The sequence below is a fragment of the Panicum virgatum genome, chromosome 5K, assembly GCF_016808335.1.
Source record: "Panicum virgatum strain AP13 chromosome 5K, P.virgatum_v5, whole genome shotgun sequence".
Classification (NCBI taxonomy): Eukaryota; Viridiplantae; Streptophyta; class Magnoliopsida; order Poales; family Poaceae; genus Panicum; species Panicum virgatum.
This window is the reverse complement of record NC_053140.1, coordinates 58,146,092-58,284,289: the sequence shown is the minus strand read 5'-3', so window position 1 is coordinate 58,284,289 and position 138,198 is coordinate 58,146,092. Positions and strand designations below refer to the sequence as shown.

General features: G+C 48.5%; 14 protein-coding genes and 2 pseudogenes across 28 annotated transcripts in view; 9 read left to right on the top strand and 7 right to left on the bottom strand.

Moving 5' to 3' along the window:
* Window positions 1–7,903: 7,903 nt before the first annotated feature.
* LOC120710804 lies at window positions 7,904–9,849 on the bottom strand. The gene is made up of 2 exons (XM_039996379.1): window positions 9,635–9,849; window positions 7,904–8,356 (listed from the first exon to the last, which is right to left on the bottom strand). The coding sequence occupies exon 2, from the start codon at window positions 8,340–8,342 to the stop codon at window positions 7,941–7,943; it is 402 nt and encodes a 133-aa protein (XP_039852313.1). The 5' UTR covers window positions 8,343–8,356; window positions 9,635–9,849; the 3' UTR covers window positions 7,904–7,940.
* A 12,273-nt stretch (window positions 9,850–22,122) lies between these two features.
* Window positions 22,123–27,015, top strand: LOC120708977 (annotated as a pseudogene).
* A 2,300-nt stretch (window positions 27,016–29,315) lies between these two features.
* Window positions 29,316–32,167, top strand: LOC120708978 (fructose-bisphosphate aldolase, cytoplasmic isozyme-like). The gene is made up of 2 exons (XM_039994452.1): window positions 29,316–29,550; window positions 30,795–32,167. The coding sequence occupies exons 1-2, from the start codon at window positions 29,523–29,525 to the stop codon at window positions 31,841–31,843; spliced, it is 1,077 nt and encodes a 358-aa protein (XP_039850386.1). The 5' UTR covers window positions 29,316–29,522; the 3' UTR covers window positions 31,844–32,167.
* A 1,140-nt stretch (window positions 32,168–33,307) lies between these two features.
* On the bottom strand, window positions 33,308–36,511 carry LOC120708979 (E3 ubiquitin-protein ligase AIRP2-like). The gene is made up of 5 exons (XM_039994453.1): window positions 36,170–36,511; window positions 35,811–35,979; window positions 35,648–35,714; window positions 35,347–35,557; window positions 33,308–33,818 (listed from the first exon to the last, which is right to left on the bottom strand). Exons 1-5 carry the CDS (start codon window positions 36,247–36,249, stop codon window positions 33,608–33,610), a joined length of 738 nt encoding a protein of 245 aa, XP_039850387.1. The 5' UTR covers window positions 36,250–36,511; the 3' UTR covers window positions 33,308–33,607.
* A 19,917-nt stretch (window positions 36,512–56,428) lies between these two features.
* On the top strand, window positions 56,429–59,453 carry LOC120708974 (B3 domain-containing protein Os01g0905400-like). Its single transcript, XM_039994450.1, has 5 exons — window positions 56,429–57,001; window positions 57,270–58,479; window positions 58,608–58,739; window positions 58,815–58,930; window positions 59,010–59,453. Exons 1-5 carry the CDS (start codon window positions 56,696–56,698, stop codon window positions 59,256–59,258), a joined length of 2,013 nt encoding a protein of 670 aa, XP_039850384.1. The 5' UTR covers window positions 56,429–56,695; the 3' UTR covers window positions 59,259–59,453.
* LOC120708975 (exocyst complex component EXO70A1-like) lies at window positions 59,364–62,141 on the bottom strand. The gene is made up of 2 exons (XM_039994451.1): window positions 60,777–62,141; window positions 59,364–60,679 (listed from the first exon to the last, which is right to left on the bottom strand). The coding sequence occupies exons 1-2, from the start codon at window positions 61,424–61,426 to the stop codon at window positions 59,587–59,589; spliced, it is 1,743 nt and encodes a 580-aa protein (XP_039850385.1). The 5' UTR covers window positions 61,427–62,141; the 3' UTR covers window positions 59,364–59,586.
* Window positions 62,142–62,788: 647 nt separating this feature from the next.
* LOC120710292 lies at window positions 62,789–74,160 on the bottom strand (annotated as a pseudogene). The gene is made up of 3 exons (XR_005689838.1): window positions 73,918–74,160; window positions 64,487–65,171; window positions 62,789–64,353 (listed from the first exon to the last, which is right to left on the bottom strand). The product of XR_005689838.1 is annotated as an exocyst complex component EXO70A1-like (transcript).
* A 7,780-nt stretch (window positions 74,161–81,940) lies between these two features.
* LOC120708973 (two-component response regulator ORR26-like) lies at window positions 81,941–91,445 on the top strand. Its single transcript, XM_039994449.1, has 5 exons — window positions 81,941–82,218; window positions 83,220–83,372; window positions 83,486–83,872; window positions 83,968–84,044; window positions 90,207–91,445. The coding sequence occupies exons 1-5, from the start codon at window positions 82,104–82,106 to the stop codon at window positions 91,200–91,202; spliced, it is 1,728 nt and encodes a 575-aa protein (XP_039850383.1). The 5' UTR covers window positions 81,941–82,103; the 3' UTR covers window positions 91,203–91,445.
* Window positions 91,446–94,569: 3,124 nt separating this feature from the next.
* Window positions 94,570–99,013, top strand: LOC120708972 (peptidyl serine alpha-galactosyltransferase-like). The gene is made up of 8 exons (XM_039994448.1): window positions 94,570–94,980; window positions 95,477–95,647; window positions 96,066–96,309; window positions 96,405–96,605; window positions 96,684–97,156; window positions 97,227–97,391; window positions 97,526–97,769; window positions 97,997–99,013. Exons 1-8 carry the CDS (start codon window positions 94,598–94,600, stop codon window positions 98,615–98,617), a joined length of 2,502 nt encoding a protein of 833 aa, XP_039850382.1. The 5' UTR covers window positions 94,570–94,597; the 3' UTR covers window positions 98,618–99,013.
* Window positions 99,014–99,659: 646 nt separating this feature from the next.
* Window positions 99,660–112,939, top strand: LOC120708968 (structural maintenance of chromosomes protein 2-1-like). 3 transcript variants are annotated; one of them, XM_039994441.1, is made up of 21 exons: window positions 99,660–100,186; window positions 101,626–102,306; window positions 102,388–102,531; window positions 102,640–102,930; window positions 103,051–103,236; window positions 103,336–103,500; window positions 103,604–103,663; window positions 103,866–103,928; window positions 104,044–104,135; window positions 104,498–104,594; window positions 105,021–105,137; window positions 105,221–105,439; window positions 106,054–106,194; window positions 106,294–106,461; window positions 106,540–106,724; window positions 106,869–106,962; window positions 107,046–107,134; window positions 107,284–107,509; window positions 108,188–108,262; window positions 108,502–108,649; window positions 108,780–110,299. In XM_039994441.1, the coding sequence occupies exons 1-20, from the start codon at window positions 99,869–99,871 to the stop codon at window positions 108,616–108,618; spliced, it is 3,528 nt and encodes a 1,175-aa protein (XP_039850375.1). In that variant the 5' UTR covers window positions 99,660–99,868; the 3' UTR covers window positions 108,619–108,649; window positions 108,780–110,299. The 3 variants fall into 3 exon arrangements, with proteins under 3 accessions (XP_039850375.1, XP_039850376.1, XP_039850377.1); XM_039994442.1 differs by having other exon boundaries at window positions 99,685–100,186; window positions 108,745–109,061; XM_039994443.1 differs by lacking the exon at window positions 108,780–110,299 and adding an exon at window positions 112,633–112,939 and having other exon boundaries at window positions 99,745–100,186.
* LOC120710291 (BTB/POZ and MATH domain-containing protein 2-like) lies at window positions 109,432–110,064 on the top strand. The gene has a single exon (XM_039995926.1). It carries the CDS (start codon window positions 109,432–109,434, stop codon window positions 110,062–110,064), a length of 633 nt encoding a protein of 210 aa, XP_039851860.1.
* On the bottom strand, window positions 110,733–113,763 carry LOC120708971. Its single transcript, XM_039994447.1, has 4 exons — window positions 113,527–113,763; window positions 111,728–111,835; window positions 111,395–111,459; window positions 110,733–111,253 (listed from the first exon to the last, which is right to left on the bottom strand). The coding sequence occupies exons 1-4, from the start codon at window positions 113,623–113,625 to the stop codon at window positions 111,106–111,108; spliced, it is 420 nt and encodes a 139-aa protein (XP_039850381.1). The 5' UTR covers window positions 113,626–113,763; the 3' UTR covers window positions 110,733–111,105.
* Window positions 113,764–114,115: 352 nt separating this feature from the next.
* LOC120708970 (uncharacterized protein slr0889-like) lies at window positions 114,116–118,963 on the top strand. 2 transcript variants are annotated; one of them, XR_005689531.1, is made up of 13 exons: window positions 114,116–114,403; window positions 114,535–114,663; window positions 114,881–115,075; window positions 115,286–115,333; window positions 115,422–115,550; window positions 115,806–115,930; window positions 116,781–116,891; window positions 117,170–117,278; window positions 117,365–117,483; window positions 117,754–117,907; window positions 118,091–118,235; window positions 118,397–118,563; window positions 118,865–118,963. XR_005689531.1 is itself a non-coding variant. In XM_039994446.1 (12 exons), exons 1-12 carry the CDS (start codon window positions 114,284–114,286, stop codon window positions 118,444–118,446), a joined length of 1,434 nt encoding a protein of 477 aa, XP_039850380.1. In that variant the 5' UTR covers window positions 114,116–114,283; the 3' UTR covers window positions 118,447–118,776. The 2 variants fall into 2 exon arrangements, 1 of the variants encoding a protein (XP_039850380.1); XM_039994446.1 differs by lacking the exon at window positions 118,865–118,963 and having other exon boundaries at window positions 118,397–118,776.
* A 110-nt stretch (window positions 118,964–119,073) lies between these two features.
* Window positions 119,074–121,371, bottom strand: LOC120708969 (GRAS family protein RAD1-like). The gene has a single exon (XM_039994444.1). The coding sequence runs from the start codon at window positions 121,267–121,269 to the stop codon at window positions 119,500–119,502; it is 1,770 nt and encodes a 589-aa protein (XP_039850378.1). The 5' UTR covers window positions 121,270–121,371; the 3' UTR covers window positions 119,074–119,499.
* Window positions 121,372–126,205: 4,834 nt separating this feature from the next.
* Window positions 126,206–130,526, bottom strand: LOC120708966 (protein NRT1/ PTR FAMILY 8.1-like). The gene is made up of 6 exons (XM_039994440.1): window positions 130,088–130,526; window positions 129,826–129,957; window positions 129,515–129,732; window positions 129,018–129,386; window positions 128,425–128,558; window positions 126,206–127,410 (listed from the first exon to the last, which is right to left on the bottom strand). Exons 2-6 carry the CDS (start codon window positions 129,926–129,928, stop codon window positions 126,579–126,581), a joined length of 1,656 nt encoding a protein of 551 aa, XP_039850374.1. The 5' UTR covers window positions 129,929–129,957; window positions 130,088–130,526; the 3' UTR covers window positions 126,206–126,578.
* A 3,604-nt stretch (window positions 130,527–134,130) lies between these two features.
* LOC120708964 (probable histone acetyltransferase HAC-like 3) overlaps window positions 134,131–138,198 on the top strand; it is an 11,635-nt gene continuing 7,567 nt past the window's right edge. Inside the window, exons 1-4 of one of the 11 annotated variants that reach the window (XM_039994431.1) lie at window positions 134,134–134,372; window positions 135,275–135,384; window positions 136,014–136,092; window positions 137,956–138,128. In XM_039994431.1, the coding sequence (XP_039850365.1) occupies window positions 137,971–138,128 (158 nt within the window). In that variant the 5' untranslated portion in view covers window positions 134,134–134,372; window positions 135,275–135,384; window positions 136,014–136,092; window positions 137,956–137,970. Of the gene's footprint in view, window positions 134,457–135,274; window positions 136,093–137,955; window positions 138,129–138,198 lie in introns of all 11 variants that reach the window. The other 10 variants (XM_039994429.1, XM_039994433.1, XM_039994436.1 and 7 more) reach the window with 10 other exon arrangements.

The following is a 138,198-nucleotide window of genomic DNA, read 5'->3' as shown; positions in this document are numbered from 1 at the left end:
GCGTTCCGCACACTCCCGCGCCACGATCTAGCCACCGCAAGTTGAGATGGGTCGCGAGAAGAGGAAGGTTTTATAGTTTTGTAGTGATCGCACTATTAAGAGGGGTTAAGGCCAAGTAACTTGAGCATGGACATGGTCAATTAAAAATGGATGCACACTATGGTCACTCAAGTTCTAAGAAGTTCAAATAAATGGTTTTCAACTTATATCTCAAGAATATTTGGATTTCATTCAAGACTCAAATTAGAAAAGCCAAAATTAGAAAAAGTCTATACACCGGTTTAACCGACGACTCAACTTTTATATACATCGGTTAAACGCAGTTATCAGAGTCTGGACAGGTTCTATACACCGGTTAAACCGACGTGTTTGAAATTAATGTCGGTGCATTAGTCCAGAGTTGGTTTTTCCAGGGTGTTTCAAGTTCTATACACCGGTTAAACCGACGATGTTTGAATTTAAACGTCGGTGCAATTGACCAGTGAGATGGTTTTCCCAGGGATTTCAGAAGTTATACTCACCGGTTAAACCGACGATGGATTTGAGTTAACGTCGGTGTCGTTGTCCAGAGACTTGGTTTTTCAGTTGATCAGTGGACAACTACACTCACCGGTTAAACCGATGAAACGTCGGTTAATCTGCCCAAGTTGTAACGGCTAGTTTTCAGAATGGACAGTTTACATTCATCGGTTAAACCGACACTGGCTATTGGAGGTACGTTGGATTAACCGGCGCTAAGCAGTTTTCTGGCAGCTTTTCTCCAACGGCTCTATTCGTGTGAGCTGCCTATATATACCCCTCCAATGGGTCATTTTGCTCTCTCTTGACACCAGGCAACATTCATACACTCATATATTGTTGAGAGCCACCTTGAGCTTCATCTTCCACACATTTGTTCATTCAATCATTCAAGAAGCAAGACTAAGGACTTGAGTAGAGAAAAGCTTGTGCACATCCATTATTGGTGATCGGTTCTTGCTCAAGTGAAGGCCCTAGCTTGTTACTCTTGGTGATTGGCAGCACTTAGGCGATCTTGGTGATTGAAGGTGTTTCTTCCGGAGCTTGCCAAGGATTGTGGGAGCCCGAAGAAGTTTGTACGTGGCTTGAGCTCCACCACGCTGGGATGGCGAACGAAGACTCTTAGTGAGCGCCCAAGTCTCGGTGACATGGGAGGTGACAAGACTCTTAGTGAGTGTCACAACGTGGATTAGGGGTGTGTGCCAACACATCGACACCACGGGAAAAAAATCCGGTTGTCTCTTGCCCACTATTTCTTTTCAAGCACTTACTTTCTTGCAATTATTCATGTGCTTGACCTTAGAGATCATAACTTAGCTCTATCTTGCTTAGTTTCTTACCTTTGTTAGCTTGTGTAGTTTGCTTAGTTAGCCGGTGGGTGAATTGAGCCTTATTAGCTTTGCATAGGTTAAGGTTGCTTTAATTGTTTTAGAAATTTGAAAAAAGTCCAATTCACCCCCCCTCTTGGTCCATCGATCCTTACAATAAGCTTGTAGCAATTTAGGAGATTTAGACTGAACAAGGTCCTCCGTTTCCCAGGTAGCTTCCCGTTCGGAGTGATTACTCCATTGCATCTTGTAGAAGTTGCTGGTGTGATTTCGAGTGATTCGAGTCTTGTGATCGACAATCTTCACGTGATGCTCTGAATAAATGAGATCAGGCTCCAACTGTAAATTCTTCATCTCAACAACGTCAGTTGGAACTCGAAGGCACTTTCTGGGACACATGAAAGATATTGTTGACCGTCAATAAATGTGGGGCAAGCTCCACACGATATGCCACCGGCCCACACCGCTCAATGATAGAAAAAGGCCCAACATAGCGGGGTGCTAGCTTGCCTTTCATGCCAAACCGTTGCACACCTTTCATCGGAGATACCCTAAGGTAAACATGATCACCAACTTCAAATATCAGAGGCCGGCGTCTCTTATCTGCATAGCTCTTTTGGTGGGATTGGGCGGTTTTCAAATTTGCCTGTATAAGGCGAACCTGATCTTCTGCTTCGCCAACTAGATCGGGCCCAAAGAAATTCCGCTCACCGGCTTCTGACCAATTCAGTGGAGTCCTGCACCTCCGTCCATACAAAGCTTCAAATGGTGCCATTTTGATACTTTCTTGATAGCTATTATTATAAGAAAATTCAGCGAGGGGCAGACACTCATCCCATTTCTTACTATAAGAGAGTACACAGGCCCGTAGCATATCTTCTTGAATTTGATTAATTCTCTCGGTTTGACCATCGGTCTGAGGATGATAAGCTGAACTGTGGATCAATTGTGTACCTAAAGTGGCATGGAGTTGTTTCCAAAATCGTGCAATGAATTGTGCACCACGATCTGAAATAATAGTTTTAGGAATTCCATGGAGACTCACAATATGGTCCAGGTATAGCTGAGCATATTGCCTTGCCATATAAGATGTCTTTACCGGAAGAAAATGAGCTACCTTTATAAATCGATCAACTATTACCCAAATAGAATCATACCCTTTAGAGGTGTTGGGTAGTCCGACAATAAATTCCATACTGACATCCTCCCATTTTCCTGATGGGATATTCAAAGGTTGAAGCATACCGGCGGGTTTCAAATGGCTTGTTTTAATCCTTCTGCAGGTGTCACACTCAGACACATATTTAGCAATCTCCCGCTTCATTCTCGCCCACCAAAACCCTTGTTTTAAGTCTTGATACATTTTATTGCTGCCAGGATGGATAGAATACCTAGAGAGGTGAGCCTCATCGAGAATCTGCATTCGAAGCTCCAAATCTTTAGGTACCACTAGTCGGTTCTTAAACCATAAAACTCCCTCGCCATCTAGATGGAAACATGCCACTCGATGGTCATTTTCTCCAAGCCTTTGCCTAATCTTTTTCATGCCAACATTGTTTTTATGAGCCGCAATAATATGATCTCGAAGTATTGGAGTGAGGGTAAGGTTAGCAAGAGTACCCTCAGACACCATAGTCAAGTTCATCTTCTCTATTTCTTGGCACAAAGTTTCATGCACTGCTGTGGTTGAGATGCAACTGCAACTGGCTTTGCGACTCAATGCATCGGCTATAACATTAGCCTTGCCCGGGTGATAATGAATCTCCAGATCATAATCCTTAATTATCTCTAACCACCGTCTCTGGTGCAAATTCAGCTCGCTCTGGGTAAAGATATACTTGAGACTCTTGTGGTCTTAGTATATATGGACAAGATTGCCCAGAAGATAATGACGCCAAATCTTTAAGGCATGCTCCACTGCTGCTAGTTCCAAATCATGGGTGGCATAATTTTCCTCATGCCGACGGAGTACTCTGGAAGCATAAGCAATCACTTGCTGATTCTTCATAAGGACGCAGCCTAGACCCGTACCTGATGCATCATAACAAGTATTAATAGCCGAATAATATCCGGCGAAGATGAACAGGGATGAGATCGTAGCCGATACCCGTATCTGATGCATCACAATACACATCAAAGGGCCGGGTAATATCCGGCTGAGCGAGGATAGGAGCCGACGTCAGGAGCTTTCTCAACGTCTGAAAAGTTTGCTCACATTTGTCGTCCCAGTTAAATCTCACCTCTTTCTTGAGTAATTCAGTCATGGGCCTAGCAATTTTTGAAAAGTCCGGTACAAACCGGCGATAATACCCTGCTAGCCCAAGGAAACTCCGGATCTCTGGAATAGACGTGGAAGCTTCCCAATTCAGGACATCCTGAATCTTGCTAGGATCAACAGAAACTCCATCCTTCGAAATGATATGGCCCAAGAATTGGACCTCTTTGAGCCAGAAATCACATTTGCTGAACTTTGCATATAATTTGTGCTCTCTGAGACGCTGGAGAACAATGCGAAGATGCTCAGCATGTTCTTCATTTTTGGAATAGATAAGAATGTCGTCAATGAAAACCACGACAAACTTATCCAGCTCAGCCATGAATACCGAGTTCATGAGATACATGAAGTGAGCAGGAGCATTTGTCAGCCCAAATGACATGACCAAATATTCATAGAGCCCATATCTGGTAGAGAAAGCTGTTCTGGAAATATCCTCAGCTCGGATCTTGATCTGGTGATAGCCCGAGCGAAAATCAATTTTTGAGAACACCTTAGCCCCGACTAACTGATCAAACAGAATATCAATCCGGGGCAGGGGATATTTGTTCTTAATTGTGATGGTATTTAAAGGCCAATAGTCCACACACATCCTGAGGCTTTGATCTTTTTTTTAACAAAGAGCGCAGGACAGCCCCAGGGTGAAGTGCTAGGACGGATATAGCCTTTATCAAGTAACTCTTGCAATTGCTTCTTCAGCTCGGCTAACTCATTCAGTGGCATCCGGTAAGGTCTTCTAGAGATGGGTGCCGTACCCGGTTGCAACTCAATGGCAAACTCCACATCACGATCAGGTGGCATTCCAGGCAAATCATCCGGAAAAACATCCAAATATTCGCATGCCACTGGTATGTCTGCTAGCTTCTTACCCTCGGCGTGGTTCACAGTATGGACCAACGGGTGTAACTCATAAGATACAAGGTCATCGAACAATGGATAGGAGAATTGATGTGCACGGATTGAAAAACAGTGTCAAGAACAACTCCATGAACTCCCATCCAATTCATACCAAGAATAATATCCATCTTCTATAAGGGTAATACTATAAGCTGGGTGGCAAAAATCCTCCCTTGTATCTGCAAAGGTACTTGTCTAACAAGTTAATTAGTAAATAAGTGCCCCCTGGGTGAATGAATATTATATGGCCTAGATATGCTCTCCACTTCTAACCCCAGTCTACTCACACATTCCTTGCTAACAAATATGTGAGATGCCCCAGAATCAAATAACACAGTAACGGGGTGCTCGTTAATGGAGAACGTACCCATCATCACTTGTGCTCCCTCAGGGATGGCCACGAAGGTGGTGTAGTGCCCCTGTCCTGGCTTGAAATGAGCCACTTTCTGTTTCTGGCTCTGCTGACTTGATTGCTGGCCCTACTTTGGTGGCATCGGGCAGTTCCGTGCAAAATGACCAAACTGTCCACAATTATAACATGGAAATAAATTGGGGGCGTACCCCCGGCTGCTGCACCCAAACCTTCTGTTCATTCTACTGAGAAACAGGAGGCCTGACTGTCCCCAGTGGCTGTGTATACTGAGGTGGCCGATAGCCCCACTGGTGCTGAAAGAGGACTCTCTATGGACCTGGCTGCACCAGGCGAAATCTCTGGGGAGTGCTGCTGGAAGATCCGGCTGCCGGCGCTTTTCTCTTCTTTTCTGCCTTATGAGCCAGGTGAGCATCCTCCTGAATGATAGCCCCATTGACCAGCTCACTGAATGTGTCAAACTTGATCATCGCCAGGCGATCCTGGAACTTGCTGCTAAGCCCCTGCCTAAAACACGCTTGCTTCTTCTCATCAGTGTCCACATGATACTCGGTATATTGTGACAAAGTGTTGAAGGCCTAGGAATACTGTAGCACACTGTTATTGCCATGCTTCAGGGCCAAGAACTCAGTGAGCTTCCTGCGGATGACCCCTGTAGGAATATGGTGTGCTCTGAACGCGTTCTTGAACTTCGCCCAGGTGAACTGAGTTCTCTCAGGAAACATAGCCCTATCGAAACAACACCGGTAGTTCCACACGAAGGCGGGCGCAGATGGTAGAAGCACGACAGTTATGGAAAAATACACAAATACAACACACTAAGAAGCGATAAATTTTACAAACCGAGTTCAAATATACATACACAATTTACATAACTTACAACTTTACAAAAGATGTAGCCAAAGCTCAAAAGGAAAAGAACCCACATCTACACTACCTCTACTGGTCCAGTCTTTACACCACCGGTCAGACCGGTGCATACCACCGGTCAGACCGGTGTGCATGGAGTCCCCACGAAGCCACCGGTCAGACCGGTCCACAGACCGATCAGACCGGTCCGACAAAACAGACAGGGTGCACATCCAGCTCACGCGTGCGCAACCCCTCGGCCTCCTAATCTAGCTACCCGGTCCCATGACCTCCCATCCCTCTGCGTCCCGGCGGATGAACTTGGCACAGCAGGGACAGAAGTCAACGTCTGGGTGTCCTGTAACAAAAATTGGTGGCAACAAACCCTGAGCAACTAATACTCAGCAAGACTTACCCGACCAGTGGGTATACTTAGCCCACATACCTAGACATGCAAGGCTTTTGGCTGGTGATTGATTTTGCAGAAAAAGCACTAGAAGTGAGTCCTTATTCTCCAAATTTTAGCTCCTATTTATATCAATAGATTAATTAATCATCTATGATTTGCTAATCTACTATAATTAGGGTGAACAAACTATTTATTAAATAGCATCAGCCCTCATTCATCTCATCTCATTTTATTTTTCCATTTCATTTCTACGATGTGACCAAGAGATCAAGGCTCTCATAACCGCGAGACACGGCAAATCGATTCGATTTAACCTTGCAAGGTGGACCTAACTAACACGACACATACTTGCCCCGTCGGACTATACGAGCCAACCATTCCCCTCCCCGCCTCGAACTACAGAACCGCCCCACCTGCATATAATCAGCCAAGCCCTATGAGAGACCACCAAAAGTAAACTCATGCATCCCAATTCTCCACAGCCACTCGACTCGCCCTAAGGGGTGGGTAGAAGTTCTATACTTTCGAAGCAAGGCAGTACTCGGCTTACCGGTTTAGACTACCTCCTACTCCTGGTATGCGGTTAGTACAGTTCAACCCCTGATCAGCACAGCCGACAACGGAACAGTCCTTAATCGACACAGACGGAGCTACACATTCCCCGTCCGGCCTTCCATTTCCCCTTCCGTACATTCTGAATTTAATAATTATGTACTGAAGATAAATGCTCTCTATGTCTCGCGAGTAACAAAAAAATTACTCGTCTTCTACCGAGTCCTATTAGCATGACAAAGCTATCATCCTGCACATACTAGTATAACTCAAGAAAACCTAGGGATCGTGCAACTAGGGTTCCAAACAACTCCTAAAACTTAATGCACAAGTAATAGATACATATATAGGTGTCATAATTTAAATTAATAGGTTGTGCACCGGGGCTTACCTTGAGTCTGCTGCTCAGCACCGGGGTCAGTTGGCCCTTGGGCCAACTCCTCACGAATCTCCTGCTGCGGGTCTTACCCCTGTGGCATGGGTGGCTCAGCAACACGTATGCACGTGCGTATTACATGAGAAATGCAGGCATGATTTATAAAAATAACAGGTAACCAATACCCAAAATAATTTCTAACTAACTGCACTAACTCCCACTTATTGAACCCTCTCAGCCACTAACCAATACCCGACCGGTCAGACCAGTCCCATATAATCCAAACCTGCTACCAGTCAGACCGGTTCCTCCGACCGGAGACCGGTCCTACCCAGGTCAGAAGCTCAAATCGATGTCGCGGTGAAACCCACCCACAAATTCTAAAATTCTTTTAGGAACTAGTTCAGGGGTGCTACTGGAGGTGTTTGACCAGAGAGAATCGTTTAAAATCGCCTAGAGAAGGAGATCAATCCATCCTTAGCTAAAATATTTTGGATGAGTCCTTCCCCCGCGAAGGACTTGGATCCACAGCTCCCCAGGGAGGGAATCGTGAAGAAGAAGCTCCCCACGCCAGGATTTGAGGAATCAAGTGGAATCAAGTGGAAGGGGAGGATTTGAGGAGTTTATGGTTTGGGTGAGAAGGAGCTTGGGGATGGAGTGAGAGAGCTGAGGGTGAACGGGTAAACTGATGAGGGAGAGAGAAAGAGTGATTTAAATGATGTGGGGCTCAAAACGGTTGAAATCGGTTCAATCAGTCAGACCGGTTGCCCCGACCGATCAGACCGGTCCGGCCCAAACTGATAGGAGCAAACTTGATTTGGGTGATTTGTCGCGTGAATTTAAACTAATGACCGTGATTAGTTTAATTACATAGAATTAACACTTAGTGTTACAGAGTCGCCGACGGCGAGGGAGACCGCGTCGATGTCCTTCGGCTCGTTAAGGAGGAGCGGGTTGTGGACGGTTCGCTGGTCGAGGTCGTACATGACTGTGAAGCCATTCTCATCGGCGCCGGCGATGAGGCTCTTCTTCTCGCCCCGGCCAAGCAAGGTGAAGAAGTCCAGGACCCGACTGCCATAGTCGGCGGTGGGTGAAGCGGTGAAAGAGATGAACGGTGCAGGCAGCCGAGCGTCCTCAATTTCTGGAGGATGAGTGATCTTTTCATTTACGGGGTAGAAGAGAGCTGACGCGTCGATCCGGCGCATAGGGTAGTTTCTCTTGTTGGAATGATCCAACAGCAGGTACAGGTACCTCCGCCACTTGCTCATTTGGATCAGTGTTCCTGTGCGATTGATCGATGATAATCAATATAAATTTTACGACTTTTCCCACCTACAACACCTGACATTGCAAATAGACAAGCAGGGGGCTTTTACAATTTTACCATTATAACGAATGGCACTCATCAGATTATCACTCTTAAAATGACACCTACAACTATACCAGCGGAGAGAAGTTTGAGTTTCATTTTTACCATATATGCTGATGTGGCACGCCACGCCAGCCGCACGCGCTGGCACCCGGTCAGCAGGCTCAAGTGAAATGTCCTTCCTATCCCTGATCTGCTCCTCTCTCCCCTCTCTCCAACAGCTGGGTCTCGCAGCTCATCTCACTTCCATGTGGGGCCCGCACAACAGCTCTGTCCCCTACCTCCAGCAGCGCCTGTGGGGAGACAGAGACAGAGGGGAAGGGAGGGGCGCAGGCTCATGTGCACGAACTGGAGGTGGTCCTCGTGGTCCTCGAGCGCGGAGCGGATGGCGCGGTCACGGCCTCCTCTGTGGCCGCCCCGGCGCCCTTGACGAGACACACCTGTCCCTCCCGCCGCCGCCGCCGCGAGGGCGGGCCCCTCCGATGGGCGGCGCGGTCGGGGGGCCATGGGTGCAGGCGCGACCAGCTCAACGGCGAGCGGCCTCTAGGGTAGGCGGAGCAAGGTGGTGAGCTTGGGTTAGGATTGGGGCGGTGCTTGCGGATCAGGAGGCCAACGGCGGCCGACCGGAGCCCTGGCCGGCGAGCTTCGCCTGGCGGTGCAGGTGGCCGGGCCACGGCGTACTTAGCCCCAGCTGCAACCGGTGCGAACGGCCGGCGGCGAGCTCGGCCCCGGTAGCGTGAGTGGCCTGGCCGTGGGTGAGCTCGGGCACAACGGCTGTGGGTTGCCGTGGGCTGCCGGCGAGGCGTGAGTGGCTTTGGTGCTGGAGGTAGGAGACAGAGCTAACGTGTGAGGCCCACATGGAAGTGAGATGAGCTGCGGGACCCAGCTGTCGGAGAGAGGGGAGAGAGGAGCAGATCAGGGGCAGGAAGGACATTGCACTTGAGCCTGCTAACCGGGTGCCAGCGCGTGCAGCTGGCGTGGCGTGCCACATGAGCAAATGTGATAAAAATGAAACTCAAACTTCTCCCCGCTGGTATAGTTCAAATGTGATAAAAATGAAACTCAAACTTCTCCCCGCTGGTATAGTTGTAGGTGTCATTCTAAGAGTGATAATCCGATGAGTGCCATTCGTTATAATGGTAAAATTATAAAAGCCCCGACAAGCAGAGAGCCAGGCAAGGGCTTATTTACCTTGGCTCTCGATGCCGGCTAACTTGGAGAGCGGATCGAAGCGGAGGCGGCCGCGACCGCGACCGCGACGGGGACTGACCTGGAAAAGAGGGTATCATGCGTTCGGTCAGGGATGGAGGTGCGGCGGCACGGCCGCCGCCGCCGAGGGAGGTGCCGCAGGCGGCGAGGTTGGGACTTGGGTCGCCTAATGCCAAGAAGTTTCCTGCTGTAGCTAGCGGCACCGCATCAAATGATCTGGGCCAGAAACCTCCTCAGCCAGCAAATGGATCGGCCCGACTCCTCCCTTAGGAAGAAAAAAGGATGGGCCGGGCCAGTCACTCGTAACAACAGCTGCTGCTGCCTGGGAGCCTGGTTGGCCCTAGGCAACCAATCAGACCTTAAACGATCCCATGTCTCCGGCCTGATCGCAGTTTTTGCAGTGGTCAGTAGTCATGGCAGCGTAATTCAAGGCAGCGCTGGCATGCGCGTACAGGTACAGGTTGCCCCCTGGCCCCTACAATTACCTGCGGCCGCTCGCCATTTTTCAATGGCCCCGTCGCACACGACGTGCGCCCGCCCTGCTGTGCTGCTCGTCCATTTTCTCCCCAAATAATCATTTGGTCCTTAGGCCTCTCTCTCTCTCTGTTGCTTGCTACTCCGATCTGAGATTAGTTTATTGGCTTGCCCAGATTTGCTTGCTGCAATCTTGATCCTGAAAACGAAGTTGCACTAACACCTGCCTCGCGGACAGTCCGCTCGGGGCCGGCGGACAGTCCGCCAGGCATCGCCCAGATATCTATCTGGGTGGGTGTGGGACCCACTCGTCAATTCTCTCTTTCTCCTCACTTCGTCCAGAGCCGAGCGGAGCCGAGCGCTCGCGCCGTCATCGCCCTTCCGTCGATCTACCTCTTCCGGCCACCAAATCTCGATTCCTCGCGCGGGAACCTTCCTCGGCACCTCCTCCACCTTCTCCAACCTCTAGACCGGCTTCTAACCGGCCGGAATCGCCCCCACCACCGCCGGACACCATTGGAGGTGCTTGAAGCTTGCTCCACCGTCGATCCGCCCCTCCGGTCGTCCTCCGCTCGAACCGACCGCGGGAATGGATTCGTGGTGAGTTCCTTGTGCTTTCCTGTCTTTTTCCCCTTTTGTGGTGTGTCGCCGGCGCCGGTGGACGGCCGCCGCCGTGGCCGCCGCACTTGCTGCCGCCTGCGGCGCGGGTCAGAAGTTAGGTATCGCGGACGGTCCGCCTGGGAGGCGCGGACAGTCCGCCGGTCAGATTAGGTTTCGTCCAGAGACGATGTTGTCTCTGATAGTTTAGCAGATTTGACTGCGGACAGTCCGCTATAGGGGAGCGGACGGTCCGCCGTTGAAATTTGAAGTTTGTCCAGAGACGATGTTGTCTCTAGTGGGTTTGCAGGGTTGAACTGCGGACAGTCCGCTATGGGAGAGCGGACAGTCCGCCGTAGGGTCTAAAAAGTTGTCCAGAGACGTTTTCGTCTCTGGCGGGTTGGCAGGGTGCACGGCGGACGGTCCGCCAAGGACTTTAGCGAGTTAACCTGTGGACGGTCCGCTGTTCGAGTGCGGACAGTCCGCCGTATAGGGTTGAGTTTTGTCCAGAGCCGTTGGGGGTTCTGGTGGGACTGCGTAGTCAAACTGCGGACGGTCCGCCATTGGTTACGGACAGTCCGCTGGGCTTGACATTTTGGGTGTAGTGAGTACATAGTTTGAGTTGCACTCAATCATTTCATATGCATTCGTGTAGCATCCGCAGCTGAGGGCGCCGTATTTGAGGTGATTGCGGCACCACAAGATGTGAGACCGGGCGGGGATGATGTATAGGTATGGCCGCAGGACAAGGTTCCTGGGTGCCTTAGCCCCGTCTGAGTCGATTAAGGACCGGTCGTTGTCGGCAGTGCTGATCGGGGATTGAATTGTACTAACCGCATGCAGGGAGTAGGAGGTAGTCGAAACCGGTAAGCCTAGTACTGCCTTGCTTCGAAAGTACAGGACTCCATCTCACCTCCTGGGGTACTCGAGTAGTCGCAGAGAAATGGGGTTGCATGTATTATTTTTGGTGGTCTCATGTTGAGCTCGGCTGTCCATATGATGGTGGGGCGGTCCTGTAGTTCGAGGCGGGGAGGGGAAGGGTTGGTGCGTGTGGTCCGACGGGGCTTATGCGTGCCGTGTCCGTTAGGTCCACCTTGCAAGGTTAAATCGGATTGATTCGCCGTGTCTCGCGGTCATGAGGGCCTTGATCTCTTTGCTGCATCGTAGCAAAATGTTAGAATGTGAGTTATGTTTATTTATATAAACTATTGAGTACATTAAATTATTTTTGCTTGCACCACCATGATTGCTATAGTGAGTCTATGCAAATGTTAGATGAGAGTTCATTTATATAGAACCTGGAGCTAAAATAATGAAAGTAAGGAAACTACTTTAGTCGCTCTTTATGCAAAAATAACCACCAGTCAAAAGCCTTGCATGTCTAGTTATGTGGGCTAAGTTATACCCACTGGTCGGGTAAGCCTTGCTGAGTATTAGTATACTCAGGGTTTGGTGCCACAATTATTTCAGGACACGCAGACGTAGACTTCTGTCCCTGCTGCGCCAAGTTCATCCGCCGGGATGCAGAGGGATGGGAGGTTGTGGAGCCAGATGTTTAGTTAGGGATCTCCCTAGGGCACACTTTTGTTAGATGTAGTCCCTCTTTCCTCTAGTTGAATCCGGATTTCAGTAATGCAAAGTTTGTAAATTATATATTTATTCACTCATGGTTTGTAAAACTTAAAGGAAAGTATTATGTATATTCGTTGTATTTTCAAATATGTGTCATGCTTGTACCATCTGCGCCCACCTTAGCGTGGGACTATCGGTGATGTTTCGATCGGGACGTGGGTTGAGAAAGGATCGCCAAATTAAGCTATTAAGCTAATGAGCCCGATGTGTTCAAATGACGGCCATTACGCTTAATTAGAGTTTTAATTCGGCGGTTCCGTCACAGCTGGTATCAGAGCCGAAACGCACTGAGGATGGTACGGGCATGACTAGTTTTAAAGTTTTTCAAAAGTATAAAGATTTTCATTAAAAAGAACGTAGGGCGAGCATGCATCTCATTGTACAAGTGTTTTTTGTATTTTTCCCTAGGAATTGATAGGGGTGTGAGTTTAAGGTCTTAAGGACCTTTGTAGGAGACATTCGGGTCGTAAGATTTCATAGGATTGCCGTGACGTGTTACGGTACTATCGCCGGCCGGACTGGAGACACTGTCTGGTAGCTCAAAGCGTGTTCAGCGGACGGTCCGGTAGTGACGCGCGGACGGTCCGCCGGACATTAAGGAAAATTTCACAGAACCGGTTGAAACTGAGTTGGGTTGACATTGTGTACAGCGGACGGTCCGCATAATCTCAGCGGACGGTCTGGTTAGCCGGATTTTTGGTAAAGCGGACGGTCCGCCCATGTACTGCGGACGGTCCGCCATACCATTTTTGGCTGTACCAGGGCAGCTCGGTCAGAACGATTGGTTGCGCCGATCGATCGCCTGGCCCCGCCTGCAAGCGTCATTCAGAATTGTTTTGAAGCCCTACATTATGCATTGTGCCATGACTAGAAAGGATTAGTTACTATTGGTTTTGTTTTAATTTATCTGAATGATGGAACTAACCTCGTCATGGTTGAATGCAGAATGGGAGAACCACCGAACCTTCCTGAGTTGGCCCAGGCCATTGCGGCCATGCTCACCGGGCACGACGAGCAGACCGCACTCCTCCGTGAGCTCGTGCAGCAGGGCAGAGCGCCGCGGCCTGAGCCTCACCACTAGCCACCTGTTCCTGGATACCAGGAGTTCTTGGGGACCCAACCGCCACTGTTTCACAAGGCCAACGAACCGTTGGAGGCCGACAGCTGGCTTAAGACCATAGAGTCCAAGTTCATGCAGTACCCCTACAATGACAATGACAAGGCGTCATATGCAGCACAGCAGCTCAGGGGTCCCGCACGCACGTGGTGGGACAACCACGTGACTATGTTTCCTGCTGGCACTCGGTTTTCTTGGAATGAGTTCAAGGAAGCTTTCAGAGCACACCATATTCCTGCAGGGGTCATTCGCAGGAAGCTCACCGAGTTCCTGGCCCTAAAGCAGGGGTAACAACAATGTGATGCAATATGCCCAGAATTTCAACACGCTCTCACAGTACGCCGGTTATCACGTGGATACTGATGAGAAGAAGCAAGCGTGTTTCAGGCAGGGGCTTAGCAGCAAGCTCCAGGATCGCCTGACGATGTTCAAGTTCAACACTTTTAGTGAGCTAGTAAATGGGGCTATCGTTCAGGAGGATGCCCATCTAGCTCACAAGGCAGAAAAGAAGAGAAAGGCACCGGCAGGGGGATCTTCTAGCAATACTCCTCTGAGATTTCGCTTGGTGCAGTCGGGCCCACAGCGAGCCCCTTTTCAGCACCAGCCACAACAGCAGTGGGGGTATCGGCCACCTCAGTATACACCGCCACAGGGGACAATTAGGCCTCCTGTTCCTCGGTAGAGTGAGCAAAAGGAGTGGGCACAGCAGCCGGGGATGCGCCCCAATTTGTTTCCGTGCTACAACTGTGGACAGCTTGGTCACTTTGCACGGAACTGTCCAATGCCGCCTAAGCAAGGCCAGCAATCGAGCCAACAAAGTCAGAAGCAGAGTGTGGCCCACTTCAAGCCGGGGCAAGTGCACTACACCACCCTCGAGGGTATTCCGGAGGGAGCTCTGGTGATGGCGGGTACGTTTTCTGTAAATGATCGTCCCGTCACCATATTGTTTGACTCTGGGGCATCTCATACCTTCATTAGCAAGGAATGTGCCATTAGGATTGGATTGAAAATAGAAACCATGCCAAATCCATACAATATTCATTTGCCCGGGGGCCAGTTAATTACCAACCAAATTGTCAGGCGAGTGCCTCTCCAGTTACAAGGAAAAGGATTTATAGCACATCTTATAGTACTCCCAACTCAAAGAGTGGATATTATACTTGGCATGAACTGGATGAAGGAACAAAGAGTTCTCTTGGACACTAACACACACTCTGTGCACATAAAACCATCTGACCATGGGTCTATTACCTTATCTTTAAAGAACCTTGAGTCAACTACTTCCACTGTGAATCACACTGAGGCCAAGGTTTTGGCTGACATACCAGTGGTGTGCGAGTACCCGGATGTTTTTTCGGAGGAATTACCCGGGATTACACCGGATCGTAATGTTGAATTTGCAAATGAATTGCAACCGGGCACGGCACCCATCTCTAGAAGACCCTATCGGATGCCACCCAATGAGCTAGCCGAGCTAAAGAAACAATTGCAAGAATTGCTTGATAAGGGGTATATCCATCCTAGCACTTCACCTTGGGGTTGTCCAGCACTCTTCGTTAAAAAGAAAGATCAAAGCCTCAGGTTGTGTGTGGACTACAGACTTTTGAATGCTGTCACAATCAAGAATAAATATCCACTCCCCCGGATTGATATTCTGTTTGATCAGCTATTCGGGGCCAAAGTATTTTCCAAGATTGATCTCCGCTCAGGTTATCATCAAATAAAAATCCGAGCCGAAGATATTCCTAAGACGGCTTTCTCTACCCGATATGGACTTTATGAATATCGGGTAATGTCCTTCGGGTTAACAAACGCTCCGGCACATTTCATGTATCTCATGAACTCAGTATTTATGCCCGAGCTGGATAAGTTTGTCGTGGTTTTTATCGACGACATTCTTATATTTTCCAAGAATGAAGAACATGCTGAGCACCTTCGCATTGTTCTCCAGCGTCTCAGAGAGCACAAGTTGTATGCTAAGTTCAGCAAATGTGATTTCTGGCTCAAGGAGGTTCAATTCTTGGGCTATGTTGTCTCTGAGTCGGGTATTTCTGTGGACCCCAGTAAAATTCAAGATGTATTGAATTGGAAGACTCCAGAGTCTGTTTCAGAGATTCGGAGTTTCCTTGGGCTAGCCGGAAATTATTGCCGGTTTGTACCGGACTTCTCCAAAATTGCTAGACCTATGACAGAATTGTTTAAGAAAGGGGTGAAATTTGCTTGGGACGACAAATGTGAACAGGCTTTCCTTGGTTTGAGAAAGTTATTGACGTCGGCCCCTGTCTTGGCTCAGCCGGATATTACTCGGCCCTTTGATGTATATTGTGATGCATCATGTACGAGTCTTCACTGTGTCCTCACCCCTGTTGAATCCAGCCGGCTATTATTCGGCCCTTGATATGTATTAAATGTGACAGGAACGGGCATCGGCTGTGTACTCATGCAAGACCAGAGGGTAATTGCTTATGCTTCCAGAGCCCTCCGGCGGCATGAGGAGAATTATGCTACGCGTGATCTGGAATTGGCAGCGGTAGTACATGCATTAAAAATCTGGCGCCATTATCTTCTAGGCAACCCTGTTCATATATACTCAGACCATAAGAGTCTCAAGTATATCTTTACCCAGAGCGAGCTAAACTTGCACCAGAGGCGATGGTTGGAGTTGATAAAGGATTACGACCTGGAGATTCATTATCACCCGGGCAAGGCTAATGTTGTAGCCGATGCATTAAGTCGTAGAGCCAGTTGCAGTTGCATCTCAGCCACAGCAGTGCATGACACTTTGTGCCAAGAATTGGAGAAGATGAACTTGACTATGGTGTCTGAGGGTACTCTTGCTAATCTTACCCTCACTCCAACACTTCGAGATCATATTATTGCGGCTCAGAAAAACAATGTTGGCATGGGAAGGATTAGGCAAAGGCTTGGAGAAAATGACCCTCGAGTGGCTTGTTTCCATCTAGATGATGAGGGTGTGTTATGGTTTAAGAACCGACTAGTGGTACCTAAGGATCTGGAGCTTCGAAAGCAGATTCTCGAGGAGGCTCATCTCTCTAGGTATTCTATCCATCCTGGCAGCAACAAGATGTATCATGATCTGAATCAGCAGTTTTGGTGGACAAGGATGAAGCGGGAAATCGCTAGTTATGTGTCAGAATGTGACACCTGTCGGAGGGTTAAGGCTAGCCACTTGAGATCAGCCGGCCCCTTGTAGCCATTGAGTATTCCATCCTGGAAGTGGGAGGACATTAGTATGGATTTCATTGTTGGCCTACCCAAAACTTCCAAGGGGTATGACTCGATATGGGTTATTGTAGATTGTCTCACCAAGTCGGCCCATTTTCTACCGGTAAAGACCACACATACGGCAAAGCAATACGCTCAGCTATATATAGATCGCATTGTGAGTCTTCATGGAATTCCAAAAACAATCATTTCGGACCGGGGTGCTCAGTTCATTGCCAGGTATTGGGAGCACTTTCATGCCGCCCTCGGCACTCAGCTCCTCCGCAACTCGGCTTATCATCCCCAGACTGACGATCAGACGGAGAGAATAAATCAAATATTAGAGGACATGCTTAGAGCTTGCGTGCTCACATACAGCCAGAAATGGGATGAGTGCTTGCCATTGGCCAAGTTTGCTTATAATAACAGTTATCAAGAAAGCATCAAGATGGCTCCATTTGAGGCCTTATATGGACGGAAATGCATAACGCCTTTGAATTGGTCAGAAGCTGGGGAGAGAACTTTCTTTGGGCCCGATATGGTGAATAAAGCAGAAGAGCAAGTTCGGGTTATTCAGGAAAATTTGAAGATTGCCCAATCCTGACAAAAGAGTTACGCGGACAAGAAGCGTCAATCTATCCTGTTTCAAGTGGGAGACCACGTCTATTTGCGGGTATCTCCAATGAAAGGAGTCCAACGATTCGGCGTGAAGGGAAAGCTCGCCCCTCGCTATGTTGGGCCTTTTCCTATCATTGAGCGGTGTGGGCCGGTAGCATATCGCCTGGAACTTCCTACCCAAATATCCGCGGTTCATAATATTTTCCATGTCTCTCAGCTCCGAAAATGCCTCCGTGTTCCAGAAAAGGTGATTGATATAGAAAAATTGCAACTAGAGCCCGATCTTGTCTATCCAGAGTACCCAATCAAAATTGTTGATCACAAGACCAGGGTCACTCGGAATCAAACCAGTTACTTCTACAAGGTGCAATGGAGTAATCACTCCGAGCGGGAAGCTACTTGGGAGATGGAGGAGTTTGTTCGGGCTAAATGTCCGGAATTGCTCCAAGCCTATCAAGGTACACACCAAATTCTAACTCTCCATTTTTGCCATTCATTAAATCTCGGGGCGAGATTTCTTTTAGGGGGTAGGATTGTAACACCTGCCTCGCAGACAGTTCGCTCGGGGCCGGCGAACAGTCCGCTCGGGGCCGGCGAACAGTCCGCCAGGCATCGCCCAGATATTTATCTGGGTGGGTGTGGGACCCACTCGTCAATTCTCTCTTTCTCCTCACTTCGTCCAGAGCCGAGCGGAGCCGAGCGCTCGCGCCGTCATCGCCCTTCCGTCGATCTACCTCTTCCGGCCACCAAATCTCGATTCCTCGCGCGGGAACCTTCCTCGGCACCTCCTCCACCTTCCCCAACCTCTAGACCGGCTTCTCCCCGGCCGGAATCGCCCCCACCACCGCCGGACACCATTGGATGTGCTTGAAGCTTGCTCCACCGTCGATCCGCCCCTCCGGTCGTCCTCCGCTCGAACCGACCGCGGTAATGGATTCGTGGTGAGTTCCTTGTGCTTTCCGTTCTTTTTCCCCTTTCGTGGTGTGTCGCCGGCGCCGGTGGATGGCCGCCGCCGTCGCCGCCGCACTTGCTGCCGCCTGCGGCGCGGGTCAGAAGTTAGGTATCGCGGACGGTCCGCCTAGGAGGCGCGGACAGTCCGCCGGTCAGATTAGGTTTCGTCCAGAGACGATGTTGTCTCTGGTAGTTTAGCAGATTTGACTGCGGACAGTCCGCTATAGGGGAGCGGACGGTCCGCCATTGAAATTTGAAGTTTGTCCAGAGACGATGTTGTCTCTGGTGGGTTTGCAGGGTTGAACTGCGGACAGTCCGCTATGGGAGAGCGGACAGTCCGTCGTAGGGTCTAAAAAGTTGTCCAGAGACGTTTTCGTCTCTGGTGGGTTGGCAGGGTGCACGGCGGATGGTCCGCCAAGGACTTTAGCGAGTTAACCTGCGGACGGTCCGCTGTTTGAGTGCGGACAGTCCGCCGTATAGGGTTGAGTTTTGTCCAGAGCCGTTGGGGGTTCTGGTGGGACTGCGTAGTTGAACTGCGGACGGTCCGCCATTGGTTGCGGACAGTTCGCTGGGCTTGACATTTTTGGGTGTAGTGAGTACATAGTTTGAGTTGCACTCAATCATTTCATATGCATTCGTGTAGCATCCGCAGCTGAGGGCGCCGTATTTGAGGTGATTGCGGCACCACAAGAGCAGCCGAGCAAGCCCAAGAGGAGAGGTGGGAGCACCCGGCCCAAGGCCGTCTGACCCCAGTTCTGAGCAGCAGACGCAAGGCAAGCTCCGGAGCACAACCTATTAATTTAAATTATGACATCTATATATATCTATTACTTGTGCATTACGTATAGAAATTGGTTGAAACCCTAGTTGCATGATCTTTATGTTTCCTTGAGTTTATACTAGTATGATAGGACGATAGTAATGCTATGCTTAAGAGTCCTCGGTAGAAGTCGAGTGACTTCTTGTCACTCGCGAGATATAGGATATATGGAAGTCGAGTAATTTCCAGTTACTCGCGAGACATAGGTTATGTCTACTTATATTACAGTACTTGAGTATTGAAATGGATATGGAGATGTGAGACCGGGCGGGGATGATGTATAGGTATGGCCGCAGGACAAGGTTCCTGGGTGCCTTAGCCCCGTTTGAGTCGATTAAGGACCGGTCATTGTCGGCAGTGCTGATCGGGGATTGAATTGTACTAACCGCATGCCGGGAGTAGGAGGTAGTCGAAACCGGTAAGCCTAGTACTGCCTTGCTTCGAAAGTACAGGACTCCATCTCACCTCCTGGGGTAGTCGAGTAGTCGCAGAGAAATGGGGTGGTTGCATGTATTATTTTTGGTGGTCTCATGTTGAGCTCGGCTAACCATATGATGGTGGGGCGGTCCTGTAGTTCGAGGCGGGGAGGGGAAGGGTTGGTGCGTGTGGTCCGACGGGGCTTATGCGTGCCGTGTCGGTTAGGTCCACCTTGCAAGGTTAAATCGGATCGATTCGCCGTGTCTCGCGGTCATGAGGGCCTTGATCTCTTTGCTTGCACCACCATGATTGCTATAGTGAGTCTATGCAAATGTTAGATGAGAGTTCATTTATATATAACCTAGAGCTAAAATAATGAAAGTAAGGAAACTACTTTAGTCGCTCTTTATGCAAAAATAACCACCAGCCAAAAGTCTTGCATGTCTAGTTATGTGGGCTAAGTTATACCCACTGGTCGGGTAAGCCTTGCTGAGTATTAGTATACTCAGGGTTTGGTGCCACAATTATTCAGGACACGCAGACGTAGACTTCTGTCCCTGCTGCGCCAAGTTCATCCGCCGGGATTGCAGAGGGATGGGAGGTTGTGGAGCCAGATGTTTAGTAGGGATCTCCCTAGGGCACACTTTTGTTAGATGTAGGCCCTCTTTCCTCTAGTTGAATTCGGATTTCAGTAATGCAAAGTTTGTAAATTATATATTTATTCACTCTTGGTTTGTAAAACTTAAAGTAAAGTATTATGTATATTCGTTGTATTTTCAAATATGTGTCATGCTTGTACCATATGCACCCACCTTAGCGTGGGACTATCGGTGATGTTTCGATCGGGACGTGGGTTGAGAAAGGATCGCCAAATTAAGCTGTTAAATTAATGAGCCCGATGTGTTCAGTTTTAATTCGGCAGTTCCGTCACACCCGTCCTTTCCCCGGCAAACTTTACCACTGTACTCATGTTTGACTTTCTAGGAGTATCAGCTAGTTTCTGAAGAAAGTTTTCTTCCTCTGTTGTGCTATGCAGAGCTCATCTCCAGGTCTTGTGAGTTGCATACTCAGGCTTTTGTCCACATTCTGCTGGAGATTTCAGTTCATCAAGCACGAAAAAAAAAAGAGGAAAAAAATTTGACGAATCCGTTAGCAATGCCGTATCATTCGGATGGGGCAAAGAAAAAAAAAACACCAGACAGACTCCACTGTCCACGCTGGAGAAGCCTCCATTTGGGCGATGTCCTATGTTCAGCGCTGGAGATTCCAATCCTAGTGCTGCGTATATTTTGTCCGAAGCACATTATTTCTTTCACGATGCTCATCCAATCACTTCCCTCCTAATTTTGCATACATTTTTTAATCCGAAACTTCATTCAAAAAGTGCTTAAATTTCGAGGAAGAAAATCCTTTGGGGCCTGAATTTCACCAAAATGGCCTCTGGGATTTAGCTGTCATTCCAGGTGAGGTGAGCGAGCGATATGATGAACACTCGAGAGTTTCTTTCCGAGAGGAGGAGCTGGGTTCGGCTGGGGAACAGGCAAATGCAGCGTCAGTACAGGCTGTAGTGACAATGAAATTGAAATCAAAGATTTTAAACGATTTTCTGACGGGGTTTGGCCGTTTCGGGATGGGATTGGCTGGCCTGGCCAACGCGAAATGTGGTACAGAACTACAGATGCGCATCCATACACTGGCATCTCCCTGTCCCAGCCAGGGAAGATTGTTTTCTTTGCTCAAACAGCTATTTCCGCTATGCGCACACCGGAACTCACCCCTGATGCAATATCAGTTATGGTAAAAAAAAATGTAGATGCAGGCGCGAACTGTGATCTGTAATCATCTTACTGTCATCTCCTGACAGACTAGTTGTTGACAGATTCTGCATTAATGTTATAATAAAATTACATGTTATTGTGCTAACACACTCTGGTATGCTTGCCATAGACAAACTAAATTAATCATATGCAATTTTTTTTAGGTTATGGTTTTTAATTAAATCCAATATTTGTCTAGCTCTTTTTTCTTTGTTGGTTGATTGTTACTAGTCAATTTCAATAATTTTCATTGAATTTGTACTCAATACGTAGAGATGTGATCAGTGGCTTGACATTACACTAGGATCTTAACTTTTTTGAGCCACCTAGATATGTCCCACCTCTTTTTGCGCAAAGATCGTGCTCTTTGCTATTGTGTTGTGTCTTAGATGCATCCTTCTCTTTGGTCCCGACTTTCCTAGCCTAGCATAGCTTTATCCTAGCCATTGTCTGCTATTATTATACCCTTTTTAACATCCTATTGAAACTCTATATTAGGAAATTGTCATTTCCTCTCGTAATCGAATTAGTTGCTCTGTTGAGACTAGAATATACCATATACCTCAATAAGATAGTATGCATGCAATAGCTAGAGAAAATTATTAAAAATTACTCCTCTGTAGTAACAAAACACGCAAAATCTTTCGTTGGAGCACAATATTTCTTGAAGCATAGGGTTAACATGACAACATGCTTGTATTCAACATTTACAGCTTGGTACGTGTAGCAGCCCCAATTCAAAAATGTGGAGCAGGGGGTGTGGCCACTGGCCAGAAGCATTTTGGGAATCAGGGCCAGGGCCTTAATCACAAAGGCCACCCAGGCAGCCCAAATCAACCCTCCTCTCCCTCTTCCCACACAGGCACACACACCACATCAACAGCACATACAAATTTCCCACGAGACCCTAGCTTCGATTTCTTCTTCCTCCTCTTTCTCACCGCTCAGACAGGTCAGGCCAGGCTAGGCCAGGCCCGGCGGGGAGAGAGATCCAGCGAGAGAGCGCAGCCTCTCGCTCCTCCTCCCCTCTCCAGAAGCGTCTAGAAGCTTGGGGAAGGGAACCCGCGGCGGCTCGAAGGAGGGGAGGCGACGCCCGCGGGCAATGGCGGCGATGGAGGCCGCCGCCGACGCTATGCTCGCCGCCGCGAGCCGCGCCTTCTCCAGCGCTTTCGCCATCGCCATACAGATCCAGGTGAGCCCCCTCCCCCTGCGCTCCGCATTGTGGTTGGATTGTTTGCGGCGGCGCGGAATTGTTCTGTTCTGTCTCTATGTACCTTTGGAGGGACAATTTTGGCCGGCGGAGAAATTTTTCAATTTTATTCTTCCACCAATAGGAAAATTATCAGTGAGTATTGTAACGGCGCAACTGCTGATGCTGGAAGGCTTCACACTGGGGAAACCCAGTTTACTGGGCTTTTGGATTGTTGTAATTGGGAGGTGGGGTGATGGCGTAGTTTGATTACTACGTCTGAAAAGGCAGCAAATGTTTCCACACACGTTATATATTGGCAATTGAAGCGTATGGTTGGAGTGATTTGTTGGTTTCGCTTCCGACAAGCTTGTCGATCTCGGCTTGTCTCACTCCTTTTATATGTGCCACGTCCTAACAATTGTAGGCAATTTGACCTTTCTAGTTCATTTTGAATGTCCACGAGTATGTCATGTAATAGTCTTTTTACTCGTTTAAAGTTCAGATTTTTTTCTTTTAGTTCCACTTCTCAGTGCTTGACATCATATAACCTTTTGGCGCTTTCCAGTTTTTTTTAGATCAAGGAAAAGAGGTCCAGCCTCAGCTTTCAAAAGAATGAAATCCTACAGCCAAACACTTTTCTTACTGTAGCTTACTTCTTGTTTATATTCCGGTTATCCCGTTTATGTAGGGGTGTGTGATCTGTTTAGTACTTGCTCTCGGATGGGCGGCTGCTTCAATTGTCAGGTAAACAACAGAATTTTGTGATTTAATGTTGTACACTTGTACTTGACGAGGCTGGAAACAATGTAGCAGCTGATGGCTTCTTTTACAACCAATGCTCTCTTAACAGAAAAAGGGTTATAGTGAACATGAGGCGCAAGCAAGTAGATGGAAATAGTTTTGCATTTCTTTGTGATGACATAGATGAGCTTGAGCACTCCTTTCAGGAGAGTTTACCTAGAGTCTCTGTGATTATGCCTTTAAAGGGCTTTGGCGAACATAATTTGCAAAACTGGCGAACTCAGGTATGATCAGACTGCAAAATATGTAAAATTATTTTTTTTATGTTTCTAATTGTTATGTGCCCTTACACAACCAATTAAAGCACAGATTACATCACTTTATGGGGGGGCACTGGAATTCCTCTTTGTAGTAGAGAGCAAAGACGATCCAGCTTATCATGCCGTTTCCCGTTTGATCGCAGAGTACAAGGTAGGTGGATTGCCCCATAAGACTCATGGCCATGGTATTCTCCAAACTCTCTTCATATATTGTAACCTATCAGATATAATTTTCAGGACAATCTGGAGGCGAAAGTGATTGTGGCTGGGTTCTCAACAACTTGTAGCCAGAAAATTCACAACCAATTGGTATGTAAAGGACATTGTTTTCATCCTCATTGTTCATTCCATTGTCTTTTCACGATAGACAACACTAAATGTTCATTTTTAGCTCATGCTTGTAGATGTGCCTAGAGTGTTGAATGGACTTGTTGAATGTGCATTAACTTGAACAGTCCATGCTACTATGTTGCTCTGATATGCTTTTCTGCTTTTCACATATCATTCATCTTCACCTTTTCGATCATCCAAAGAGTCTTGAAAGATGGTAAGCTGCATATGCTATAGCACTTTGCAAGTATGAGGATAGTTGTACTGAAATTTTAACTGTCATTGCGTTTACTATATGTTCATTTGTTAGCCTTGCTTTCTTTATACCAAAAAGGATAACTGGGTAGTGGATTCTTACTCATGTTTATCAAACTGAAACAGGTCGGTGTTGAAAAGATGCATAAGGATACCAAGTATGTCTTATTTCTTGACGATGATGTGAGGCTCCATCCTGGGACGATTGGAGCCCTCACAAAAGAAATGGAGAAGAATCCTGAGGTCTGCTTTTCCTTGAACTGCTCCTCCCTTCTTCTGTTGCCCCCTTTGTGTTGATATTGTATGCTTTTTTGTGGCTGGCAGATATTTATACAAACTGGATATCCCCTTGACTTACCTTCTGGCAGTTTGGGCAGCTATTGCATATATGAATATCACATGGTACGATTGCTTCTCATTAAAACTTCATACGCCAACTTTTGAGAATTTTCATCATAGTTCTATAATGAAATAGTATCTTGCCCTTCCCTTGAGCTTGGCCTCCCTTTGGTTTAACTATGTGATTGTTTGTAAATGGTTTGCATAACGACAGTGATATTTATTTTGGCTGCACCAAATCTCGTTAGCATATCTTACCCTGTCATTCCAATTTTTTTTTCTAGCTAGTTATATAGTTCTTTGTCTGTCTATATTCACTGCATCTTTTTATCATTGATAATCTTTGTAATTTGGTGACAATAAACATACTGCAGCCTTGCTCAATGGGATTTGCAACTGGTGGGAAGACTTTCTTCTTGTGGGGTGGCTGTATGATGGTATAATCTATTTCATAACAAGAAGATTCTCTCTAAATTTGCTCTGAATAACTTTAATCATCGGTAGTGTTTCTAACACGACTTTATTTTAGATGCATGCTGATGATTTTAGGGAAGACCGATATGGTGTTGTGAGTGGATTAAGAGATGGTGGCTACTCAGATGATATGACACTGGCTGCAATAGCAGGTAATTCTTTTTTTGCAAGGAGTTATGGCTCTTTTGTTACAAAAAACCAAATTTAGTATTAAGGGTGAAAATGAAATACAAACTGGTAATTAGTATTCTATGCTTAAAGGCCAAGAGCTGTAATGATGTTTCGGTCCTTTTTCTATTTGGGAATTTTAATTCTGTTCATATCAATTTTTGTGTTCTCAGTATATGCCTTCTGATCACCGTTTGCATGTATCTTTCACAGGACAGCACAAAAGGCTCATATCTTCACCTCCTGTTGCTGTGTTTCCACACCCTCTTGCCAGTGATCTTAGCTTCTCCAGGTACTGCAAATTTGCATGGGAAAGATATGCATCTTATTTGTGCTCATGCTCAGTAAAAGAAGTAAATTACATAAGTCCCATATATTGTGTCATAAAAAACAAAGTTTTTTATGTGGGAAGCAAGTTTGGGTAAGCTAGAAATGGGAGCTAAAAGAGCATATAACATTATTATTTTTGTACACAGAACTATTGGAAAGCCCAACACAGCATATTTTCTATCAAAAAACACAAGATGGATAATTGGATATGTACATGGTTCAATGAAAATAAGCAAATAATCAAATTAATATGCTCTAACCATTTAAAATACTTTTTTTGAACTTAAAGCTATTTAAAAAATACTTGGACTAAGATCTTCTTTCACCCTATGTGAGTCACATATAATACCGGTACAGTGGTGGCACTGTTCTGGCTTCTGGTGGTGCAATGGTGATTGCAGCAGCTAGAGATGTGTAGGTGTTCCAATGCCTCTAGGCCAAAATTCCTTGCTTGGGGTTATGCTTCCACATACTAATATACTATGGACTCCTACTACTTATGCCACGATACTTGGGTTTCTTTAATTTACTCTGCAAGTGCTTATGGTAAACCAGCTAATGCATCTTGACTAATATCACATTCTGCATATACATGTCTGTTTTTCATGCAGATACTGGAATTACCTCAGGAAACAAACTTTTGTCCTTGAGTCATATGTATCAAAGGTCAACTGGATGATGAACCGTGCATTATTTACAACACATTGTTATTTGTCATGGGGATTTGTTTCGCCCTATATTATGGCTTTGGTGCATGTTTTGACCACTCTGCGAGCACCGTACAGCAAAATAGTAAAGGAAGCATCCGATTCATCTTGGGGTCAGTTCCTCGCCCCTTACCCTCCAATTCCCAGACTCTGTTGTTGTCAAAATGTCTCGTCATCCCACTTCTGTCATCTTGTGACATTCTATTTCAGGTTTATACATGGTGGGCCTCTTGTTCATATGCACTCTCATAGAGCTTGTTTCAATGTGGAATTTGACAAAGGTGGAAATTCAACTATGCAATATGTTGTCTCCTGAAGGACCAAAAGTATCTCTTGATTCATTCAACTGGGGGCTTGTGAGTGTCACCTTCAACACACCAAAAAATTTCTCTGTGATAACATTTTTAGTAACCTTATTTTTGTTGGACTTCAATTTCAGGTGTTCATTGCTGTATTGGTAGACAATTTCCTCTACCCAATATCTGCATTCCGGTCACATTTCTCCCAGTCAATTAATTGGTCTGGTATCAGATACTACTTGAGAGATGGAAAAATAAGCAAGGTACATGCAACACATTCTGATAGTTTTTCCTTTTTGTCATTTACGTTTGCAGTGTTTTGAGAAAATTCGCCATGCCAAATGATTCTTGATGTTTCAGTATCCCTTTACATTTCATTTTAATGGTTTTGCAGATCGAAAGAGAGAACAGTTCAAAGTATACTGATCTTGGAGGGAAGCATCTATATGGCAAGAGGACATACCCCCCTAATAAATCATTGGTTGGTTACCTGTTAAGAACTTTAGCGCAATGGCATCAGCGAAGAAATATGATGTGTAGTTAAGCCAACCAGGAATTGGCCTCAATTGATGGGGCTCTGTGTTCTTGGGTAGAGTAAGGAAACAAAGAAAGACAAAAAAGAAGATATTCGGCCCGAAGACAATTGAATGAGGGCCCCTTCTTGTTACCTCTCTCTCCCTGCCCTTTCATCCCTCTCCCTCTCTCTGTCATCTCTCTCTCCTCTCTCTCTCTCTCCCTACTTCTTTGTTTGTTTATTGATTATTAGGTTCATTCATATTAAATTTTGTGGCGTTCAAGTGGCGCCACTAGAAAGGTTTGCACCTCATAGTTCTTGTAACATTATAGGATATGTAACAGCCTGATTGAAGAAGTGAAATGTGCCATATTGGTCAGATGGTATCTTGGTTCGTTCTTGCCTTCCCGGTTCCTATTTTTCTTTGTGAAAACGTAGGATAGGGACGTGTGACGAATAAACCTGCTTCTATTTGCAAGTCTGGTTAGACGTAGACGTGATTAATTTATTGCTATAATATAATAATTGCATTATTGCAATATTATACTTCTTTTGCGAGGTCGGGTACTTGAAGCCTGACAACAGCATATGATCTATTGGTCAATATTCAATTTGCTTGAATTGCAAACATCAACAGTTAGCTTCAAACTTTTCTTGCAACCCAGTTGACATTCAATTCGACTCCCATCTTACATGCCTGGGAGTATTTAATCTGTAAAATAGTCACTGGACAACTGTTTGGGTTGACATCTAATAACATGAGAATTCCATGCCTTGATGTTGCAAGATTCCACTTTTGCTGCTGCTATTAAAAATCAACGAGGGACAAAGGCAAAGGAGCAGTTGGCCATGCCGTCCAATTCTCTTCTCATTTTCAAATGGAAGTCCCTCATCATCGATGGCATTTTCAAATGGAAGTCCCTGTCGACCTGTTCTGTCAAACTCGTCTCTCGGAGAGACCAGTTTCCGGCATCTGTTTCACGCCTCTCCGTGGCACCGATGTGACTCGGGGAAGACCGGAAAATTTTACCGTACCAGTCGGCCAGTCACCTCTGGCGGCTGTCATAAAAATCCCGCTGCTCCTCGCCTTTCCGAGTCACGCATCGCGCAGCCATCGCACACTTGGATTTGAATACAGGCCACCAAAAACTCTGGAAGTGGAAGCTACCATGGCTTTCTTTTTCCTTTCCGATGGTTCCCTTCGGAAAACGGCGGCCGCGACGGCGACAGGCGACCCGAATGCCAGTGTGCGTCACGCTACGTGAAGCCGCGCGAGCGGTGATGACCGGAGAACCAGATGCCGTGTCGCGCCTGCGAGACGGTTCTGTCCGGCACAGCGATGCCTACCGCCGAAAGATGCCGCCAGAGATCTGTCTACTTGGACTCACGCCGGCGGCCTCGCGAAGCTCTGGGCGAGCCGACGTCGTGCCACGGCCGTAACCTGGCGAGACGCGAGAAGCCGAGAGCGAGCCGGGCTCGCGAGGGTACGGGCACGTGACCGTGAGCGCGGTGAGACGGGGAACAGCGACGCGGTGAGCACGACAGGGGGAGGCCAAGTTTGGGTCGGGGGAGCTGGACGGAGCGGAGGGAACCGTGGGCGTGCGGGCGAAACCGGGGCGGCGGGGGCGCACGCAGACGCAGCCGAGCGAAACGGGGGTGGCCGCCAGGATTAGGCAGGCCCGCCCCGGCGCCTCCGGAAGCGACCCCGCCACCGCCGGTTCCGTGCGCCGCTTCTCCTGGGGGTCGCCGCGCTCGGCGCTCTCGCTCGAAACCGCGACGCGCGCCGCCCAACCCCGCGCGGTGCGGCCGGCGGGCGACGAAACCGCCCGTCCAACCCAAAGGCGGCCGGGTGGGTACACGTCACGGAGTCTCCGGGTGCGCTGCATGCAGGAGCTGTGGCCCCGCGGGGTCCGCGCGGCGGCTTACGCATGGTGCCACGCGCGGCGTCGGCGTCGTCGGCTCCGCGGAGCGCGACGCAGCGTCGCGCTTGGGTCTTGCCGTCTTTGGGGGGGCGGATGCTGCGGACCGGTTGGGGGGTGGGTGGCGCGGTTGGGCGGAGCGATCGGTTCGAGCCGGGAGCAATTTTTCGTTGGGGCCCCGGTCAGAGGTGGGAATGGTGTGTTTCCTGGTGGGCGTCTAGATGGCCACCAAAATGCTCGAAAAATCCAAAATACGGGCAGCTGGACACACACCCAAAAAAAAAGTAGTACAGCCGATGCAGTACGGCTGGACACGCCTCGCAGAAAGAAGCAAAACAACGGCTCTCCGAGGGCTCGAACGAAAAATACACACGCGAAAAAAAAAACGGGGGCCCAGGCGGCAGCACCGAACCGCGCCCGCACATGGTTCGATCCGCCGCCCCGGCGCGCCCAGATCGCATCCCGTCTCCGGTTTCTTTCCCCTCGACCAAGCCTGGACCCCTTTTAAATACCCGGCCACCTCTCGGCATCGCCTCCATCCGCCTGCTCCTGCCAAACCATTCTCCCCCAAATCTCCCTCGCAATCCCCGTAGCCCTCCCAGCGAGCATCGACCATGTCGGCCTACTGCGGAAAGTACAAGGGTATGATCCGCCGTCTCCCCGCGCCCTCGTTTCATCGTTCCGTGTTGATCGCCGTGTGATGTTTTTCGATCGTCTGTAGCGTAGATCCGTTACCTGCTCCATGTTGTTGCCAGATCTGGCCGTGTTAGATGAATATGCTGATGATTTGTTGAGATCTGTTATAATTTTTTCCTGTAGGATTTATGGAAATTTCTTTAGATCCGTACATGGTGTGCTCTGCCTTTAGCTTTTAGGGGTTTGGTGGTTGTTAAAAGGGTTTAGGAAGTCAAGCCCTTGCGATCGGTAAAATTCCTTATGGATCTGCTATTTTTATTTAGATCCGTGGTATCTGATGCTTGGTGACACCTATCTGCTTCTTTTTGTTCGATATATGTTGTTTCCAGAAGAATTTGGTAGTCGGATCAGATAGTCTCTGTTCATGTTGGATGATAGCTTTTTAGTTTACCTCGCTAGCTTTAACCGCCCTCGTAGTGGCTTCCAGTGCTGGTTTAAAGTGATGTTTTCTGGTTAATCTAGATGCGTTTACCTTGCTATGCTAGCTTGCACTGCTACCGTCCTGGGATGGGTTGTAGGCAGTGGCGGAACCAGGATTGAGTCGAACCCCGGGCCGAGTTTTAAGTATAGACGTCCACAAACTCACCGTTCAAAAGATACATGAAAATATAAACGAAAAGATAGATAACATACAAAAAGCGCCATCGCGAAGTAATATATTTATTCTTCTTCAGCAATTGATCCAAGTCCAGAGGTAGAAGCTACTACAAAATGAAAAAAAATTGGGCCGAACCCCGGGCCATGGCCCGGGTGGCCCGGGGTGTGCATCCGCCCCTGGTTGTAGGCCTCCAGGTGCTGGTTTCAAGTGATAATATTACTAGGTTGAATCTAGATTCATTTATTTTGCTTGCATGCACTGGTAGTCTCCTGGGATGTGTTATACTGCAGTTTTCAGGTTACTATGTCACATGTTATTGAATCTAGATAGTTTTCTGTTGTATTATGGCTGTCTTCTGGATTTGAGATAGAGTTTCATCTATGCTCGCTGATTGATGAACCTTTTCATTCCATGCTCATCAAATCAATTTTTATTTCCTGGTCATAATGATGTATTTTTGACATTCTGTTTCATATGGGTATGGTTTTTGGTGGATTCGTTCTTGCTTGAGCATGTATAGTGATTGTAGTAATAGTTTTCACTATGTGCAGCACTACTTTTTAGCTAAACATTTGTGCTTGTCATTTTACAGATGAGCTCATCAAGAACGCTGCCTACATTGGCACCCCTGGGAAGGGTATCCTTGCAGCTGATGAGTCCACTGGCACCATTGGCAAGCGTCTTTCCAGCATCAATGTCGAGAACGTTGAGGAGAACCGCCGTGCCCTCCGTGAGCTCCTGTTCTGCTGCCCTGGTGCCCTCCAGTACATAAGTGGTGTGATCCTCTTCGAGGAGACCTTGTACCAGAAGACCAAGGATGGCAAGCCCTTCGTCAATGTCCTCAAGGAGGGAGGCGCTCTCCCCGGCATCAAGGTTGACAAGGGGACCATTGAGGTTGCTGGCACTGATAAGGAGACCACCACCCAGGGCCATGATGACCTTGGCAAGCGCTGCGCCAAGTACTACGAGGCTGGTGCCCGCTTTGCCAAGTGGCGTGCTGTCCTCAAGATTGGCCCCAACGAGCCATCACAGCTTGCCATTGACCTGAACGCTCAGGGTCTTGCTCGCTATGCCATCATCTGCCAGGAGAATGGTCTGGTGCCGATCGTGGAGCCTGAGATCCTTGTCGATGGCCCTCATGACATTGAGCGCTGCGCATATGTCACTGAAGTGGTCCTTGCTGCCTGCTACAAGGCTCTCAACGAGCACCATGTCCTCCTTGAGGGTACCCTCCTGAAGCCCAACATGGTCACCCCTGGCTCCGACTCCAAGAAGGTGACTCCTGAGGTCATTGCTGAGTACACCGTCCGCACCCTCCAGAGGACTGTTCCTGCTGCTGTGCCTGCCATCGTCTTCCTCTCTGGTGGACAGAGCGAGGAGGAGGCCACCCTGAACCTGAATGCCATGAACAAGCTCAACACCAAGAAGCCTTGGTCCCTGTCCTTCTCCTTCGGCCGTGCCCTCCAGGCAAGCACACTCAAGGCCTGGCTTGGCAAGGTGGAGAACGTGGAGAAGGCTAGGGCGGCCTTCCTTGCCAGGTGCAAGGCCAACTCTGAGGCTACCCTCGGCACATACAAAGGTGACGCTGCTGCTGGAGAGGGTGTCTCTGAGAGCCTTCACGTGAAGGACTACAAGTACTGATCTACCTCGTCTTGCCTACCCGTGCTGGTGTCTGCCTACGAGCATTTAGGTTGCTGAGTGTCATTTGCTCCTTAGAGCCTATATCCGGACCTCTAAAAAAACCCTGAACTTAATCTTCCCTTTTGTGGATGATGGTTTGTTACCTTATTTTTGTATTCGTATATTAACTAGTCTATTTGGTGTTAAATCTCGTGTAATTTGGTCCTGCCGATGGAGAATCGCGCAGCCACATTTTGTTTATCTTTCATGTAATGCTGGTTACATATCGGCAAAACCATTTTATATGCTGAGCTGGCCGGGGTGCAGGCGTTTTGCTCCTAGTTATCTTCCACTTTTGGCTATTAGAGATTCGAGATCCTCTACTTTTTTATTATGGTGAACTTCTATTATGTTTGGTATGTGTCTTGGAACATTTCTGGTAGGGATAAGTTTTGTTTTCTGAATATATGCCTTGGGTCCGGCTCTCTGGCTGATTCCCTTTGATGGATCTACTTTATAAGATGAGCTGAACATTTCTGGTAGGGATAAGTTTTGTTTTCTGAATGCCTAGGGGCCGGAGGTCCGGCTCTCCGGACGATTCCCTTCGATGGATCCTACTTTATAAGATGAGCTGCTACTGTCACGGGTATCTGTGTTCTGGTTCTTTTCTTTCTGTCTTACTGCTTTTCTTTGTTGGATTCAGGACAGTTTTGGTTTCTTTCCGTGTTATACTGCTTTTCTTTGTTGGATTCAGGACAGATTTGGTTAGTTTGAATGTCCTTCGGGTGCTCTTAATTTGATTCGTGGCCTGATCGCTGCCTCACAGCATCACCCGTGCACTAGCTCTTTCCAGGCTGCAGCGAAATCAATTTCAGACTGGTAGCAGGCCATAGCAGGGGTGACTAAGGTGAGCCAGTTTGGGCATCACCATCCCTGTGTACGTTTCACCAAAGGCACATATGCTTCCCGTGTCTTTTCTTGCTGGAATTAGGACGGCATTTGGAACTGTGCGGCGGCAAGCAATTCCATTTCATTTCAGGCACTGAATGGGAGGCAATCGATGCAGGTATATTTCCGTCCTGAAGAATTGTGTTTGGAAGCGAAGCGTGTGGCTGGAGGAATTCCAGTTTGTTTCAGGAACTGAATCAAAGGCAACGTCGCTGTCAGGTACAGCCAAGTCGTCCCGTCCTCGCGGCTCGGCTGCACAATACAAAATGAGCAGTCGCGGTCAGGTTCATGTCAACCGAGCAGAATTTCAGTATAACCGTTCGAGTCCCCCGACGCCAAATCGACCCGGATCCCAGCCACGCCGCCCCGGTATGGTCCTTCATCTTCTTATGCTCCGTCCATTTGTTCAGACTTCAGACTGAATGGTGTAGTTCTTTTCTCGATTCCATTTCCATTATCCAGGTATATCGCATTATTGTCCATCCCACCATAATTGTTGTGGAGATCTAAGAACACTTATTATCTGAACAGAGACAATTGACTCATGAAACATCCAGGCCCCCATTCTGTTCATTCTGAATAATCCGGCAATTTGCCAGAGGAGAAATGTCAAGCTAGTAAAACTCGAGACATTTTTCTTCTTTACAATTATTACAACGAACAATGCCATCACGCAAGGCCAGTGCATCGGCATGGCATACCAGAGTTTCTTCAGCAACGGCTTCACTTGCCAACTCGATCCGCAGAGGATGGTCGGCTGCCGGAAACCCTTGCCTGCTTGTACAGCGCTTCGTCCCAGATCTCTCTCCTCTTTCAGAATTTCAGAGGGGAGCTTTGTTAGACTAGGTAGTCGTAGTAGACCAACAACATGTTATCGGGGACTATCAGAGGCAGGCTATCGATGAAGCTGAGGAAGTGCTTCACGTTCTCCTTCTCCAAGGTCACCGTGTCAATCACATCATCGTCACTGGTGAGCACCCAGAGGTCTCGGGATTGAACTCTCTTGAGGCTTCCACGGCAGAATGGGCATGACTGGGATCTTGTATACCTGCAGCCACAATAGGTTTCAGAGTTAAAAATGGGATAGCACACAGAGGAGGAGGTGCCTGACTGGTCCAGAGAGAGTTCAGGACTAAAATCTACTGGTATATATTGTCGATCCTTATAAACAGTAACATTTGCCTGTAAAAACCAAATCCAACTAGGAAATCTCTTCATATTCCATTGGAAATCAAGACAAGGCGATGCTTCTATTCTTTATCCTTTCAGGAGTTGCAGAAATCTGAAGCACCACATAGCTAGATTCAACTATTGGTTTGCGCCTAAAATTCGTGCGCTCTAAACGAGTGAAGCGAGGCATCACTTTAATATATCTGCCTTTTAGGATATTTGGCAACTGGCAAAGGCCCAAGCTGGCTTTAATCGATTTCCCGATTGCTAGGATTTTCAGTAGCTGCCACTAATAGATAGGCAAGTGGTCACAGAAGCATCTACTGCTAATTTGCTATAACCAATTCTGTTGAGTATATCCATAACCTCATCTGAAGCGATGTTATTGGAGAAGCTATTGACTTTTGCCAAATTTCTAATGACACATCCAGTCGATTGAGTATCATTATAACAACCTGACATACACTTATGTTCCGTGCATACTGGCAGATGACATCCTTGGTACACAAGCAACCAAGCATGATCTGCCAGCTAAGAGAACATCATTTAGGATTTTAGAATGCCACATGTCAAGCCCTCTAATTTTGGTTTGTAAACTTGGCTGTTGGCCAGCATTAATGATTTTATTAGAGGCTACAACTCTCCTAGCTGGCTGCTTTCAATTCCATTAATGCATTGATTTATTGTGATGAAACGTGGGGCTCTTAACAATGGTCCGAAGTACCATAATTTGTCCACTAAGATCTGGCAGATGCAGCATTCGACTGAAGGCGTGAAGAGAATAAATCTCCTAATGTGGCAAATGATACATTGGATCACATCAAATCCCTCCTAGTTGACAAACAGGAGGCTGAAAAACCTAGAATAAGAACAACAGAAAGCTTCAAAGCCACCATGGTGGCACAAAACAAATGAAAGCTAACTGAGCAGCACATGAAGTGATGAGGATAAGTTGCATCGCAGAATTACTGTGAATAACAATGTAAAATTTTTAAACGCTCAAGAGAATGTAGCTTCAGCATTTTACTAAATGAAGGCTGGAAGTAATGAACATGTCCAAAAAAAACTGTGCATTACGACTATGCCTGGTTGTTGAACTACCCCCTCCCCACCCCCCACCAACAATGAGTGAGGAGAAGTAGCCCGCAAACCAGAGCACGAGTTTGAGAAAATTATTGAACCACCCTTGCTACCAAGACTGCGTCAATGCTTACGCTATTCCTCAAATCTTATCTCCCAAATCCATATCACGTTCAAGCTATTCAAACCGCTGGTATTTTTTTATGGTAGCGTGACATGGGGCCTAGCCCTATTGATAATGATCCTGGCTCAGCTATCATGCTAGTAAAGTAGTAATTAAATAATACAACATCAAACGGATAAGCAAGAGCAACAGGGAGCAATACCAGTCTCGGTAACAGTTGATGCACATGGCATGGTTGCAATTTGGAAGGACCATCTTGGTGCAGGTCTCCAAGCAAATGCCACACTCATCCTCCCTGTCATCATCGGCGACAAGCTTCCGGCCGCCGCCGGACTCCTTACACCACCCTTTCTCCTTGCAGTCCTTGTCCATCAAGTTGCCCTCAAGCTGTTGTAAGAACGGGTATATGATAGCTGCATTCCATGGTCCCAGAATTAGATACACCAGCACAACAGGAAAATCTTCAACTGAACAGAGTGTTGATTACTATGTGGTAAGCATACCATAGAATTCCTTCAGGCTTGCTCTCCTTTCTATGGTGGATATAGAGGCATCTTCATCAACATAAACCTGTATGTTCAATCAAGACCACGTCAACATTCAAAACCTGTGAAAATGACCATTTCGTGAATTCAAGAGCTCTCTTAAGCCGGGGCCATTCAGTACCTTGTAGACAAGAACCTCGAGCAGGCCAAGGTAACTAGGGAGGGTGTATGACAAGGAGCAGCTGCAATCCATCCACTGGATAAGGTTGAGGATGATTGGAGCCATGGAGCTGTAGGACAACCTCATCTGCACGCAGGCACCCCCATACGCCCTGTGTATAGCATGCGCTCTGAAAAGGAAAAGGATGAGGATTCACCTATCCATCAGTAAATGCGTAGAACACGAACCGAATAAAATCAGAAGAAGAAAAGGGCAAACTTTCCCTACTCTACAACTTTTCCTGTAAAATCAAGTAGCACAGGAGAGCACCGAGAATCAAGAAAGAACAGAAAGCGAGTGAAAAGGGAGTAGAAAATTACAGGGTGTTGGCATGGTGGATATCAGCTTCAAGGGCCTTGAGAGACCCCCTGAGGGACAACGGCCTGCCGCCATGGAACATGACTCCTCAAGGAAGACGAAGCAGACTCCCCTTTTCGTCTCCTCCAACTCCTATCGCGAGCTCCCAAGCCTATAAAACACACAGAGGCTTGGGCAAGGCACGGAGGGGCTCAAGAAGCAACGAACGAGTAAGCAAGCAAGAAGAAGGCCAACGAGAAAAGAAATGGAGGACGCAAGCTGTTTTGGTTTGGGTTTGTGGGAAAGTAGCTTTGGGAAGGGAGGGGAGGGAAACTGTGAAGGGAGGCTTTTGTCCGTCCTGCGCCCACGGTCCCCTTGGTTTTATAAACAAGGGAGCAGGAGATGTCTCGACAAGTTGCGGAGTTGTTTGCTTGAGAAGAAGTGCAAGAGCTTTGGAATAAAGTAGAGGAGGGAAGGAGACAAAGGGAGAGGAAAAGCCTACAAAAATAGGGCATTTATGGTGCTGGGATTGGGAGCGGTTATGGTGCTATTCTGATGTCTCTCAATTTCCACTCTTGTCCAAATTTTCAACTAATTTATTAAAATATATTTAAATATCTAACATTAGATTTTTATTTTTAAAAAAAAATGCAAGCTGAAGAATCCTTCAGTGATTCCTCTATGGAATTTGAATGTACTCTTGAGAGTTGAACCCTAGATTTTACTGATAAAAGGTTCGTATTTCCGGGGAAAAGGCCCAAAAAGGAAAAAAAAATGAGGAGGAGAGAGGTCAGAGATGGGAATAAATAGTGTACAGGCTTGTTTGGTTACCAGGATTTTTTTTAAGTCCCTGTCGCATCAAAAGAAATTTTATCATTTTATAGTATCAAATAAAATCTGTTTATAAATGTTTTTTTTGACAGCTGAGTGCTAATTCGCGAGACGAATCTAATGAGCCTAATTAATTCATAATTTACTACAGTGATGCTACAGTAATCACCCGCTAACCATAGATTAAAATACCTCATTAGATTCGTCTTGCAGTTTAGCCTTAGAATTCTGCAGTTAATTTTATAATTAATTTTTATTTAATACTTCTAAATACTAAAATTCTACCTAGTCTAAAATTTAGCCTCTAGAACCAAACAATCCCTGATGATGGATGGTTGATAACGAGTCCCTGCAGGGAGGGCGCAGATGACACACAGAAAAGAAGGGCCTCGGTGGGGGAGGTGGCTGCCTGGCCCTATCCACTACCAGCTAATGGGACCAGGCGCCGGCTTATGTGGGACCCGCTGACATTTTCCTTGTGATTCATTAAAGCCAGGGAACGAGATATCCATTATGTGACGTGGATTTGTAGTCTCCTGATGGGTACCGCACAATTTGCATGCTGGAGTTATCCCTTTAAATGAAAAATATTTTTCCTCTTTCGCCAGGGCTGTGCTTCTGCTGTAGGAGTTCAAACTTTCTGAAAAGCGTAGAATGTTTGCCGTTTCTTGCATTTAGCTAATTTTGGCCTCCCTTTTTTATGATCTGAAATTTTTTAGCATTGTATTTACTTTAGTTATAATTATTACCATTGATTATTTCTATACGGCTCGATTTACTGAGACTGTCATTAGGAGTAGATCTTTGCCACTGATTGTCTGTTGGTGTGCCATGTTTAGGGCTTTAGGCAGATTCACTTTGAGCAGCTCCGATAAAAGTGATCATTTGCTTTCGCGTGCATCTACGATGCAAAACATGGCAACTCGGCTTCGCGCGGCCCCTGGATTCCCACTACAGAGAAAGCGGGAATCCACTGTATCTCTGATCTGTCCAGCGACAAGCATCAAATATCTGGTGGGCACTGCTAGGCTACAGGAAAACAGGGGCAGGTCAGCTGAGCCTGAGGCGAGGGCAATTGCCTCACCATTCTGACCCACCTCTATGATTGCAGGTCCCTTCTGAGCTTTGCCCTAGATTTCCGGCTCCTGTCCTTCAGAAATCGATAGCATTACTCGACAATGCTAGAACAGATATTCTGGGTTATATATGTGCAGTTCCATGCTTTCACGGCATCACCTCTATATATAGAAAAACAGATTTTGTTGGCAAGGTCTTGTTTAGTTGCAAAATTCATAATTTCAAATCTATCGCATCGAAAAAAAATCTTATATATATGAAGTATTAAATTTAGATGAAATAAAAAACGAATTGCATAGTTTGCTTATAAATTGCGAGACGAATCTAATGAGTCTAATTAGGTTATGATTAGACACTAAATTGTTACAGTAATTACTACAGTACACATACTATAATGATGAATTAATTATGCTCATTAGATTTGTCTTGTAGTTTACAGAGGAGTTCTATAATTAGTTTTATAATTAATCTATATTTAATACTTCAAATATACAAAGATTTCATTTCAAAAACTTTGCGGACGCAACTAAACGAGGCCCAAATCCTTTCATAGTTCCAGAGATAAATGGAGACGTCACATTCTGTCTCTGCTTCAGTTATTCTGGCGACTGATGATGTTCAGGCTGTGGCTTGAAATGAAAGAAAGAAAAGAAGGGAAAAGAAATTGGGTGAGGCAAGCTATGATCTCACTCACCTCTCTGCTGGCGTCCACGGCCGTTTGAACAAGTCAGAAGAAATCCTTATTTAAAAAAAAAACAAGTCAGAAGAAACTAGTGGGGGTTTGAACGTGTGATCTGGGAGATCAGGGAAGAAAACCATCTTGCCCCAGTCTTCAGCGGCGACTAGAACGGCCAGCACCATGTTTCATTTGAAATTCTGAGCCCTTCCCTTTTGAATGTGTTTCTTCGAAAGACCAGCCCTTTGGAATGTGTGAACGTGCAGACTACTGATATCGACCACAAGCATCAACCGCTGCTAATCCGGCCTCGTTGACGTCACATCATTAGCTGCACATTTATGTTACATTACATGATGGGAGGGGTGGTTGGAATTGGAATGCAGAGCAGGGTCTTGTACGACAAGGTTATCTCGTGGCACGCATGCCGTGCTCAAGAAACAAGCTCGCAGCTGTTTCCTTCCTTGGAGGATCTCCATCTTTTTGGCCTAAGATGCAAGTACATCCCTTGCCGACGATGGTTCCTAGGCTTCCACGATCCAGACATGCTACGCCGAAAGGAGCTGCTTAGGACAAGTATTCTAGCGCAAACTTTGTGCACCGCTGAAGAACAACTGCTCTGACCTCTACATTCATTTCTAAAGTTTCTTTAGTACTACCTGCCAAGTTGTTCATAGAGATTCCCGTCACTTAAAATGTCCGTTCCGGTGGAGATTATTACACGCGCCTGCACCCGCGAAAATATAAAAATATTTTGCACTCCTTATTGTAATATATGATAATATTTTGCTCTGGCGTGGGATAAATTATTTTTTAAAAAAAAATCAGGTATAAGAGCGGCGCCGCCCGCAGTTCTGGAAGGTTTCGGCTCGAGCTCCGTCGATCGTCGATCCGGAAGGACGACCCTAATCTCCGAACGGTGGCCGTCGCCGATAAGGATCGCAAGTTGGGAACACGACACGTCTCGATTGGGGAAGGAAATTAAAGGCCGCGTCAGGCTCGAGTCATGCCACACAAGGCAGAAGGCACCAATACTCACGGGCGGCCGCCGCTGCATTGCTTCTGGTCTGAAGAAGATGTTAAGATCAGCTGGTGGTTTACTTCAAAAAAAAGATCAGCTGGTGGCCCACGGTCAAAGCTGGGGTACGATCTCATGATTCGAGCAGTGCCCGTGCTCCGGTGATCGGTCAACACGCCCCTCGATGGATCATCCAATCCGCTCCCCGTCACAAGCTCCTACCGCTAACCACCATGGCTATCACTGCTCCACGATTCTTCCTTCTCGGAGAAATTAACAGGAGGCCGTTTGTGACGGAACCGCCAAATTAAAACTCTAATTAAGCGTAATGGCCGTCACTTGAACACATCGGGCTTATTAGCTTAACGGCTTAATTTGGCGATCCTTTCGCAACCCACGTCCCGATCGAAACATCACCGATAGTCCCACGCGAAGGTGGGCGCAGATGGTACAAGCACGACACATATTTGAATATACAACAAATATACATAGAACTTGACCTTAAGTTTTACAAACCGAGTTTGAATAAATACATAATTCACAAACTTTACAATACTGAAATCCCGATTCGTCTAGAGGAACGGGGCCTACAGCTACCAAAAGTGAGTTCGTCTAGAGGAACGGGGCCTACAGCTACCAAAAGTGAGCCCTAGAGACATCCCTAACTAGGCGTCCGGCTCCACGACCACCCATCCCTCTGCATCCCGGCGGATGAACTTGGCGCAGCAGGGACAGAAGTCTACGTCTGCGTGCCCTGAAATAATGTTGGCAACAAACCCTGAGTATTCTAATACTCAGCAAGGCTTACCCGACCAGTGGGTATAACTTAGCCCACATAGCTAGACATGCAAGGCTTTTGGCTGGTGGTTATTTTGCAGAAAAAGCAACTAAGTAATTCCTTACTTTCATTATTTTAGCTTCAGATTCTATAAAAATTAACTCTCATCTCATATTCGCAAAGACCTACTATAGCAATCATGGTGATGCAAGCAAAATAATTTGGTGAGCTCAATATTTTATATAAACATACCTAATTCATATTCTACATTTTTGCTACGGTGTGACAAAGAGACCAAGGCCCTCATAACCGCGAGACACGGCGAATCGATCCGATTTAACCTTGCAAGGTGGACCTAACCAACACGGCACGTATTTGCCCCGTCGGACTATACATACCAACCATTCCCCTCCCCGCCTCGAACTACAGGAACCAGCCCAACGACATATGGTCAGCCGAGCTCAACGTGAGACCACCAAAAGTAAACACATGCATCCCAATTCTCCGCGACTACTCGACTCGCCCCAGGAGTTGGGTGCGGGTTCCTGTACTTTCGAAGCAAGGCAGTACTCGGCTTACCGGTTTCGACTACCTCCTACTCCCGGCATGCGATTAGTACAGTTCAATCCCCGATCAGCACTGCCACATCCACCGGTCCTTAATCGACACAGACGGGGCTAAGACACCCAGGATCCCTGTCCTGCTGCCATACCTATCCATCATCCCCGCCCGGTCTCACATTTCCATGTTCATTTCGAAACCAATCTCACATACTGAATTATATAAAGATAATAACGTATCTCGCGAGTAACCGGAAATTACTCGACTCCTAACATCCTACATCTCGCGAGTGCAGGAGACCACTCGTCTTCTACCGGTAACATTAAGCTTAGCACAACTATCGTCATATACATGCTAGTATAACTCCGGGAATCCTATGAATCATGCAACTAGGGTACCAAACAATTCCTGAACTTAATGCACAAGTAGTAGAAACATACATAGGTGTCTTAATTTAAAATACTAGGATGTGCACCGGGGCTTGCCTTGCGCCTGCTGCTCAACACTGGGGCCAGACGGGCCTTGGGCCGGGTGCTCACACCTCTCCTCTTGGGCTTGCGTCGTTTGCTCTTGTGGTGCCGCGATCGCCTCAAAGACGGCTCCCTCAGATGCGGATGCTACACGTATGCATATGAATTAAATGAGTGCAGCCCAAGAATGTAACTAGTTTACTTTAACTGAATTACCCTGCGGACTGTCCGCGCCCGAGTGGCGGACTGTCCGCCGCACTATCCTACCAACCCAGCAGAGGCAACAACGTCTCTGGAACTTTTTCCCACTTTACCTGCGGACTGTCCGGCCACCCCTGGCGGACCGTCCGCGGTTCAAGTACTCAACCCACCAGAGACGAAAACGTCTCTGGACAATTTCCTAGACTCTACTGCGGACTGTCCGCGCCCAAGTGGCGGACCGTCCGCAGTTCACCCCTGCGAACCCCCAGAGACGACATCGTCTCTGGAACAAATTCAAGCCTCAACGGCGGACCGTCCGCTCCCCCATAGCGGACTGTCCGCAGTCAACCTTGCAAAAACAACCAGAGGCAACATCGTCTCTGGACAAAAACTAACCTGACCGGCGGACCGTCCGCGCCTCCCAGGCGGACCGTCCGCGATAACTAATTTCTGACCTTCGCCCTAGGCGGCAGCAAGGGCGGCGGCGACGGCGGAGGCCGTGCTCCGGCGCCGGCGACACGTCACGGAAGGGGAAAAAAGGTTGTGAAGTATAAGGGACTCACCACGAATCCATTCCCGCGGTCGGTTCGAGTGGAGGACGACCGGAGAGGCGGATCGGCGGTGGGGCAAGCTTCAAGCACCTCCAATGGTGTCCGGCGGTGGTGGAAAGATTCCGGCCGGGGAGAAGCTGGTTTAGGGGTTTAGGAAGGTGGAGGAGGTGCCGAGGAATGTTCCCATGCGAGGAATCAAGGTTTGGTAGACGGAGGAGGGAGATCGAAGCAAGGGGCAACGATGGCGCGGGAGCTCGAGCTCCGCTCGGCTCTGGAAGGAAAGAGGAAGAAGAGAGGATTGACGAGTGGGTCCCAAGCCCATCCAGATAAATATCTGGGCGACGCCTCGCGGACTGTCCGCCGTCACCTCGCGGACTGTCCGCGTGGTGGTTGTTACAATCCTACCCCCTAAAAGAAATCTCGCCCCGAGATTTAAGGAATAGCTAAAGGGAGAGTTATAAATTGGGGTGTACCTTGGTAGACTTGTAGCAATTCCGGACATTTAGTCCGAACAAATTCCTCCGTCTCCCAAGTAGCTTCCCGCTCAGAGTGATTGCTCCATTGCACTTTATAGAATTCACTGGTTTGATTCCGAGTGACCCTGGTTTTGTGATCAACAATTTTGATTGGGTATTCGGGATAGACAAGATCGGGTTCCACTTGTAGTTTCTCAATGTCAAGCACCTTCTCTGGAACACGGAGGCATTTCCTGAGCTGAGATACGTGGAATATATTATGAACCGCGGATAAGTGGGCAGGAAGCTCCAAACGGTATGCCACTGGCCCACATTGCTCAACAATAAGAAAAGGCCCAACATAACGAGGTGCGAGCTTTCCTTTCACCCCGAACCGTTGAACCCCTTTCATTGGAGATACCCGCAGATAGACATGATCCCCCACTTGAAACAGGGTGGATTGACGCTTCTTGTCCGCATAACTCTTTTGTCGGGATTGGGCAATCTTCAAATTTTCCTGAATGACCCGAACCTGCTCTTCTGCTTCATTCACCATATCGGGCCCAAAGAAAGTTCTCTCCCCCGCTTCTGACCAATTCAAAGGCGTTCTGCATTTCCGTCCATATAAGGCCGCAAAAGGAGCCATCTTGATGCTTTCTTGATAACTGTTGTTATAAGCAAACTCGGCCAATGGCAAGCACTCATCCCATTTCTGACTGTAGGTGAGCACGCAAGCTCTAAGCATGTCCTCTAATATTTGGTTTATTCTCTCTATCTGACCGTCAGTCTGGGGATGATAAGCCGAGCTGCGGAGGAGCCGAGTGCCGAGGGCGGCATGAAAGTGCTCCCAAAACCGGGCAATGAACTGAGCACCCCGGTCTGAAATGATTGTTTTTGGAATTCCATGAAGACTCACAATGCGATCTATATATAGCTGAGCGTATTGCTTCGCCGCATGTGTGGTCTTTACCGGTAGAAAATGGGCCGACTTGGTGAGACGATCTACAATAACCCATATCGAGTCATACCCCTTGGAAGTTTTGGGTAGACCGACGATGAAATCCATACTAATGTCTTCCCACTTCCAGGATGGAATACTCAATGGCTGCAAGGGGCCGGCTGATCTCAAGTGGCTAGCCTTAACCCTCCGACAGGTGTCACATTCTGACACATAACTTGCGATTTCCCGCTTCATCCTTGTCCACCAAAACCGCTGTTTCAGATCCTGATACATCTTGTTGCTGCCAGGATGGATAGAATACCTAGAGAGGTGAGCCTCATCAAGAATTTGTTTCCGGAGTTCTAAATCCTTAGGTACCACCAGCCGGTTCTTAAACCATAACACACCCTCGCCATCTAGCTGAAAACATGCCACACGAGGGTCACTTTCCATGAGCCTCTGCCTAATCCTTTCCATGCCAATATTATCTCTTTGAGCGGCAATAATTTGATCCCGCAGTGTTGGAGTGAGGGTAATATGAGTAAGTGTACCCTCAGCTACTATAGCCAAATTCAACTTCTCCATCTCTTGGCATAGAGTTGCATGCATAGGGGTTACTGAGGTACAGTTGCAACTTGCCTTTCTGCTCAATGCATCTGCTACCACATTAGCTTTGCCCGGGTGATAGTGGATTTCCAGATCATAATCCTTAATCAATTCCAACCACCGTCTCTGGCGCAAGTTTAGCTCATTCTGAGTAAAAATATACTTTAGACTCTTGTGGTCGGAGTATATATGCACAGGATTACCCAGAAGATAATGACGCCAAATCTTCAGCGCATGCACCACTGCTGCCAATTCCAAATCATGAGTGGCATAATTCTCTTCGTGTCGCCTAAGTGCTCTGGAAGCATAAGCTATCACCCGCTGATCTTGCATAAGGACGCAGCCGAGGCCCGTACCTAATGCATCACATACAAACATCAAGGCCAGAATCATACCTGGCTAAGTCAAAGGCGGAAATGAGAATGCGGCCAAAACTCATACCTGATGCATCACAATAAACATCAAATGGTCGAGTGATATCTGGCTGAGCCAGGACAGGAGCAGACGTCAGAAGTCTTCTCAAGGTCTGGAAAGCCTGCTCGCAATTGTTGCCCCAACTAAATCTCACTCCTTTCTTGAGTAATTCGGTCATGGGCCTAGCAATTTTTGAGAACTCCGGTACAAACCGGCGATAATATCCTGCTAGCCCAAGAAAACTTCGAATCTCAGGAACAGAGGTAGGAGCCTGCCAATCCAGGACATCCTGAATCTTGCTAGGATCAACAGAAATCCCTTTGTCCGAGATGATGTGGCCTAAGAACTGGACTTCCTTGAGCCAAAAATCGCATTTGCTAAATTTAGCATACAGCTTGTGCTCCCGCAGGCGCTGAAGCACAATGCGGAGATGCTCTGCATGCTCTTCTTCATTCTTGGAAAATATAAGAATGTCGTCGATGAAAACAACGACAAACTTATCTAGCTCGGGCATGAATACCGAGTTCATGAGGTACATGAAATGAGCAGGGGCATTGGTTAGCCCGAAAGACATGACCAGATATTCAAAAAGTCCGTATCTGGTGGAAAAAGCTGTCTTGGGAATATCCTCAGCTCTAATCTTTATCTGATAATAGCCAGAGCGGAGATCAATCTTGGAAAATACTTTGGCCCCGAATAGCTGATCAAACAGAATATCAATCCGGGGAAGGGGATATTTATTCTTGATTGTGACAGCATTTAGAAGTCTGTAGTCCACACACAACCTGAGGCTTTCATCCTTCTTTTTCACAAAGAGTGCAGGACAGCCCCAGGGTGACTTGCTAGGACGGATGTAGCCCTTATCAAGCAATTCCTGCAATTGCTTCTTTAGCTCTACTAGCTCATTGGGTGGCATCCGGTAAGATCTCCTAGATATCGGTGCCGTACCCGGTTGCAATTCAATGGCAAATTCCACATCACGGTCCGGTGGCATTCCAGGCAAATCATTCGGAAAGACGTCCGGATATTCACACACCACTGGTATGTCCTCTAGCTTCTTGCCCTCAGCGTGGTGCACCGCATGAGTCAAAGACGCTGGATCCCTCAAATTCAAAGTCATACTACCATGAATAGAGGAGTTGATGTGCACGGATTGTGAGGTCGTGTCCAGAGTAACTCCCTGACCCTCCATCCAGTTCATACCCAATATAATATCTATCCTTTGGGTTGGTAACATTATCAGGGCCATAGGGAAAAATTTTCCTTGCAACTGTAGGGGTGCTTGCTTAACAAACTGATTGGTGATTAACTCCCCCCCAGGCGAATGAATGTGGTATGGCTTGGGCATGCTTTCAGTTTTTAATCCCAGTCTAACAATACACCCCTTGCTAATAAAGGTATGAGACGCCCCTGAATCAAATAATACTGTAACGGGTTGTTCATTTACTGAGAACGTACCCGCCATCACTGGAGCTCCCTCAGGAATACCCTCGAGGGTGGTGTAGTGCACCTGCCCCGGCTTGAAGTGGGCCACTTGCTGCTTCTGACCCTGCTGGCTCGACTGCTGGCCTTGCTTGGGTGGCATTGGGCAATTCCGTGCAAAGTGACCCGGCTGCCCGCAGTTGTAGCACGGAAACAGATTGGGGCGCACCCCCGGCTGCTGCACCCAGACCTTCTGCTCATTCTGCTGAGGAGCAGGAGGCCTGTCCGTCCGCTGTGGCTGAGTGTACTGAGGGGGCCTGTATCCCCACTGCTGCTGTGGCTGGTCCTGAAAAGGGGCTCGCTGTGGGCCCGACTGCACCAAGCGAAACCTCTGAGGGGCACTGCTAGAGGATCCCGCTGCCGGCGCCTTTCTCTTCTTTTCTGCCTTGTGAGCTAGGTGGGCGTCCTCCTGTATGATAGCCCCGTTGACTAACTCACTGAAACTGTCGAACCTGACCATCGCCAAGCGATCCTGGAGCTTGGTACTGAGCCCCTGCCTGAAACAGACCTGTTTCTTCTCGTCAGTGTCCACATGGTACCCAGCATACTGTGAGAGAGTGTTGAATGCTTGGGAGTACTGTAGTACACTGTTATTTCCCTGCTTCAGGGCCAAGAACTCGGTGAGCTTCCTTCTAATCACCCCCGCTGGAATGTGATGTGCCCTGAAGGCTTCCCGGAACTGTGCCCAAGTGAAACGGGTGTCCGCGGGGAACATTGCCACATGATTGTCCCACCATGTGCGTGCTGGGCCCCTAAGCTGCTGAGCGGCAAATCCTGCCTTGTCCCCATCATTGTACTGGTGTAGGGTGAATTTGGACTCGATAGTCCGAAGCCAGCTGTCTGCCTCCAGCGGTTCATCCGCTTTATGGAAGAGCGGTGGTTGAGTAGCCAGAAACTCTGGATATCCAGGAGCAGGCGGCTGGTGGTGATGTCCAGGCTGCGGCGCTCTGCCCTGCGCCACGAGCTCACGGAGGAGTGACGTCTGCTCATCGCGCCCAGTGAGCATGGCCGCAATGGCCTGGGCCAACTCAGGAGGGTTCGGTGGTTCTCCCATTCTGCATTCAACCATGACGAGGTTAGTTCCATCATCCAGATAAATCAAGACAAAACCGATAGCAATTAATCCTTGCAAGTCATGGCACAATGCAGAAGGTAGGGCTTCAAAACAATTCTGAAGGATACTAGCAGGCGGGGCCAGGCGATCGATCGGCGCCACCAATTGGTCTGACCGAGCTGCCCTGGTCCAGCCGAAATTAGTACGGCGGACCGTCCGCAGTACATGGGCGGACCGTCCGCTTCCCAAAATCCTAGTTGACCGGACTGTCCGCGGAGAGTCTGCGGACCGTCCGCCGTGCGCACTGTCAACCAGATTCAGTTCCACCGGCTCTGGTAAATTTTTCTCAAGGTCCGGCGGACCGTCCGCGGGTCCTAACCGGACTGTCTGCTGAACATGCCTCGCGACAGTGCCTCGGGTCCGGCCGACGACACTCTCGCAACCATTCACGCCCCCCTACCAACCCTCTCGATCCGTACGACATCTACCAAGGTCCTTAGGACCGTAGACGCTCCCCCATCAACTCCTACGGAAAAACCCAAAAATACTACAAAAATGAGATGCATGCTCGCCCTACGCTCAAAATCCATTTTTATATTTTCAGAAAAACTTGAAATTAAGCATGCATGTACCACCCTCGGTGCGTTTCGGCTCTGATACCAGCTGTGACGGAACCGCCAAATTAAAACTCTAATTAAGCGTAATGGCCGTCACTTGAACACATCGGGCTCATTAGCTTAACGGCTTAATTTGGCGATCCTTTCGCAACCCACGTCCCGATCGAAACATCACCGATAGTCCCACGCGAAGGTGGGCGCAGATGGTACAAGCACGACACATATTTGAATATACAACAAATATACATAGAACTTGACCTTAAGTTTTACAAACCGAGTTTGAATAAATACATAATTCACAAACTTTACAATACTGAAATCTCGATTCGTCTAGAGGAACGGGGCCTACAGCTACCAAAAGTGAGTTCGTCTAGAGGAACGGGGCCTACAGCTACCAAAAGTGAGCCCTAGAGACATCCCTAACTAGGCGTCCGGCTCCACGACCACCCATCCCTCTGCATCCCGGCGGATGAACTTGGCGCAGCAGGGACAGAAGTCTACGTCTGCGTGCCCTGAAATAATGTTGGCAACAAACCCTGAGTATTCTAATACTCAGCAAGGCTTACCCGACCAGTGGGTATAACTTAGCCCACATAGCTAGACATGCAAGGCTTTTGGCTGGTGGTTATTTTGCAGAAAAAGCAACTAAGTAATTCCTTACTTTCATTATTTTAGCTTCAGATTCTATAAAAATTAACTCTCATCTCATATTCGCAAAGACCTACTATAGCAATCATGGTGATGCAAGCAAAATAATTTGGTGAGCTCAATATTTTATATAAACATACCTAATTCATATTCTACATTTTTGCTACGGTGTGACAAAGAGACCAAGGCCCTCATAACCGCGAGACACGGCGAATCGATCCGATTTAACCTTGCAAGGTGGACCTAACCAACACGGCACGTATTTGCCCCGTCGGACTATACATACCAACCATTCCCCTCCCCGCCTCGAACTACAGGAACCAGCCCAACGACATATGGTCAGCCGAGCTCAACGTGAGACCACCAAAAGTAAACACATGCATCCCAATTCTCCGCGACTACTCGACTCGCCCCAGGAGTTGGGTGCGGGTTCCTGTACTTTCGAAGCAAGGCAGTACTCGGCTTACCGGTTTCGACTACCTCCTACTCCCGGCATGCGATTAGTACAGTTCAATCCCCGATCAGCACTGCCACATCCACCGGTCCTTAATCGACACAGACGGGGCTAAGACACCCAGGATCCCTGTCCTGCTGCCATACCTATCCATCATCCCCGCCCGGTCTCACATTTCCATGTTCATTTCGAAACCAATCTCACATACTGAATTATATAAAGATAATAACGTATCTCGCGAGTAACCGGAAATTACTCGACTCCTAACATCCTACATCTCGCGAGTGCAGGAGACCACTCGTCTTCTACCGGTAACATTAAGCTTAGCACAACTATCGTCATATACATGCTAGTATAACTCCGGGAATCCTATGAATCATGCAACTAGGGTACCAAACAATTCCTGAACTTAATGCACAAGTAGTAGAAACATACATAGGTGTCTTAATTTAAAATACTAGGATGTGCACCGGGGCTTGCCTTGCGCCTGCTGCTCAACACTGGGGCCAGACGGGCCTTGGGCCGGGTGCTCACACCTCTCCTCTTGGGCTTGCGTCGTTTGCTCTTGTGGTGCCGCGATCGCCTCAAAGACGGCTCCCTCAGATGCGGATGCTACACGTATGCATATGAATTAAATGAGTGCAGCCCAAGAATGTAACTAGTTTACTTTAACTGAATTACCCTGCGGACTGTCCGCGCCCGAGTGGCGGACTGTCCGCCGCACTATCCTACCAACCCAGCAGAGGCAACAACGTCTCTGGAACTTTTTCCCACTTTACCTGCGGACTGTCCGGCCACCCCTGGCGGACCGTCCGCGGTTCAAGTACTCAACCCACCAGAGACGAAAACGTCTCTGGACAATTTCCTAGACTCTACTGCGGACTGTCCGCGCCCAAGTGGCGGACCGTCCGCAGTTCACCCCTGCGAACCCCCAGAGACGACATCGTCTCTGGAACAAATTCAAGCCTCAACGGCGGACCGTCCGCTCCCCCATAGCGGACTGTCCGCAGTCAACCTTGCAAAAACAACCAGAGGCAACATCGTCTCTGGACAAAAACTAACCTGACCGGCGGACCGTCCGCGCCTCCCAGGCGGACCGTCCGCGATAACTAATTTCTGACCTTCGCCCTAGGCGGCAGCAAGGGCGGCGGCGACGGCGGAGGCCGTGCTCCGGCGCCGGCGACACGTCACGGAAGGGGAAAAAAGGTTGTGAAGCATAAGGGACTCACCACGAATCCATTCCCGCGGTCGGTTCGAGTGGAGGACGACCGGAGAGGCGGATCGGTGGTGGGGCAAGCTTCAAGCACCTCCAATGGTGTCCGGCGGTGGTGGAAAGATTCCGGCCGGGGAGAAGCCGGTTTAGGGGTTTAGGAAGGTGGAGGAGGTGCCGAGGAATGTTCCCATGCGAGGAATCAAGGTTTGGTAGACGGAGGAGGGAGATCGAAGCAAGGGGCAACGATGGCGCGGGAGCTCGAGCTCCGCTCGGCTCTGGAAGGAAAGAGGAAGAAGAGAGGATTGACGAGTGGGTCCCAAGCCCATCCAGATAAATATCTGGGCGACGCCTCGCGGACTGTCCGCCGTCACCTCGCGGACTGTCCGCGTGGTGGTTGTTACACCGTTCCGCTCCATGCTTCTAGATCAGCTAGTGTCGATTGGGTACTGAACAAGCCTGTCCAGAGATATTCTTCTTCTAATCTTCTTCTTTCTGCGACCAGTACGTATCTCCCGGCGGCGTTAACAAGTGGACGATGCGCTGGGCAGGCACCCAGCCTTTCATTAGGGTTTCGCATGATCAACTTTAATTTCTTTCCGTCCCTGATGGTCCATGATGGACTTTTTCCTGCGCCTGACGATCGGGTCACGGTTGCCGTCGTAACGTTTCCGTTGCGACGCCGATGGTCATGAGTGGAGTGCTAGGCGAGGCAAAGGTCGGCGAGGGCCCACCACACCCCATGGCTGCTACCGAAGCGTGACACGTGCGCTTCCCCCATGCCTTGTGGAGTGGGAGCTCGCCATGCGCCCATGCTTGGCATGGAGGCGCGCCTGTACAGTACTTCCACCTGTTCCTCTGAATTCTCGACTCTGCTCGCTGAACTCCCACCCAATGTGATTAGCACCGGCCGGATTAATTGTACGCTGATCGGCCGGTGTGGCGTCTCCCTGTCCGTCCGCTCCATCGTCCGTTGGTTGCGGTTTTCAGTCGTGGTTGCGCGGCAACGGCGGGCTGCCTGCGTTTTGTTTAACTAGCTCCAAGGCCGGGCCAATCAATTCAGCGATGCGCAAGCCAGCGGCTCCTGAACTTGGCACTTGGTCTCGCCGGGATCCGCAAGTCAATGGCCGAAGCGGACGTGCCAACTAATAACACACACACCCAAAAAAAAAAGAGCTTCCGGCCATCACCGTTGGCAAACAATTCGTCAGTCTCGCGTGACCGGGAAGGGAATCTGAGGTTTTGTTGACGAGTTCGCCGTGCAAACTGTCGGAAAGAATCCGCGCTGACGAGACGGCCGAGGCGACGGCCGGGCTCCGCTCATCGCCGGGAGTTTTGTTTTCCTAGCTCTTTTTTATCATGCGCTCATTGGCTAGGGGGGACCATGGCGTGGCTCCGACATCCACCATGGAGTAAACTTGTCTGCCTTTTCTTTCAGATGACAGCCGACCGAATAAACTTTGCTGAACGGAACCGTGTGACTTTGGGCGATGGATCATGGATCGGGGTAGGTGAAACACTCGTCAGTGCTGTACATCCATCAATCTATGGCGTTGCCTGGAGATCTGTTATAACGCTACGATGCTTTCAAAGAGTTTTAGCAGCAGAAATTTCAGCCGACGTCGACTGTTGCGGTTGGAGAAAGGCTAGCTATTCCTTTGCTTTGTTTTCCCAACACAAGGTTTTCTCTTGTCCAGTGATGTGGTGGAAACAAATCCCCACGGGGATTGCTGATACCAATCATTGACCAGATGGGCCTGGGTAAAAAGAACTGGTAGTAGTGGCTGTGGCAAAGCGTGCTTTGACAATTTGTAAAAAGGAAGATGTGAAAGGGCGATCGATTGTGCGGAGATGTGCTGGTTGCGCGATTGACCGGACGGACGCGCTGGGACAAAAGGCGCGGCGGCACCACCGCCACCACCACTACCAGCAGCCCACCCTGCAGTGCGCGCATGATGGCTGCGCGCGTCGGCATGCCGGAGCCGGGGCCGGGCCGGCGGCGCAAGACCCTTGCGAGCGGCGGTGTGGTGTGGTCTCGGCCGGAGCAGGCGCGCGCGCTACAAAGTTGTGGACGGAGCAGGAGGGCGGCCGATCTGACGTCGTCTCGCGCGAGGGGTCCAACTAATCACCAGCTTAGCACTAATGCTGCGACTGTGTTTCTAGTTAGCTTCTTTTTTCCGTTTGGGTCCAAAAGACGTTGAAGAAAGAGGACGAGCGGCGCTAGCCGTCAAGTGTTCCTCCGGCGGCAACCTGCTTTACCAACACCCACCCCCAATGCTTGTGCTTTGGACTCGTCCGGAAGGCCGGCCACCGGCCGAAATTTTGGAAACACGTACTTATACTGGTGTTAGCTGTAATTTGTGGCTTTCCATCATCTTTCTTTTTTTTAAATAAGTTTGCAGAAGCACCGCACTGTCATTTAAGTAGAGAGAAGCCAGCAGAGTGTCTTACATAGTTGATATTACATAAAAGGATTGCAACTCGAACACCAGAACAAACAAGAGGTAAACATTAAAAGGTTATTATCCTTTTTTCCTTCTTTTTTTTGAGTAGAACAGGCTTTCATTCATTGAACATCAGTGCTGTTACAATCCGACTCTATAATACCCTGTAGTGCTAGTGGTATTTCAGAACCCCACTCCACTATCTCACACCCCGGGTTTACAAGTTTAGCACTCTCATGTGCAAGCCTGTTACAGGATCTACTAACATAAACTAGGTTGAAACCTGAAAAAGATAAGTTTTTTCCTTTTTTTTTAAGGAAATGCTTAGCCAGCCTCGTCTCTTGTACGGTACATGTTAGATTCAATCATCCAAAAGCAAGCAGGCCAGCGTACATATCTGACCGGCCCATAACGGCCCACGAACCTCCAAACACGATGGTTTGTTGCTGGGTGGTGCCTGCCAGCGGAGTGCTGTAGTCTCAATTCAGAACAGCGCGCTAGCAGAGCAGGCACCTGATGGCCCCGCATAGTCATGTGAATCAGACTTAGCCGATAAATCTCTTCCCTGCTAATATGATTTGGCAGTGCTCCTATCCTCTTTTAAAAATAAAATAAAATAAATCTGTAGTGTTGTACAGGGAGGCTATGAGCCCATCAACACGCGTGATGATAGTATTTTTTCCCCCTCACTGTATCCTTCTAGTGGCATTTACGTAACACAAGAAATGAAGGACAGTCTTCAGGTTTGATAACATATAAGAAAGTACAGTCTCTTGCGGAGCGTGTGAGCTCCAGGGTTTTTTTTTTTTGGAATTATGCAGATTGGAGATAAAACTGGCAACTCCAAGTCATTGCCTTGGTGGATAGAATTTCAGATTTGATAATATGCAAGAATTCGGCAATTAACTCGTATAATTCTTGCCGTTCCACAAGAGCTAGTAGTAGGATTGAAACGTGAATGAAGAAGAGGATTGAAGGGTAGTCTTCTAGGTTTCTTTCTTTATTTTATAGCTTTCTTTCTCGTGTCAATTAATCCATCATTTTGATGTTTAGAGCCTAAGAACTATTGTAATTTGGCTGTAGACATTTATATGTGAATTGTGAATGTTCAAGGTTGGGACTTTCCTTAATCTAAAAAAACAAGAGCTAGTAGAAATGTTCCAGAAAAAAGATACTACATCCATCCTATAATATAATAATTTTTTGACTTTTCAAAGTCAAACATTTTCATCTTTTATGTTGTCAATCTTTTTTTTTACCATCTACGGTCAAAGATGAAAAAGTTTAACTTTGAAAAGTTAAAAAGTTATTTTTTTCCATGGTTTTTGTTGGCGAAAATGGGGCAAATTATATGCAGTATATAGATATAATTTGCTCCATTTTCACCAACAAAAACCTGTATGCTCTTCTATGACAGAGCCATATCATCATTCTAACTGGGTGACAGACTGACAGTTGAAGAGTTTGAGACTCTGGGGTTCTAGTTGGGACTCTGGGGAAGTAGCATTACAAATTATCTCATCTCTTGGTTTCAAAAGAAAATTATTCCATCTCTTGTTCTTATTAAAGAAAGTGGACTGTATATATGTAGTAATCACTTCAGCAGATCCTGGTACCACTTTAAATTTGGGGCGGCCCATAAGCCCATGTGCTTAGCTTGCCAGGCGCACCCCCTGCTCTCCGGCTGGGCCGCCATGTAGCATCATCGATGGGCTTCGGCTCAGTGCGCTCCTTTTGCCTCTCCGGCTGGAATACTGGATGCGGGGACCAAACATAAAAATTAAAATGTCATTATGATATAGAAAAATAAAAATTACCCACCACTGTCATTACGATAAAAATTATGCTAAAATACCTCTGTGCCTAATTAAAAATCACCCACCGATGCCATTATGAAAAATTAAATATAAAATGTCATTTAGCTATGTATCAATTACAAATATATACTATTAATAAAAACCAAAAGCTAATAACAATCAATCAAAATGAAATGAAAATAAGAATAGTTATCTGCATAATATTATTAATGCTCAACAAATCAAATTATTATTATAGGTAGATCATAGTTGAATTGTTTTAATTAACAATAACAAAAGATACATGTCAGTACCCCAGGACTGGGTACCCGCTCTTGCTGTGTCTAGGCAAGAGTCTCGTAGTTATCTTTAACTACGCCCTGACGGCCGAGCAGCCGGACCCCTGTGATCCTGAGCCCTACTCTCCCGGCAAACGGCCCCGGACCCACTCCCCGCTTAGGGAGGGTCCGGTGACGCCACGTATCCCGGAGGAGGTAGCCCTCAGCCAAAACAGCTGGGGCCCCGGACCTCCCAGGGAGTTCTGGACCCCCGCCGGGTCCCGGACCCCATATACTGTCCGGACCCCTCAGCAGGGAGGAACCGACACCCCGCCTGGGGCAGGTCCGGAGCCGCCACATGTCAGTGAGTGCGGCCACGCGCGCAGGACCGCGTGGCTTCCCCTAGAAGACTCGTCTACCAACCGCATTCAATACGGTAGGCGGAACAGAGCCCGAGGCGGTTTTTACTCGGTTGCACTGTTGGTCGCGTGTTACCAAGACGCACAGTGCAGTCGCTGGCGCCGCCCACGCCGCGTATGTCAGTCTACAATGACAGTTGGACACGACGGCTCGGTTTCGCCCATTATGACGCCTACACGGTTGCCTCGACAGACTACGCCGCAAGCTACACTACCTCAACGGGCGCCTCGCCGATGGGAAAGGAGCAGACCCCCCCTCGGTCAGAGAGTTTACAAGACGATGAAGAGTATCCGGCAAAAGATTCTCTATCACTATACCACCATTAGTATCTATCTAGTATAATATACATCATGGTTGGGCCCACCTGTCGGGGTCCAACGCCTGTGTACGCGTCCTCCTTGCTCTGTAAAAGGGAGACGCCCGCTAGAGAAGGACTCAAGCCCGGCTGGGCAGAGGATAGACCCATTCATACTAAGAGCAACACATCACACAGTGGAGGTAGGGTATTACGCTCCGGCGACCTGAACCACTCTAAACCCAAGTGTTCTTGCGTTCTTGCCCCCAAATTAGATCGGCCTAATCGCTTAGCGCTTTCCCGAGTACTCCCCCTCGGGGCTTAGGCGGGTGCATTCCGCCACCCGGCTGTGTGTACCCTAAAAAGCCCACGACAATACCTATAGTGCTATAGACTACTCAAGAAATAAACAAATATTACTCTCTTCTATTTCCTCCGTTCCAAAATATAGGTCGTTTTGTCTTTTTTAGATTTATAGTATTTGATATGCACTTAGATATAATATATGTCTAGGTATATAGCAAAATATATGAATCTAGAAAAGTCAAAACGACCTACATTTTGAAACGGAAGGAGTATCTCCTCTCTCACTCCAGATTCTATCATGACAAATTCATATACATTGTGATAATAAAAATAGCTATAGACAACTTACACAAAAGTTGTTCATATGAAGTATTTAGTCCATATACATATACATTGTGGTTAAGCATGGCGTCGCCGTTCAGATTAAGTACGAGCCGGTACAGCAGCTGTTACAGCCGCAGAGAGTCATGTCTCCAACAGAGCTACGACACGACACGACGCTACGTACACACACAACTAGCCAGCAAGTGCCCGTCATTCAGGCACTGATTGCAAGGCAGTCTGAGAGGAGAACCTCTGAGCACCTCCCTGCCACCTGGGACCCACGTTCAGACAGGTCCAGCTGCGCCGCTCCCCGCACGGGGGACCCGTTGCCTCGTCTCGAATGAAGGGAGCACACCGGGAAAGAGAACAAAGGAGCACCGAGCACAAGCAGCGAGGCATGCATGATTGGTTTCTCCTCCACCCTTCCTGTCAGAGAGTTTTTTTTTTTGGATACTTAAGGACTTTATTGAAATATCAAATACAAGATACATTCCTGTCAGAGAGTTGATCCCATTCCTTGATTTGCCCCTGTGAAGTGTTTGCATGTCTGAACACGGAACTGGGTGTTGCGAGGTAGGAGTAGCTCAGGGAGTGATCAGAGTAGGCCTTCTTGTTCTGTGATCTTCATTCTGGGGTAGGGAGCATGGTGAAGCTGATTGAAGGAGGAGCCGTTAAGAAAGAGCCGGAAGAGACCGTGGTCGAAATAGACAGCGAACGGGAGGAAGCCGAGAAGGAGGTGGTGAAGAGGAGGCGGCGGAGGAGGAAGAAGAAGAAGAAGGCATTCGATCCGCACCAGAACCGGGCATGCGTGGATTGCCAGAAGAGGTGTGCCCGGATTCATGGCCGAGCTGCTTCGTCCTCCCCGTCGCCGTCTTCCAGCAAGACCCGGCCGATCCCGGCGGTGCCGTCCTTCTTCAAGGTCATGATGGGCTACTTCTCCGAGCACATGGTATGGGTCTTTGGCGACTTTTTTTTTTTTTTTGCGACCGTGTCAACATGTATTTCATTAAAAGGAAGAAGAAAAGGTAACCAATACATCTTGAGTTTAAGAACGAGTTCTAAAAGATTTATTACACTGCCAAAACTAGGCGACCAGCAGTCTGTGGCGACTTATCACTCGATCTCACTGCATGTCTGCATTTCTTTTCGAAGGAGCCTGCATTTTTGTTAGGCAATAACTGCAGAACTTATCTGGACCATGAGTTTTACACATGCAGGATATACCACCGCCATTTGCCAGGACAATCTTGGACCTGGCAGGCTCCAACATTTATCTCGAAGACGCATTCGGGCTCCGGTGGCGCGTGCGGCTGTGCTTGCGCGACGGCGTCCTGTCGTTCGGGCATGGATGGAAGAATTTCGTTCTCGACCATGCCATCAGCTGCGGCGAGTTCCTGGTGTTCAGGCAGATTGCCAGGTCGGTCTTCACTGTGCAGATGTTTGCCCCATCGGCTGTGGAACGGCTGTTCCTCTGCGAGACGAACAAGAGGCAGAGCCGGAAGAGGAAGCCCAGGCAGAAAACTATCTGTCCGAGTAGTCAAACCGTGAAGATAAGCAAGAACTGCAAGAAGAAACAACGTACCGATCACCATAATAATCTGGGCCCGAAAGACTGTCAGATGCCAGATCATGTTTTCATTGACGATTCTGATTTTCCCCATTCTGCATCTGAACTAAAATGTTCAGAAGCATCAGGGGGAGTGCCAGAGGTACGAGTCACAGAACCACAAGAAGATTCTGAGGCCCCTACAACTACAACTACAAGGCATGATTGTAAAGCTCAGGAGGTGTTAGATGGAGAGGCCGAAATAGCAGACGACTGCACAGTCTTTGAAGAAAAAGAAAGCGAATGCAATGAAAGAGCTATGCAGCATCTGGTTTCTGATGCTACCGAAATTGAAAATGTCGATGGCTTGAATTTACCGACGAACACTGATGCTATTGGACCTCTTGCTATGATGGACCTTAATGAAGTGAATATAGATGATATATTTTTGTCAGCTGATATATATGAATTTGAAAATGATATATGTACTCCAGAAGCATTTTCTGTTGATCTGAATATGGGAGGGCCTATTACTATTGCCCAAAATTCAGGTTTCAGTTGCCTTGAAGATACCCAACAAAATCACTTTTCTTCTACGGGAGATGATCAGCGTTTTGTGATGCCAGAGACACTATCATGTACAGAAAATAAAGAGATGACTGATGCAGTAGTAACAGGGTCAGTGTGCGCTGATGCTTGTGTTGCAGTGCATGACATAGATATCAACGCGTTGCCTGCTAATGAGCCGTCATCATTTGCAAAGGAGAACTCTTCTCCTCCAGCTGATCCTGAAGTGCATTCGAGTGAATGTGTATTAAGTGGTTGCAAGAAAGACACTGATTTGCTCTCTTGCAAGGACAGCCAAGCTGAACACAAAGAAGGTAAGTATTTTTCCAATCTTTTGTTCTGAACTAGGTGCACGTTATTTTCCTTTGTATTTGCATATTTTTCAATTTGGACTTACTGAGCGACAGCAATGCTTAACGATTTGTTCTTGCACACTCTGCAGTGAAGCATGATAAGCAGCAAGATGGTCAAGGTAATAAGCAAGATAGCACAGGGCAGAATTCTGCTGAAGTCATATCAAGTAGCACAAAGCTTCATGAACATCCTCATCTCTGTCAAAATCTTCATCAAACTGGTATTACAGAATGCTTTCACTTCTTCATTTTAATTGAAATACAATTTATTTCATAAATTTTGATCCAATGTGCAGAAAATAACTCTGAAGGCATTGGCAGTGGACCCTCCGAATCTGGTGGTGTTCTTGCGCTTGCAGCAAGCACCAGCAAGTTTTGCATTGCTGTGCCTGAACCTGAGCAAACATGGCTTGTAAGTAGCCCTGACCATTTCTTCGACTGATATTAGCTTACCACATTCAGTACTACAGCCCTGAAAGATCTCCGTGCAGGAGCTTCCCACTCGACTACCGGTTATACCAAGAACGAAGAAACAGGGAAGGAAGGTTGTGATACTCAAGGATCCATGCACGAGACTCTGGCCCGTGCTGTACCAATGCACCCCAAGGTTCAGTGGCTTCATCACTGGTTGGGTTGACATCTGCAGGGAGAACAACCTGCAGGAAGGAGACACCTGCGAGTTCGAGCTCAGCGGCAACTCTGAACTGTCGTTCCAAGTGCGCGTGCCCAGTTTGCAGTAGCCATTGTTACCCAGCAAATCCCTGATCATATATGTAACATTTCATGCCTCAGGAAGCATTCCATCAGTAGTTCTTGCCCTAATCATGTAAGAAGTAGTAGACTTGTGTCAACATGAAAATGCTACTATTTTCTCGTCCATATTTTCCATGCTCAGATTATTCTTAGATGACAAGGAATAAGTGGTGCATTGCCCAGTTCTTGCTGTTCAGATCAACTGATGAATGATAGTATAACTAATTGGCAAAATATTAACAGAAGGTAAGGCTTATTGACAGTTCAGTACAATCTGAAGTTGTACTTAATTGTACACGCATAGAAACTCTAGGATTATTTCCTGCCATCCGCGCCTTCGCCTTCGAACAATTCCGACAAGGATTCGGCCACATCATCAGCCGTGTACCTGACGGATGATCCAAGCTTGGGATGTTTCTGAAGAAACGCGCAGTATGCGGGGACCACCATCCCCGACACGGCGTTCCGCATGGCCGCTCGGAGCGCGGGGTCCGGGACCTGGCGGCACACCTCGCTGTCGCGCGCCCTGGTAAACGCGGCGTTGAACTCCGCCAGAATTTTGGCCGGCTTGCCCCTGCCGCACGCCGGCGTCTCCAGGAGAGCGACGGCCGGGCCCCAGGACGACTCGACGTAGCTCGCTACGTGCTGCGCGAGCCGGCCCCGGCGCCGCGCGGCCCACGCGCCGCCGAGCAGGGACGCCACGCCGCCGGCGTCCGCGGCGCGGTTCAGTATGAAGCTGACGTTGTTGGCCAGGAAGAGGTGCCGCGAGCCTCCCGCGTCCGCGCAGGCGAGGGCGAGTTTCCCCTGGAGGTTGCGCTCCAGGCCCGCGATCAGCTCCGCGACGAGGGCGGCGGCGTCGCGTTCGCCGCCGCCGCCCGCGAGGATCAGGTCCAGCGTGGTGCGGTGCCTCGCCAGCAGCTGGACGCAGGTCATGGCGTCGCGTGCCAGCGGGTGGACGCCGCCTGCCGCACCCGGCGCGCGCGGGCAGTCGCCTCGGACCTTGGCCACGACGCCGCTGACCATGATCTTCATCGCGCCGGCCAATTTGGTGAGGATTTCCTGTGTCCGCTCGGCGACGAGCTCCTTGCGCGCCCCGCTGAACAGGAGCAGGAGGCTAGGCGCGGCGTCGCTGAGAGCCTCGTACATGCCGAGCATGTATACGAGCTTCTCGTGCGATGTGATGGAGGTGAATCCGTCGGCGAACTCAAGCAGGATCAGGATGCGGTTCTCCGCGATGGCCAGCAAGTATTCGTCCCTGAAACTGTCGAAGGCGCCTGGACTCTGCGCGTGCAGCTGCCTCCGCATGGCGACTATGGCCTTCCCGATGATCTTTGCCACCGTCGTCCACCGCTTGATCACGGCCTCCGTCGTCCGCTGCGAGCATTCAACACGAAGAATTGACAAGAACCTGATGCACATCCATGATCGTGATCCATCCGTCAGAGACAAGCATGGCCAATGAAACTGCAGAGCCATTGATGACCAGCAGAAACCAGAAGCTTCACCTGTCTAGCACATCGCAGGGAGCGTTGGGGAACGCCCGGAAGAGGTCCTTGGTGCAGCCGGCGCGGACCATCCGAAGGGCGATCTCGTGGAGGACGGACACGCCCGCGGGGCGGACGAGATGGAGCTCGTCCCAGACCTCGCCTTCCAACAGGGCCGCGACCTCGTCAGGCACGCCGGAGCTGGCCCTCGACGACCGGGTCCCGTCGGACGCGTCGGCCTGCCCGCCGGAGGTCGCAGCGCTGGTCCCGTCGCCGGCGCTGGGGAACACCAGCAGCGACGCGCCGCTGGACGCCAGCGCGAGCCCGTCGACGGCGACGCGCAGCGGGGAGGCGTCCCAGACCCGGACGCGCAGGAACTCCTCCACCATGCGCGACGCGGCGGCGCCGACGGCGCTGCCCAGGCGGCGGCGCGCGGAGGAGGCCCCGGGGAGCGGGAAGGGGTCCTCTTCCGCCAGGAGCAGCACGTCGTCGACCGCGGCGAGGAGGCCCCTGTTGGTGTAGCTCGCGTCGGCGTCCCAGACGCCGGAGTCGGCGCCGGGGGAGCGGGTCCACTGGAGCAGGGCGTGCTCCGCGACGGCGAGCCGCTCCTCCGCGTGCGTCCTCGGCGCGTCGGCGAGGCCGAACGCGGGCTTCCCGACGGCGGCGCCCATGCTGGACGTGGACTTAGCTCCAGTGGGGGCGGGGTGAGTGGCGCTGGCTCAAGCGAGGGCGCGACCGAAGAGAAGATCTGGACGTCCCGAGGTCATGAGACGGGCGGGATTGCTGCTCGGAGAATCTTGGTGGGGCTTCACCTTCACGCGCATCTCTCTGTGTGGGTTTGAGGTCGACGGCTCTACGCGGCGGAGGCGAGTTCTTTAGCTCCGTCTATCTTGACTACCCGTTGACGCCGGAGCTTAATTAGCTCGGTTTGTCAACTCCGCACTTGCTTCTGGAGCCTCCCCTTGCGCGTGGCGCTGAAAGGGTTGGGATTTATTAGCCGAACCCGAACCATACACTTGACAGACCCCGGCACCGGCAGGCAGCCTCCACGCCGTGTCGCCGGCGACCTTGCTGTCAAATCGGTCACCGTCGCCGCGCACGTGCAGATGCGTGCTCGTCGACAAGCCTGTTTTTAGGCTGCAGCGATGGAGAGCGGGATCGCGCGTGCGGCACCTTGGAACCCAAACCACTGGCTAAGCCGCTGATTGTGATCGCTGCAATCTAGCCCAAAAAACTTCCCACGGTCTTCGCGGCTGGGCCAATAGAGCTGGCCCAACAGTCCAATAATAGGCCATGACAAACGTTCGTTAATTAACGCCAAGAAAAAAAAACATCTCTTTTCCTGGTACGCGTTGCTTTCAGCCTCAGACCCTCAGTGTGCCTACATCTCTTACGTTCAAGTCTCGGAAATGTCTTCCCCATCTCTCTCTCTCAAAACAGAAGCCGGGGAGCTCCAACCTTGTCGCCCGGCCGTTCTTATCCTCTCGCTACAGTAGCAAGAGGCGATTCGAGAAGCGCCTGCGGCGACTGCGGCCGGTCTTGGTTCCCGCCGGCGGAATCGATGATCCTCCTCGCCTCCGATGGCCGTTCTGGCCTCGTGAAGTGGGGAAGGTCGTCGATCTCCTGCCGGCTGGTAGTCTAGGTCCTAGTTTTCTAGGTTTTGTGTCCTGGCGGTGCCGGTTGGCGGGACGGTCGGCGCCGCATCGGAATAAGTCTCTCCGGCCTCGTTCCCGTCGCGTTGGTGTCTGCTCCGGCACCGGCGTGAGGCCTGTGAGGGTCAGCTCACTCAGGTTCGGTTCCTTCCGTCCTTGGTGGGTTTGTATAGGAGCTTGGATAGTTTGGTCCGTGATGCGGAGGTTGGTGTTGTGGAGTCGTCTTCCTCGGCTTTCTTCTGCCGATGGAGCGGGCGGAGGAGCGGCTTCGGGTGTTGTGGCAAAGAGGCGTGCAGATCGAGCTTCTTTGGCTTCGATCCATGGCCAGGGTGGAGTGGGGCGTGCCCCCGGCCGATGGATGTCATCAGTTTTCTTCTTCCCGTCTCAAGGGGCGGGTTACTATTGCGGCTCGTGTCAAAGCCATGGTGCGATGAGGCTTCTCCTGGCTTGGGCGTGGCGCTGCTCGTCTCCGGATTCTCCTGGCGTCTTCTTCGACGACGACGACGATTTCCGGCGATGGCAGCTCCTGTTGGCAAGAACAGAGAGACCTGAAGGCTCGTTTGCTTTTTTGTTCTTTTCTAGGGTCTTCTCTGTAGGCTGGAGACAGCTTCCTCCTCTGTATCCTTGCAGTATGTACTTGTATTTGTACGTTTCCCTTATCTTCTAATACAGGTACGTATTATCAAAAAAAAAGTCTCGGAAATGTCCGTAGACTAGGCTTACTCTCTCACACAGATGGTTAGAGAGGTTTTGCTACTTGGTACTTCGATTCTACACACTACACTGTGCAACATCACCAACGATTTTCCGCCATGCCAGTATCTCCTTCGAACAATTCCGACAGAGATTGGGCCACGTCGGCAGCCGTGTACCTGACGGATTTTCCAAGCTTGGGGTGCTTCTCCAGGAACGCGCCGTAAGCAGGAACCACCATCTCCGACACGGCCTCCCGCAGGGCCGCCCGGAACGCGGGGTCCGGGACCTCGCGGCCCGCCTGGCTGCCGCGCGCCTCCTCGAACGCGGCGTTGAACTTCGCCAGCGCCCGCGCCGGCTTGCCGCCGCCACCCGCGGCCGCCTCCAGGCACGCGACGGCCGGGCCCCAGGAGGCCTCGAGGTAGCTCGCCGCGTGCTGCTCGAGCCGGCCCCGACGCCGCGCGGCCCAGTCGCCCCCGAGCAGAGACGCGACGCCGGCGTCCGCGGCGCGGCTCAGCACGAAGCTTGTGTTGTTGGCCAGGAAGAGGTGGCGCGACAGCGAGCCGCCCGCGCAGGCGACCGCGGATTTCTCCTCAAGGTTGCGTTCCATGCCGGCGATCAGCTCCGACACGAGCCCGCCAAACGACGCCACGCCCTCGGCTCCGCCGGCGGGATCTTCGCCGGCGTTCGCGAGGATGAGGTCCAGCGCCTCGCGGTGCGGCGCCAGCAGCTCGACACAGGTCATGGCGTACCGCGCCAGCGGATGGACGCCGACGCCTTCTGCCCGAGAAGAGTCTGTTCGGATCTTGGCGACGAGGCCGCCGGTCGCGGCCCTCAACGCGCGCTCCAGCTTGGCGAGAACGACTGGCACCTGCCGGGAGATGAGCTCCCCGTGCTTCCCGGTGAACAGGGGCAGGAGGCTAGGAGCGGAGCTGTCTAGTGCCCCGTACAATTCCAGGACATAGATGAGCTTCTCCGGTGATCTGGTGCTGGTGAACCCGTCCGCGAACTTGAGCAGGACGAGGATGCTCTGCTTCGCGATGGCCATGAAGTAGTCGTCCTTGAACCTGTCGAAGGCTCCGCATTCCTGCGCCATGAGCTGGGTTTGCATGACGGTGAGGACCTTCCCGACGAGCTTGGTCGCCAAGATCCACCGCTTTACCATGTCCTCCGCTGTCCACCACTCGGCATCCTCGAAGTTGACTCTGTTGGCCGCCAAGAAAGGCCGGTCCAGCTCAAGGATTGACAAGAACCTGATCCATGGTCGTCGTTGCACTTGTTCGTCAGCTCTCGAGGAATGTATATTTTCGGATCAATTAAGAATCGACAAATTGAAATTCAGATACTTATTACGTGCACCTAGGAAGAAGTCAAGAAGACTCGCACCTGTCTAAGACATGGCAGGGGGCCTTGGTGAATGTCTGGAGCAGCTCTTTTGTGTAGCCGGCACGGTCGCACGGATGACCCGCGTCGCGATCTCATGGAGGACAGGCAAGCTTGCCGGGCAGATCAGATGGAGGTCATCCGAGAAGGTGCCATCCACGGAGGTGGTCAGCGCGTTGTCAGGCCAGCTCGAGAGGCTCCTGCCGGACGCGCGGAGCTCGTCGGTGGTGCTCACGCTGAGCTCCCCGGTGCTGGTGGTGCCGCCGGTGGGGAAGGCGGGCCACACGCCGCTGCCAACTGAAGCCGAAGCCAACGATACTGAGAGCTTCTCGACGGCGACGCGGAGGCCTTCCTTGCCCTCCAGCTGGGAAGCGTCCCAGACCCTGAGGAGGAGGAACTCGTCCATGAGGCGCGACATGGCGACGGCGAGGGCGCCGTCCATGCGGCGGCGAGCCGGGGAGGCCGTGGGGAACGCAGCGGTCTCCTTGAGTTGGAGGATCTCGTCGATCGCCGAGAGGAGGCTTCTGTTGACGCAGGTCGCCTCCGCGTCCCATATGTCGGCGTCGGCGTCGGGGGAGCGCAGCACGGCGTGCGCGGCGACGGCGAGCCGCGCCTCCGCTAGCGTCCCCGGCGCGTCGGCGATGCCTTCGAGCGCCTTCGCCACCGCGGCCCCCTTGCTGGTGCCTTCCTAGTGTTCCCGAGTGGCGAGTGCTGGGCCTAGCTCGGATCTAGAGGCTCGACGGGGCGTCGCAGAGTGGACTGAGAAGTGAGAACTCGACGCTATGTGAAAGAAGAAACGATCGATCTGAAGAGGAAGAATTTGGCTCGGCGTTCTGCAGTTAGATGCCAGAGTTGCTTTCCGGTGTGCCGGCGCCTGGACTCTGGAGCTTCACGCGGATCCGTGCGCGTCCCATCGCTCGTCCAGCGTCTTTTTCTTTTTTATATTTAAAAAAATAAAAATTTCAAAAATATATATCTGTTTTGAAAATTTTCGAAAATACCCCGGTCGCCCGGCCCAGGGGCGACAGGACTCCAATGTAATTTTTTTTTTGAATTTGCAAAGAGGTCTCTGGCCGGGGAGAGGGCTTGTCGCCCCCCCTGTCGCCCCTCCAATGGGCCACAGGTCCTGTCGCCCCCAGGGGCGACAGCCCCCCGGGCGACGGGGGTCTCCCACCCTATATAAACTCTGGCATCTATTCCCTTCTCATTTGAGCCCAAAAATTGCACCAAAATTCAAAAAAAAGATAGAGGGTGAGGAAAAGAAAAGCGGCGAAGCTCTGCTGAATTTCGCACTTGTGATCTACCGGTAACTTCTGTATGAATCCGTTGATATTGTATAACAATTTAATTTAATTAGCGGATTAGCTGAATTAGATTTGGTGTTTTAGAACACTCGTTTAGTATTATAATTTCAGTACTATTACAGACTTGTTTTTAAATTAATTATGAATTAGAATAGAATTATGACAGTACCTTATTGATATTGCAGCATAAGGCAATATAATTATGACAGTACCTATATTTTCACGCATCAATTTGGTATACGATAGGTGCAATATTGAAATCATTGTTCGTCATTTGGCGCAACACACTATAGCGCCAATGTCTTCGTCAGGATCAACCTACATTCTGTAGAGCAACTGTGAAGCCACCGTACCCGAAGGAATTGATGTGCCAATGTGCTTCTGTGGTTCATTATGCAAGTTCATGCAATCTGAGGTTTTAGGAGATGATTACGGCATGATGTTCTTTATGTGTGAGAAATACGAATATGATCCACCTAAGCGATACGGCAAAGATCGGGCCAAGATAGCAGGACAACAGACGCTATTTTTCTTTGTGACCTAACATTGAGTTATGATTCTAACTTTTGTTGGACAAAGTCTCCTCCGCCTCTTTGTGATTTTATGCAGTGGTTCGCCAACGTGCAGTCACAGCAGGCAAAGAACTTTGTGGAACAACAAGCAATGTGGGCTGCAGAACATTGGCGCCGAATGAAGCAAGAGGAACAGCAAGAGGAGAAGCGCAAGAAGGAGCAAGAATAGATTCGCAAGAGGATGGAGGAGGTGGATCGTAAGGCGGAGTCGCAGGGTTTTTAGGGTACCCACAGCCGGTTGGCGGAACGCACCCGCCTAATCCCCGAGGGGGAGTACTCGGGAAAGCGCTAAGCGATTAGGCCGATCTGACTTGGGGGCAAGAACGCAAGAACACTCGGGTTTAGAGTGGTTCGGGCCGCCGGAGCGTAATACCCTACATCTACTGTGAGATGTATTGCTCTTAGTATGAATGAGTCTATCCTCTGCCCCGCCGGGACTTGAGTCCCCTTTCTCTAGCGAGCGTCTCCCTTTTATAGACCAAGGGGACACATACACAGGCGTTCAGACCCCGACAGGTGGGTCTAATGCGGATGTATAGTATAATGCGCAGAAAGCTTCAATGGAGCTACAGTGGTTGAGAATCTCTTCTCGGATACGCTTCATCGCCTTCCAGACTCTCTGACCGAAGGGAGTCTTTGTTTGTCCCATCGACGAGGCGCCCGTTGGGGCAATGTAGCTTGCGGCGTAGTCTGTCGAGGCTACCGTGTAGGCGTCATAATGGGAGAAACTGAGCCGTCATGTTCACCTGGCATAGAAGACTGACATACACGGCGTGGGCGGCGCCAGCGACTGCACTGTGCGCCTTGGTAACACGCGACCAATAGTGCAACCTGACAAAAACCGTCTCGGGCTCTGCTGTGGCAGAGCACACTTCCGCCTACCGCATTGAATGTGGTAGGTAGGCGAGTTTTCCAGTGGAAGCCACGCGGGCCCGCGCGCGTGCCCGCACCTTCGGACACGTGGCGGCTCAGGACCAGCCCAGGCGGGGTGTTGGTTCCACCCCGCTGAGGGGTCCGGGACCCAGCGGGGGTTCGGGGCCCCCAGCTGTTTTGGCTGAGGGCTACCTCCTCCGGGACACGTGGCGTCGCCGGACCCTTCACAAGCGGGGAGCGGGTCCGGGGCCGTTTGCAGGGAGAGTAGGGCTCTGGACCACAGGGGGTCCGGCTGCTCGGCCGTCAGAGCGTAGTTAAGGATAACTATGAGACTCTTACCTAGACACAGCAAGAGGTGGTACCCCAGTCCTGAGGTACCGACTGGCGGCGGCGGAACGTGAAGCTGACAGGGAGAGAAAGCGAGAGAGGGCACGCCGTGCGAAGAAAACCGGGCCCGAAGCAATTAGGAAGGGCAAATATCCTCGGTGCACTCAGTAGAGTAGTACCATGTAATCCCGGCATTTTACATTCCAAAAGGCATGGTAGGTTTAGATGCAACAAGAAATTAGCTTGATTCTATGTGTTGTAACTTTTACCATTAATTTATAGTTGTAGCCGGGAATCTATGAAATCTTTGAACTTGTCCTTAATATTTTCGGAGCTTTTCATGTCACTAAAATACTAAAAAGCACACATTTAATTAATATAACGATAAGAAATAAGAACTAAGAAATGCATTACATAATGTGAACCATCAAGTTTACATCATAATATAATGGTAATGAAACACACATCACACATGCAGTGGCATGACAGAACCCGTTGCAAACTACGTTAAACACACATCACCCGTCTTGTCCAGTGGCATGGTTGATCGGACCTGCTTCTTCCACGCGGTCAACCAGGGCAAAACGGACCTCCAGGTCATCTTTCCACGAGTCCGCCACCACACGCGGACCTACAGCCTCCCCGACGATAGGGAGTCCGAGGAGGTAGGCCACGTCCTGCAGCGTAGGAGTCATCTCCCCACACGGGAGGTGGAACGTGTGTGTCTCCGGCCTCCATCTGTCAACGAGCGCCGTCAGGAGGGATCGGTCGAGCTGAATAGGCCCACCCTCGACAAGACGGTCCAGAGTCAGTAGACGGGACTCACGTAACCTACAATAAATAAAATTGTCGAAACAAAGGAATACCGACGAATACATAAGTGATAAACAATAATATTTCATTACATACATATCAACCCAATCGTGGTGTATAGAGATCGCCTCCCCAGGTGGACGAGGACGTAGCATCTCTAGGGCTCGGTGATCAACTGCTGCAAAGAAAGACCTGTGGCTCGAGTCGATAACTGGGTCTAGCAAGGAGTCTATCTCCATACCTGCATTCAAAAATATATGAGAACACATAGATACATATATGTTCCATACAAATAGGACGCATGATATTTATATATTATAGATAGGTTCGATACAAACTCCACGCACGATTACTACATATTACAGATAGGTTCGATACAAACTCCACGCACGATATTTATATATTACAGATATGTTCCATACAAACTGGACGGACGATTACTACATATTACAGATATGTTCGATACAAACTCCACGCACGATTAGTATATAGGTACAAACTGCACACTGGTGGATCATGACACCGAGTGCCTTCCACGAGCAATTATCGCCGATGTTCGTCTGAACGTAGGAGGTGCTCCATCTCTGGGATTTCCGGAAGGACCGACGTCAGCAGCTTTGTGAAGTGCATTCTGAGAACACTTCTTATAGTTGTGACCCAATGCTCCACATTGGCTGCAATGCTTTTGTGCCTTGCTTGCTTCGGACTCGTCAATACCATTCCGAATACGACGTGTCTGACGGCGGCCTTTGCCTTTCTTAGTGGCTGGATCAGGAATAAACATCTTATTCTCATTATTCTGAATGAAAGGTCGTACTATTCCAATCCCGTATACCTCATGTCCCCAGGTGGATACAGTTGCTTCCTTGCTGAAGTAAGGTGAAACAAATACTCTTGGCTGCAACCCAGACTCTGCACATGCCGCAATGAGATGCGAGTATGGCAAATGCAATAAATTAGGCTTCATGCAGGAGCAGAAGGCTTTGCCATCTACTGTAATCAAACTCTCCTGTACCACCCTATCTCTATGGATACCACGACCAATTCTATCCTTGCATAAAATCTCAAATCTATGCTCCATTGTACCTGTCGATATGACGCGGTGCAGTTTGGCATTTTCAATCTTCTGTTGCATATATTATGTCACTCTTGTGCAAAAACTGAATTTAGGGGTTGCTGATGTTTATGCTTGCAGCCGTGTAACGCTCTCTGAAATACTTCATGCATCCATATATGATGAACTCAACAATTCCCACAAGAGGAAAGGCACGATAAGAACGTATAACCATATTGAAACACTCTGCATGGTTCGTTGTCTGAATACCATACCGTATTCCGTTGGTATCATAAAGAAATGACCATTTCTCCTTAGGTGCACCTCGAATCCAGTGTGAAAATGGCTTTTCAATTGAATCCCTAGCCTCTGCAGCCTGACTCGTGCTTGTTCCTGATGCCCTTACCTTCACTAGCTCTGCAGTCAATTGATCAAGCATCTGCCATAATGCATTGAATTTTCCCTATTGATTTTGGGTGCACAACCTTTTAAACATGTTCTTAAGATCATTGTTTTTGAAGTGGTCATACAAATTTGCACCCATATGCCTAATGCACCACCTGTTTTGGACATCGGGCCACAATGGAGGCGTTGTCGCAGTTCCACGTTGCAATTTCAGTATTGATTGCAGCAGACCTGCATGACTATCACTAATAAGGCACACATCTGGATGTGCAGCAACAACATGAGCCTTCACTCGTTTAAGGAACCAATACCAACTGTCTAAGTTCTCATTCTCAACAAATGCAAATGCGAGCGGAACTATTTGGTTGTTGCAATCTACCCCGATTGCAGTGAGTATCTGACATTTATACCTTCCAGTCAGAAATGTGCCATCAATGCAGATCACCGGAAGACAACACCGAAATGCTCTAACACAGTCACCTAGGCAAAAGAAGACTCGTTGCAGAATGCTTTGCCCCCTAGTCACGGCTGGTACGAGATATGTGTCATAAAAGCTTCCAGGATTTCTAGCAGCAACCTGGGATAACATACGAGTTAGGTTATCATATTATGTCTCGTATGTGCCGAACCGCATCTCGAACACCCTTTGTTTAGCCCGCCATGCCTTCAAATAACTAATGGTGTAGTGGTAAGTCTGCTTAATGTGTTGAACAATTATTTTTGGCTCATAATTTAGGTTCATAATCAACCCATATATTTGCTTTACAACAAAGTCGCATGATATATTGCGATGCGAGGGAAGAACTTCTGACAGCAAACAAGTGTGCTCTGTCACAATGGAATATTTCCAGTTCGACTTTCATTTTCCCTTGAATGCATATACTCGCCATGGACATCCATCATTCACACACTTCACCTCATATTCTTTACTGCCAGAAATTACGACTCGAAATTCTCGTTTCAATGATATTGCCCATAGTATCACAGTATCTTTTACGGCTTCAATGTTTGGGTATGTTGCACCTTGCACTACCTCATTCCCTCTGTACTCCCAATCCTGATTTCGTACGTCTTCTGCGACATGATTGCCAAAACCATGCTCCTTCCATTCTTTTGGCAATGAGTACTGCTCGTCATTAGATGAGCCCTCATATTCTTCCATCTCCATTGCGGTTTGGTCTTCTGCCTCCATCTCGTCCACAATGCTATGTATCATCTCTCCCTCATCAGCAAGGCCCTGTGGTCCGATGTTTTGGTTCTCTATCTCTTCTGACTCATCTTGCTCAACATAGTTGGTCTCTCTTCGAATACTCGGAGTTGCTTGATCTGCACCATGTTGAAATTTATTTTGTGTCTTCTCCCGGATTTGAACAAGAATGACCAGTGGCCACCCACGCTCTAGAGCTGCATGCATGTACTTCTGCCAGTCATCAGTGCTGTGTATCATCATCAATTCCTATAAATCACTTTCTACCTCCCAATTAACAAGAGACTGGACGGTCATCACATGTGTCTCCGGATCAACACGGAACCCACGCTACAGCCACTTACATATGGAACCAAAATTCCTCTCCAAAGGTTTATCTATGGCGCTAGATGTGCACTTAAAGCCAGAGGTCTACTCCATTTGGCCCATACAAAATATTGTAGTCACCAAAAAATACTTGAAACTGCATCTTGCTCGACATATCTGTATATCACAGAATACTTATCGATTTATACTCTTTACTTCACTACCTTATTCAATAATCCGTAAAAACTAAGTATGAATTTCAACTACAACATATAAGTATTCATAACTACGTGATGACACTCAAATTCTATACTGCATATGCGAAATTCTATTCTAAATCATAATTAATTTATAAACACGTCGCTAATAGTACTGCAATTGTAATAATAAACGCGTAGTACTAATTTTCTAAACTAATTTACTACTACGTAACTAAAGTATCATTAAACTCCTACTTAAATAGTTCTACTATAGCACTAATTAAATTAAATTACTCTACAATATCAATGGAAAAATACATAAGCTAAATGTATTAACCTGCAGATCACAAGTGCGCAATCCGGCAGGGCTTCGTCGCTTCCCTTCTCCTCACCCCTATTTTTTTTATTTTTAGTGTAATTTTTGGTCTCAAATGAGGAGAAAATGAGACTAGAATGTTTATATAGGAGGGGAAGGCCGGTCGCCCGAGGGGGGGGGGCGACATGCCCCCCTTATTGCCCGATGGCCCATCGCTTAGGTGGCCCATCGGTCGTCCTGGGCGGACTTTCACGTACGGCCCTTCGGCTGATGCCTGATGGCGTAATCTTAACAGGCCAAAAGACACAACATAACAAAAAACGGCCCAATGCTAGCCTACGCTGATTTTAACTTCTGGGCTCCAGGCCTCGGGAATTTACCAACTTTGTCACTAGATCATCTGCGAAAATTCTTCTTTACTTCCTCCGTCTCTTCTTCTCCCTAAAAAAAGAAACTCTTTTCGTTAAGCATCTGAACCCTAGATTGCATCATAATTACCCGGACATCTCCAAATTAACTAAGCTTATCCCGCACAAAGTGGAGGTGCCAAGTAGCTTCGCCCGTCGGCCATTACGGCATAATAAAGGGGGGCGCGCCAAACGGAGCCTCGTCCATTGGCACCGGCGGAGACATGGGAGAAGAAGAAAAACCACGAGAGCAATCTTGGGTGGGGATTTCATTCCCTCTCTCGAGTGCTGTAGAGGAAAAGGGGGATTTGATTCTCATTCGATGCGCCGCGCGCTTCAAATTCATGTAAAAAAGTTTGAGCCGCGAGCGCGGATTCTACATACAAGCGAGTGCAGTAGTGCTTCGTCGGCCGGGCTTCAATTCTCGCGGATTAAAATATCATGGCGGGAGGATCCTGGAAGGACACCGCGATCTGAAGATGATGCTTCGTTTAAGGTGTGAACAGAGACCCGTTCTTTCAGAAAGGACAAGCGTCGACGAGAACCTGAGACATCTGGTTTTCAAGTGCTCTCTGTGTGTCAGCGCGTGTGGCTCCACGTGCTCAATCGGAGCTCGTTTCAGCTGCGTTAGCTGTCCGCCATTGCCCATATAGAAATCCCTCGCTCCTTGTGGCCACTGATTCAGATGATCCTTGCAGCTTTCTTTAGATAGAGAATGGAAGATCTTTGCAGCTAACTTCTTGCTTGATCGGTCGTGTAAAACACCACGTGTCTTTGCGTCTATCTTGCTAGTTAGGCTTGTCATTTTCTCGGTCCATCATGACTAAAAGATACTTGCGTGCTGGCCTGCACCCACCGTTTGCTGGTGCTCACCAATTTCTGCCTGTTTTTGATGCCTGCAACGAGAGCAGCGATTGGCATTTGCCAGGAGGAATTTCTACGCAGCTGTGCACAAAGGCATCTAGCAGCAGTTGAGAACTGCATAAAAACATTCAGATTCCGGCGAGCTCTGCCTTCTGGATGACGCGTCGTGTAGGCTGCAGGAAATTCTGGCCACGGGAATATTCTGCGATCAATTGGAGAGTTGGGAATGAAGAGGAGGCTGCTACCGATGCTGGCTGGAAAGAAGCTTAGCAGGTAGCTTCATGTTCTGTCACGAGTTTGTAATGCACGATGCGATATATTCCTGGACACCCGGGTCAATTTAGCTGTTGGTTCGAGGCAGCTGATGGCAAGGCGATGAGGACCTGATTTTCACGCGCCGTTGCCGTTGTGATCAGACAAAAACTGCTCCAATGCAAACTCAGAGTTGCCATGCATTGCCTCGTGTTTTTTTTTTCAGTTCATGCATGCTCCCCGGGAGAATATGTAAAGTACAGCATGTCTGAGCCTAGGTATATATTACTGGAGATAAATGGCTCACGGGCGAAGCCACATTGCTCCAATCCATACCCAGCTCCAACCAAAAACAACCCAGACGGGTGGCAAGCCGGCCTCCGTCCCGGCGACATCCCGCATCTAAGCGACTAAGCCTGCAAGACTTCCCCCTCCCCTCGCGTGCCAGGTTGCCGGCGCACCAAGCGCAAATCTTAACTCGGAATGACGGGAGAGAGACTTGCTAGGACAATGGAGGGGGAGAAAAGGTCTCACCTTGGAGGACTTGCCTCCGGACTTGGACCTCCGCAGCGCGCGGGTGCCGCTGGCCTCCGCCGTGGCCGTCGCCGCCGGCGTGTTCGGCGCCGATGCGTGCGCCGCCGCCGCAGAGTCCAGGGAGACCGCATCCGACGCGCGGCGCTCGCTGGCGCCGCCCTCCCGGTCGCCGGCGACGGCGGGGAGGTGCACGCACAGGCCGACGCACATCGCCTTCTTGGCCTTCCTCCACACCCCCTCCATTGCTCGCTCCACGGCACTCACGCGGCCGCAGATTCAACTCGATCCGCTCCTGCTAGAGGAAGATTGCGAGGGAGATGGGGCGAGGGGAAAGGCCGTTTTGAAGGGGAAGGGGAGCCGCCATTGGAGAGCGGTGGCGGCGGTGGGTTGGGCCGGGGTTGCGGCGGGGTGCAGGCTTTTGGTTTGACCTCTGCTGCGAGAGAGACGGAGGAGTCAGAGTACCACGCCGGCCCCGAGGCACAGCGAGAGGCGGTGGAGAGTGCGGGGCGACTCACCGCGGGCCCGGCACGCAGCGACAGCAAAAGGACGCCCCGCGTCGGGCTTCAACTCCCGTGCCGCCACGCGTCGAGACCAGGAGCGTCAAGAGGCCTTCCTCTCCAGGGTGCAGGTTAGAGTATTAACATTTGCTCCAGAACAGAATAAAAGATCCCATGTAGGAATATCGATCTGTCAGTGCTTGCTTGCATTGCTCTGTACAACATGCTGAATTATCTATGCATGTGCGGAGCATGGTATTTATTGTGAGAGAAAAATACTGTTGATTAGTTGGTGGCTAATGGCTTGTGCTGGTTTGGTGTGAGAGAAAAGCAATGCTGATAGTTGCCAGTAGAACAGAATAAAGCAACAAGACTCAGAACCCTCCAACTGTAAATAATTCAGCAAATGCATTATGTGCTCCGTTCCATTGACCTCTGTCCAACCTTGACATGCATCAAGTATCCAACCATACCATGCTCCGCACATGCATGATGTATCGACAGTTCAGTTCAGACTTGTGTAGTACGTACATCTTAGAGGCAGTGTGAAATAAATAATACAGCACTATAGCTGCCTTTTGGAGACTTAAGCACGAAGCATATTCTCTCACCTTTTAAGTACAACAAAGAGAGGTCAGTACCCTCTATCTAGGGTTGAGAACCGTCGGATCGGAGGGGATCGGACTCGAACGAGGCGATGATGAGCACGTACGAGTCATCGGCAGACATCCCTACAGGCCACAGCCGTCTCGGGGCAGTGCTTATCTAGTAATAATGCCTGCGTGATCTAGCGGCCCTAGTAGCCGCCAGGCCCGCCACCGATCGCGATCGATCCATGATGCTCGTGGCGACCACATGGTGAGCTGACGAGTCGCCCCGGCCCGCGCGAGACGAGACGACGACTGTGCTGTCCCCCTTACGCACTCTGTGCTCGACTGCTTCCGGATGGATGGATATCCTCGGCACAACCCCGGCCTAGGCTTTTGCAGCCGCCGCGAGGGTGGTGGTCACGGCATGATGATGGCCTCTGTTAGGTAGCAAGAAATAATCCTCTTCAAATGGAAAGACTCGATCGGCAGCCCATTCTTCGTTGACATGCAATGGCATAGGCCATGAGTTTTCCAAGCTAGGAGAAGAGGGATCGGAGCTCAAGCTAGCTGCGATCCTCCGCTCCCTTGAGCGGCATGGGCATACGGCGGGTGGTAAAGGCGAGAGGGCACTCGCTATCACCAAGCTTCGCCTGCTTTCTCCGAGCATTATCACGAACGCTTTGATCGAGCGAGGGGAGGGCACGAACGCTACGACGGCGGGTCTTTTCCACGTAGAGTCCCGCACAACCTGTCGGACGTTCTTGTTGTTGGAGACAGCAATTGCATGACAGTGAAGCCTATCCTTTTTTTTTTCACTAGCATCCATCTGCTCAAAGAAGTGCACGTTAGGTAGGGCTTTGCACCAACACCACCGGCTCTTGGGGCTTGCTCGCTTAATCATCGTGACATTGGATCGGTGAGCAAATATCAACAAGTGCTTGTGTGTTCTATGAGGAAATGCCTGCACCAATCACAAAAGTGGCAAAAAGGCTTGCTTTGTGCCTAACTGTATGTTGGCAATATATAACTTGTTAAGTTCTAGAATCTAGTATGTGTCTTTCTACTAGTTTTGTACGTATAGAAGCATGCATTTCTCTCTCTTTTTTTAAAAAAAAAACACGCAACTTACTCCGCTGGACAACTATTTTAATACCTTGTCATCACTGCAAATTTGGAGCGATGTGTTCGAGAAAATTTGGGCAGTGACGATAGTCAGTACTAGCCGCTGCAAGGGTTTTAGTGGAACGGTCCATTAAAAAATTTCAGAGGCCAATCTGCTGCAAAAGGCAACCAAGCTGGATGAGAAAAGGAACTATCTGAAACATTATCCTGCAGTTCAGTGCTTGCAGTTTGCAAAGGCAAGATAGGAGCACTCATTTTCTTCTTTTTCCAAAACAGCATAAGGCCTTGTTTAGTTCCCACCCCATAAATTCCGTAAACGCAAAAAAATGTCACATCGAATATTTCGACACATGCATGGAATACTAAATGAAGTCTATTTACAAAACTTTTTGCATGGATGGGCTGTAAATCGCGAGACGAATCTAATGAGCCCACTTAATCCATGATTTGCAACAGTGACGCTACAGTAACCATCCGATAATTATGGATTAATTAGCATCATTAGATTCGTCTCGCGATTTACAACTCATCTGTGCAAAATTTTTGTAAATAGACTTTATTTAGTACTTCAAATTAGTAAGATTCCGTCGAAAAAAATTTGCGCTCTATATAAACACGGCCTAAGTGTGGCAAGACGAGCACCATTGACTGCTCATTTTTGGGCACGCAGTCCGCAGTCCTGACTACTTGCCCCATTGCTTGACCTTTAGATCGCAGAGAACTAAGCCCTACAAGCACTAAGGAGTCAAATGGCTAGACCAATCTGGCAAATTCTGGAGCAGGATATATTTCTTTAAAATTTCTTCCTTCAGGGCTGCACCGGACTGCGACACAAAGTTGCCTACCCTACTAGGACTGCCCAAAAAAGGGCTCAAAGTGTTGCATAATTTAAACAATCATTTCAGCGCCACTTCAAAAGGCAGAGAGAGAATGCAACCCATGTGAAAGTGAAGGCCCCAACGAGTACTATTCTTGTTCCTATTTTTAAAAACAAAAATGCAGCTATTGGTGGTAACAAAATGCCTTTCAGATGAGACACCCAAACACAAGCACAAATTTTCCATCTAGCCCTAGTAGATCTGCTTTACAGAATGCTACTAAGGCCTAATGGCATTTGTAAACGGGTGGTATTCGACTGCTTTTTTTCCTAGTCCCACATCAAGGAAAAAAAGGAATATCAGATACTGTTCCCTCTTGTCAATTGTCATGGGAACTCTCAATTGGCATATCTGAACAGAAACCTCCAATAATTAAGCTCCTCATTGGCCTCACATCTTGTGGCCAGCTTCCTTCCTTTTGTTCCTGTATGTATGTACTACTGACAGGGCAAGCATAGCATCGGGTTCAAGTGGTAGTGTTCCAATCAGAGTCTTTTGAGTCACTACTCTACCAGCATAAAAAACAGTGAAGAAGCTTTGCCTTGCTGAGCTGCTCCTGAGACCATCCAACCAAACGTACACTTGCTGCTACTTTATTGCTGTTACCGCCTTTCAGTCACGGACACACTTTCACTGGGAGGGTCAACTCTGTCGGTAACTGCAGAATCTGTTCATCTGTTGCTTTGAGTAGTGAAGGAATAATAACACGATAATTGTCACTGAAGGAACCTTATGATTGGAGGCAGGTGCAGAGGCACTGGACCTCACTGTAAGAGCAGATCCCTCCCATCCCAAACTTACCAAGAAACAGGTGTAGCACCAACCACTTGACAGCAGATAGATTTCCCCTTTGGAGAGAAGATTGGCAGATAGTAGATTTCAGCAGGGCTCATCTACCTGCAAAGGCAGCCACCACCAGGTGCATCATTTGTACCCCTCAAGGACATCCATCTATCTCAGTCAGATTAGTTACTATTTTATTTTATCATCATCATGAGAGAAAAAAGATTGCCATGTCTAATCAATCCCCCATCTGAATCCACCAACCAATTTCCATCTTTCTTCTTTAAACGGCGAGCAGAACAGCAAAACTCAGGTGGGCGGATGCGCCCCTGCACAGGCAGTCGCAGCAGCAGCGAGCGTCACAGCGTTCACAGGATAGAAAAAAAAAAGATTGGGTGCAGGAGCAAGCCATGAGATAGAGAGGAATCTGACGAGCGCCCGAGCCCATTGGCCACGAAGCAAAGCAAGGCAAAGCACCCGGGCGGGGTGTTGGCTGTAGGGCCGCGCCGCTTCGTGGCCTCTCCGCTCCACTAATCCCGGCGGCCATTGGCGGCCTCTCCCACTAGTAAGCTCGTCGTGCCCGCCCGCCCGTGCGCTGCGAAACCCACCGGAAAAAGGAGGGGAGGCCTTAAAGCCCTCAAGCTTTCCGGCAACACTCATCAGACGCCGATGCCGAGCACGCCCCCAATTACAACCACCCGGCCGCATTATTGCCACCGGAATTCTGAGGGAATCCGGCCGCGATGGGATTCGCGCCTCTCCCAATGACTCGTCGCTGCTAGCTGCTGCGAGCGAACACGGGCAGGGACGGGGTGGTGTCTTTCGTTTGGGCTCTGGCGACGACGCGAGTGCTCGCGGGAACGAAGGAACATTCGCATGGGTCGCCCACTGGGCACCCGCGCACATATATTTTAGGGGTATTTGATAGTTTACGGTCAACCGTACAGGAGGCTCCCGTACGGTCGATTTTTCGACCGTTATTTTTTTAATTTATAAATTTTTTTGTTGTTTTCTGAGAAAAATAAATTCAGACATTTTTTATGAGTCAAAATAATTTTTCAAGTGAAAAATTGGTGGTAGAAAAAATTTCAAGAAACAAATTGGTGAGATAAAAAAAATTTACGAGAAAAATTTTGACAGAGATAAATTTATCAAATGGAAAGAAACAAAAAAAATACATCAAAAAAAATTTGTATGAAAAAAAATGGATCTCAGGGGCGGCGCTGGTGGATCCGCGCCGGGAGGACGGCCGCGCGCACCGCGTCTCTCGTGGTCCGCGCCGGGATGCCATCCCTTGCAGCGAGGTCGTCGAGCGCGGCGGAGACCGAGGGGACGGGCGCGGGGGAGGGGGCGCGACCGGCCGGCAGCTCGATGGGGAGAGCGAGGGCGGTGTGACGCCCTCTGGTCCTCCTCGTTCCCGGTGAGTGGGATTGGCGGAAGCATGGAGCAGAAAGAAAAAAGGAGAAGGAAGGGGCGCCATGGAGCAGACGAGATTCAGATGGAGGGAGGGGGGAAGAACGTGTGCAGTGGAAAGGAGAGGAGAAACGCGGAGGATAAAGCCCCGTGGGCCCCACGCACATGGATGAAAAAAAAAATCGACCGCCGGAGGGGATATGTTACGGTCGACCTTAAACTCATCATTGCGCCCACCCGCGCACATATTTTAGGCGCCCGGTGCGGCCTTTCCAAGTTGGGCGCGCACCGGCCTAGCTTTTGGTTCGTGCTCGGCTGCACGGGGCCCGGGGCCACGCGATGGAGCACATTCAAATTCCTAATCCTCCCCCACCCCGGCCCCGCCGCGGGGCCTCGCGTCTGCGGCTGGCAGCATCGCCGAGCCCCCTCCCCACCACCACCGCCGCTGCCGGGGCCGGCGCGGCACGTGTGTGGCGGATGCGGGCGGGGGATCACCGCCCTGTCTCTTGTGCATTGGTCCGTGCGTTGCAAGCGCGCACCGCCTTTTTGCTTGTGCGGCGCGGGGGGCATCTGGCGCAAAGCCGCCGCTCCAGGCCACCACTCGCCGCGCGATCCTGGCTATGGCTGGTTCGTTCGTACCGGCGGCCGGCCGCGGTGCTCCGATCCCGTTGCCTTTCCCCGAACGGCGTGGGAGCCGGGCCGAGGGGCCCCGGCCGTCGCGTTCCGTTCCGGGCTCTGGTAAACGCGGGCGGGCGGGGGCTTTGACATGGAGGCGCGACGACGCGCGCGCAAGTGTGTGGCGGCCAGCCGGCCGGCCCGGCGGAGGGAACTGATAAACAGCCACGTCGCCGGCCGCGCGCGCGCGGTGTCTACACGTGAGTGGTCTGCGCCTACGAGACCACGCAAGTTTCCGGATTCCTGTGGCTCCGGCGGGTACGGCTCCACGTCGGGCTTGGAATCCTCGGTCGCGCGCGCACGCGCCGGCCGGTGACAGCCTGACAGCCGGGGCGGAGCTTTTCCGCCGCGCCGGGGGGCCGCTGGCCACACGACGCGATCAGCAACAGGGTTAACCGAACCGTCGGTAACCGGTCTGGTTCCGGTTTGGTCTGGTATGAAATCGGTCCAAATTCAAAATTTGAATTTGAATTCAAAAAAATGAAAAATTTTCAAAAAATGTCCTAAAAATACTTCAAGTTGCGACGAATCTAATGGTGTCAAATTTTCTCAAAAATACTTCAAGTTGCAGCCGGGTATATGGACTAGCACACAGCAGTTCGTGCTCGTCGGATGTGAGCGGCGCGGCCTTTCCAGGTTACCAAATGGAGGCGTGATTCGGGGTGGTGCCGGCTTGCCGCTGGTGGCCACGATCCGACCGACAGGTTTCGCTTGTCGGGGAAAATTCTCATCTCGCGCCTGACAAGACTGGCAGGCACCACCAGGCAGGCCAGGGGGAGGAGGAGGATGATGGACATGGACGCATCGAGGTCGAGGGGGGCAGGAAGAGATGAAAACAAACGGAATAGCACCTGTGCTTTGCTCAAAGGCGCAAGCTTTGACCTGAAATCTCAAAGTTTCACGCCCCACTAGAGAGTATCTTTCCGTCAGTGTTTGCTACATGTACGAATCACGACTAGTCACGGTACATGTGTTAGATTTTAGCGCAACTAGTAGGTGTAAAGTACTGATACAAACTGGGTAACAATAGTTGGAGTTGGAGCGTATACGTATGTATTTCTACAAAACTAAGATCTCTGGATAATCCTACAATACATATCGTGATCGCAGCAATAATATCGTTATTGGTTGCCCAATTAGACGAGGGGCGAATCTTCTAAATCAACCACTTCAAACAATCAAACATAAGTATTTATCCTGAACTCTATCTGCCTTATTGAGTGGAAAGAAAAACAAGGAATATGCTCCTCTGCTTTTATTTACATATCGTATTAGATGACAAACTTTGATCAAATTTATAGAAAAACATAATAACATTTACAATACTAAATTTGTTTCACTGTATCCATCATAAATTATGTGTTAATAATGCTTATGTTGGATAATATAGTTGTTGCTATATTTTTCGTGACTGCAACAATAATATATATTTTTTAAATTACACAATACAATTCAGACACTCACCCCTATGAATGCACGAAGACAAACCCTACCCATATAAGCATCTTTGAAGACCGAGCTAGCAAATTCTCGAGATTAACGAAGTCACCACACACGTCTCGCTGTCGATGAGAACGTCGTTTACCACTAAAAGTACAACGCCATCAAATTTTAGAATATTCGCTTCCACATAAAGTCAAATCCAAAATATATGAGGTCCCACCGAGGCTCTCATAGCCCTTTCACAATAATATCGTTATTCCTTGCCCAATTATATGAGGGGTGAATCTTCTAGATTAACGACCGCAATCATAAGTATTTCTCCTGAACTCTATCTGCCTTATTGAGTGGAAAGAAAAACAAGACATATATAGCTACATGCATTATGCATAAGTAACCATTGTTTTAGGGAAAATAAGTAACCATTTTTCCCACCCAGGAAAAGAAAGTGAAGCCTGGCACTTGCTAGTTCATATTCCACTCGATCAAGACCGGTGGCGACTCACTTGCCTGCCGACGACGCGAGGCAGGGAGACAGGGACGCGTACCGTCTCGGCGGGCAGGCACAGTGGAGGAAGGGAATAAAGTTAGTTAACAAACGGGCGCCAATATTTATCGGCGGCCTCCTCCGCTTCCGCTTCCACTTCCCCGCGGCGCCCTTTTTAACCGCTTTTTAAAGCTCCCCCCGGCCTCCCCTGCCTTCTTGCTCCCCCACTCCCCACTTCACCCCACCACTGCCGCGAGAGCAGGCGGCCGGAGGCGGAGGTGGCCTAGGCGTAGGCGGTGCTATGGCCCTGGCCGACGCCACCGGGTTCCCCTACGGGCTGCGCGTCCTCGTCGTGGACGACGACCCGACCTGGCTCAAGATCCTCGAGAAGATGCTCAGGAAGTGTTCCTACGAAGGTTGGAATCTCTGCTTTACTAGCTCCCTGGTTCTTCACCCTGATGGATGAGTCGGATTGGGAACAGGAAGGGTGGGAGATCACGTGCTCCGCTCACGCACCCACGCTTAGTGTTCGTTGAAATTACGCCGTGAATGATCTGTGACATCCCGCGCTTGTGCTGTGAGTACGTTCCGATAAGTACTAGTCTCCTTTCGCCAAGTTCTTGTTGGTTCAGGTTCAGGAGGGGATAAAGGTTCTTCATTAAGGTGATTGGTTGCTTAGGTTATTGCGTGAGTTTCCTTATACAGATATATGACACATCAGTTTTCCCACTTTTGGGTCTCTTTTATCTGCTTGTTTTTGCTCGTATGCTAGTAGTACACGTGGAGTAATCGTGATTGCTCAGACAGGAGGTATTTCTGCCTTGGATATAGTTTCTCAAATCGTGTGGCACCAACTTTATGAGTATCGGCCTAATCCATTAGATTCTTCCTTTCTTGTGGTTAAACATGGAGCAACAGAGGCATTTTAAACCTGCTTCACTATGAAGCTATCTTTATTTCGTCACTGTTTTAGATCGATGGCATGTGTAAGTTCCACCTGCGTGTAATTTAAGCACTAGAATTTAGAAATATGTTTCGTGCCTTATCTTCTTACTTTACAGTGCTGCAGGGTGCAGACTGTTTATTTGCTATATTTTTATGGCACCAAATTGGCTTTGGGGAAGAAGTAAATTTTCGGTAACTTACCCAACAAGCGTAGCATATTTGGTTTTCACGGACAATTTTGTTTCATTTGGACAAAAAAAATTTAGTCTGTTTGGCAGACCTATCATCGGTTATCACTTATCATTAGTATTGAATGATCTGTTTTTTTACAAGCTTTATTTCTATTAATAATCCAGTACTGTCTATCGCACTTTCAACCGAAACGAAATCATAGTGCATGCATGCATCCATATTTATGATTTATAATCAAGAATCATCCTGTACCGAGACTAAAGAAGTTATTTCCCTGCAGTCACCACATGCGGTCTAGCCAGTGTTGCTCTCCAAATTCTCCGGGAGAGGAGAAACAAGTTTGACATCGTAATAAGTGATGTCAACATGCCTGATATGGATGGTTTCAGGCTCCTCGAGCACATTGGACTCGAGATGGATCTTCCTGTTATAAGTCAGTATTCAACACCACTGCAAGTTTCAGAGCACATATAAATATCACAACATGTTCTACTTGTTTGAATATCTATTCTCAAAATACCAAATTGCTCCAATCTGTTTTCACAGTGATGTCCATCGATGGAGAAACAAGTAGGGTGATGAAAGGTGTCCAGCATGGTGCTTGTGACTATCTCCTCAAGCCTGTTCGAATGAAGGAACTTAGGAACATCTGGCAACACGTGTATAGGAAGAAAATGCATGAGGTGAAAGAGATCGAAGGTAATGACAGCTGTGACGATCTCCAAATATTTAGAAATGGTTGTGAAGGATTGGAAGAGAGGGGCCTATTTATGAGAGCTGAATCTGATACCATGAGGAAGAGAAAAGATGTCGATAAGGACCACATAGATCAGGACTCGAGTGATGGTGCTACTGTTAAGAAGGCTAGAGTTGTCTGGTCTGTTGATCTTCATCAGAAGTTCGTTAATGCGGTGAACCAAATTGGATTTGACAGTGAGTCCTCTAAAAAGATGATAAATTTGCACCTTCCTAAATTTATAAATTTTGCATGATGCCAATTTGAAATTGCAATTATTGCTGTCTTGCAGAAGTTGGGCCAAAGAAAATACTGGACCTAATGAATGTCCCTGGCCTGACAAGGGAGAATGTAGCCAGCCATCTTCAGGTACGACAGATATCATATTCAAACAGTAACATTTTTTTTATGTTCTCTTTCCTAGAAAACTGGATCCTATGCTGATTGTTGACGAGCTCTGACACGGCGTACTCTTACCTAGTAATCTTCATGGAAAAGCTCCGATTGTGTAATTCATGGGCTAACTCTTGTAACTTATTAATCTAGCAGCTTTCTCTGAAAACTTCTTTGCAACATTCTTGCATCCTCAACGTGCAATGCAATCGATGAAGCCTTTTGTTACAAACAATTTGTATGTTCATCCTTAAAGCCTGAAATATAAAGACTTTCGAGATTTCATTTAAAGGCCAAACAAAGTTTGAAATAACCTTGTAAGTCAATACTTAGAATTCAAGTTTTACATCCTTATAAGCCTTAGAATTTATCGATGTTGTTGGTACCCTGTAGCAGGGATACTCACTCCTACTGCAGCAATGCAGGACTCGCGTAGTCATCCGTAACTACGTCATAAGGGGCGGAGCAGCCGGGCCCCACGGGTCAGACACTTACCTCACCGGGTCAACGGCCTCGGACCCGCTTCCTGCTCTGGGACGGGTCCGAGACCTCCACGCGTCCATCCGGACCTCCCACACGCGTAGAACCAACATACCGCCGGGGCGGGGTCCGGAGGCGCCACGTGTCCTGCAGGCGCAGACGCGGGCGCGAGTCTTCCGCTGGAAGACTCGCCCACCCACAGCATTCAATGCGGGTGGTTGAGGCGTGCTCTACCGCCGCGGCACGCGGGACAGCCTTTGTCATGCCTGTCTCCCAGGGGGCCCGGAGCATTCGCTTTGAGCCAGACACCAAGGATCGATTCTGCATGCGTCAAACAGCTAAGTTGCAGTATCATTACTACCATCCCAGCGAGTTTGATTTTCCTCTCTGTAGCTTTTTCTGCTATACAAGGAATAAGTCGCTCGTTCGACTTGCAATTTATGCTACACCTATGCCCAAGAACACTTGCTCAACCTCATACGGGGGTCCGGAGCGTCTTATTCGGCTCCGATGACAGATAGGTTTTAACAACTGAACCTATCTACCAGGGGGCCAGGGTGCCGGGGTGCTGCATACCGCAAACCAGAGCAACTGACAAACAGCTAACTCGAAATTTTCTTCTATTAAAATTTCAACAAGTACAAAGTTTTTACATAACATAAAAAACAAAAGTTCGCCTGCTGTGATGGTCCAGCTCAGGAATCTGCAGGCTCCCGCTTGAAATAAGCAGCTACGAAGTCGACGACATCCCGCACGCTTTCCCGAGCGGAGGCCTCCGCCTCCGCCACTGGACCATCGACGACGGGGGCTAGCAAGATGGCAGGGTCGTGGCTCCGGAGGCAGGTCAAAATGTACTCCGCCACCATCCGGCACAGCTCGCGGCCCTCGGCTTCGAGGTGGCCATCAAGGATCGGCTCCAGGCGCCAGAGTCTATCGGAAGCAGAGTTCAGCACTAGGAGGGCGTCAGCAATTGAAGCTGGCGGCTCCGCCACTTGGATTGGACTCATCCCAAGTGGCACCAGAGCTGAGCTTGCTTCGCTCGCCCAGTCGATGATTCGTTGGGCCCCCATGCGCTGGTCCTCCTGCAGCTTCCGGACCGCCTCCTGGACCGCCTCCTGCACCTGGGCATCCAGTGCCGCCTGAACCGCCTCCAGCTGGCGGGCCTTCTCCTGGAGCGAGGCCTCCTTCCGCGCCGCTGATTCCTTCAGGGTCTTAAGACTCTCGCGCTGGCGCGCAAGGGCCTGCTCCATGCTGGTGGTGAGGGATTTCCGTCAGGCAAGGGACTTCCTCTCCCCCTCGAGCTCTATCTCGGCAACAGCCTGCTGGCTGGCGGTCTCCTGCAGCTCTTGGCACCATTGATGCAGGGACTCGGAGAGTTTGTCGAGCTCCAGCTTGCGGACCTCGAGTCCGTGGCTGCGAGACTCGAACTCCGATCGCTGGGCCGCGAGGCTGGGCTCCTCCTTGGCAATAGCTTCCGCCCGCAGCGCCAGGGCTTTTTCCCGTCTCGACGCCGCGAACTCCCGGTCGAACACATTCCGGAGCCCTTTCCTGTAGGACTCAAGGTCGGCCTCAAGCTCAGACCGGGCGGCGGCGGCACGGGAGGCTTCGGCCTTCGTGCGCTCCTCCAGACGCATATGCCAGTCGTCGAGGCGCTAACGCTCGCTCTCTAGAGCTGCCCACTCCCGCCGAAATGCGGCCTCGGCGGTAGAGGTCGCCACTTCTATCGTCCGCCGGACCCGGACCAGCACCTGGGGGAGGGGAACCGCATCCTCCTCTGGGGGACCCTGCAAAAGCCGCCTACCAGAGACCACCTCCAGCTCTTCCTCTGCGGCAGGTTGGGAGCTGGGGGAGGGGATGTCCGGCACAGACGTCGGGACCTCGGGTACCGAGGTGCTCACCGTTGCCGCGCCCACTGCCGCTGTGCTCACCGTCGCCAAGCCCGGTGTCGGCGCGACTGCCGCCGTAGCTGGGGCCTCGGGGGCCATCGTGTCGGGCGTTGCCGCGCCTGGCACTGGCGCATCCGCCGCCGCCGCGTTGGGTGCCATCGGGTTAGCGGAGGTCGCCGCACCCGAGCCCCCCACATCCGCCGTCGCTGCCGCCGTTGCCGCCGAGGCACCGGTCGCCTGGACCCCCGCTGACGAGCCAGCGGCAGTGGAAGAGCTGCCTGGGCGAGAGGCCCTGGCAAACAAAGAGAAGAAGTCCTTCCGCAAAAAGCGAAGCACCGGGAATAAGGGGAGTGAACGGAAGAACACTTACCCCGAAGCGCCGGGTCTCCAGCGTCCACGGAGGCTGGGCGACTGCTGCTGCTGCTGTTGCTGTCGTGGCGGCGGTGGAGGTGCACCTCGTGGCTGCTGCCGCTGCCGCTGCTGCTGCTGCCCTGGTGGTGGCGGTGGTGGTGGAGGCTACTGCTGCTGCCCTGGTGGCGGCGGTGGTGGTGGAGGCTGCTGCTGCCCTGGTGGCGGCGGAGGCGCACCTCGTGTCTGCTACTACTGCTGCTCCCGAGGAGAGGCACCTCCCGGCGGTGGTGGTGGCTGCCGTGGCGGCAGCGGAGGCGCACCTCGTGGCTGCTGTTGCTGCCGGGGGAGGCACCTCCCGGCGGTGGTGGTGGCGACGCGGCTACTCCAGGGGTCCCGCGAGAGCCGGGGGCTCGGGAGCTACCCTGGCCCGCGTCCTCAGTGGTCCTCTGACGCTTTGCGGCAGGCTCCATAACTGGGGTCCCGTCGCTGCAGTGCAACCTGCGCCGGCTCGCTTCCTCCGGCGATGCGCCGGAGCTGCTCCGGGCCTGGCTGGGACCGCTCGTGGCGGAGCTACCAGCCACGGCCTGCTTGTCCTTGGCAGAAGGGCCAGACCCCGCAGCGCTCGGCACGGCCTGTTCCCTGGACGCACTAGGGATCCGGATCCCACGGTCCGGGTCGCCTCCAGTTTGGCGCGCTACTAGCCCACCGTCGTCGAGGGTCGGCAGAATGGCCAGCACCGCAGTCCTCAGGCGTGAGTCCTCGCAGAGAGGAACGACACCCTAAGGAAGGATCAGGTGCTCCGGGATGAAGATCTCCCCCATCACCGCCCGCACCAGGACCTCCAGGGCTTCCTGGGTCAGATCTCTGTACTCCCCGCGGTGGGTCCAGCTGCAGTCTTAGGGCCCGGTGAAGTTCCAGGCAGGACGCGGCCGCTGCTTCAGAGGGGCGATCCGGCGCTTCAGGAAGTCCCCGAGCACGTGCAGCGAGGTGAGGCCGCTCTCCGCCAGCACCCTGATCTTGCTCAGCACGGAGTCAAACTCCGACGGCAGGGACGGCTTGGCCCTCCAGGACTGACGGTCGGAGGCGGGTCCCCCGATCGGCATGATGAGGCGCTCGTTGGCTTTGGCGGTGGCGATTAGGCACTCCTTGCGCCAATCCTCCCACTTCCCGCCAGTAAGCCCGGGGATGTAGGGCGTCCACAAATCGCTCCTCGTTTGGAATTAGTACGCCCCCACTTCATCCTTGCCCTTCCCGGACTTCACCAGGACGAAAAAGTGGCGGAAGAGAATGACGCAGGGCCGCACCCCCACGAACATCTCGCATAAGTGGACGAAGATTGACGTCAGGAGGATGGAGTGGGGCATGAGATGCTGGAGTTGGAGGCCGAAATCCTCCAGCAGCAGCAGAAAGAACGAAGTGATCGGCAGCCCAAAGCCGGTGGAAATGTGCGAAATAAACAGCACAAATTCCCCGGCGCACAGATCGTTGAAGGGAACCAAGCCTGCTCGAATCCCCCAGGCAGTCTCCTGCGGACTCCACCCAAGCAGGCGGCGCACCGTGTTCAGTTCCTCCTCGGTTTGGAAACGACGGGGACAAACGAGGGACGTCATCTTGCTATGGAGGCGAGGAACAATCTGCGCGGAAGAGCAAGGGGCGAGGAGGCTCGAAGGCAAAGGGGCGCAAATGTTTGGAAGGAAGAAGGCGAATGCGAAAAAGTAGCCGCGGTATGCGGTTCGGCCCTTTATGAAGCCTGACCCATCCGGCGCGCCCCAGAACCGTCGCTGGAAGCCAAGCGACGCTCACGCCTGGTGTTAGCCGCCCAGTTCATGACAAGTGGGCCCAGGCCCGCCTGTCAGGGAGGGCGGGTAACAAACAAAGGTGTGAAAAGGCAGGATCTGAACCGTCGCCCGCGCGCAAAGCGAGGCGGAAGCTCAGCTGATGTGCGCGCACAAAGCGTTGGCATGACCAAGCTTTTCGGGAACTGCGCTGGTGGAAAAAAATCCCGTTTACTCCGGCCGCAACAACGCCGAGCGTCGCTCGCGTGACTAGGTGTACCACTGTGCATAGGGGCTACGAGTCAGTAAGCTGTTGCGATGTGATGAGACAGCGAAAAACCCAATGGATGGTCAAAGCCGGACAAGACTCCTGCAGCGTGCACAGTCTAACGCTGGAGACTTCAAGTTATGTAGAGCCAAATCGCAGTAGTGGCCCCACCTGTGGATTCGTCGCCTCTCCCGAGATGGGCCCGGGGGCCACTGTCGGTACCCTGTAGCAGGGATACCCACTCCTACTGCAGCAAGAGAGGACTCGCGTAGTCATCCGTAACTACGCCATAAGGGGCGGAGCAGCCGGGCCCCACGGGTCAGGCACTTACCTCACCAGCCAACGGCCCCGGACCCGCTTCCCGCTCTGGGACGGGTCCCGTGACGCCACGTGTCTCTGAGGAGGGGAAGCTCCGCGCCAACAGCCGAGGGTGTCCATCTGGACCTCCCACGCGCGTAGAACCAACATATCGCCGGGGCGGGGTCCGGGGGCGCCATGTGTCCCGCATGCGCAGACGCGGGCGCGAGTCTTCCGCTGGAAGACTCGCCCACCCACCGCATTCAATGCGGGTGGTTGAGGCGTGCTCTGCCGCCGCGGCACGCGGGACAGCCTTTGTCAGGCCTCACTGTAGACCGCATATTATCGAGGTACACAGTGCAATCGCATGCGCCGCATCCGCGCAGAGTCCGTCTGCCGCATTAAATGGATACGACGGCACGGCACCTTTTATCATACCGCATACGCCGCAAGCTACACAGCCCGTTCAGCTACGCTGCAGGCAACGCCGCAAGCTACACCCTGGTGCCGTTTCGACAAGACGGGGCATGGCTATGCCGGACGGAAGATTCCCACGAGCAGATCAAGTAAATCCAGGAATGAGATCTCCGTCGCCTGCAATGCCATAATGTCTGAACAGTATATTATTTTATACTACATCGTTGGGCCCACCTGTCGGGGACCCAACGGCCATGTACGCGCCTCCCTTGAGGTATAAAAGGGAGGCGCTCGCTGCACACTACAGACTCTCTCTAGACTCAGCTGGAGACACGCCAAGACTCTCACAACACAAGGTCGGTTTTCACTCCGAGCAACCCTGCTCTCAACCTCTTGAGAGCGCAAGCAATACAACACATAGTGGACGTAGGGTATTACGCCCCGGCGGCCCGAACCACTCTAAATCTGCTGTGTTCATCGCGTTCTTCCACCGAGATTGGGCTAATCCTGGCTAACCCCCGAGTACTCACCCTCTGGGTTTAGGCGGGTGCATTACGCCACCCGGCTGTGGGTTTGCACACCACGACAGATGTTTTCTAATATTAACCTCATCTGATGCTTGCACTCTCGAGTGTCCTAAAAATAGATTTATTTTTATATGCAGAAATATCGCCTCTACTTGAGCAGGTTGCAAAAGCAGAATGAGGAAAGGATAATGGGTGCTGCTAGGCAAGATTTCAGTCACAAGGGACCATCGGATAACCTTAACCTCCGAAACTCCTTCCAAGAGCAACCTGGCAATGGTGCCAGTGGATTTCAGCATAGTTCTCAGAAGATCCAAGCTCAGAACAACATGCTCGATCCTCATTTGGAGGACACGAAGATTGTGGTGCCCCTGAAGGTTCCAGATAAAAGTGGAACCCCAGTAAGTGATGTTATTGACCCTCAGAATGCCACCAGTGCTTCACCTTTAGGTGGGGTGCTCTCTTTTGAAAGAATGCCACTGAACCAGGACAGGAAGCCATCAGAAACCATGATCTTGGAATGTCAGTCCTGGAGTGGAAGTGTGCCACCAAAGCAGTTCATGCAGTACCCAAAACATAACCATGAGCGCTGCGACCTGTTAGGAGACTATTCTTGCCTGCCCAAACCATACTTAGAGCACCCAATCACCCCTGGTCATTTATATGCCCCATCACCGTTGGTATCGATGAGTTGCAGTATGGAGGGGGATCTTAGAGACTTCTCAGATGTAAAACCAGATCTTCTTGGCTGTATGAAGTCCTTATCACCGGCACTGACGTGTACAGTTGATTCAGTTTCTGCTCAACTTAGTGACAGTGTTGTTACTTCAACTAACAGTGACCAAAAGTTTTCCAGTGTGGAGGGGTTGTCCAGCGGTAAAGATTGTCATTTTGACCAGGCAAGGAACCAAGCCCCTTCGCTTATTTCTGAAGAGGCGAGTACTATATGCGGCACTGATTTGGCTTGTCTACCTGATGACCTGTCCGGCTATCAACTTGGACTCAATGGCATTGATTTATTTCAGTGCAATGATGCAATGATGCTACATGGACTGCAGAATAACTGGTATGATGATCCAGAGCTTAGTAGTGAAATAATGGAGTTCCCGTTGCTAGATGGATGCCTATTTGCATAAATGCCACAGCCGCTCCCATCTTTCGACCATGTCCTGTGAGGAAGGATGGTGTTCTTTGGTATGTTCCCGTATAGCGCCTCCTGTAGGGCTATAGTGATCTAACTTGATCCTGTGGTGGAAGGATTTAATTTGTAGTCTCTCCACTTTTGATAATTGTCTGTATTATAGATTGTGTCATGGCACAGTGATTATACTATATAACCTTTACGATGATCTTCGAAACTATATATGAAGATTGTCAAATCTTTGCCTTGCACAACTTACGTTCGCAGTGAACTCTAACGGTCTAACCCTGATGCTGCATTGCATACGATATGTTACGCTCGTGACATTCACAGGAAAACTATTTGTATAAGTGAAGAGAATTCTGCAGAGGCTGCAGATTGTGAACTTATTTGCCGATCTAACCTGAAAGAATTACATGTCGCGAAAAAGGTGAAGGTGATGGTGATACAGTTGCATGCAGAATTTATATGCGGACTAGTTTGCCTAGAGACTAGTTCTTCAACTTAAATTGTGCCATCACTGGTACTCGGTTACTGCTGCATCGACCGGTTGCTTCTGATGAACGCTGAATGCCTCAATGCCATGGAAACCATGAAAAGTGACAGTTGCTGATATCAGTTGTATTGCAAGATATCACCGCCGAAGCTGCTGACGTCAGTTATCATGATTCTGAAATTCTAGCTGCTTTCACAGTGGAAATGTGACATATCTGAATTACCTAGAGCGATAGTTTTGAAAAATTCAGTTTATCCTAATTAATAGTTAATCTTGATATTACCCTCTTTAAAATGAATGAGATTGACTGCTTTGTATAAATCCTTATCTTGTGGACTCTTTCTGTCATTTGCTCGATATAACTCTGACGATCAATACCAGATCTCATTCTTTTCAATGTCTCCTGAACTTTAAAAGGATATCTTCTACGGAAAACGATGTACGGCATGTTACGTTGATAGGATGTCGAAGATTTAGCGCAATCTGAAGACTTGCTTAGCTTGATAGGGTCAATAAGATGTTGAAGGCTTAGCTCAATCTGATGACTGGTTGCTAACTGCTAAGCGTGATCCGTCAACGTTCTACGTTTATTGTCATGATCTGATTTTTTGTGGTCAGTGATGCCGAAGGAGAACGTTGCCTCTCATGACGCTAAGCACAAGATACCTAGCAGTGACGGAGCTAGAAATGAGCCGTGGGGGGGGGGGGGGGCATTTTGCTTAACTTATAAACATATATGCTAGCAAGCTGTTGTAAAGAAATTCGTCTTTCATCATATCGTGCAGTCCTATTTTGATGATCTTTAAGGTAGAAAAAGCACACTCAATGCTCCTTGTTGAAACTAATAGAGTGAGAAGCAACCGAAGCAATCTATCTGTCGGGGACCACGATTAGGGTCACCCTAATCGGGGTACTAAAATCACCCTAAAAACGCAAATACATATTAGGCAACTGAGCCCACGAAGGCCTACGGCCTCCTTCCAATCTGGAAGAAAGGAAAGGACTCAAAAAAGCCCAGCACGCGGCCCATCCGTACCCCCATCGGACCCGCGGGGTGATCTTCGTCTCGCTCGAGGGCTCCCATCGAGACCCTCGACCGCGCCCCGCGTCTCCGCCTCGCTCGAGGGTAGCGAGCCTACCCTCGGGGAGGCGAATCGTCTCCGCCTCGCTCGAGGGTAGCGAACCTACTCTCGAGCGGGGCGAATCGTCTCCGTCTCGCTCGAGGCCACCCCTCGACGAAAAGGACAAACGGCCCTTCCGCCCACCCGCCCGTCGTACGGAGGCATTAAATGCCAACCACTCCTCCACAGCGCCCAGGTCAGACGGCGTCAGGCCGCCATTCTCCACAGTGGCTGTGACCGGAGTCCCGTTCGCCAACTCCGGTCACTGCTCCGCCATCCCGGACGCTGTGGCAACACTGTGGGAACTTGCGACGCGGTACGAGACGTGCTTGGCACAGCTCCCGTTACTATTCTGCCAACTCCTGCTGTCCGGACTCCACCTCACCACACTAACGGCCCCGGACCCGTCCCCTGCTCGGGAAGGGATCCGGCGTCGCCACGTGCCCCCCAAGGAGGGATGCTCAGCACTAGCAGCCGGAGGCCCGGACCTCCCCCCTCGAGGGGTCCGGGACCTCCACGTGACTCCCGGCCCCCCTTAGCGCACGCGCTAGCACTCCACCCAGGGGGGCCCGGGACCGCCACGTGCCCCACTACCGCTGGCGCACATATACACGCAAGACCCTGGCCTACAGGGCCCACGGAACGCCGCCACGCCACACCTGGAAGACGGTACACCCTACAGCGACGACCACGCCGCCTGCTGGGGCTGTCAGGACGCCGGCGCGATCTCCGCAAGGCCGAGGACGATGCCCAGGATGACTGCCACGCCCGACGCCATGCCCACAGTGTACTTCCCACAGTGCTCGACCACTGCACCCCCGCGATTCGGGGAAAAGACGACGACTTCCACGATCCACTGCGCATGTACACCGTCCCTCCTTGTGTCTATAAAAGGAGGAGGCGGCTTCCTTTAAGGGGGTTGCGGTCGGCCCATTCGGTAGGACACAACGTTTTCGTACTACTAGCATAGCACACACGCTCATCTGAAACCCGATTTTGGCACTCGCCTCAATCAACTCATTCTCTAGCAGAGACTTGGGAGCTTCTCTCCCTCTCTCGCCTCGCCTGTACCCCCTACTACAGACACCTCCGGTGCAAGATAGTACAGTGCTCTCGCACACCCCTTTGACGTACGGCCCCACGGTCGGAACCAGGATAAATCCGTGTGTTACTGTATTGCCTCTTGCATCAACATCTGGGACAAGGAGCACGCATCATCATCATTGGTTGGGTCCGGACCGCCGGGTCAGGGCACCGACACTATCATTCAAGTGTTCCAAAATCTTGTACTGCAAAGACATTAAAACCGCTTCTTCTCTTTATATTCTTACTGGAAATGAAGCAAAGAAGACAATATGCTCGGTGGTTGCTCTCTGAATACTCTAACCAAGAAGGAAAATCACTAAACTAATTAAACTTGAAATGATGCTATGTGATTTCATTTGGGGGCAGGGGGGCACAGCCCATGTTTGTCGACATGTAGCTCCGCCGGTGATAGCTAGTATAACGAACTGCAACTTTTGGAGTTGAATTATCTGTTCCTCCAGTTCTCTGATTCTTGCCTCGCCTAGCAACGAGACGCAAATTATACACTTATACAGTCTGCATGGTTTATAGCATTTTTTTACAACTAGTAGCAGGTTTAATTTGAGATCATAGTTTACCGTATTGCATCAAGTAAACACAGCACGGCTAGTAGCTTTACGCCAACAAGACTACTTGGCGTGCTTGCTGAAACCCGCGACGCACAAACGGACAACAAACCAAAAGCTCATGGGAGAGAGCGGGGGTCAGCCCAAAGGCGGGATCCGTCCGGGTGGCGAGCGCGCGAGATCCGCCACACCACCATCAATGGCGGTGGCGATCGCCGGCGCGGTGGCAGCAGCGCTCCTGCTGCTGTGTCCGGCCTGGGCATCGGCGGCGGCGGCGGTGGGGGAGGGGCGGCGGCTGCACACGCTATTCTCGGTGGAATGCGGCGACTACTTCGACTGGCAGGCGGTGGGGCTCCTCCACAGCCTCCGCAAGGCAGGGCAGCCCGGAGGCGTCACCCGCCTCCTCAGCTGCGCGGAGGACCAGCTCCCCTCCTACCGCGGCCTCCGCATCGGCCACACCCTCCAGGTCCCCTCCTACAGCCGCCACCCACGCACCGGCGACTGGTAACGCTCGCCGTCACATACATAACCACTACTTTTTTCGTTCAGCCAAACTGTAAGAGCTAAATAGTACTGGCAATAATGATTTGCCTCTTTCGCAAGTTTGGAGAGGCATTTCTGCTCGAGTAGTTTGTTGTGGTGCTTCAAAATGGAATGAGCGTCTCTGGGTGGCTGTTTGGAAGCATTTCTGAGAACGTATCCCTGTTTTATGGTATAGTCTGCTGGTAGTAATTAGATGGGTTGCCAAATGATCTGTGAAACTCCAGCATTATGTAAAAGTACGTGGAGTCATATTCATAGGTTTAGGCTGCAGCAGTATATTTGGTAGGAGTTTGCGATAGACTGATTGTCATAGAATAAAATGCTGAGTAGTCAACTGGAACGAGCAATCCCAAAGATACACCTATTGAAGAGGTTGGGATTGCTATATTTCAAGTTAAGATTCCTTGTTTGAAATGAAAATGAGCTCATTGGGCATCATGCCATTTTTCATGTGAAGGTACCCAGCCATCAATAAGCCTGCAGGGGTGGTGCATTGGTTAAAGAATAGTCCAGAGGCAGACAATGTTGATTGGGTTGTAATCTTAGATGCTGACCAGATTGTTCGAGGACCCATTATTCCCTGGGAACTTGGAGCAGAGAAAGGCAAGCCGTTTGCTGCTTATTATGGGTATGATTTTTTACTCGCTTGGCTATTAATTCTGTCTTTCTCCTTTCTGTGCTGATACGGTCTTAATTGGAAGGATGAAACTTCAACAAATCACCTAATTATTCTTTTGCGTCAATATTCTAGACATTTAACACTCATCCCTTCACTAGGATTTTACTTATGATTGGAATAGTAACTTGCTAACTGACATTCCATTTTCCTGGTAGAACATCAGGAAAATTCACTGTATAAGGTTGTAGTATGTCAAGGAGGATGTCTGTTTGCTGCTTCATTTCTAATCAGAGAAATACAATTAGATATGTATTTTATGTCCCAACACTACCTTTTGGTTGCCAGTCCTAGGCTTGATAGTACACTATTATAATGTCTGATTTATACTGAACCTTTAGTGGTTTCAATCTTTATTTCTCTTAACTAGATATTTGAAGGGCTGTGATAACATCCTAGCACAGCTTCACACTGCTCATCCAGAATTTTTTGATAAAGTTGGGGGAATTCTCGCCATGCATATTGATGACTTAAGAGCTCTAGCACGTCTGTGGCTTTCAAAAACTGAAGAAGTGAGGCAGGACAAGTCCCACTGGTCAACCAATATTACTGGTGATATATATGGCACGGGTTGGATCAGTGAGATGTATGGGTATGCAATTGGTGCTGCAGAAGTAAGTTGAATCCAGTCTCATATGTGTCTTTGACAAAGTTTCGCACTATGGATTGCAAACTTCCGTATAGCTTCATATCTGGTCCTCGTGAACAGGTAGGTCTACGGCACAAGATAAATGATGACATAATGATCTACCTAGGTTATATTCCAAGACCTGGCATTGAACCACTTATCTTGCATTATGGTTTGCCATTTAAAGTTGGAAACTGGTCATTCAGTAAATTAGAACACCATGAGGATGTAATAGTTTATGATTGCAACCGCTTATTCCCTCCACCTCCTTTTCCTAGAGAGGTAAACAATCTTTCTGATTATTTTTAGGCCCTGCTCATTTATAGCTAGATGATTTATTAATTTTGCTAAAATTTATAGGTCGAAATGATGGAATCCGACCCAAATGTAAAACGGGGCTTATTTCTAAGCATAGAATGCATCAATACCTTGAATGAAGGGCTCTTGTTGCATCATGCATCTGTTGGGTGCCCGAAAGCACAGTGGTCAAAATACCTAAGTTTCCTTAAAAGCAGAAGGTTTTCAGAGCTTACAATGCCAAAGTATTGGAAAGGCCAAAAGGTTGACAGCACAATTACTGCGCAACATGTTGCATTATCCAAGACAAACAGTGAATATCCAAAGATACACACCCTTTTCTCCACTGAATGCTCATCATATTTTGACTGGCAAACTGTTGGCCTCATGCACAGCTTTCGTTTAAGTGGACAGCCTGGTAACATTATGCGCTTATTGAGCTGTACAGATGAGGACTTGAAGAACTATAAAGGCCATGACCTTGCTCCAACACATTATGTTCCATCTATGAGCCAACATCCATTGACAGGGGACTGGTATAACCTCTGAGTTTAACTTAGTGTCTGAACTGTTCAAGAGAACCTGCTCACATAGTTCTTTTGCTAGGTACCCTGCAATTAACAAACCTGCAGCAGTTCTCCATTGGCTCAGCCATGTGCAGACTGATGCTGAGTTCATTGTTATCTTAGATGCTGACATGATCATGAGAGGCCCCATCACCCCATGGGAATATGGCGCAAAACTCGGACATCCTGTTTCTACTCCCTATGAGTAAGACTTTATTGTGCCATGAAAGTAGCCTGTGCTTGGCCATGCTGTAATTTTTGTTGTTGTGCTGCTGCTGCTATAGTTGACTTAAAGCATGTGTTGTCCATGTAGTAATGTTACCCTTTGATGTGTATCAGATACCTCATTGGGTGTGATAACATACTTGCAAAGATACACACTCGCAATCCCTCTGCATGTGACAAGGTTGGTGGTGTCATAATCATTCATATAGATGATCTCCGCCGTTTTGCTATACTTTGGCTGCACAAATCAGAGGAGGTTCGTGCAGACAAAGCTCATTATGCAACAAACATTACTGGTGACATATATGCATCTGGCTGGATTAGTGAGATGTATGGCTACTCATTTGCAGCAGCTGAGGTATGTGCAGTTTTTTATTTTTATATATTTTTTTAATATGTTGATGCAAGGATCACAAGCTCCACTCAGACACTCCTAGAAAGGTAGTATGAACAGTTTCTAGAAAAAGGATTAGTGTGGGTGGCATCATTTAGCACGGACTTGTTTCAAGAAAATAGAAGTTTTATTTCATCCGTTCATTACTCATTGTTATCTCGTGAGTTGACCTCTTCATTATTTATTTGCAGATTAACCTGCGCCACATCATTAGGAGGGACATAATGATATATCCAGGTTATGTTCCACTTCCTGGAGCTAAATATAAGGTTTTCCATTACGGGTTGAGATTTGGAGTTGGTAATTGGAGCTTTGACAAGGCTGATTGGAAAAATGCTGATGTGGTAAATACAAGCTGGGCCAAGTTTCCTGAACCACCTGATCCAGCTACCATCATGCAAGAAGGTCTAGATGCACGGGAAAGGGATCTCCTGAGCATTGAATGTGCCAGGGCTTTGAATAAAGCCCTATACCTGCACCATAAGCGCCGAAATTGCCCCCGACTGGACAGCATCCATAGCACCTCTTCTAACAAAATTGAGAGACTTGCACATGAGTCATCCAGAAATAGAAATAGAGGAAAATTTGTGCCCTTGGACGTGGCAAGGGAAAAGACAGTTGAAAGTGCTGCAGCCACCATATCACCTGTACATAGATCAAGGAGACTGGCCAGATCTTCCAGGATGTGGATAATTGCTGTCTGGGCAGTATCAATTGTGGTGTTCTTATTAGTAATCTCCATGTTTTTCACTGACCGAAGGAGAAGTGTCTCCAGATCTAGGGTTTCTAGAAGTCTGAAGGCCCATGTCTGAGTATTCCTGTTCTCTAAGGACACCATTTCTGACTATAGGATAGACAATATTTTCATAACATTATTCCTTTGTGAACATTATTATACATAAAGAAGGGTACAGTCCTGGGACTATAGGAGCTAACAGCGTCTGTTTGAGTTATCAGAAGCAGGCAGAGAGGTCTTGGACCTTCAAAATCCCCTTTTCTTCTTTTAAGCTTTCATTGAGTTGCTAGCAAATTTTGGCACTACTGCTGTTGTATTTGATTCAATAGGTTTGCTTACTACAGTGTAAAGTCTCATGTTGTTTCTTTCGTTTATCAGTTCCTCCTGTCAGAAACTGTCAATTTGTAGAACATGTGATTATTAATTGTCTGAGCATACAGATACAATGATCTATTCTTCCGTTCGAAGCTCATGGCTATGTTGTATTTATTTATTTTCCTTTGATGCTATAAAGGATTTCCATGTTCTGGCAAGATGCGTGTTATGTTCTAAGGTTAATGGTACAATGTTTGCTTAGATTTGGTTGCCTTTAAATTTCGTACAACATTCTGATTATCTGAACCCAGCAGAGAGATCAATCGCCTCATGCCCTCATCAATTCACGACTCATGATTAACTCATACATGAGTACATAACAATCATTTATTTGAGCTGTTCATGTTCTTGCATGAACTATTTCCCAAAAAAAATTTCTACAGTACTCGTCACATCGAATGTTCGGACACACATGCATGAAGCATTAAATGCAGTTGAAAAAATAACTAATTATACAGTCTAACTGACTAGCACGAGCTGAATCTTTTAAGTCTAATTAGTTTATGATTGGATATTATTTATCAAATAACAATAAAATGTGCTACAGTACCAAAATTAACAAATTTTCACCAACTAAACAGGGCTGAACAAAACATGTCTGACCTATCAACCGCCTGAGAAAATGATTTGGCCTTTGGACCAAGTGGTGCCATTTCAGCCTATTAAAAGCCCAACTCGCTATCTCTATCAAAAGCCCAACTCGTTACCTCAGCCCATTCACCCGCCGCCTCGTCATCATCATCAGTCATCACTGATCTCCCCACACGGCCGCTGCCGCTCTCACTTTCTTCTTCACACGGGGGGACGCGCCGCTCCGTCCCTGACCCGTCCACTTCGAAACATTTCGAAATCTCCAACCCCGACCGCCCGACGCCTCGAAACTTTTCCCGCCCGGAGCCTCCAAACCCTAGCCCCATCTCCGGCCGGCGACGCCTCCCCGGCGGCCGGCGAGATGCACATCAAGGAGGTAACACTCGAGGGGTTCAAGTCGTACGCGGGGCGGACGGTGGTGTCGGGGTTCGACCCGCTGTTCAACGCCATCACCGGGCTCAACGGCTCCGGCAAGTCCAACATCCTCGACTCCATCTGCTTCGTGCTCGGCATCACCGACCTCCGCCAGGTCCGCGCCGCCTCGCTCCAGGAGCTCGTCTATAAGCAGGGTCAGGCGGGGGTCACCAAGGCCACCGTCTCCATCGTCTTCGACAACTCCGACCGCTCCCGCTCCCCGCTCGGCTATGAGGACTCGCCCGAGATCACCGTCACGCGCCAGGTTACACATCCCTTGCCGCCATCTTCATTATCCCCTTCTGAAGCGTTCCTTTGCCCGTTCGTGTTCGAGTTCGGTGGGGCTTTTCTCTCTCTCTCTCTCTCTATATATATGTGATTTGGGGGTCCCGCCACAATTTTGCTCCGCATTTTCTCGAAATTGGCACTGGTGAATCAAAGTGGGTTGCTCTCCAAAGATGAGCTGCTGATTGAGTTGGTTTAGGGGCATAAGGAGATGGTGATTTGTGATGTCTGCAGCTGGAATTTTGATGGGATTTTATGAGTTCTGTGAACTGGGCGCAGATTTATATGATGTGGCCACTGAAGGGTTGGAGGCGGCGAACGCGGAATAGGAATTTTGAACCGCTTTTTATTACTTTGCTAAAAAATCTACCTAACCTAATTGTGTCTTTGGCTGTTAAATATGTTGATCTAAGTGCTTGACTGGATATGTTTCTTAGCGTGTTTGTGTATCCAGAGCTGATATGGGTAGGTTTCATGAAATGCAAGGAGTCCAGGATTGCTTTTGATGCTGATTTTTTCTTAATTTTTGTCCAGCTCGCTCAATTTTCAGACTAACACTTAGTTGGTGGGTGTTCTTGCTTACTTGTTTTCCTTAAGAGGATCAGGGCTAGCAAATTTGCAATGGATGAGACTGGATTTGTTCTGAGTTTGTTGATGCATAATTTAATGAAGACATCTTTTAGTTAAATACTTCATTTTCAGAGATTTGGATGTTTTGCACTCAGTTGGTTCATGATTACAATATTTGCAGCTGGAATTTTGAAATTGTTTTAGGCCTAGGAGTCCAACCGGAATGATGCTATTTAGCTTGATGCAGGGTGTGGAGGGCTGGGTATTTAAGGATATCTTGGAGTTCATTTTTTAAAATTTTTCTCTGAAAGGCTTAGAACCATATAATTCTTTGATACCATGGAATCGAGTGATTGCATGCTGTTGAGGTTTTCGTCATTCAACAGCAGATGTGGATGGTTGCCACTGAGAGAATTGGAGATAACCATTGTAGAGGGTTTAAGTGTCATCTTTGCTAAAATCTATCAAATGAGGCTTACAGGTGGTTGATTTTTTTAGTTTTAGTCTTTTAGAATGCAAGGAGTTAGGGTCAGTATGTATGAGCTGAATTTTTCAATTTATTTTAGCAGCAGACACATTTGTTGAGTCGAACACTTTGTCTCTTATTGGTGTATGGACTGTATGTTTGTAGTTCTTAATTTGTTTAGATATGTATTTAGCACATGCAGTGCAATATGTAGGTTATTTCCTCTCATATGCTTGATTAATTCGTCAAATGGCTAATATATCTGCTTTGATTGAGTGTTGTTTCACAACTCAATCCTTTTTCAAAGTTTTTTGTTGTTTCTTTTGGACCAAATTTGTCCCAAGAATACTGGATATCAGTTAACTCTTGTCATGTATTTGTAGATTGTAGTTGGTGGACGGAACAAATACCTTATCAATGGCCATCTTGCCCAACCTTCCCGGGTGCAGACCCTTTTCCACTCAGTGCAGCTTAATGTAAACAATCCTCATTTTCTAATTATGCAAGGGCGCATAACAAAAGTGCTCAACATGAAGCCTCCAGAAATTTTGTCCATGTTAGAAGAGGCAGCGGGAACACGAATGTATGAAATGAAGAAAGAATCTGCTCTTAAGACACTTGAGAAGAAACAGAACAAAGTTGATGAGATTAATAAACTCCTTGATGCTGAAATCCTTCCTGCACTAGAGAAGCTTAGGAAAGAGCGGTGCCAGTACATGAAATGGGCCAATGGCAATGCTGAACTGGATCGGCTCAAAAGGTTCTGTATCTCCTATGAGTTTGTTCAGGCGGAGAGAGTGCGAGATGGTGCACTCAATGATGTCAAAAAAATCAGGGCAAAGATTCTTGAGCTGGATGAAAATACAGAAAAGCTAAAAGCAGATATACAGGAAATGTACAAGAACATTTCTACCCTGGCTGCTGAAAAGGAAGCTAAACTTGGTGGTGAGATGAAGGTTTTGTCAGAGAAAGTAGATAAACTATCACATGCACTTATTAAGGAAACTTCTGTGATGAATAATCAAGAGGAAACCTTGAAGTCCGAGGAAGAGGGAGCTGAGAAGGTAATGCTGCACTGATGTCAGACATGCTAAATTTTGTTTCGAGTAACTTACAAGGTCTACTATTATATATTTCACATGTAGATTCTCAAAAACATTGAAGACATTAAAAGATCTATGATCGAGAGAGATGCTGCTGTAAAAGACTTAGAGGATGGGGCGTCTGACATGAAAAGGAAAGCGGAGGATCTGACAAAGAAGTTAGACGAGAATGAGAAAGAATATCAGGTATGTAAAGGTAACACAGCTTTAAAATTTAAATAGAATGTATTAATATATAGCTATAACCTCTTGGCTTTCTGTACTCTCGGAATACTAAAATTCTTTTCTACTCAGGGTGTGCTAGCAGGAAAAAGTAACGCAAACGAGAAGAAATGCCTCGAAGATCAACTTAGGGATGCTAAAGCTGCAGTTGGAGATGCAGAATCTGGATTAAAGCAGCTGAATACAAAAATAAGTCATTCTGAAAAGGAGCTTAAGGAGAAGAAAGCTCTTTTAGTATCCAAGCGTGATGAGGCTACTGCTGCTGAGAATGAACTGAAAGCAAGGACAAAAGACTTGGAAGCTATCAAGACATCCATGGGATCTATCAATTATGATGAGGGCCAGATGGAAGCTTTGCAAAAGGTATACACTGGTATATAAGTGTTATGTGGCATAATAGGTGCCAATAAGAAGGCTATGGCCTATGGCACTATGCTTCTGATTGTTGACAATTATTCTTTTCTGTTTCCTGATCATTCACAGGACCGGTCTACAGAGTTGGAAATGGTTCAGAATTTGAAAGACCGTGTTCGTAAGCTTTCAGGTGAGCTTGCTAATGTTCACTTCAGCTATCGAGACCCTGAAAGGAATTTTGACAGATCAAAAGTCAAAGGGGTTGTTGCACGTCTTATTAGAATAAAGAATAGCTCAGCAGCAACAGCACTGGAGGTTTGTATCAACAAAGTTCTCTCCGCGGGGTTGAATTAGTTCTTGCACCGAAAGAATTGGTCTAGCCATCCTAATTCAATTATTTGTCAAATATTTCAGGTTGCTGCAGGTGGAAGGCTGTTCAATGTGGTTGTTGACACAGAGGAGACTGGGAAGAAATTATTGAAAAATGGGGATCTCCAGAGCAGAGTAACCATCATACCTTTGAACAAAATCCAAACATACACGATACCTGATAGAGTTCAGCAGGCGGCTCGTAGACTGGTTAATGCTTCCCCCCTTACCTCTTTGGTTATACTGGTTGATGTAGTCTTTTGGTTTGTGATGACTTGTCTAAATGAGAAGTATATACTGATTTGCTTTGTAGGTTGGTCCTGACAATGTAACATTAGCTCTAGAATTGGTTGGATATGGCGAGGAAGTAAAGGTCGGTTTCACGTCTTTTTAGTTATTTTTTGAAAAATTTCACTGTATGCTTTACTGTTGTAGATTTGTATCATCCCTGATGTTTAATGTTTTGTTGTTTTCCTCAAACTTATAAGTGCTAGAAAAACAGTCTGCATTGCATGTGGCTTCAATCTAAAGATAGCATGCTTCTGGTTGTCTGTTTAATAGATTTCTTGTTGCAGAATGCTGTGTCTTATGTATTTGGCTCAACATTCGTGTGTCGCAATTCGGAGGCAGCAAAAGAGGTAATGTTGCTTTCTTCAGGAATAATTTTGGTATGCTTTAATTCAGTTTAACATGTATCCAAGTGTATGCAAACGGCTGTTGATAGTATTCCTGTTAATTCTCTTCTTTACACAGGTTGCATTTAATAGGGAAGTTGCCAGTACTAGTGTGACTCTTGAAGGTGACACTTATCAGCCTAGTGGCCTTTTGACCGGAGGCAGTAAAGGGTGAGTAGTCACTATTTTACTTAAAATGCTAGTGTTTTGCCTTGATCATTTTCTTCGTGGAATTTGGTATTGATGTTCCCTTGGTATTCTTGTTTGAATTATCAAATATTTTTCTGCGCAGAATAATAGGTTTTCCAGCTTCTTTTAACTATTTGTAAGAGGAAAATACACATTAGATGCTCTGATCGTCTTGGTTTGGTTTGTAATTGATTAAATTTGCACTATAGATGCCTGTGCTTTGCTTGTCATTGTTCTTGCTGGTGATTACTATGGTTGCCAGATAGTAAAATGGATATACTGTCACTGTGGCTAGGTAAACATATTCATCATTTTCCTTGGTAATGTCTACCATAATAATGCAGAGGTAGAGGGAATTTGCTACGGAAACTTGATGAATTGGCTAAAGCTGAGGCTGATCTATCCAATCATGAGAAAAGGCTCTCTGTCATTGAACAACAGGTATTGACTGAATCCACAATGCCCGCATGTGAATTTTATTCTTCTCACTGTTTCTTTGTGAATTTGTGTGAGTTTATTTGCAGGATAAAAAATCTACACATACTACTGACCACCTTTGCCCTTAAAGTGCTGTTCTAATATAGTAATATGTTATTTGAATGCTTGTAAATTCATCTAATATTTATGTTTTAAGAAAGAATACCACGGAACATGAACACAGATTTAATTATTAAATTATAAATATTTCGGTAGTGGTATGTATTCTTGGTGCAACTAGCATGTATGCACAATGATAGAAAAAAAAGTCACCTGTATCAATTATCACTCTTCATTGCTTCTGTAGCAATGGGTTTGTTTTGTAGCGCATGCTAAATTTCGTTTTCGTGAAATTCTAATATCCCCCCTCTCTTCTTTTTTCACCCCCAGATTGGAGCCCTTTTACCATTGCAGAAAAGGTACACTGAGTTGAAATCTCAGTTTGAACTCAAGTCATATGATCTCTCATTATTTCATAAAAGAGTTGAGCAAAATGAACATCACAAGGTATTAGCTTACAACATCAATATGTTTGCATTACCAGTTTCCATCTTCTAGCAAAGTTAACAGTTTTTGTATTTGGACTTTAGTTAGGTGAACTCGTAAAGAAAATTGAACAAGAGATTCAAGAATCAAAACAAGAGTTGACAGAAAAGCAAGTGCAGTATGAAAAATGTGTATCAATGGTTTCAGAGTTGGAACAAACGATCAGGACTTATGGCACTGAGCGTGAAGGCAGACTCAAAGCACTGGAAAAAACGATCAAATCATTGAAATCGGAGATGCAGTCCATGTCAAAGCAATTAAAGGTTGCTTACTTTCTCATTGTCGTCACAACTAGCTTATCACTTAATCTCTGGGCCATTTTCAAGTGGGAGCAGTTGTGGGAGAATTCTGTATGACCCAGGACCATGTCAGCGTGGCTTAGGAGCCATGACCAGCTACTGACTGGCGAGCCATGGTTAGATTGATTAATTCCAAAATACTGCCAATTTCCCCTCTATATAGAGCTAGTCTGGCACTAACAAACACCTAATTGATCCATATCATATCTGAGGTTTGTCTCTAAATCTTTGGTGTTGCTACTGCATTCTCCTGGGCATGTGCTCCTGGTGTCTTGTCCAGGTGCCCTTGCTTGTATGAGTTCCATGGCCTGTAGTTCTACAATAGGTATAGATAGGCAGTATTATTTACTTTTGGTTAGATGAAGATAGGTAGGATATTTTCTTAAAGCTGTAAATGAGTTTGTTACAAGCTCTTTCTGACAAGGTAACTTTCCGGTTAGCTTTGATGAAGAGGCTAGACATTTTTACAATAGTTACTCAGATAATGGCAATAATTTACTTTTTGTCCTTGAACAGTCATCCTGACAATTCAATATTGAACACATCACTTATCTTTTCTTGCTGCGTATCTGACATAGGCTCATGAAAGTGAGAGGGAGAGGCTGATCATGGAGAAAGATGCAGTTGTTAATGAGCTTGCTAATCTAGAAGAGCAGTTATCAACTTCAAAAGCTCAAATTACCTCTCAGTCTGAAACATTGGAAAAACAAAAGGACAAGGTAGTGCAAGATGAAATGTTCTAGTTACATTGTGCCTGGTGTTATTGCTGAGCTTTGGATTTATTTAGTTAAATATGCTGTTGCACTTGTGGATCATAGGTTGCTTCCATAAAGCAAGATTATGATCAAGCTGAAGGTGAGCTCAATGTTGGGCGTTCGAAACTGAATGAATGTGACTCACAGATAAACCACATGGCCAAGGAACAGCAGAAACTTCAACAGCAATTGAGTGATTCAAATGTTGAAAGGAAGAAAATGGAAAATGAGGTTGTAATCTCTGCTGCATTTTCGCTTTATAATTGATTTCTTGTGCATGCTTTAATACCTGAATATATAACATATTAGGTTAAGAGGATGGAGATAGAGCAGAAGGATTGCTCTTCAATAGTTGATAAGCTAGTGGAGAAGTATAGTTGGATTTCAACTGAGAAACAGTTGTTTGGAAAAAGTGGTACAGATTATGATTTTGAATCTTGTGAACCACATAAAGCCCGAGAGGAATTAGAAAATCTTCAAGCTCAACAATCCAGGTAAATCTGATATTCTATTTGCTGCATTTCACTATGAATCATCAGATGTTGATGCTACTACTCCTGAATAGCTGTACCCAAAGCAACTGTTTAATTCTATAATTTGCGGTGTAAGCACCAATCATCATTACCTGCCAAATGCAGTCTTGAGAAAAGGGTCAATAAGAAAGTTATGGCTATGTTTGAGAAGGCAGAGGATGAGTACAACGACTTGATGTCAAAGAAAAACATCATCGAGGTGGGGCCTATTCATGTATAATTTTCTTAATAGCCTGAGAATTCTTTTGATAGCTGCACACACATAACCTTTATCATCTGCAGAATGACAAGGCAAAAATCAAGAAAGTGATAGAAGAGTTGGATGAGAAGAAGAAGGAAACCTTGAAAGTCACATGGCTCAAAGTAAACAAGTCAGTATATGAATCCTTTAGGGACTTATTATATATCTGAGCGGATGCACTGGCCCTTCAAATATTGCTAGAGACCTAGTCTTTGCGCGATATTCTTTTAGTCATAAATATGCAAATTGGTGTCTAACATCTGCATTCTGTTTCTACAGGGATTTTGGATCTATATTCAGTACTCTTCTACCTGGTACAATGGCAAAACTTGATCCTCCAGAAGGTGGTACTTTCTTGGATGGTCTTGAAGTTCGTGTAGCATTTGGGACAGTTTGGAAGCAGTCTCTATCTGAACTTAGTGGAGGGCAACGGTCCCTTCTTGCTCTTAGTCTTATCCTGGCACTGCTTCTTTTCAAACCTGCACCACTTTACATATTGGATGAGGTATATCTGAATATGATTTATTATTCAATTTTCTTATGAGCTCAATCTACTGTTCGCCAGCTAGTATAACTTTGCTGTATTAGCAAGAAAGAAGCAGTATGGCATATAAATACGATAGGCAATTTCTCAAGCAGATTTTTTGAAACTTGAGCGAATTCAGCTTCGATGTTTTTTCTTAAGATCAGTTGCTGATTTTTTTTTTTTGAAAGCTGGAACTAGTTGGTAATTGGTTGATATAAGTTAGACTAAATGAGCATGAGTTCATCTCACCTAGGCAGACGTTTACCTTGCTCAATTTTATAAACAGTGTGGTGATTGGTGAAGACTAAGAGTAGGTAGACCACCATACCTAGGATGACATTGTACTGTTGCAAGTTGTTCTCATGGTAGGTCTCAGTTGTTTGATAGCTTAGCTCTGGTCTAGAAGGTATGTTTAGAATTGAAGCAGCTGGAAAGTGATGCTGAGCAGTACTTGGTATTTAGTGAACTTATATTTAATCGGAGCCCTTTTCAATTGTTCATTTCATGGTAACGTAGTTATAAACCCATGGATTGGGCAAGGTGTTTTCATAATGATGCCTCGTATAGTCTTGTATGTCTGATATGTCGAGCATTCTAGTTTGTGGATTGTTTGCGCAGATTGACCATTTCCAACTATATTATGTTCACGTGCTGCAGGTTGATGCTGCCCTTGATCTGAGCCATACGCAAAACATTGGTAGAATGATCAAGGCTCACTTTCCGCACTCACAGGTAATCTAAATGCAGCTATATTAATTTATAATCCTGTTTAGTCAAGAGGGTATTATATTTAAATTGTAGTAGGTAAACTTTGCTTAGAAAGGCAGGTCTACAGGGTAATGGGTTGCTTACCCCTACTGATCTGGTGAACTCTTGCTTTGCATGTGTACTGCCAATTCAGATGCTCCCTCGTTTGCATTCTGACACTTCCAAGACTTCAATTCTGAAAGTTCAAACTAATGTATTTGCAGTTCATAGTTGTCTCACTTAAAGAGGGTATGTTCAACAACGCCAACGTAATATTCCGGACAAAATTTGTTGATGGTGTGTCCACTGTGACGCGAACAGTGCCTTCGAAACAGAGATGACCAATTTATTATAGCCATGCTTCTTCTGTAGGTATGTTCTGATCCTGAGACTTGGCGTACAATTCCAAAGCTGTTATTTACCTAAGTTATTGTACTATATAATCTATACTCTGTTAATTCTGCCAGGAGAATGATTTCATGAATGCTATATTTGCTTCTAGATTGCCAGGTGGTTTGCTGCACCCTAACTTTGAGATAGTAGTGCTTGGCGCTGTGGCCGCAAAATGTCTCAAGCAGTCAAGCTCCTCGCTTGTCTGCTTTGGATCCTCTTCCCAAATTAGGTGCTATAACTGTAATCCCGTGCCGTTACGTTAATGACCTCGTATGTACTTTAATCTGCCCTAATGTGTAATTAGTGGTTGAACAATTTCGTTTTGAAGATTGAACACCTATATTGGCATAATGTGTAGCAAGTAATGTAGTGCCATGCTTTGTTCCCTTCACGAGGGTTTTTTTTTTTGTGAAAACTAGATCAAGAGGTTATTTGTTCCGATATATTGTCTCTTCATTACAATGTGAATTGCGTCGACCGCATCCTTGCGCGATCTGACGGCTGAGAGCAAGGCTGTGACGTGGTTCTGCGTTTACAGTCAGATGACAGCGGTGCGAATATTCCCCAGTAATCTATTGATCTTTAACCGTTCCTTTCCCTGTATAAAAGGCTTGATCAGGCTGTACGGTGTAGCCTTCTCTGGTAAATTTTGATGTCCCCAAATTACTCGTCCTCTTCCAAGTTCCATCCTCTTTGCCTTGCCTCCACCATAGAAACCAAGCCATGGAGATGTTGCACTTGTACAGTTGTACCCCGAGGAGATGGCCTCGACGTGCCACGTCGAGGCTTCCAGCGGCTCGCACGTCTTCAAAATCGCAGGCTACTCGCTGACCCATGGCATGGGCGTCGGCCGCTGCCCTTCAGTCCAGTCAAGCGCGTTCACCGTCGCGGGTCACGACTGGGCCGTCGTGTTCTACCCGGACGGCCACGGCGTCAACGGGAACGCCGAACACGTCTCGGTGTTCGTCACGCTTCTGAGAGACACGACGGCAAGCCCGGAGGACAAGGACGGCGGCGCCGTCCGCGCACACATCGACTTGGGCCTGGTCGACCAGCCGCGCAGTCCGCCGGTGATCAAGGAGTCGCGGCTCTCCTACGGTCCTACCAGCTTCGTGTCCCAGGGCGACTCCGCGGGCTACGCCAGGTTCATGTCCAAGGTGGAGGTGGGCTCGTCGGGGCTCGTCCACGGCGACTGCCTCGCCGTGCGCCGCATGGTGCGCGTGAGGGAGGGCGACGTGGCCGGGACCATCGCCGCCGTGCCGCATGCCAGCGTGCTGACCAGCGCGTACCGGCACTTGACCACGAAGACGTGGCCGGCGCTGCGGCAGCGGTTCGGCACGCCGGAGGGGCTCGCCTTTCTGCTGGAGCTCTTGCTCAACTGCTCAAGTGCCTGATGGTCTACGTCAACGGACGGCTGCGCCAAGAAGAGGAGGAGGAGGACGACGACGACGACTGCAGACGTAAGGCCAGATGCCGCCGCTGTTGCTGTAAAGATGAAAGGAATTAGTTGTCCTTAGTTAGATTTTCCTTTAGTTTTGCTTTTGATGACCCGGAATCAGTGAATCACAGGTTTAGACAGCGCCAGATTTTTGAAGGAGAAGTAAAATAACATTACTGGAGTTTTAGTTACACATCTGCATTATCATGACTTCCGTTTAGGAAGGCAAAGCCAAATTCATCCCTGGACTATAGTGCTCGGCTTAATTGGTCCTGAACTATCCTAACCGACCCAACTTCATGCGGCAAAGCCAAATTCATCCCTGGACTATAGTGCTCGGCTTAATTTGGTCCCTGAACTAACCTAACCGACCCAACTTCACTGCATGACACGTAGGCTCTTCTAGTCACCACCCAATTAGCTTGGGTGTGTGAAATATCCTTTTTACCCTCCATACATAGTACTCAGTCAAGTATCAATTGCCGTCTCGAATCCTCCTGGCACCATCTTGTTCTCCCTCCGTCATGAAACCTCATGTTGCCTTGCCGGGAACAGAAGCTTGCCGAGTTGCCCTTGTCAAATGTGCTTCACAAAAAATATCTCAAATGGGGGATCGCAAAAATCTTATTTACCAGCAAAATTGTTGTATACCTCGTCTAAATAAAGAAATCAGTGATACATCCACATCCACGTAGTTGCACAAGTATTTGGACTCAAATACACCAACTGTCCCTTCTGAGAGGGAGAGGATAAAAAAAAACTGCACAAATTCTGAGAAAACTGGAGGTGTCTGTCCAATTCCAACAAGTCAGTCAACTCCAGCACACTCCTGTCCATCCTTAACGCCTTACCGTCACTCAGCATTTCCTTCTGTTATGTGTTTACATCTAAAACGCTCAAGTGAACAAATCTTCTGATACATGGCAGGCCAAGCCTGACAGAACAATCCATGCAGCAGAAGGCGAGGTTGTCTAGAGAGTATGGACTATCGTTCCCTTCATTTCCTTCTTTGGGGATCCCGACTGAGTCCGTGCTTTCTCAAAGTTTTGATGTAACTTCGCATCAAACTGAACTTATGAGAACCCAGATGATGCAAGTAATCCCATGTGAAGATCCCAGTCTTGTGCAAATCATCGAAGAGTATCCTGCACGCAAACAACAGTGGGTCATGGATGAGATTTGCAAATAAAACAAAAAAAAAATTGGTGTTAATTGATAAAGATGTCACAACTGACTTCTGCAATATGACATGAGAAAAATATGCCATGAGATAATATGACCCTCACCGGACTCCATAGTTCCCTAAGGATTCAGCTGACATGATTCCAACATGCCGTCGCCCAAATATAACCTGATCAGACATGATCTCCGCTGTAAAACGGATTTTTTGGGGAAAGTGCAGATCCAGTACAAGATATTAAGTAATCTCCTAAAGACATCATTGAAGATTTTATATGAGTGATCTGTGTTCATAAATTTAATGTGAATGCAAATTTGCATATTCATTCAAATAGCGATTTTCTTTTCCTATAGCAATGACAGTGAGTTTAGCACAGCTGTTGTTTTCACTAACCAAAAGGCTCAAGAAGATTAACTGTGACAGATATACTAGAAATTACCTTTTCACCGCCCACTGATCTGATTTTGCTATCAGCTGCTGGGCTGTATACTCTGAGAAACTCTGCTGACAGATGAAATGAGCTACCATCTGCGAATTCAACCTCAACCTGGGATGATCCAGAAATTAGTTTAATCCCAAACAGAAAAATTACCCAAACCCCAAGGTATGCACCATAGCACACCAGAGTGTAACTTTGGCAGAAGCTTGCAAGACTGACCAATCAGTGAAAAGGACCTGTGTCAACTATTGCAGCAAGAAGGACGCTCTGGTCCGTGACTGCATGAGAGAGGAGGGGCCTGACATTCAGTTTAATCGCTCATTTGGGGCGCACGAGGTAGCCGAATGGGAGGAGCTGGGTGATACTCTGAGAGATGTCATTCTGTGTCCAGGGAAAGACAAACCGATCTGGACTCTTGAGAAGAATGGCTGCTACTCAACTAAGTCCATGTACAGGTTCTTTACTTTTAGGGGCGTTCTGAGTAAGCGACTTGATAAACTCTGGAAGTCCAAACTTCCTATGAAACAAAAATCTTTATGTGGCTGGCGATGCATGAAAGGCTTCAGACGGACGTCGCGCTGAAGAAAAAGAAGTGGAAGGGGGAAGCCCATTGTAATCTCTGCAACTGTCCTGAAATGGTGGACCATATTCTGTTTCAATGTATTTTGCCTAAATTTGTTTGGGCTTGTTTCAAAGAAAACCTGGGCTGAGACCAAGTACCACAAAATTTATTTCATATGCTTGATCATTGGATTCCTTTGGGGTGCCCTGAGTACGATCTGAAATTCTTTGCTTTCGTGATTGTGGCCTGGGCTCTATGGGTGACTAGAAATAAGATCAGATTACAACAGCTCTTCCCGAGATCTCCAACTTCAGTCCTGTTCAAATCTGCCTCCTTTATGCAGCGATGGTCGGTGCTCCTGCGAGAAGCTGATAAAGGGAAGCTGAGGACCCAAGCTGGTGTGCTACGCGTCTGGGCGGCGACTTTTGAAGATTCGAGAACTCAAGAGGGCGACGTCTGGAGCTAGCCTTTTACTTCCATGTTTTCCCAGGCTGCGTCCTGTGGCTTTACTTTTCCTTGCTGTTACTTAGGGTGTTGCCTTCGTTTTTCTTTCTTTTAGTTTCTGTTGGTCTGCCGTTTGGCCTTACCAAACTGTGTACTGAAACCTTATTCGCTTTCTGGAAAAGCTGGTGATCTCTTTCAAAAAAAAAGGACCTGTGTAATTTTAAGACAAATATGCATGCCAACCACGGTTTACAGGGCCGTTTCTTGAGATAAGATGCATATGGTCCTAAAACATGGATGTGAAGGTCAGATTTGGAAATACTAAGACAAAGAAATAAGACGAGAACTTCAACAAGGACGCCAATCGCCAAGAGATCTGTTTCCCTGACATTGACTGGGAGCTCTGCCTTGACCGCACAACGTGGCCTTACACAGGTTTCATTCAGCACAAGTAGGGGTTTGTGGTTACATGTCCAGCATACTACAATAGCACCTTGCTAATATTTCGCTATCGAGCACTCACGGGTGGACAATAAGGAACATTTCGCTTTGCTTGCACGCATGGCAACCGAAGAACAAATCTGCACACAACATTTGAGCAGCTGTAACAAACATCAGGTGAACTCAGACAGGGCAACAAGGTGGCCCGGAGCGCGCTGTTGTGAGTTTGGATTTTCAGCCGAGGCCCGAGGGGGCCGTTCGTGAGCAGTTGAAAGTTGCAGGAATCAGCTAATGTACAGTAGGATCTAAGGAGCGGAGGAGATGATGGGTCATCTGGGAAGAGGAGACTCACGGATTTGGGCGCATGCAGCGCGAGCTTCGTCAGGCGCGGGGGCTGCGCCGCCGCCGCCGCGTGCAGCCGCCGGAACACGGCGCTCATCGCCACCGCCATAGAAGATTATGCGAAGGGCGAGCCGGCGGGGCGGGTCGCCGCGGCTTCTCCCCAGCTCGGGGGTGCTTCTGCGTTGCGCACCTGCGCCCGCGCCGGAGGAAGAGGAAGCCGCTACGGGCCGCCGCCGCGACGACGCGCTTACTGGGCTTTGCATTCGGTGAGGTGGCCAGGCCCACTAGAGAGAGAACGGGAGAGGCTGCTGCCCGGATACACACGCACTGATCTCAAAGCGATCTCGCAGCTCAACAGAACCGTCCGTCCAGCACCGTCGCCGCCGGCCAGCCAGCAACGAGCGCGCCTGTCACTGCCAGTCGACCACGCGCCACCGCGCGGCATGTCACATGTGGGCCGTGCCGCGCACAAACGGGACAAGCCCGCACGCCTTCCCCCTTCTCGCACATTTTTTGCAGCCAGGACGGAAAAGCCCTTACCCCTCGCTAGATTCGTGGTGGGCCCGGCCTCGCCGTACGCCGATAGCCAGTCAGCCACTCAGCCACACACCACGCGGCGCGGACCACCACCGGGGCGCGCCACCAAGGAACGGGACGGCGCAGCCACCACGGCGGCGCAGCGGCGTGCGCGCATATCCATCTCTCCTCTCCCACGCGCTCGCGGACGCAGCAGCCTCGCCCAGTCCGCCCGCCCGGCCGCGGACGCAATGCCGCCGGCGCTCGCGCAGCTGCAGGACCTGCGGGAGCGCATCTCCGACAGCCTCCGCCCGTGGAGCCGCTCCGCGCAGTTCTGGGTCCGCGCCGCGGACATCTACACCAGCTACAAGGTAGGCGAGCTAGCCGCTGGTCCGTTTGTGGTGTGCCTCTGGTGTGCTCGTCGATATGCCCCTGTGGTGAGGTGCGGCGGGGGGGGGGGGGGGGGGGGGGGTTTAATTGCCGAGCGCTTTCGTCGGTCCAGGTGTGTCAGCTGCGGGCGGGGTTCGTCAAGGATGAGGAGGAGCGGGAGGCCATGTGGGAGCAGCAGCACGAGCTCGGCGCCCAGAAGATGTACTCCCTCTGCTCCGAGCTCGGTGGACTCTTCCTCAAGGTTGGTGTGCTTCGGTTCCCCTGTTTTACCTTTTACTTTCTCCGATTGTCTCCAGACCTGGGGGAAAATCAGTGTGGTTGACGGAAGCTGCAAATTCGATTGTGCTGATATCAGTGATTGTGCTTGGGGTGCTTTTGTATCTCGAGTTATGGTATACGGTCTCTTGTCTTCCTTGATTAGAGTGCTCTGTGACATTGGACTAGTGAATTTTGAACAGGCTGCTCAAATTCTGGGAAAACCCGATTTGGCCCCAATGGCTTGGGTGAAGAGACTCGTCACGCTCTGTGATAGGGCCCCAGCCACACCATATGATGTGGTTAGAGATGTTGTTGAGAAACAGTTTGGAAAGAACTTCGATGACATATTTGAATTCTTCGATGTCGAGCCTGTTGGGTCTGCTTCTATTGCACAGGTTCGTGCTTAGGTACTTCTCTTCATCTGTGAAATCTGGGTGTTCGTTGCATCTGTGCTTTCTACCATCCCTACCGATGTTAGGCCTGTGCATATGTTATTTTCTGCTTTTTAGCATAACATTGCATACTTTCCTGGAACAGATCGCTTAATTTCTCACTTAATTTTTTAGATAATCTCTCAGAATACTTTGCTTCATATTTGTTATTAGGTGCATTGGGCAAGGCTTAAATTTTCAAAGACAGATGTCGCTGTCAAGGTTAGTAATGCATTTATGTGGTCTGTAAACAGCCTTTTGAAATCTCAGATTTGTTTGGATGCGTCATAATGAATTAGGAATTGACCAGGTTCAACATCCAGGAGCTGAACATCTGATGATGGTTGATATCCGGAACATGCAAGCAATGGCCTTGTTTTTGCAGAAGTATGACATCAACTTTGATCTATTCTCTGCCACCAAAGAGATGGAAAAGCAGGTTTTCTCCCCCACCCTGAAACGTGTCTGCACTATTTCACAGGCTTCGTCAGTAATTTGACACATGGCAGTTTGACTTAGTTTATGTCAAATAATGGCAATACTTAGTTTGACTTAGTTTTGATACAGTAATCCTATATCCTTCATTATTCATGTGTTCTCATTCTGTGTCAATACTTCTATTTTACACCAGTGTGTATCTTTTGTAGTCTTAAAATATTTGATATAATTCTTGTATTGATGTTTTCTCCTGAAGATATGCTATGAGTTCGACTTTGTGCGCGAAGCAAGGGCAATGGAAAGGATACGAGAATTCCTACGTGCCACCAATAAGAAACCTCCGGTTATGGTGCCTCGTGTGATTCCTGGAATGGTTAGCAGGTATAGTATCATAACTGCTCACTTAGTCAAAGTGTATTTCAGGTTATTTAATTGAATCCTAGTTCTGCACCATATATTCAGGTGGATACAAGGTCTGTCTCTAACTTGATGGTCTCGAGGAAGCAGTTATAAATTAGCCACTTACTGATACCATGATGCTTGAATTAAATGGGATGATTTCATTTTTTTTACTCAAAAAAGATTTTTCCCTCATGAGATGCTTCTTTCCGTAAAGTTAATATTTGCATTGGATCTTCGTGCTATTTGATCCTCTCTTGACCCTCTAGGCTCTGTATCTGGCCTTCCAGGGGTTAACATTGTCACGTGCTGGCTTTTTTGGAATCTTAGAGCTAATTAAAAAATTATCACAAATTTCTTTGATGCCATTTCATGATATCTGGAAGTATGCTTCTCATTTTATGTGCCATCTTTCTTCTTGTGCTTCAAGTGTAGGAAATATTGTGATTTATTTACTGTATTGCTGTTAGATAGGAAAAAGCATGTAAACTCTAATGCATGTAGTGGCTTAATTTTTACTGAGCCTACTACCTCTTGTGCCTACACGCTAAAGCACATGGGAAATAGGTCCCGACCCGCTCCAGCCCGCTCTCACACGGGTTAAGGTATGGGCAACGGCACCCCCTGTGTAAGGGTGGGGCAGGGGTTCGGGAGTTTTCTTGGCCTGCGTGAGAGGTCTTCTCTTATTCAATGCTCGGGGGTTTCTTCCCCCCGCAGGCCGAATTTTTTTTTTCTTTGCATAATCAATATGAGAGGTTTTTTAGACCAGTCAATAATGAGGTTATCCTGTCATAGTATGAATTGAATGTTATTTTTTTATATCTTTTGTTAGGGAGGTTCTGGTAATGGAATTCATCAAAGGGACCCCAATAATGAATCTTGGCAGTGAAATGGCTAAAAGGGGCATAGATCCTGGTGGTAAGATTGCAGCAATGGCAAAGCAGTAAGGCCCTTCATCTTAAAAGAGTATGATTCTCATTTGCTTAGCTTACAAAACAGTATAGTCGTTTTCAGATTCTATGTCGGTTGTCGGGCCATTGCTATTAGGAGTTTAGGACGCATAGAATAAAATTTTACTCAATTAGTCATGATTGGTAGACCTTAAGAATAATTAGGAACACACACTTTTTTTAAAATTCAATTTGTTTTATAGCATTTCCTTCGATTGCCTTCAATTTTAATGCCTAGGTGATTTCAAAAGCACCCTTTTTTCTATTGCAGGAAGATTTTGTCAGATCTTACTCTTGCATATGGTCAAATGATCTTGAAGGATGGCTTTTTCCATGCAGATCCACATCCAGGAAATATCCTTATCTGTAAGGACACAGAGGCAAGAGACCTTTGTAAACTCTTCCATCTCCTCTTACAGGCAAATTTCAACTTCTGATTAAATGTTATTCTTGTCATTTTATTTAGGTGGCTTTACTTGATTATGGACAAGTGAAAGAAATGCCAGAGGATTTACGACTTGCTTATGCAAATCTTGTGGTTGCAATGGCTGATGATGATCTTTTGAGGGCCGAAGAAGGTTTCAGGTATGTTCTATTGCAAACCATGCTATATTGTATATTCTACTGTGTACATCTATTTAAACAGTTGGAGTCATTGCAAATTAGTAAAATGAAATATTTTATGTACTGTAACAAACCAATCTGAGCTAGAACTAATGAATATATGAAATATGGATTCCTGTTTAAAATGAAAAGATATAGTTAAGGACAAGATGGGTGCTGAGTATTGGTGAATAGTTCTTCAATGTTGACAATATTATCTGTTTTGCTTATGGACTACAAAAAATATTTCAGGGAGCTCGGTATCAAAACAAGGACCATAGCTGATAACAAGCTAGAAGAATTGTTTCAATTATCATTGCGAATGTTTGATACAAGATTACCACCTGGTGTAACTGTTATGTCACCTTTTGCCGATGATTCTTCACTTACTAAAATTGGAGTGGAGGTATGTCACACTCACACCTTAAAGGTCCAAACCTGTAAACAAATATCCTGTATTTTTCTAACCAATCCTATATTCTTATTCATCCATTTGTTTGCATTATTTACACAATACATGATTTATCTATGTATTTATGCGCATTTTGCTTCCTAAAATGACTTATTTCTATTTCTTTCCTATTTGAAGAGCTTCCCGGAAGAGCTATTTTCAGTACTTCGAACAATACAGCTTTTGCGAGGGCTGACTGTAGGGATGGGGCTTACTTTCTCATGCGCTCAGCAATGGCGACCAATTGCTGAGGAAGCATTGTTAAAAGCTGGGAGGCTAAGAGGTAATGGTGTTGTGATCTGCATGATTTCTTTATATATTCATCGATCTAATCGGCCTTTATCATGTTCCATACCGCTCTGCATTTCTATGAACTAAAGACATTCAACTCCTGTGTGTCCTAATTGAGAGATAGACTAATTTCAACTTACCATGTTGGTGCAGCTTCAAAACCAAAGCAAAAGAGAAGTTTTCTCGGGCGACTATTTTGGTGAAGTAGAGATAGCGACCATCAAAGAAATCTTATATGAACTTTGTAATGAACTGGCAGTATCCAAAAGCTCAAGCCTTCAATTTCACTTCACAGTACATCTGTACACATTTTACTTTGGGTGCGTGTTATTTGACTCAATGATGTTGCTCATTCCTTTATCAAATGTTTATTTTTGGCATTTATAGACGAGAAACCTTCTTGGTTCCGGTTCTTCATGTTTTATTTGGATTATATAGGTAGGGGTTCTATTGGAAGCTGACATGTACACAATCACCGCTATATGCTCAGAATACATTTTTGTACTTTGATTTGTCGCATTGGACGCCGATCATTGCTTGGTCCGACTTGTCCAACTTCTCCGTGCACAAAAGATGAGCTTTCTGACTTGGTCACTATAAACTTACTGCTAAATTTTGCAGGGAGTCGATCAGATCGAGGAGTTTTGCCAGTTTGATCCACAAAATAACATTTCAAACCTACTGTTTCCACTCTACTCTGTAAAGCAGTGCATTCGATCACCTTCCAGGTCTCTGCTTATCGATGTCCAGTCCCAGGTATAAAGAACTTCAGTTTCTATTCCTCCATTGAAGATTACATTAATTCCCCATGACAAAAAGACATGGGGGGGGGGGGGGGGGAGTTAGTTACAACACGAAATCAAACTTAGATTGGTTAATACATGCCCGGCAAAGATCCTGCGGGTTGCTTTTCAAAAATAAAAGTTAGATAGGTTAATTGTCCTACACAAAATTTGCCAAACAACTCAACAAAACACTATGTGAAGGCCTTATTATACAAGTGTGTCCAAGCACATATTATAGCTTGGACAACCATAGTATCTGCGAGCTCATCTGCCATGGGTATACCTCTAAGCTTGAGCTCTTTATTATTCATCTACCCTCACTACAGCAGATCCATCCACCGTGCACGCATCTATGGCCAGCATGCAGTAGTAGAACTCTATACGCATGCATGGCAGAGACACGGTGATGACGAGTGGTATACCTCTCCGGCTGCGGGCTGCCGACGCGGCGCGGCGAGCGGCCGCCTACGGCTAGCACTTCCAACAGGAGGCGGCGATGATGGGCTTGCCCTTCCAGCCGAGGACGAGGCAGCCTTTCTCCTCGGCCACCGTGTACCCTCCGCCGCCGGCGTTCTCGTCCAGCCACTCCCGCGCCCTGGCCGCCATCCTGATGGGCACGGACTGGAACCCCGCGCGGCTCATGCGGCGGCGCCACTGGTCGGCGCGCTCGTGCCGCTCCACGCGCGCCGCGCCCTCGCACCCGACCACGTTCCGGATCTCGGCGCCGAAGTGGAACTGCTCCACGCGCGCGCGCCGCGCGTCGTAGCGCGGCAGCGCCGCGTCCAGCGCGTCGAACACCGCCGCGTAGTAGTGGAGCGCCTCCATGAAGCGGCCCAGGAAGAAGGGCCCGTTGTGGCCGGCGTCCTGCTCCACGAGCACGAACGCCTTGGGCGACAGCTTGCGGATGGTCTGGAGCACCGAGTTGAGCGCCCCGCGGCTCTCCTTCACCACGCAGTGGAGCTCCAGGATGCTGTTGATGGCCACGGCCTCGTCGGCGTCAATGCCGAGGTCGTCGATGTGCAGGCTCTCCAGGCTGCGGTCCACGGCCCTGAACTCGAGGTACATCCCGAGCCCCTCCGCGTACGCCTCGAGCTCGCGGCCGACGACTCTCATGGTGTCGGCGGCGGCGCCGACGCCCGTGATGCACACGCGCTTCGGCTTGGCGCCGGCGCGGGCGGCGAGCCCGTCGAGGAGGCCGCGCCACTGGTGGCCGCGGTCCAGGCCCAGCGTCATGCCCAGGTCCACCACGTGGACGTTACTCTCTCCCTCAAAGGCTTCCAAGATGGAGGCGTTCGCCACGAAGTGCGCGAACCGCAGGTACGGACACAGCTCGTACGCCAGCGCCAGCGCCTCGCCGCGCGCGCCGTCGCGCCCCGTGCACGACGGCGGGATGCAGAACGCCATGCTGGCCGGCCCCAGCGCCGGCGGGTGCGCCAGCGCCAGCCGGTCCGCGAGGCCCTGCACGAAGCACGACGCCACGCGCTGGAACGCCGTGCCGTGCACGGGCGCGCCGACCTGCAGCTCCCGCAGCAACGCCGCGGCCTGCGCGCGGTCGCGGCACGCCACGGCCTCGGCGCAGGCGACAAGCAGCTGCACCAGGCGCATGCCATCAGCACCGCCGCTGCCGCTGCCGCCACCTCCACTTCCGCCGCCGCCGGTGGCACCGGCACCATCCCCCGCGATACCCCCGTCCTCACCTTCCTGGAACGCCACAGGAGACTCCATGGCCTCTATGGCCTCAACCTTCTGCTTGCAGGTCTCAAGGACGTCCCGGAACCTCTGCTTCCTGACGCGCGACGATTCAGCCGCCGCGGCAGCAACATCGGCACAAGCCAGCGGCCATGACGGCTGGTAAGGCGAGCTGTAGTAGTCAACCTTGGTGACCTTGGAAGCGCGGAAGCCGAGCTCTACCTCGTCGCCGTCGAACGCCGCGTCCTGCTGATCAGTGCCATAGTAGTAGGGGAAACCCAGTCCTGGTTCAGTGCAGAGCACAGCGTCGTGCTGTGGCAGGGGATGGATGATCTGCTGGGAGGAGCCGTAGGAGGTGGTGAACGAACTGGGCGGGCTCCTGCATGGCTGCTCAGACATGCCCATGTCTGTGTTTATGCTGTCCTCTTCAGTTAGTCGGGCCTTGTTGCAAAGGCAAATGGCCTCGTTAACTTTGTTACGTGGTTGAACCAACCTGGTATTTATAGGGCATATACAAGCGAGAGGTAGGAGACGACCTGGTTTCTCCTTCATTTTTCTTTCTATTTTGTTAGCTAAAGAAAAGCTACATGATACAACTCAGGCTTGCCTGTCTCTTTTTTTGTTGAGTACTGAAAGACTTGGCGCTAGCTAGGATCATGTACTGTAAATTTATGATGTTTGAATTATGGCACAGAAATTCATAATGGTCTGGCTGAAAGAGACAATTATTCAGATTTCAGAAAATTTTGATCAGCACTGTTAATTCCGTCAGTGGCGTTTGATGTTTTGATGAACTAACATACAAAACCGTGCACACAGATTCTTCAGCAGTGTAAAATGTATTTTTTCACTGCCCAGACTGAGTGGCGACAGATATGTGTGGAGGATCGCGTTTGCAGCACCGAAGGTGTTCCAAGATGAAGAGGTTTTTGGTCCGGTTCTGCTTGGCTGCAAAGAAAGCTCTAAAACAGATAGCGCGAAGCTAGCTGCTGGCTGCTGAAGAAAGATGCAGCAGCAATTCGAATTAATTATGGAATCTTACTACAGTTAGTAGAGTAGTAAGGCTAAGTGAGTTCAATGCAAAGAGGGGAGGGGACAGGCGAATTAGTCTCTTCGTTAGGATCAAAGTTTTTGCCCTCTAGTTAACTTTTCTGCGTCCATCAATGATGGCGTTCGAACGACTGTTTTCTTCTCTTGTTTGAAAGAGAACCACAAAAGTACGGCAAGTTTCTCTTCAATAAGCAGCTGATTGTGGCGGTAATTGTCAAACTGGGTAGCAGTAAAAAAAAATTTGCCGACCAAATGCAACACAACAACTCAAAACCCACTAGAATCTTCTGGTGAGGCCAAACACATATCTAAAGATAACAGATGCTGGATCAATTATTCATCTCTCGGCATGAGTTAACAAAACGAAGATATTCTTGAGGATCAAGCTCTGTCGCCGGCCGCGACCTGATCGCCTGCAAGAAGAGAAAAAATGTTGGTGTCCAGCTGCACGTAATGAGGCACGCAATATTGTTTCGCACCAAGGCAGGGGCCAAAACAGCTAGCCGTGGGTTGCCTCATCGCTCGGTGTCGCAGAAAAATAGTGGGGAATATTGGGACCCTTTCAGCGAAAGCGTCATCGACGACGCCATGTTCGTCGTCTCCACCGGCGCGGCCGCCATCGCGGCCGCCTCCAACCGAGAAGCCCTGGTAAAGAACCCGACGACACCGACGATGCGCGCCGCCGGTGCTGGCGGTTGGTGAGCGAGTGAGCTGGTGGTGGTGCATGCATTTCTGTCAGCTGTGGAGAGGAGGAGACGGGCGGATGCAGTGTCCGCGTCTGCCTGCTTTCGAGTAGTTCTATGTGCCCGGCAGCTGGGAAATGGGTGGCAGGGTGAGAGATGTTGATACTTGACAGTAATCTTAATGCTCACAGATACCTGAAGATTCAGCAAGTTGGGAGATTATTGCTGGTTTGATTTGATTCCGAGGACGGAGCTTCAGAATGCAGCTAGCAGCACAAACGGAAAATCTGAATCAGATGATGATTCCCATGCATTGCCCGTTGCCTCGGACACCACAGTACTCCGTCTCCGAAAGGGACTCGGGATGGCAAGAGCCAAGAGCCATGGATTGGATCAGTAAGAGAGGAGGAGAATGTAGCCTGTAGGGAAGACACTAGTAGTATTGCCATCCTTAGAGGATGCTGTACCACTGATCATAACGCATGATATACCAAATTCGACATGTTAGAGGTCAGATACTCCTAAGCTATAATTTTGATGCCTTTCCGAGCAGGCGAGCTCCATAAAAAAGCCTCTCACTGAACGGATCAAGTCTCCTCCCAATGTACAGAAAGACCTCAACCGGCTAGCTACTTGTTGGCAAGTTGAAACCTTCAGTTTGAGAATCAACCATAGCATAGTGCAGAGATGGTTAGCGGTTGTTCGATACTAAAATGAGATGTCATTTAATTAGTATCAGTCGATAACCAGGCCGGTACTAAATGGTTTTGCGCTCAAAAAAATAAAAAAAAATTGGTTGTGAGGATTTGAACCCATGACTTTCGGTGTCGCGCATAGTTTCCTTACCATCCACCGCCTATCACATGTGATTGGGAGGAAAATGTTTTATTTCTTTTTGAAGTAACCCGTAGAGGACCATTTAGTACCGGATGAGGACGCCGACCGGTACTAAATGTCACCTTTTAGTACGAGTCGATCTCATTGATGGGTACTAAATGGTCATGCCATTTTAGTACCGGGTCAAAACACCAACCAGTACTAAAAAGGTGACTTTAGTATACTGAATGGTGTTGTGATCCGGTACTAAAATAGCTCTGGGGGCTTTAAAATTTGGATCCGGTACTAAAATGGCTCTTGGGGCTTTCAAATTTGAATTCAGTACTAAAATGGTTCCGTGCCAACTTTAGTGGCAGACGAAAACTTTTTTTTTCTTGTAGTGGTGTTTCTAAGGGGAAAACCCTCAGGAGCTCGTGTTGGTTGTACATATACCTAGAGACTGAAGAAGTTGCTGCGATTTATCTGTCCTTGTCAATATGCGTGAAGATTTGGTCGTGAAGATGTGTATGTGCCTTTGCTAATTTGCTCTTAGCTAGGCTAGCAAAGCCGCCGTACCGTTACACCTCAACGTATTCCAAGCGTACGAGAATTGGTCACTCGTCACGGCTGTCACATTATGTTTTTTTCTTCCAGTTCGAGCCATGTCAACACAATATGCCAAAGTCCTACTTTGGCCACCTGCATTGTTACCATCCTTCGAGGTTTTGCAAGAAAAGAAATCGCTCACGTGCTATGTTTGAATGGGATGCCTAGGATATAATCGTTCGGCTCTATGCATGCATGCCTCCTGGTGGTCTTCTTATGTTAGATTAACATATTGTTGTGACTTTCTAATTCTGTAGCTCAAATGAGTTCCATTGAGAATCTAGTTGGAGAGTCTCCACATTATTTATCAAACAAGACATGCTAGAAAATAGATAAATCGTAACATTTTCAATAAAAAGCACCTAACCATATCACCAGGATGAAGCTTGGATGAAACTAAGTAGAGGTCCGAACGGACTTATGTTGAAGAATTAGCAGATGAGTTGTGGTTAGGGGTGAAATGCCACTCGAACACAGAGCTAGCTGGTTCTCCCCGAAATGCGTTGAGACACAGCAGTCGATTGAACATACAACAATATAAATAGGTAATATATATAATTCATTTCTAAATTATATCCACCTTTATCATTACCCAGAAGAAACCCCAAAGTGTCTATATATAATATTTACTTCTAAATGCCCACTTTGTTGTGACAAAAACTAAAAACAGTCCAAAAAACCACAAGCACTTGCTTCTTAATTACCATTACAGGCACTAGCGTTTTTATTTTTTGCACGAAGATCGAGACCCCACAAGCACTTGCTTCCGTAAATTAGTATGGAGAGAGAGAGAGAGACGTCTTCTGAAAGGGACGTGAATACGTGATGGAGGACCTAGGAGGATAATATTCACCATTATTTCCAAAACTGGCTGCAAGGTTGTTATTGTGTCGACGCTGTACAGGGTATTGTTGTCACACATCGGCACACGCCTCGTCGTCGACTTGTGTCTACCTATTTTGCCTTCTCCCCCCCCCCCCCCCCCCCCCCCCCCCCCCTCTCGCCCTAACCATATCGAAAATGGCGTTGCGGTTTCTTATATACGAAGATGTAAATAAATAAATAAAGATGTATCTATTTCTGTCCTCGTTCTGTGATGTAGCATCTGTGCGGAAGCAAACACGCACGTCGTCGTCGCAGTCCGTCGCTCTCTCTCGCGGGGCAGAAAATCAATAAATAAACAAAAGAAACTCCGCGCATTGTGTTGTGATGGCGACTGATAGGGTATACTAGGTGAAGTAGAAACAGTTGTGAGGTCGTCACCAGTGACGCCCGGTGCGTTGTCGGCGTTCCGCGGGGCGAAAGGATCGAGCCATCGGTTGCCAATCCGTCGACCGGCAACCCCTGCTGGTGCTGGCCTGTCGTCGCTACCGATGCCCAAAGTTCGATGCGGTACGGTATTGATCGACGATTTGCTGAGGCGGAGGCCAGTGGCAACCTGACCACGTTGCACATCTACAAATGCCAGGATGCATGTCGATCAGGAATTGTGATCTCCCTGCGTTCTTCTGACAAAAAAAGAGAGTCCGATCTTCTTCTTTCTTTCTTTTCTTAAAAATAGCGGTCATTTCTTTTTGACTAACTGTAATCTTATTTATTTACCAACTGTGATCTTTATTATGCTATTAGTCACCATGGGCCTAATCAGAGATTTGCGAATAAGTTCTACGGCCTTAGTTTTTTTTTTTGAGAATTGTGATCTTTCTTTATGGTTCTCGATGCCATGGGCCTTGTCAGTGAAGAAGCTTTTATTCGCATGGGCCAGGGCGCCAGGCCCAATCAAGGTACAACTTCGCTTTTCTGTTTTCTCCCAGCCCGTCATTGGGAGAGTCGCATGTGTAACTAGCAGACAAAGTGTCACACAGTCATATGTATATCCAAATCGATATCTGACTGCACCAATTGTGTTTCTTGTGATGAAATCTTCAAAACAAGTTCACACTTAAATTATTTTTTAGAATGCGTTAACAAATTTTTTGAAGCTAGAATAATTATTCCATCAATATAAAAGAATATTCTAGCTTATGTGATGGTTTAACTACCTGTCACACGTGCAACTCCTATACTTCTAGTCTCATTGGCTTCATCACCATTTCCGGTGGGAAATCTTTTAAACCGGCCTAAATCGTTGGAGTACTAGCAGGTCGCGCTAATCCATAATTCCATATCTATATACCGATTTATAAAACGAATAAGGTTTCCACCTCAATTTTTTGTTTTATCTGTTTTTTTTTTGACAAGTCACAGGTAGATCATAGTTCATTTCGTATGCGAGTCGGATCAGACCAGCCCTCCGTCCACGACTCGATCACGTAGATCCCTACAAATTAACGTACGAGCAATTATACATATTTGATGTTTACACCAACTTTGCCCGTAGCAACGCATGCATATTTTTACCTAGTGAACCCATCTATACCTATTTCTAATGCGAGTAAAGTTTTCACCTAAATTTTTGGTTTGGTCTCTTGAATTTTTGGTTCGGTCCACCTTGTGTCATTAATAGGTGGGTCTTAGTCCATCACTTATGCGAGTCGGACTAGCCTTTAGCCCATGATTCGATCACGTGAATCCCTACAAATTAATGTATAACTATATATACGTATCCTACTACATGTATACTAACTTTGCCCGTAACAACGCACGGGCAGAATTATCTAGTAATTCCATATGGACCCAACAGATGATTTAATTTGGTGGCGCTCTCTAATCCATGGTCTTCTTGTAGGTGTACCACCTCGCGATGAGCAGGTAGAGGCCAAAGTTGCCGATACAGAGCATGGCGAGCAGCCAGAAGAAGTTGTCAAGGTGCCCCCGGTTGATGTCGTCGGGGATCCACCCGTCGCGCCCGCCCCGCGCCGTCACGCGCGCCACGACGGTGACGAGCGCCGAGCTCACGTAGTTGCCCAGCGCGAAGGACGTCATGGAGAGGCCCGAGCAGAGGCTCCGCATGGCGTCGGGCGCCTGGTCGTAGAAGAACTCCATCTGGCCGATGAACGTGAACACCTCCGACGCGCCCACCACCACGTACTGCGGCACCTGCCAGAAGATGGACATGGGCAGGTACCTCCCGTCGGCCCCCGTGTTGGTGTCGTACATGCCGTGGCGCGCGATGACGCGGCGGCGCTCCACCTCGAGCGTGCCGGCGGCGAGCATGGCGACGGTGAGCACGACGAGGCCGATGCCCATGCGCGCCAGCTGCGTGAACCCGCGGTCGCGGCCCGTGGCGCGGCGCGCGAGCGGGACGATGAGGCGGTCGTAGAGCGGCACCCAGAGCATGACGCTGAGGGTGTCGAAGACGGAGAGCACGGCGGCCGGCACGCGGAAGCCGGCGACGTAGGGGTCCAGCGTGTCGCCCTGGAGGATGAAGGTGGTGGTCATCTGCGTGTAGGCCGCCGCGAAGATGATGCCGCTCGCCCACACCGGCAGCAGGCGGAGCACGCACTTGAGCTCCTCCACCTGGGTCACCGTGCACAGCCGCCACGGGCTCGGCCGCGCCTTGTCCGCCGCCGTCTCCACCGCCGCCTTGTCCAGGAACCTAATTAGTAGCCACTAGCCCGGAACAGTTAGATTGTTACATGATCGCGATGGATTCATAGCTTAGGTAGCCACATCATTATTTGACCCTTGATTTCAGTAAAAGATACCACGACTAATGCAAGCTAGCGTACGTTCAGGACACTAGTAGTCTCTAATTTCTGTAGCCGGCTGCCGACGTGCGGCGTATCATCGGCCGCTGGTCTCGATCTTCTGATAATGACCGGTGCTGCTACTATGATTACTGTACGAAGCACTGAAGAAAAGGAATAAGCATGGGCAAGAAAGCGATACGAAACGGACATCATATCTTTGCTTGGACTGCACATCAGGTTGGCATGCACACGACAAATCTGCCGTGGCGCAATGATAAACAATTGGGTCTGAGCGATCGAGCTGCACCGTGATCTGAAGGCCGCCGCAACATGACCGGGGCGCACAGTATCTCTGTCGCCGACGACCTAGAGTATCTTTTTTTTTTCTGTTTCAGTGTCAGAAAACTAAGATGCGCGACACCGTTACTCTGATGTCGCACACGGTTAGCACGTACTGTGGTGATGTCACAAAGCACAGTGTCAAGTTAGGTACGTAGCTCCAGGTGGCGTAGACCATCAAGCCTTCGGTGAAGGTAAATGAGTGACGCCAACTACTACTAGTGAGCAAATTCAAATTTCCCAACGTACTTTACATAGCAATTACAGTCACTTTTAAAGTTTGTGAGTAAATATGGTGTAATAGAAGTTTGAAATCTGAGTTTTTTTTGTCTGAACAAAGTCATATATAATTTAAGTGAAATATCTGAAGATCGGAGCTTTTTTAAAAATAAATCCCTCGCTGATAAATAAAGAATACAAACTGCACTAGCTGGATATTGATCCAAATTTGTTCACGTTTCGCCTGAAGATTTATAGTTGGGAAATCAACGTTTGTATATATAAACATCACAAATCACGAGAATTTGCAGTTAATAGCGTTCCCTATATGCAAGCCTACGGCTTGCAACAATGCAACTGACCTGAACTGGTCGGTGTGCGCGAGCCGGCGGCTCCCCTGTATCGCCGACATGCCGTCGTCGGCCTCGCACTCGTGCAGCTCCGACGCGTCGCCCGGCGCCTCCACGCTGCACTTGCTGACCGCGGCGACGACCACCTGCACGACCCTGGTGAGCGGGCTGCCGCCCGGGGGCTGGTGGCGCTGGTACGCGGCGGTGCCGGCGAGGAACACCGCGACGGTGACCGCGCTGAGCAGCCCGGGATGCCGACCCGAGCCCCCAGCTGACGCTGGACTGCACCCACACCCAGCACGGTGCCGCCGATGAGCGAGCCCACGTGATGGACAGGTAGAACCAGTGAAGAAGGAGCTCTGCCGGCCGCGCTCCCCTCGCCGAACTGGTCCGCCCCGAACGACATGAGCACCGGCGCAAGCGCACCGCCCAGCGCCAGCAGGTACAGCCCCGCGTAGAACGCCGCTCTCTCTCCAGCGCCGCCGCCGCGCTCACCGTCAGCACACGTAGGCCTGCGCGCCGGGGAGGAAACATGCAAGAGACGGCGAGACGAGGTGAGCTCGATCTAGCTCCGCCGCCTCTTTGCTGACCGCGGCGACGACCACCTGCACGACCCTGGTGAGCGGGCTGCCGCCCGGGGGCTGGTGGCGCTGGTACGCGGCGGTGCCGGCGAGGAACACCGCGACGGTGACCGCGCTGAGCAGCGCCGGGATGCCGTACCCGAGCCCCCAGCTGACGCTGGACTGCACCCACACCAGCACGGTGCCGCCGATGAGCGAGCCCACGTTGATGGACAGGTAGAACCAGTTGAAGAAGGAGCTCTGCCGGCCGCGCTCCGCCTCGCCGAACTGGTCCGCCCCGAACGACATGAGCACCGGCGCAAGCGCACCGCCCAGCGCCAGCAGGTACAGCCCCGCGTAGAACGCCGCGCTCTCCAGCGCCGCCGCCGCGCTCACCGTCAGCACCACGTAGGCCTGCGCGCCGGGGAGGAAACATGCAAGAGACGGCGAGACGAGGTGAGCTCGATCTAGCTCCGCCGGCCTCTGCGCCGCCGTGTGCGTTTTGTACGTATCACGACGATGGAGATGGACGGGCCGCGTACCACGACGGAGATGAGCAGGAAGAGCGCGATGGTCCAGTATCTGCCGAGGAAGGCGTCGGCGAGGAAGGCGGCGACGATCGGCGTGATGGAGCTGGTGCCCTGCCAGTTGGTGACGCCGTTGGCGGCGGCCTTGCTGCCCACGTGCAGCCGGTCCTTGAGGTAGTTCACCAGGTTCGTCGACACGGCGAAGTAGGCGGTGCACAGGAAGCAGTTGTTCGCTGGTGACCAACCATCACACAGTTGAACAACGCCAAAATGTTGAGATAGAAGCAGATACATGCCAGTGACATAGAAACTTTTTGTGTTGTTACCGAGGATGAAGACGCAGGCCAAGAAAACCCGGCGATCCATCTTGGATGTCCGGCGATCGGCGGCGCCGGGCGAGGTGTTGGATTCCACGGTCTCCACCTCCATGGTTTCGGCAGCTCGGCAGATCTTTCCCGCTGGTGCAAATTCCGAAACCAAACCATTTCAGGAAGGAAATTCAGAAACAGCGGCATCAAAAGTTGAAGAGATCGACTAGGAATCAATGAATATCCTCCAAACCTTACGTAAACGGTTCAGAAAATAGACCTTTTGCGTCAGGGCGATCGAGAATGCGCCTGTCTCCAGCCTCACCCCCTACGTTCTTGATATTTCAGCCCCGCCGTTCTTATCCAGAATTTCTCTTTTGGTTCTGACTGCAGGCGATGAAGAAAGACTGGAGCTGCGAAGCAACTTGAGAGTGAGACTGAGACTGGTGCAATGGCGACTGAAACATGGGCTGGATGCAGAACAGAGGGGACTAGCAGGGGTTATAATGGCAGTCGGCTGGCACCGTAACCTGTTGGAAAGAAAGAAAAAAGGCTAGCTGATACGGGCAGCCAGTGCGTGATCTGATCGCTTCCACTTTGGCGCCACAGAACGCCGTGCCTTCACTGGTGACCGCGGAGCCGATCAGACGACAGACACCGCCGGCACCGGCACGAAACGAACGATGGCAGCATGATGTGTGTGCAGCGACAACTCGACGAATTGAAATCGGAAATGCTCTACGCTGCTCGTGCGCGTTCTTGAGAGCCGTCAGATCGAGTGGCGCGGAGGCCCACGCGAGAGCGATGCGCCCGTATTTTTTAGTCAGGCCAAATGCGTGATCCATCGTCCACTGCTCTAAATTTAGGTTCGGCCACGACCGATGCTCTCCAGGCTTTGGATGGGCTCGTGCCCAAGTGCGACGTTGACGAGTGCTCGTTATCGATCTGATGCTACCTGACTGCTGTCGTGTAATCCAGGGCCGTCCCGGAGAATTTTGAGGCCCTGTGCAAAATCCTAGTTAAGGCCTAAACTTAAGTGCTGAAAATGAAACAATGACCATTCATTCTATAAGTTTACGGCAACATAAGCTAGAACCGGATCTATACCATTGCTCGAATGTGTTGATAATTTTTACTCGAAAAAGCATCACACGCATACATAATCTTGGGCCCAGCTAATTAGCGCGCGCTAGCAGGAATACTAGCACTCGATCCCGACAGTGGGTGATTTTTCCTTTTAAGGAAAGTTTCTCTCTCCACAATTTTCTACTTTCAGTAAGTTACTGAAAACATATATATGTATAACTTTCTTCGACATAACTATTATCGGTAATTTTGCAGCATAAATTTTATGAAACTTATAACTTTTACGCATAAATTTTTCCAACCAACTTTTATAGGATAATATTTTAATACGACGTGTATAAATTGGACGCATAACTTTTTAACTTCCTTACTAAATGATAACTTTGAACATAATTTTCACGAAAACTTATCAGACAACTACAATTTTGCGTCATACAGCTTGTAAACGTATAACTTATCGGGATAAGTTTTCAACATAACTTCAATGAAAATGTAATCAGGAAGACTTCTCGAACAACTTTTTACTAATTTCATCATACAACTTCTAAAGCACAATGTTTGATATAATTTTTTAGGAGAATATTTCTAAAATATTTTTCAAAAGAATTTCTCTAGAAAAATACATAGTAGAAAGTGAAAGGAAAAAAATTGAAAAGAAAAGAAACTAGAAAAGAGAAAAAGAAAGCAAATCAATAGTGGTGGGGGTGTCACGGACGCGGACAAATCAATAGTGGGGGGGGGGGGGGGGGGGGTGTCACGGACAGCCGCGCGTCCTCTCGGCTGCAACGTCGCGTGGTACAGCTAGCGCGCGATTGCTGTTTTGGATTTCCGCATAATCTTCACTTAAAAAAACAACATTTTTTTGGTGTCCCCTGAAATTTGAAAGCTATATTAACAAAAGTAAATGATGCACTAATCAATATTCAATAACCAAACATAAAGCCAAAAAAGAAAGAAAATGCATGAGATGGCTTGGCCGCTTAAACTTGCGAGACGACAAGAGCCAGCATGGCCGAACAGGGTGGGGCACAGACTGGGCATTGGTGATTGACGTTGCCGTCCTCTACTTGCTTGCCCTCACGCTACACTTGGACTTGGGAGCAGATGGAGCTGAACAGCATTGGAAGAGCAAGGGCGCAGGGAGCCAGCGCCAGGGAAGGTGCGCGTGTGTCGACGGTGCCACAGGTTACTCGTGTACGTCAGTACTTGAGAGCCGATCGGCAGATTGGGAAACGGAACATAGAGCAAGAAATCGTCGGATGAGTGGCCGGCCTAATGCAGTTTGGGGATTATTAACCTGGGCATGTAAGTATTGTGTAATAGTTGGACTTAATTTGGGGGTCCTTGGCTCGTGGGGGCCCTGTGCAGTGGCACCGCTCGCACGTGCCTCGGGACGGCCCTGGTGTAATCTTTGCCTTACCTGCGTGCCCACGAGATTCTTTCTTCTTCTTCTCCTTTTTCTTTTTCTCCGAACAATGTGCCGACTAGATGCCCTCTCTACAATGTTCCAAGTTCACCAGGACCAGTGGCGCACCGTGTCCGCCAAAAAAGAAAAAAAAAACTGAGCACGCGCTGGGCCGGCGGCGGCGGGGCGGCGCCACCGTCCGGCGCTGTGCAGGCTACCGCACAAAACTGTGGTTCTGCGGCCGGGCGGCGCACCACGTGCGCGGTGGTCAAGGGGTGCCCTGGAGGCCGGGGGATCGCCGGCGAGACCATGCGTTGGGCTCACGGAATTTCAGGAGGGTTGCTGCAGGCTGCAGCTGCAGGCTGAGATGGGACGTCGACGGCCATGGATATCATGGCCCTGTTTAGTTCCCTTCAAAATTCCAAAACTTTACAAGATTCTCCATCACATCGAATGTTTCAACGCATGCATGAAGTATTAAATGTAGCTAAATAAAATAACTAATTACACAGTTAGATTGTAATTTGCGAGACGAATCTTTTGAGCCTAGTTAACCCATGACGGGACAATAATTATCAAATACAAACGAAAGTGCTACAATGTTTTACACCCAAATCTTTACGCAACTAAACAAGGCCCATATCCTAGTTTTTCCTTTCGCGGGAATCAATCATGGTTGCATGGGAATGGGGAGAAACAGCGAGCAATAATTTGGGTTTTTCGGGGACGCGTCACGTCGTGCCCGCCGGTGAGGGCGATCGCCTTTTGCTCCTCCAGACAAAAATGTCGAGGGTGCGTCGGCTTTTTTTTTGAACATAATGTGCGTCGGCTTTTCCCTATCTGTTGTTATCGCCAGTCGCTGCTCACTACATCCGAACTTCTCTCTCCGTTCCAAATTATAGGTCCCCACCGGTGAGGGCGATCGCCTCTTTACTCCTCCAGACAAAAATGTCGAGGGTGCGTCGGATTTTCCCCTACCTGTTGTTATCGCCAGTCGTTGCTCCCTCCATCCGAACTTCTCTCTGTTCCAAATTATATGTCGTTTTGGCAAATCTAGATACATAATTTTTGACATGCATTTAGACATGGTGTTTATCTAAATACATAGCAAAAATTATGCATCTATATTTACCAAAACGACCTACAATTTGGAACGGAGGGAGTATATAAAAGTAAATATATTAAGACAAGTCTTAATATAGTTTTATGGAGAGTTTCATAGCATTAAATTCTATATCACATCATCAATTTTACTGACATGACAAGAAGAAATAAGGATGAGAAAAAATTTCATCCGGCGCAATTGTCTAGTTCTCAGTTAACTGGACCATGAAACTGTGCACTGAGATTGCCCTAAGTATTTGATTGGCTCTATATGTTTTTTATACATTTTTTGTAATTAGTATTGCTTTAATTAGATGGAACATACTTCTTATAGGATAAAATTTAAAGGCTAAAATAATATGTTTTAAGACGGAGGGACGTACCATTCTACTTTAGTGTAGTCATCCTGTTCTTTTTTTTTATCCCAAAATAGGCATCCTGTTCTTCTGGTACGCACTGCCTATTTCGGGCCTGTGACTGGATGGATTTTTTTTCTCTCGAGATTACCTGACTGGATGGGAGATTGATGAATCGGAACCGTTCTGGGCCGCAGGGCTAGCGCAGATGATAGGCCCTCGCGTGGCGCGTTCCATCTATCATGGGCTGCTTGTGCTGTTTCGAAGTTTTGGGCCGTGCAATTTGTACTGATCCGATCCGGTGTGTGCTGGTGGTGTGCAGAGGGGGGCGGCGTAAAGAAGATTTCCGGTCGGAGACGACGCGGAAGAGCGAGTGAGAGCGAGTGAGCGACCAGAGGGAAGGGCTGTTTCGAAAAAAAGGAAAATAGTTAGGGCGAGAGAGAAAACAACCCAGCGAAGAGGGAGCGGGGGATCGAAGCCCTAGGCGCGGTCGTCGGCGGCGCCGGAGTCCGTACATCGGAAGCGGGCCTCATGTCTGAGAGCGAGATCCGGTGAGAGGGCGCCCTCGGCACCATCAACAACGAGGAGTCCAGCATCGGGCTTAGGAACGAACGGTAGGATGCCCGCGTCCCTCTCAGCTCTCCCTCCCTTCTCTTCCTAGATGGGGCGGGGGTGCTCTGGTTGGGGCAGCCGGAGAGGTATGCGACGATGCGTCAGGGTTACGGATTCAACCACTTTTTTCCGTTTGTGTTTGGTTTTGGAATTTTCCTTTGCACGATTTCTGTTAGGGTTTCAGTCTTTTCATTGCAATTTCTATTCTTAAACTAGGCTGTGTATGAGTACGTAATGCTTATCTGTACTGAATGTTGCACGAACATACGAGTTAAAGTTATGCAAGGATCGTTGTTGGCTAGAGCTTCTAGTACGGGGTTTTGAGTTGTTCACATCTTGTTACCTTAGCTTGCACAGTATAATAGCACGATGAGCTAGGCCATATGCCTTTATTACAGTGAACCTTGCAGTAGTTGAGCAGGTTATGCATGTCCTAACGACTTTAGGAGCTAGGTTAAACATGAGCTAGTTATTATGGAAAGCCTTTTGGTTTTGCCCATTCGGAGTAATCCTGCTCCACTTGCTGAAGCATTACATTGGCATTGCACACGTTTTCTTCAAACTGCCATGTGCCTCAAACTGTAAGCTGAAAGGGCTAGGAACTTCGGCCACCTTTGGATGTCTGTTACACCAAAATTGAGAATGATATGTCTCTTCGGAGACATCCGATAAAATCGAGAATGATATGTGTTCCAGAGTCCCATTATATTTAGTTGCCAAACTGTGATTTGCCATGCACCTATTCAAGTGTTGACAAAAAAGGCAGATGTTTTATTTTTAGGCCCACATACTTCAGTTCCAAATCATATTCTTTGTTGGAGATGTCGCTTCCACTTAATGTCATGTGCCTTGTGTGCTTATTTGTTGTATTTGTAACGGTGGGATTGCATGTTTTGTCGCACAGCTAACCGTCTGTGGCAAGCTGTCAACCGACTTGCTTCTTTTTGGTATTGACTAGCGGGCAAAGTTGTCTTCTAGGCACGAGTTGTCTTCCAGATACTTAATATATTTGGGGTATGTGTATTTTACCAGTCTTAAATATAGTCAAATCCATGGGAATTACAAAGCCGCATGCAGTTTACCTTCATTGTTTTCTGGAGAGCAAAATAATAAACTTAATGTTGTTAATAGCATTTGGACAGTACTAAGTTTGGGTCCTATTATTTAGTACTTATCTATCTGAGCCTTTTTAAATATGAGTAATATCCTTATCTAATGTCAGCATATTTGAGTAATATCCTTTTTGAACCTTTTCAATTTATACAATGTTGCTGTCTAGTCTGCCTAGGTGGCTGCCTGAACCCAATTAGATTTTAAGCATGATACAATACATGTCTCGATTCCCGAGCCTAGGCATTTCAAAAGATTGTACATCAACTTACATTTGTTTTATTATTTCTTGATCTTGAAGACACTAAAAATTTCTCTTTTTATGAGACGCATATTGGCTTTCATATTTTCCCAAGTCTGAAACCTTCTAATATTTTTCTCCTGATGCTTTCATTAAAATAATTTACATGGAGCTAAGTTGTATGTTCTTTTAGCTCCGAAAATTTTTCTTTGCTCTTTCTCTTTCTTCTGGTCTACTCTGATTGCATTAACAGGTCATTTTGTTGTTACAATTTGCTGATTTGGAACTGAAGGTCGTAAGAATGATGGCCAACAGATTACTCCTGGTGACAAGATATATGAGTACATACTGTTTTGAGAAGTGATATAAAGGTAATGATTGTAAAATCAAAACGATGCCTCTTAAGGTTTAAATTTCTGTCATTGTTACTATTGAACAAAAAGTTTCCATACTATTTTGCCTAGCCTATTTATGTAAGTTGTGCCATCATTTATTTGGTATATCTTATTCCTTATGCTGTTCAGAATTGTGCATTTTTCCTCGGCTGTTTGTGTAAGCTGTGCCATCATTGATTTGGTATATCTTATTCCTTGTGACGTGTGGCATTTTGATTGGACAAAAAACTGACTGATTCATGAATAGAAACTTAGCTGGTTGTTAGGTAGTGAGTGCCTTCTGTATGCCTGTGCAAAATATGTGGTCGAATTGGTGTGCCAAAAGCTAATCATTCCCAGGTCCAAATCCAGGACGTCAGCACATCTGACTACTTGAGCCACCCGGACCGTTGAAGCCGAAAGCACTCTGACAGTGCCTATAATCTCAAGTTTACCAGGATAATCTTGAGCTCTGATCAATCCGCTCTTGTGGATCACAACCTTTTGCATTGGCTTCCTCCACCCAGTCAAATATTATCCTCCCCCAGCTCTAGAAAAAAAGGAAATAATCTGCCCCCATCCAGTTCGTCACCCACACTGGCGGACCTCTGTAGAGGTGAAACGGGGTACTGCCCTCCCTCCCGGTCAAGGAAATTGCTTTAAGATATGGTATATTAGCATAGTTGTAATCAGTAGATTAGCTTAGTTAGCAGTAATTGCCCCCTCCTTCCATATGGACCACGTTCCACCACTGGTCACCCGCACCCTCCAAAATGTATCCCAAACAAACCAACTACTCGTTAGTCTTAAAAAAACACGATGCCAAATAAGGCGAAAACCTCCCTAGGCCAACAAGCCAACTACTTGAGGTCCGAATCAGGTATCTGTCTTGAGTCCGCCTTGACTTATTTCTGTTTTCTCCCTCCTCGTTACCCTTGCCTGACTTTGACCGCCTCCTCTCCACCTATGCCACCGCCTCAACCTAACTCTAGCTCCGGCACTGGTGCAGCTGGAGTGCTAGGATCCTGCCTGCCGTACCCAGTGCCATATCACTGCAGGGGAAAGCTAGATTGTGCCCCCGCTCTGGGCCCTTAGCAGCTGGGAACGTGGAACGATGCTATATTCCTCATCCTGAGAAGTGAGAACAATTATGTTCCTGCAGTGTAAAAACATTCCATAAGTATCGTGCCACGTTCCTCGGTCCACATTCCTCGATCATTGATCCAGGAACTTGGTGACTATGGTCCGCCCCCTGCCCCCATGTCAGGCTTACTCCAGTCTGATCCAACACCTCTCGCTGCAGGAGTCGTGGTGCCGGTTGGCTCAGGTTTGGCTTTTCTTGGGTTCTTGTTTATTTTTGTTGGGCGCCAGCTTGCGATTTCTGCCTTGTGCCCTTGCTCTACGCGGGTTGTCTGATCTTGTAGTGTTAATTTCAGTCTTTTATAATTAATTATTTCTAATATCGTTTGATGATCAGAAAAAAAGAAAATAAAAATGATGCTGATAGTTGTTGAGTTGTCGATGCATGCTGAAATCCTTACATTTTAGCTTTAGTTATCGTGCAGTAAAGCTTGCTGCGGCTTCCTTGTAAGCCAGTTTTTGGCAATGTGTAGACGTGTAGTATCTGTGGTGTGCGCGTCAGTATAAGGTCAGAGCATGGTCCTTATGCTCTTATGTGTAAATTGTTTACCTTTTTTTAGGCAATTTACTTCAGACCAATGACTATATGTTCTGTTTCTAGTATGACTTATTGTGTGCTGCTTTGCTTTGCGTTATTGATCTGTCGCTTGTCCTCACTATGTGGGTGCTTGCACCTGCTGATTGAACTCCTTGATGACATGATGAATTTCTGCATTTCAGGTGAACATTACCAGCATGATGACTCAGACCCTGCAAGGGAAAGTTATGGCCTCCAATGTGCCGAGCAGCTTTTCTATTCGGCAACAGATGTCACCGAGTGATTTTGAGATGCTTCAGCCGGATAACATGGATCAGTCTACCTCTCCGATTCGCAGCATTATCATGCAAAAAATGTAAGTTAGCATTATCATTCAAAAAATGTAAGTTAGCATTATCATTAAAAAAATGTAAGTTTGGAAACCA

Bases quoted from the DNA above. Each gene is read 5' to 3' on its own strand.
- LOC120708970 (XM_039994446.1), top strand. From the start codon at position 114,284: ATGCCGCCGGCGCTCGCGCAGCTGCAGGACCTGCGGGAGCGCATCTCC. The intron at 117,484-117,753 runs GTATGTTCTATT...AAAATATTTCAG, and splicing joins AGGGCCGAAGAAGGTTTCAG to GGAGCTCGGTATCAAAACAA. The intron at 118,236-118,396 runs GTAATGGTGTTG...ATGTTGGTGCAG, and splicing joins AAAAGCTGGGAGGCTAAGAG to CTTCAAAACCAAAGCAAAAG.
- LOC120708979 (XM_039994453.1), bottom strand. From the start codon at position 36,249: ATGTTCCATGGCGGCAGGCCGTTGTCCCTCAGGGGGTCTCTCAAGGCC. The intron at 35,558-35,647 runs GTATGCTTACCA...CATGGAATGCAG, and splicing joins AAGCCTGAAGGAATTCTATG to CTATCATATACCCGTTCTTA. The intron at 33,819-35,346 runs GTATTGCTCCCT...TTGTGGCTGCAG, and splicing joins ATCAACTGTTACCGAGACTG to GTATACAAGATCCCAGTCAT.
- LOC120710291 (XM_039995926.1), top strand. From the start codon at position 109,432: ATGGCCTCGACGTGCCACGTCGAGGCTTCCAGCGGCTCGCACGTCTTC.
- LOC120708966 (XM_039994440.1), bottom strand. From the start codon at position 129,928: ATGGAGGTGGAGACCGTGGAATCCAACACCTCGCCCGGCGCCGCCGAT. The intron at 129,733-129,825 runs GTAACAACACAA...GTTGGTCACCAG, and splicing joins GGCCTGCGTCTTCATCCTCG to CGAACAACTGCTTCCTGTGC. The intron at 129,387-129,514 runs GTACGCGGCCCG...CCCGGCGCGCAG, and splicing joins TCCTGCTCATCTCCGTCGTG to GCCTACGTGGTGCTGACGGT.
- LOC120708974 (XM_039994450.1), top strand. From the start codon at position 56,696: ATGGTGAAGCTGATTGAAGGAGGAGCCGTTAAGAAAGAGCCGGAAGAG. The intron at 57,002-57,269 runs GTATGGGTCTTT...TTACACATGCAG, and splicing joins GCTACTTCTCCGAGCACATG to GATATACCACCGCCATTTGC. The intron at 58,931-59,009 runs GTAAGTAGCCCT...ATCTCCGTGCAG, and splicing joins AACCTGAGCAAACATGGCTT to GAGCTTCCCACTCGACTACC.
- LOC120708972 (XM_039994448.1), top strand. From the start codon at position 94,598: ATGGGAGAGAGCGGGGGTCAGCCCAAAGGCGGGATCCGTCCGGGTGGC. The intron at 95,648-96,065 runs GTATGATTTTTT...TCTCTTAACTAG, and splicing joins CCGTTTGCTGCTTATTATGG to ATATTTGAAGGGCTGTGATA. The intron at 97,770-97,996 runs GTATGTGCAGTT...ATTTATTTGCAG, and splicing joins ACTCATTTGCAGCAGCTGAG to ATTAACCTGCGCCACATCAT.
- LOC120708969 (XM_039994444.1), bottom strand. From the start codon at position 121,269: ATGAAGGAGAAACCAGGTCGTCTCCTACCTCTCGCTTGTATATGCCCT.
- LOC120708975 (XM_039994451.1), bottom strand. From the start codon at position 61,426: ATGGGCGCCGCCGTCGGGAAGCCCGCGTTCGGCCTCGCCGACGCGCCG. The intron at 60,680-60,776 runs GTGAAGCTTCTG...GATGTGCATCAG, and splicing joins CCCTGCGATGTGCTAGACAG to GTTCTTGTCAATTCTTCGTG.
- LOC120708973 (XM_039994449.1), top strand. From the start codon at position 82,104: ATGGCCCTGGCCGACGCCACCGGGTTCCCCTACGGGCTGCGCGTCCTC. The intron at 82,219-83,219 runs GTTGGAATCTCT...ATTTCCCTGCAG, and splicing joins CAGGAAGTGTTCCTACGAAG to TCACCACATGCGGTCTAGCC. The intron at 83,373-83,485 runs GTCAGTATTCAA...CTGTTTTCACAG, and splicing joins GATGGATCTTCCTGTTATAA to TGATGTCCATCGATGGAGAA.
- LOC120710804 (XM_039996379.1), bottom strand. From the start codon at position 8,342: ATGAGCAAGTGGCGGAGGTACCTGTACCTGCTGTTGGATCATTCCAAC.
- LOC120708978 (XM_039994452.1), top strand. From the start codon at position 29,523: ATGTCGGCCTACTGCGGAAAGTACAAGG. The intron at 29,551-30,794 runs GTATGATCCGCC...GTCATTTTACAG, and splicing joins CTACTGCGGAAAGTACAAGG to ATGAGCTCATCAAGAACGCT.
- LOC120708971 (XM_039994447.1), bottom strand. From the start codon at position 113,625: ATGGCGGTGGCGATGAGCGCCGTGTTCCGGCGGCTGCACGCGGCGGCG. The intron at 111,836-113,526 runs GTGAGTCTCCTC...GGATCATCCCAG, and splicing joins CGCTGCATGCGCCCAAATCC to GTTGAGGTTGAATTCGCAGA. The intron at 111,460-111,727 runs GTAATTTCTAGT...ATGTCTGATCAG, and splicing joins GATCAGTGGGCGGTGAAAAG to GTTATATTTGGGCGACGGCA.
- LOC120708968 (XM_039994443.1), top strand. From the start codon at position 99,869: ATGCACATCAAGGAGGTAACACTCGAGGGGTTCAAGTCGTACGCGGGG. The intron at 102,307-102,387 runs GTAATGCTGCAC...TTTCACATGTAG, and splicing joins AGGAAGAGGGAGCTGAGAAG to ATTCTCAAAAACATTGAAGA. The intron at 106,963-107,045 runs GTGGGGCCTATT...TATCATCTGCAG, and splicing joins CAAAGAAAAACATCATCGAG to AATGACAAGGCAAAAATCAA.